The sequence below is a fragment of the Hesperophylax consimilis genome, chromosome 27 (assembly GCF_061612785.1).
Source record: "Hesperophylax consimilis isolate HC1 chromosome 27, BYU_Hcon_1.0, whole genome shotgun sequence".
Lineage (NCBI taxonomy): Eukaryota > Metazoa > Arthropoda > Insecta > Trichoptera > Limnephilidae > Hesperophylax > Hesperophylax consimilis.
Window position 1 is genome coordinate 23615314 of NC_142862.1, and position 124492 is coordinate 23739805.

General features: G+C 36.4%; 3 protein-coding genes and 1 pseudogene across 3 annotated transcripts; 3 read left to right on the forward strand and 1 right to left on the reverse strand.

Moving 5' to 3' along the window:
- Positions 1-14324: 14324 nt before the first annotated feature.
- Positions 14325-14938, forward strand: LOC149410800 (uncharacterized; annotated as a pseudogene).
- A 2606-nt stretch (positions 14939-17544) lies between these two features.
- On the reverse strand, positions 17545-72990 carry D12 (YEATS domain containing 2 homolog D12). The gene is made up of 10 exons (XM_089648050.1): positions 72538-72990; positions 57395-57536; positions 55364-55501; positions 54498-54801; positions 53772-53940; positions 53245-53393; positions 52013-53160; positions 51193-51887; positions 30021-30170; positions 17545-18264 (listed from the first exon to the last, which is right to left on the reverse strand). The coding sequence occupies exons 1-10, from the start codon at positions 72747-72749 to the stop codon at positions 18132-18134; spliced, it is 3240 nt and encodes a 1079-aa protein (XP_089504176.1). The 5' UTR covers positions 72750-72990; the 3' UTR covers positions 17545-18131.
- A 1080-nt stretch (positions 72991-74070) lies between these two features.
- On the forward strand, positions 74071-106576 carry Cul1 (cullin 1). Its single transcript, XM_089648208.1, has 19 exons — positions 74071-74233; positions 80101-80502; positions 81529-81611; positions 82877-83129; positions 83789-83935; positions 84055-84201; positions 85950-86129; positions 87147-87281; positions 88471-88629; positions 88896-89025; positions 89447-89583; positions 91413-91592; positions 92754-92903; positions 93966-94084; positions 95541-95661; positions 96843-96943; positions 97108-97213; positions 101953-102066; positions 102598-106576. The coding sequence occupies exons 2-19, from the start codon at positions 80449-80451 to the stop codon at positions 102676-102678; spliced, it is 2397 nt and encodes a 798-aa protein (XP_089504334.1). The 5' UTR covers positions 74071-74233; positions 80101-80448; the 3' UTR covers positions 102679-106576.
- A 778-nt stretch (positions 106577-107354) lies between these two features.
- On the forward strand, positions 107355-119207 carry Non1 (nucleolar GTP-binding protein 1). Its single transcript, XM_089648030.1, has 9 exons — positions 107355-107511; positions 107605-107879; positions 110521-110656; positions 112165-112509; positions 113049-113345; positions 114835-115006; positions 116351-116713; positions 117528-117733; positions 118971-119207. The coding sequence occupies exons 1-9, from the start codon at positions 107464-107466 to the stop codon at positions 119124-119126; spliced, it is 1998 nt and encodes a 665-aa protein (XP_089504156.1). The 5' UTR covers positions 107355-107463; the 3' UTR covers positions 119127-119207.
- The last annotated feature ends 5285 nt before the right edge of the window (positions 119208-124492 follow it).

Sequence of the window (124492 nt, forward strand, 5' to 3'; positions counted from 1 at the left end):
AAATCACGATCTACACCTATACAAAAACCTACAGTCCGCCTCGGAACAGGAATACCTAGTGAGGAGGACTGCGAATAATATACTTAACTTTGTAATTATAATTGTCGTTAATAAAAAATAAAAATAAAATATATATACTGAATCGGAATCTTGTAATTTAATTTACTAACTATTATGAATATTATTAAATTCTTCAATCTGTAAACTTCACCCCGCCATAACACAGGGGCATCCCTACATGCCTAGCATGGCAGTTGAAATATCATCCAATGTAAATATTCTTTGAAATAAATAAACAATATAGATTGCCGTATTGAAGATTGACTGAAATATATTTACGTTGTTAAAACATCCCGTACGGAACAGCGGGACCCCTCATGGACTATATTGGGGGTTTCCAATTGCGTTTAAACGAGCTGCGGATGGGACAATCCAGGATGCCAGTGAGAAAAGTCGACGGAGTAACTCGCACTGTTGAGATCAAGGCATCCATGGGCATCATCACATTCTTGCGGAAGGGATCACTTGGCCACCAGAGAAAAAGTCCAGTATGCCACAGAACATAGGACCACTAGCAGCTTTTGCACAACTGATTCACTCCGAAAGAGGTTATGTGGCCAAGTGGAAAGCAGCAGTGAAACGTGACATGGCTCATATCCCGGAAATAGATACTATTATAGACCTATGCGCATCCAAGAGCTACGCAGAAACGAAGCAGATGGTAACTGTGTTAGGGGACATATCACTTTAGGGAGTTTGGCATTTCTTGGGGACACGTCATCTATTAGCAGTGAAGAAGAAGCTGCAGGAAGACGCAGGCGTCCGCGTGTTTTCATGGATAGACTGGACTATTTCAATTATTTTGCCGACATCGATTTCAAAGTGAGATTTCGTTTGTCAAAAAGTACCGTAGGTCAAATTTAGAATATATGTAATTGGAGCTCAATTATTGCCGGCGACACACCGTAATCGGCCAGTTACGCCCGCACAGCAGTTGTTACTTACACTACGATTCTACGCTTTGGGATCAATGCTATAATTATTAAATATAAACTTACATAGTTTTGAAGTATATTGTAGAATTGTATTGTAGAAGTGGATTAATATTGTGTGAACAAATACTGCAAACCGCTCCAAACTTTCGAAATAATGACCGCTTTTGACAGCTAAAGTAATAACCATAGATGAAAACAATATCAGAGACAATTATTTACCAAAAACATTGCCAGTAAAATTCGGACCAAATGTAACCGTTGACCGCTGATAATGCAAATTTGTTTGTAGTACCCAAAAGAAGATAACAAACGGATAGCGGTCCGCTAACGTAAAACGGTTCGTTACGTAACAGAAATTTGGTACTTCGTTTATAAAACCGGCCCTAAATCTATCCAAGGCAATAGCTTATTCAAAATATGATCTTTTTGACTTATTAACTTTTGAATTTCTTAAAAATGAGGTAAAATTGAGGCCACTGTTGACGGTATGTAAGAATAAATTTACTCAAAAGTGTAAAGATAGTATGTCATTAGGGAAAGGCCGCGTGAATACTATTCAGTCGGTAACAGAGTGTTGGGAACTATCCCATGCAAATGACTTGAACATGAAATTATACTGTTTTTAGATTCATCTACAGATAAAATTCTGTTACATTTTACAATGGTGTATTTTCAAAAACTATGAATACCTTTAAAAATGTGTGGAAGATTTAAAGTTTATTTTCTGATTATGACCATCGTACTAAAAATATGCAATTTTATTTAAAAATGTGTGGAAGATTTAAAGTTTATTTTCTGATTATGACCATCGTACTAAAAATATGCAATTTTATTTAAAAATGTGTGGAAGATTTAAAGTTTATTTTCTGATTACGACCATTGTACAATTTTTGCAATTTTATTTTAAAATGTGTGGAAGATTTCAGTTTATTTTCTGATTATGACCATCGTACTAAAAATATGCAATTTTATTTAAGAATTGTTGATTTAAAAAACAATCTAAAACCATCTGCACATTCCGAAACGGTTCCAACTGGCTACAGCATCATAGAAAATGCCAATGTCTGGTAAGACCGCTGTCACCCAACTCGCCTGGCATTACAGTCAATCCTTTTGATTAAATAGTGGTCTTTACAAAGTTATTTATTTAATTTAAAAATATAAAATAGTTGCATTTACTCTTGAAGTGATGCAAACGCCTTGTGTTATTAAATTAAAACAAAATATGTATATCACTTTCAGCATCATATATAAAAGTCAGCCTTCTGCCACTCATAACCTGATTATACACAATGTAGCGCCCGGTATTTTACCCGACGCACGGATCCGAATACTTTCTCCCTCACACGCATAGCGCCGCTTCGATCGACACCCCATTGGACTAAGCTACCCCCTCCCTCTGTCGCCAGCCGGTCGCCAGCCGGCCGCTGCAGGCCCCACCCGGCGCTAAGGGGTATATACTTAGGTCTACGCCAACAGCCCAGCGTCGATTCAAGACCTCAAAGATGGAATTCGTGAGGCTATCGAGGACATAAGGCAGCCACTTTGCGATTTGGTTATGGAAAATTTCATGAAAAGGATATGCTCCTGTAGGCATGGTCGTGGTGGTCATTTGACTGATGTTATTTTTCACTATTAACGGCATACCTTCCTCTTTATAATGAAATAAACATTCGATCATTTTTATTAAAAATGGCATTTTTCTATGAATATCAAAATAACACCTCTTATTGGAAAACCCTTTAAAGGCGTGCTGACCTATATCAAATCAGTGTAGCAGGACTCCTGGTAGAACTAAGCAACAGCATCCCAGTGGTCAGTGCCAAGTCAAACAAACCAGTACCAAGTCGAGAGAGCCCTCTGGGTCCTCCTTGGGAATTTAATTAACCGTGCCCTAGTGGACATTACTTGTCGTGCATTTTTTGCCCAACTAAGGCCTTGCACGCACCACGATTTTCTGTACCACGATAATTTTGTCGCAGAAATGCAACATATGAGTTAGTAAGTATGTGCGCGCATATACGACAAATAAATAGTTGCTATTTTAAAATTGTGATTTGTCACATTTTTCCGCGACAGCGCGCGACGCGATTGTCGCAAATAAAATTATAGCATTTGAAGTTATATGGACACGCGCGCACTGCGATTTAAAATCGCTACCTGGCTCAGCGCCGCCGCTCAGTCGCCATTCCGCTTTGAAACAATAAACATGTCGGCGCCTGTCTCTCCAGTGGCGGCGGCGTCGTCGCAAGACGAGACGCTAGATGTGGATCATTTTACTACTGAAGTACAAACAAGAGCAGCTTTGTGGGATAAACACTCTAAATCGTACAGCGATCGAATTTTGAAGACGCATTTATGGGAGGAGGTTTGTCAAAATGTTGTACCGAAATGGGACGAACTCTGTAGCAGTTCTTTATTGCCCGCTACATTTCAAGATCATTCTGCAGTATGGAAACACTGAACTCTGGCAAGAAGATACACCGGCTCCGGTCTACGGCCAGTACCAAAACGGCTTCCGCCGGGAGCAGACGTCATCGCAGGAGGACTCGAGCGGACACTCCAAACGACATTAGACGAACATTTCGAGACATCGATCTTTGGGTGAAGAATGACGCAACATATTATAATCGTTTTGCTGGTCGTTGCTTTTCTCAACTAAATTTAACATCATGTAAAGTGATGTTTGGCGCCCTCTTCTCTTTATAACAGGTTAGAATACTTATGTCACACACGTTTTCTTATGTCACTTATTCTTGATCTTTTTTAGTCACACCATTTATCATTGCTACCTAGTATTAAAAAGTCCGATGCGCAAGATCTTCGATCTGACGCACACGCCCTGAGATTAAATTCAATTATGAAAATTTTAGAGATCTCTAGTTTGCTCTGGTTTTGTACGCTGTAGAAATAAATAAAATGTTGTAATTCATATCTCTTTTTATTACTACATTTACATCATCATGTTTCCTATTGAGGGATTATATCCCGTCACAACTCTATATATTTATGTATAATTAATAATAATTTAATTTTATCGTATTGCCAAGAAATAGATCCAGCAGAAGAAGTAAAGTAGTTTCCAAAATAATTTCATTTTTCAATACAATTAATTGTAGGTCGCGCAGGCGTAGGATTCATGTTTTCTAAGACACTCGAATATAATTGTTCTTTAAATATAATTCCGTCATATTTCCGTACGAAGTTGTGTAGAATACAACATGTTTTTACAATTTTGTCACAAAACTACGTAATTGTGGGACTACTTTATTCCATCCCACATGTGGCAACACTATTTAAATTAATCCGCCGCTAGACGCACCAGAAGAGTTAGGCGGGCACCAGAAGAGAAATCTTCATTCTAGTTTCAACCTTCGATCTGACCGCCACTCTCCACTACCTTGTCTACCACCGTCTCCGCGTTTCGTATAATTGTAAATTCATTCTCATGAATATTTTTTTTATTTTTTTTTTATTTATTCACATTTAAACCCGCTAAACTACTTATGTAGTTTGTCAGCAGGGACATAGAGACAACATTTATACACTCATAAGATACAATTTGAACGGTACATAATTACATAAATTGGTTACATTGCAGAAAAGTTTAAATAGCAGCATAAAAGCCTTATATAATAAGCAAGTAAAAATAAATGTATGAACAAATTAGTATTATCAACAAGTACATCAATAGTTTCATAAATAGAGGTAGGTAGTCAGGTATTACAAAATAATTGTTTTTCCATTTTCTAAGAATATGAATTCCATTTCAGAAATTTCATAAATTTAACTAATACTGCAGACATTTATTTTCAATCTCCCAACTCCTGAACACCAATTTACGGTTCAGGCAGCCACCGTAAATTACACAAATACACACATCGCCGCCACACTGGTGACCCCACACATTGCTGACATATAATCTACGTAAAACAAGTCACAAAAAGGAAACACAGGAATCGATGAAGAACTTTTGGATATATTACGTAAAAAAGAAAAAAACTTTGACGAGGACATCAGCTTCGCTGAAATGCTAATACCAATGCTAAGAAAGTTAAAGAGATTTTGATTTTGTTTGCTTTTTACATGATGCTAGGAATTATTCGCATGCCGAGCATAAGGTTGTGTTATTCAAACACTTGGTTAATGAAGACTTCTGTATTTCGGCAACTACTATCCCTTGCTCGCTTTAGTGAGTTGACGAAATATTTGCATTTCGCCGACAGTGATCTAATCCACACTAACTCTGAACACAAGAAACATGCTGAACATGCTGTCTCACTCAGATATGCCCTCTCTTTCATACCGACAGACATACGTTCACCACAGCCGACTCAGGACCGTGGTAGTTTCCGGAGTGAAGTGTGAGAAGTGAGAAGTAGATTGGATTCTAGACACGATCATGATGAGATTCTTACTCCTTAGTCTATGTTGTATGCTCTCATCTGTAGCTGCTGATCCAGTGGCGCAGCTACAAGCACCATGGGGGGTGATAGTATACCCTATCAACAATGTGTACACCCCGGTTGCTGTATTGCGTCAACTTATAAAAATCGATTTTGAATGCCTAGAGAAAAGTATTGATTATGAATCAGTGAAAAATATTGTTATGCTAGTACGAAAATTAAAAACGAAGATATCTCAGTTGGGTGATAAAGCTACAGATCCATTAGTGATTTTACACAACAATGCTTTAGCAGCCAGGTATACTGTCCTATCTGGTGATGCTCAATACACGTACAACAAAATTAAAGAATTCAGAAAAGATGCTCAAAATTTATGGGGCATTATGGACGAGAGAGCCTGTCGTGGACCAGACCAGGAAATGATGCAAGATTGGGCCCAACCAAGTAATCAATACAGCCACAGATGGTATGCCTGCCCACACTAACAGGTCTAAGCGATCTTTAGAGTCAGATGTGGATAGGATGTATTCTGACAGTATATTTAACACAAATGGTACAACTAACGCGTATTTTGGTCCTCATGGAAACCCTGAGAACGGTCCACCTAGGTTTCGTCACCGTGATGGCAACCGCTTGAATACCGATAGGGTCGCAGAAGACAAAAAACCATTGGACTTAACACCGAAGACTACATCTGCACCTGTCGATAGAGATCAACCTCTACAAGATGATGACTCGAAAGTATTTGGATCTGCCTTCGGACAATATAGTAGTGCTCTAGTCATAGCGAGAGCACCTCTAATAGATGGCGATGACGATCTATCGGAATTTGCTATCGACGGGACATCTAACCGAGTTGTTACTCTTAATTCAATACCAGAGCTTTATTCTGACTCTGTCAGTTATATTCGCACAGCTCTAAGCAATGAACCTAGTCAAATGTCAGTGAGGAATTGTTTCTCTGATAAATTCGAGGTATTAACCCTAGAGATACCAAAAGACCAACGGTGTTTCATGTCGTATGCGAGATCAGATGCAGACAATCGTAGACGTAGTATCGTAATCGTAGAATCGTAGACGACTTCAACCGTCGGAGACAACTCGTAAATAGAAAAGGGCGATCTAAGCGTGGTGTGTTGAACATAGTAGGGGATATTAATAAATTCTTATGGGGAACAGCTACTACCTCTGACATTAGTGACTTGGCTGAGGCTATGAATAATGATATGACAGCAATTGTCACCAAACAGAATGAAATTATATCAGGCGTCTCATTAAATACCGATGCGTTGACGAAGAGTATAAAAGTGTTACATAGATCCCTAAGTGATATGAAAGGGCTGCAAATACAAGTGAGTACTTCCATCGATATGTTGACCAATGCTGCACAAGCTACTGTAACACAAGCCCGGATTACGAATGAAGTCATATATATTTCTACCTTAATGAACCATGCTTCCCAAATAATACAGTCCATGAATAATAGGGTGAATGATCTTACCCAGTACTATCGAACTATAAAAGACTCAATAGAAGCTGGAGAAATAGATTTGGAATTGTTGACTAAAAGTGGAGCGCGGAATATACAGGATCTTGTCAAAGTGACTCTACCACCGATGTATACCATTATTCCTACATGGACAAACAAACGAGTTCTTGATCAGCAAACGTCGTCCTTAGCCGTCACAAACCGTGGGTTGTTGTTGTCTCTTCAAATCCCGCTCATGCTTACCAGTGTAGACTATCAAACTTGGGGTATCAGTCTGTCCCTATTGCTATTCATCAAGGAACTGCTAAAACATCTCCTATCATCTTCGAATTCGACAACAAAGACCAGGCCTTTATTGTAGACAAGACGAATCAGAGGTGGACCTCGTTGACACAAGCAGCTTACACTCAGTGTAATTCCAGGAGAGATAAGGTTTGCCCCGAAAGCCATGTCTGGAGTAATGGTTTAGATACATCCTGTTTGCCCCTGTTAGCTTCTAATCAAAACATGAAGTTAGCATCAGATATATGCCACCTGAAAAAAGTGTCTCATGAGCAAGTGCCTACTATCTCCTATGTCGCTATCAGCAATACTCAATGGCTACTGTCTATTATAGGACCTCCGGCTGATTTATTCGAACAATGTGATGGAGATCAGAAAGGACATGTAGTAACAACAGGAACTACAGCAGTTGTAGGAGTTAAGATGTTGTCTGTGAAAGAGGGGTGCCACGCAGAAATCCTTGGGAAACTATTTACCCCAACTATCCACAGGGATAGTGGGCGAGTAGCCACTATCAGCTTACCTTCGCAACTGAAGGATAAATTGATTGGTAATGATACTGTAGTCTTAACAGATATGGATAAACTAAATCCTACAATAATCAACGCCACAAATTATATTAACTCACTAAAACCAATGCATCTTGATGAGTCTTTGTTTGAGGATGGTATAACTACATTAGATAAATTATTGGCTGCAACTACAGGCAGAAAGACAATCAATGCTATAAATTCAGGTGATTTACAGATGAAGACATTTATTGAAGAATATGAAACAAACAACAACTGGTCAGGATTAAACTGGTCAGGATTAAACTGGCCAGCAACAAATTATTGGTGGGTAGCATGTGTGATCATCGTAATAATATTATGTTGTGCATGTCGCTGTTATTTTTCCACTAAGATAGCTAAACTAGCTGCTACAGCTGCATCAGGTTTATTACTCAGTGAGCGACTTCCTACATCTTATGCTGCCAGAATACAGTCTGTTACAACTGATAATATCACTTCTATCGAAGCAAATACAACGAAAATCATAACATGGTTGGATCACAAAGACTTCCATAAACATATATATCTATCGTTTATTATGCTTGTTCTGGGGGCATTATGTCATATGTATTATCACAACAAGTTATCGTCAATTTTGTTTCATCACATGACCCGGTTAGGATTGTTGCCTATGAACAAACGGGGAGTACATCATCCTGGTGAAGTGCCTATCCACTATTTGGTCACGTGTCGGTCATTTTCCAGAGTGGGTTTGTTCTCCTTTGATGTAGGGATACAGGTGGGTACACTCCCAGGGTCAGCAGATAGTTGGAGGTGTGTGAGCAGTGGAAACCCTATTATCTCAAATTTACATGCCGTCAACAATCGCTTTTCATCGACATTCAGAGTATATATGAACTGGAAACACCTATGTGTAAAATCACTTGATTTCCCCAATATGGAAACATGCGATGATATGCCAAACTGTGTTGAGATAGACTGGGTTGATATCAAGAACAGTGGCGGTTTTCTCTAAAGTGCGTTTGTGCGGCGAACCCCCATTAAAAAGATGAGAAAATAAAACAAACTTGTTTTATAATAATATAAGCACATTATAGATAGCACGCTATTAAAATTTCGCCTTCAAAACCTGCGCCACCGAAAAATACGATACCTATTCCAAGTTTGTGCGAGTTGAAATCCGCGCCAAACTCTTCATACAAAAGAATCTTAGCCGGTACAGACCCTATGACGGTGACATATACAAAATTTGGTCAAAATTTCAAATGCAAAAAGTCGGCGCATGGATTTTTTGTATAAGTGAAAAAAAAAAACTAAATTTATTTCGTGCCACCTTTATTTGTTTTTTTTTATGTTTTAAAATATCTATTATATATTCTACGAAATTATTCTTCTCGAAAAAACAATAATAATTAGCAACATACATTGAGTGCTATAAAAACATTAAACAATTTAATTCCTATAAAACTTTTCTCATTATCTAATAATTGTGTCTAGTGTAAAGTGATTTAAAAACAATAATATGTAGGTACCCCTCCCACTAACTTTATTTAAGTTGTGTGACTGCTGCCGTATTCGACTATTTGACGAAGGACAACAGTAAGTAAATTTTAATTAGATATGTTTACCTTCTCTTGAATTTCTGAACCCCCTGTTAAAAAGACCACGAACCGCCACTGCTGGTGACAATAAGGATTCACTATACCCAAACATTAGTGCCACGTACATTACATCTGAGCCGGGAACTTCAACTGCAACTAATTTTGTTAGTCCGAGAAATTTAGTGATACATAAAAATAAAACCATTACTAAAATACCCCAGGTTCAAGAGAATTGCACTGATTTTAGTAACTGTAATGACTACTTACAACGTTTTGCGGATGATTTACAGTCTCCTAATTCCGTGGTTTCACAAGACTCCAATGATTATTATGATGTAACTATGGCGTCACTTTAAAATTTTATAACTAATAAATAAAACTAAGTGTAAAAATCTTGTTTTACTTAGCTAAGGGTGACTGACAACCTTTCTTCAGCTGAGATTGCATTCTGCCATCTAGTATTATTGTATGCAATTTGAGGTCCAACAATTCTTAATAGTTTGTCAAATGTCTGAATCGTCATTCTATAATAGCCAAAGAATTTTTTTGGATATTGTCGAAGATCATTGTATTTCAGATAAAAGAAACCTTTAACATATCTTTCTGCTGTAAAAGGATGAGTCCAGTATTTATGTGTTCTTTTATTCCTCCTCTTCCGAAGAAGCAAAACAATACAAGCAATTTGTACGAAATCCATGTTGAGAATGAACAATTCATCGCAATTTTTCGTCGCGATGGGTGCAGTGTTATTTTTGCGATTTCTTATAACACGATTTTAAAATAGTGTCGCGAAAAATACAATCGTGGTGCGCGCTAGGCCTAAGAGACCGCGGGGCCTATGTTGGAGTGTTTCCCTAAATACGCTAAGTGTTTAGTGAGGACGGTCATGAACTTTCTTTTAAACTCTCAGTGATTCTATTTTGTTCTAAACTGTTCTGTACTCTTTACTAAAATTATAAGTTGTGAACCCTAATATTGACATTGTGAAAATCGACAATTTACTTATATTAACCCTTAAATGCATACTGTTGTAAAACTGCAACATACCGTTCAAACCACCTTTAACTCTTTGGTGTATACTTAATGCATGCCGTTTTAGAATTATCAAGTTCACGGTAATATATTTTATCGAGTGGCATCACCTTTTTTCTTTCGCGAATGTCAAATGTCACTTTTTCTTCAACAAAGTGAAGATTCTCGAAAATTGGTTGGAGGTTAGAATTACAGTTTGGTTTTGCTGTATTATTTTGATTTTCTTAGGTAAGTAGATACAATAATACAATACTTATATGTAACAACTCGTATTTTTCCGGTACGCTTATTAGTTTTGAGAATTTTTTTAGGTTTTTTATTTTTTTTTTCATACGTAAATTGTTCATATTATTTTTTATTAAATACATGGTGTTGTAAATTTGCAACAATTTTTTTTTAATCAAACATCTTTAAAAAATTACAAATAAAATAAATTCTTTATATTTCCTTGCATATGCATGTAAATATCTACAAAATATTTTTTTTTCCAGAAAATTTAATAAATCATGCATTTAAGGGTTAATATCCGCCACAACAATTAATTGCAAACCCTCAGAAAATGTAGACAACATCAAATACCTAGGTGTAAAAATAGGTAAATTTGAGATGGAACAAACAATACTAGGAGGCTTATAAATTATGCCGTGTAAGGTTAGTTAATATCAAAGATTTGGTACAATGCTTCTCGGACATATTAGATGGGTCAGCCTTGTTTTGGCTTCAAAGCATTTATTCTGATACTTTGACGTGGTCGGATTTATAGTTTCTTCTCTTGAACCGATACGAGGCGAAAGATGATCAATTACAAGCGAGGAAAGCTTTAAATTATTTAAGACAAGGAAAGTCGCAATCAATTTCTGATTTCTTCTTGGATCTTAAACATTCAAATTTGAAACTAAAGTTTTCCTGTAGGGAAGATATAACCCGGACATAAAGTCGGGAAAAAAAAACCAAAATATCTGGAAATCACTCAAAGGATAATAATAAAAATTTTAATAAACAAACCATCAGATTACCCAACCTCACAACTTTTCCAAGACTTTGAAGTCCCACCACTAAAAAATACATTAAAAAAATTATGCTGCTTCAAATCCACAAAGATCTCTATAAGAAGACACACCATGCCGTGGTTTGTGGTTAGAGCAATAGGCAAAATACAATGGGTCACTTATGCACTCCATTAATCCACACCAGTTTTGCACAACACTACTACACTTACACTATGGTAACTTTAAATGATATTGTTGATAAATTTCATTATATTTCTTATGAAGAACGTGGTTTGGACCTTAATCATCTGGTTCAACATCGTATAGAGATGACAGGCAATCTGATTAAACAGCGTTATTACCCACTTTCCCTGGCGCGGCAGAGGCAACTTGTTTAGTATTGAAACAGTTTTTTGAATATTACCTACCATTTTTCCTATACTATCCATCTCCTTCCCTAAAAACAGCCCTACCCACATTGGATTTATGTTGCACTAATTGTCGCAAATTCAGTCGAATCCGTGTCGTACAACAAGAAGGTGCCACCTTAGTTTCGTCGTCGTATCATTCACATGCAAATACCAAAATTCACTCGTTTCTCGTTCATCTCGCTGTGGAGGAAAATTCACCCAGTGCAAGTGCATCGAGAGCCCGTATTGCCCGGATTCATGGGAATTCAGGTAGGCTGTTTCCTTCTTTCCACTTATTCCCGTGATATTCAGAACCAATTGAATGAGCTTCTAATTATCGTTTTTTTATTATAAATTGGTTTTACAGTTCACTTAATGTGTAATAGAACACGTAACACAACTGATGAACTTGAAGAAATGCTTAGGTTAGGAGTTGTTCGCCCTTCTCGTTCACCTTAGTCAAATCATGTTATTATCGTTTCTAAGAAAGACGGCACGGGAATGGTTTCTTTAGACTCAAGAAAATTGAATAATTCGAAGACCAGATATTCCTTCCCGTTACCGTATATCAGACAAACTCGGGGGTGCTAAAATTGTTTCTTCCATAGATACGTTCTGGCAGATTACATAAAGATTCTTGTGAAAATACCGCATTCGTTGATCCAGGCCGTGGCCTTTTTGAATTTGGGCGGATGCCATTCGGGCTCAAGTATCCGCCAAGCGAACTGCACAAGTATCCGCCAAGCGAACTGCAGCGTCTGGCGGATTTACTGTATGGCCCAGAATTTTTTGAGTAAATGTGAAACATTGGACAGTATACATTATCATGGAAATAATACCGCGTAATTATAGTGACCACTCGCTGGCCCCTTTGCTGGCATTATATAGATATTGCACACGATCTCGCTCCCAATCAGAGTCACTACCAAGAAGGACACACCAGTGTTACCGGGGTAGAACCGAAACCGCCGAATTGGGATTAAGTCCACATTTCAATCCCGCATGTGAAAACGCATACGTGATGGAATGGTATCTCCAAGTGGAGGAAGTGACCACTATGTGTCAACGGAGTGAGTGGCGTAAATATACCGCACTACTCAAACCTTACAAGGGAAAGGTAGAGCCTGGCGTCGCTCTGGCTATTGCGTTGCTCGATGGTGGTGCTGATGCTGGCCCAAGAGCCCCTAGTAGTCGTAGAGCGGACACAGTTACTAAAAAGGTGACCAGTTCGATCACTTGTTGCAAGTGATCGAACTACGAACTATGCTACTACGTGGTCCCCACATAGCTTCAGTCAACGTTTCAACCTCGAGTAGAACGCACGCCGCACGCCTGCACCGCTGCATCGACTCATTAGTATCTGTTACTCCGGGTTGGGTGCTACTTGCCCTAACCCTTTGCGCGCGCAAGTGAGGTCTCCAATATGTCGCTAAACGAAATTTTGGAGACGTTGAAGAGTGATGTATATAAAAACATCAAAGATGTTAAAATCAAAAATTTGATTGAAAAACAATTCCTACAACTTGAAAATACACCACACCTTAGACATGCACTGATAAAGCAAGAACGCGTATTTGTGGACTGGAATGTGTTCCGTGTTCGTGACTTTATTGGCCTTAGATCAGTATGCTCGAAATGCCAAATGATCGGACATTCCTTCAAGTTTTGGTCAATTTAATTTTAGAATAAGCAATTATACCAGATAAACTTAATGATAAACCTATGAACTTGATGATTTTATCGTTTACATAATCAGTATCGCGGGAGCAGTGGAAAGCGGAGGAAAGAATTCTCTCCCGGGTACCTCATTACACTGCCACTGCAAAATGCTAAAGAGAAGTTTAAGGCAATCGCGCCTCAAATGAATAATATTGTAATCCCTGCATTCTAGACGGTAAACAACGATATATGTTCTACAAATGAGAAAAGAGTTATTTCAGATGAAGAAATAGATTATATATATATATATATATATATATCAGACGAGGAATCAAATTTAACGACGAGTAGCACGACAGATAACGATTATTTTCCGACTATATATTCACACTTTGTAGGTTCCTTCTTGTTAGAGACTTTTAAGTATTCGAAATAAGCAAAGTGTAAATTAAAAAGTAAGAATATATGTTAGTGTATTTAATTGTTCATACAAAGAAAAACAACTTTAGATTGAACCAATGGACTGTGAAATGAAGTCCCAAATGGATAACACGCGGGAACTGGTGCATTTTCCATTTGACAAATCCTTTAAACAGGTTAAATTAATAAAAACACAGTATCGATACAACCGTACTCGCCAAAAAACTAAATCATCTCTTCAAACAATATACTAAATTGTCAACGCACGCACGCACGCACGAATGCACGAACGCATGATTTATCCTAGAATATAGATCAATTATCTGGGCCCCTTATGAACAAAACCATATCCTAAATAGAAAAAGTACAAAAGGGACTTATGCGTTATCTATATATGATCCTTGTTCTTAACAGGAATACCAAATTTCAATACCTTAGAAACACATTGGACACGTACAGAGAGAATGGGCACGTGACACCGAGATTGTGTGAATAAAAATGTGGAAACATTTGATAATAAAATGAAAAAAAAACCTTTGGTGGAAAAGGCAAACTTAGTGGTAAAATTATCGACAAGTAGACAGTTTATTATGGCTTAGCAATTAGGAGAAATTGTGATCCCGTCGAAAAAACGTATAATGCTATCTGGGCCACATATTATCATTATTGCTCAACGGACAAAAACCTCAACACGAGAAGTGCCCGGTCGGACCAGAGTCATGGTGCAGTTGGCAACGGGCAGTAGCTGCCAATGAACTAACCACTTTCAAGCATGATCATCCGTCATTACCACAAGATTTTGCTGAGGCTATACTTCCCATTTATACAGATCTCAGCAATGAGAAATTATTAGAAAGATGTGTGGGTGGTTTCACCCAAAACAACAACGAGAGCTACAATCAACTGATATGGAAAATCTCTCCAAAAATAGTTCAGGCCGGTTCCAAAACTATAGAAACGGCTGCATACATAGCTGCTGGCATATTTAATGAAGGTACATCATCATTATTATATTAATGAATGCAATAGGGGTTTTACTTGGGCCCAAAGGCGCATTCATACGCCGAAAAAGAGGATAAATAGCGCGTGGCTGTCTCCGACCGCAGAGCACATGATAGCACACGATGTTATGAAAATATTTAATTTGAACATAACAATTGTAATCAGGCACTGATTACCACTTCGATTATTGTCTATGTTTTTTTTGACAGCCACATATGAGCGCAAAATAGGAGGAAAGGAATTATTCTTGCGGGATTCGGCACTTACCTACAGGGCCCAGTTGGGCTCGGACTCTATGGGAATGTCAAATTGCCAAGTTGATAATCCTTGTGAATTTTAAAAGTTGAGAGGAGCAAATGCTCGAATAATTTAATCCAGGCATCCGATCCTGGGAAATGCGGATTATTGCGTTCATGTGCAAATCGCAGGTAAATACGATTAATGCGCGACTTAAATTTGAACCCGGGAAAGTGAAACGCGTGTCAATGGTTGCGAGATTCCGTTCGAGAGGAATCAACGAAAAAGGGCGGCAATCCTCACTCGCTTCGTACGTAATAACTGTCGGGAGCAGGCAGTAATTGTCAATTTGTCGGATGGGTTTCATATTTGGGGACGGGATCGCCTATTACCCACGCACGCCTTGCAGGCAACGCGAATACTTGGATGGATGGTAACCGGAGGCAATTGAAGAGGATCTGATAGTCCCTGGGCTGGGGACTGAACGAGAGACGGAGCTGGCGGGGTGGTCGCCCGCGCTGAAGCAGTCGTGGACCCTTGGAGGAAGGCGTCTCCATCCATCCGCAGCAATAGCTAGTTAGATAGGGTTTCAGTATACGGTCTGTGATGGGGGTAAGTTTTTATAAATACCTTTTCTGTAAGAAAACCACTTATAATGGAAATAGAGGTTATTTGTCCTATTTAAGAAATTGCCTTTCATTGATACACTTCATCAGTTCTGCTTGTGAATAAGCACCTTATGCCCATCCCTGAGGAGGCTTTCTTGTGTCTACCGCAGCGCTCGGCATACTTTGTCACCGACAAAGTTTGGCATCCTAAAGTTTCCTACGGAAACAAAGCTGACCACTGCGTTGGAAATTAATTTATTATGTAAGTACCCATGTATCAACGAGAGGGAAGAATGGTCCGCAGACTCGCATGATAGCATACGAGAGGGAAGAATGGTCCGCAGACAACACTAAGTCGAGTTATTAGAAGCTGCCGAAGGGTGTATTATATGGCCCTGAAATAGAAGACTCGATGTAAGTTGAAAAAAAATTTTTTTTACTCTATGTAAAGTGCTTTTCAAACTTTAAACGGGTTTTTCTCAAAAGTGTGTTTTTAAAGTCGGTGACCAAGATTACTCGGAAACGGCTCAACCGATCAGTCTCTAAGTTTAACACAAGCTTCTTAAGTATATTTTAGAGTTATTAATCGAAGGGCTGTTCTCACTGATAAACATATATTTTTTTATATATAAGGCCAAAATTTTGGTAAAAAGTTGATTGATTTTTTTGAGAAGCCACAATTTTGTCAAAAAAAATTATTTTGCTCTGTCCTTTCATTAATTAGAGGAATATTTATTATTATAAAGAAATCAGTTTGGTTTTTTCATTTTAGATAATCCAGTCCAGAGATATGATGGTCACCGCCTTTTTTTAGAGGAGCTTCTGGAGATCAGCTATAGCAGCTTTCAAAATTATTATTTTTACAAATAAAAATTCTTAAAATACTGTTTAAAGTTACCATAATATGTGTACAAATTTTTACTTTAATAAATTAAAAAGTCTTCTCAGGAAAAATACTTGAAAATCCCTTTTTTGGGCCTATAATAAATAAACTGATGCATTCATAAATGAACATGATATTAATAATGGACAATTATAATTCCTTCCCTATAACGCTGTTTGTAATGTTGTCTCAAAGTGAAAAACCCCCTCAAAAAACAATCCACATAAAATCAAGTCTGCTATAGTATGAAATAACCTGGAATGCAGCTCAGCAAAAAATGATACTAAACATTAAATTACAATATAAAACATAAGGTAGCTAAGAGATTATCTAATGAGCAGTGGCGTGCGTTGATCTTTGACCAAGGGTAACCTTTACTGGTTTATCACAACTACATTGTCTTAAATTTACAAATACTTAAGATTCTACTGAGAGTCTTGGTGAAATTATTATTTAATGAATCTGATTGTTGACATGCAAAATCATTATGACATTAAAAATATTTTGTTATTAGAACATTATTAACATCTTGGGTCTTTTGTCTTTTTGTAAACTGTACACTGACAGTAGAGTATTCTAGTGTACACAAATGGGCACAAATTAATAAGGACTCATAAATGCCGTTATATCTCCTTTTGTAATTGTGCGAATGGAAAATGGAAAAACAACTCTACTCTTTGTGTTTTCATTTTAAAGTTAAACATAAACACTTTCAATAATTTTAATTAAATAAAAATAAATTACTTTGTTTAAAAACTACAAATTATTGTAAATTTTATTAAGACTGACCGGTTTCGCTTCGTAGAAACATCTTCAGGGTTCAAAATTTAATTAATCGTTATTAGTAAAATATACTAATCGTTATTAGGGAAACAAAATATTTTATTTATATTTAATAATATGTCAAACCACAAAGTGACTGCTTTATACCAAAAAATAATTGTAATATATTCAAAAGTTATCGACCGCCATTACTTTCAAGTTGTGAAAGATTGGTCAAAGTTAAAATAAGAAAGTTAAAGTCAATAAAACCTGTTTTTTTTTAAGAAATAAAAAAATTATCATTGGTTCAAAACCACTTTATTTGAGTTATACAAGTCAACCAGATTCGGTTGATCCCAACCTTCATTAGGACAATAAACATATGAAGAGGGAAAATAAACAATATCCTGATGAAGATTGAGATCAACCGAAACCAGTCGGTGTGTATAACTCAAATAAAGTGGTTTCAAACAAATAACTTCAAATCTATTTTAAAATTATTGTCCAATGGGAATACATGTTTCTAAATAAAACATGAATCTGACAGATCTTTTAAAGTAACTAGATGACAAAATCCCAAAAGACCCAGGGGTTAAACAAAAAATTACTTTTTTTTTCATTTTACAATGATAATTTTTTTCAATTGAACATATTAATTTTTATTACGGTGACACAGCTTTCAGTCTTGAATTGCAAGCCACTGCTAATGAGACGTATGTCATAACATATTATATATTGAGTTCAGGATAATACAATTCGATATGATACAGCTGTACCTCGTGATGTCTTCGTGTCCAAAAATTCAGACTAGCATTGGTTGGAGGATTGGAATTAGTGCAGAAGATCACAGTTTGCCGGAGTAGTGCAACTGTTGGGTTCCCAGCGCCGCATTGGTGAGCACTTCCAGCTCCTTGCGACTGCCGACGGCCTCAAACACATGGCGCAGGCTGACTGATTGGACGTCACCACCTTCAGTTCTGGGAATAAACAACACTGTGATTAGCCTTCCCATCGCCAACAGGGGTATAAGCTTTTTGTGACAGCTAAAATAACTAACCATCACACCAGGAGAGAGGATAGACTGCCATACAACTCTGTCTCACGTCACATTCATACATACTCCTCTGTTATTCTGATTCTTGAAATGACAATTCAACACACCTTTAAAAAGTATTATAAAGTTATGAAAAGTGATAAAACAAAAACTAGGTTAAATAGGTTATATATGTAACTATTTAACCTAGTTTTTGTTTAATCACTTTTATTGACTTTATATGACCTTTCAAAGGTGTGTTGAATTGTCATTTTGAGGAGTTATGGTGGAACCGATCATGCTATGTCTTCCTAGGGCGTCCCCGACTTCTACTATTCACTTCCACATCGTATTCTCCTTACACTCCTTTCTTCGTTCATTCACTCTACATGCCCAAACCATTTTAGGGTCTCTTTCTTATTCTTGACCATTGTGCTTACATTAGCTTTGCATTCTTACAAACAGTTGTACAAAGTTATAATTTTGAATTGTCTATACCTGTTAAGTCTTCCTTGTTAAAATTAACCAACTCACCCTTGTAAAATGTTCTCCACAACAACACTAAATTACCTTGTTATGAAAATAACATACGATTTTCACTCTAAGTAAGAACCTGTCAAATCTGTGATTTATCTTGTCTATTGTTTATGCTCTGGCAACTTAGAACTTTAACAGGAAGTGAGAAGAAATTCAAGATGGTGGCACTTCCCGGCCGGTGACAGCAGAGACAGGCTGTCCGGTCGGGGGGTCAATTATTATTTCTGGAGGTCTGAGGCTCTAATCGAAAGTTATTTCATGGATTTGCGATTAATACCGAAATGTTCAGTTTGTGCTTCGAGATTAGAAGTCTAGTCATATTTCCCGCGAGTGGAATTCGCCCCGGGTGGCGTGAATAATGAAAACGTTTTTACCATGTGTGGCCGTGGGGGTAATCATAGTTTATCCAAGCGATCGGTGATTATTTCTGCCGATAAACTGTTTTCGCCGTGTGCATTTTGATTCAAAGCATTATTAAGTTCCACCTTGCCTCGTGGAAGGGCAACTTACGGATTAACCGTCTACTCAGGGCTGGACCACACTGGGCCGTAGGCCAGCCACATTCTGATGCCGTCTACTCCTCTTGGCTGGACCACACTGGGCCGTAGGCCAGCCACATTCTGATGCCGTCTACTCCTCTTGGCTGGACCACACTGGGCCGTAGGCCAGCCACATTCTGATGCCGTCTACTCCTACTGGCTGGACCACACTGGGCCGTCGGCCAGCCACATCCTGATGCTGCCGTCCTCTAGCTACATGGCTGATTCATCTACTCCGCCATTCGCGGCACTCAGTGTTCGTTCCTCATAACTAAATACGTTCTTATTATTTTAGACAGGGTAGATAGATTCTACGTTCTGGTCGATGGGGGTAAGTTTTCACCTTTTTTGTATTTCTCTGTGAAATTTATCAAATATAATTTGTTACGGCCAGTCCAAAGTTTATCCAGATTACTTTCATTCTACAACCTTGCAACTTCCTTTCAAACATCATGTAGATGGGATATATTTTTCCCCGCCCTGAATGGAGAATTATGCTCTACCGTCGGTAGGTCGGTTTGGCGAGCTCTTTTCCAGTTCAACCACTGGAAGGGACTCTGGCGCGTTGGCCTTCAAAGACCAACAAAGTCAAACTTGGCCACCCACTATTCAATCATATTAACAGTCAATAATGTACTTAGAAAAACCACACACAATAACAGCCTATTAACACATCTATGGGCTAAGTAAGTATCGTAACATTATGTCAAATTCTTATTCATAACATGGCGCATCAACGTGGTTGGTTCGTATTTGTTCTTATTATTTGATTTTGAGTCGAAGTTGCAAGCATTTTAGTAATCATGTGTATTTGTTTTGTTTCGACGTGTCTCACATAAAACATAACCTATAAATGTTATTAGGTACATAAATGTCAGTCAACAGTGCGAACTTATTAAAGTGCCATCAGTGCAACCAACATAAATAACGATTTGTACGCATTATTATAATTTATTTTTATTTTACGGGCAATATTATTTTATTTTACGGGCAACACAATACTATGTGTCAACTTGACAGCTAGGAATGTCAAGCGTAAACAAACATCGCGATTTTGACAACAACTGTCAAAATAATAATACACTTTGAAAGTTTCGATAATTATGTTATGCAACCAATACTATACAGTGCTTATAAGTGCATTTAATTATATATTTGCCTCGCGGGAGTACAATATATTCATAGCTATCGTCATTAGCTAATTTATAATCATTTTGTATTCAATACTTGCGGTTTTATAATTAAACTTTTCAAGATGTCGACCTTAATAGATAACATCAATGGTAAAACGAAGGAGGAATTGTCTTCGGACCTTTTATCCAGAAATATTACACCGGACAGTACATTAGAGGAAATGCGAACTCAGGCCAGAAGGCATAACAAAAATATTAAGATTTCAAGAGTTTTAGAGCATCACGAGGGGAATGTTAACCCAGACAATGACAACGAATTTGGGACAAATTACATAAAATATACTAAAGTAATATATAACGAATCACATCCTTCCTCTTCTTCATCCTTAAGTACTATTAATGATTGGAAGATTAAATTTGATGGAAATAGTTGCGTAAGGGACTTTATAATTCAAATAGAAGAAAAATGTAGAACTAGGAACGTCAGTCATGTTGACTTAATAAGATGTTTTCCTGATATTTTAGAGGGTTTGGCCTTATTATGGTTTAGGTCCATCTATACTCCCGAATTAACTTGGATTGAATTATCTACATTACTTATAAAACAATTCGAAACAAATATTAAACAAATAGAATTAAAGTCACAACTTTTCTCTATGAAACAACCTGCCGGTATGTCTGCTTTCGAATTTACGTTGAGAATGCAGAAGCACAACAACATGCTTGATGCCAAATTACCTACCTCTGAACTATTACAATTATGTATGACGGCATTATTACCTACTTATATCAACCTTCTTGCGTCTCGGGACTTCAATTCTTTTTCAGAATTAACCGAAGCTACAAATAAGTTGGAGTCTTATTCAACGTCTAATTTAAGGGAAAATAAATCTTCTTCTTCTTTTTACAATACTCAACTTAAAGATAATACAAAAAATTATTATACCAATTCACGGGGTAATAATAATTTCAATTTTAATCATAACCCTTCTTATCGTGGTACCCACACTAATCGTTCAACGGATTATAATTATAAACAAAATAATAATAATAATAATAAACAACATAATGCCAATAATAAAAACAATAATAATTCTCGGGTTTTTTATAACCATCATTCGAAAAAACCAACTTCCAATGACAATAGAGAAAAGGAGATGTGTCATACTGAATCAAATTCCTCAGGGAACAATATTTATTGTTCTTTTTGTAAATTAAGGGGGCATCTACTATCGGAATGTAGGAAGAAGAGTCACAACAACTCTAAACCTAGGGTTGCTTCTTTAAAATATAGAGAATCAAAAAACTAAATGTGAGTCGCTCTGTTCACGCGCCTTCCTTTGCGCAGAGGAAATGCGAGTGGCAGAGTTGGCTCCGTTTGGTTAGACAGTTTCTTTCGGGCTCGAGTTCTGAGGTGGAGGTACCGCCGCCGAAGGATTCCGAGCTTGAAAGGGATAATCGACCTTTTGCGGATATCTTTATTGGAAATAATTTTTATAAAGCACTACTTGACAGTGGTTCTTCAATCTCCTGTTTAGGAGGAGATATTCATTTAGTTTTCTTAAAATTAGGTTATAAATTAGTTAATATCGATTTCAATGTTTCTACAGCTGATGGAACAAATCAGCGTGTTTTAGGTACAATGACATTGCCAGTTACGTACAAGTCTATAACACATAATGTACTTTTCTACGTCGTCCCTTCTTTATCTCCCAATTTTATTTTAGGAGTAAATTTTTGGAAAGTGTTTCAAGTCGCGCCGGAACTCTTTCCGAAAGAACCCAATCCTCAACGAACGGGTCATATCAATGAGTTGAGAGCTATTCAGCCAGCCTCTTCCTTATCCAAGGAGGAAAATAAAACTCTTACCAAAATTATTAAGAAATTTGAATCCATTTCTTTTGAAAAGAAAGGTTTAGGGTTAACACACTTAGTCAAACATAAAATTATTACTACGGGTCCTCCGGTTAAACAACGATATTACCCTCTTTCTCCTGCTAGACAGAAACAATTAGATAATGAAGTAGATGAAATGCTCAAATTAGGAGTCATCCGTCCTTCACGCTCACCTTGGTCTAGCCCAGTATTAATAGTCACAAAGAAAGATGGAACGGGTCGTTTTTGCCTCGATTCCAGAAGGATCAATAATCTTACAATTAGGGACAGTTATCCATTACCGTATATCTCTCGCATACTGGACAAGCTTGGTGGAGCCAGATATATCAGCTCAATAGATTTGTCAAAGGCTTTTTGGCAGATCGCCCTAGACAAAGATTCGTGTGAAAAGACAGCTTTTGTCGTGCCCGGTCGCGGTTTGTTCGAATTCACTCGGATGCCTTTCGGGTTAAAAAACGCTCCGAGTGAACTCCAAAGACTAGCAGACGCTCTGTTTGGACCAGAGTTCGATGAGAACGCATTTTGTTATTTGGATGACCTAATCTTAGTGTCTGAAGATTTAGAATCTCATTTTAAACTGTTAATTAAAGTTTTTGAACGGTTAAGAGATGCGGGTCTCACGATTAATTTAAAAAAATGTGAATTCTGTAAGTCAGAACTTAAATACTTGGGATATATGGTGGATTCCAAAGGTCTTCGCACCGACCCAATTAAGATAGAAAGTATAAAAAATTTTCCAATTCCTAAAAATGCTAAAGGAATAAGAGCTTTTCTCGGGCTATGTGGTTATTTTAGACGTTTCATAAAAGGATTCTCTAGTATAGCTGCTCCCCTGTCAAAACTTACTGGATCAAAAAAAGGAATAAGTTTATTTAAATGGTCGAAAGAAGCTGAAACAGCGTTTAATAAATTAAAGGAAGCACTTACGACTGCTCCTGTCCTTAGTTGTCCAGACTTTACTAAGCCTTTTGCTATTCATTGTGACGCAAGCTCTGTGGGTATAGGTGGCGTCCTTATACAATCAATTGAAGGGATAGAACACCCTATCGCTTATTATTCTAGGTGCCTTAATACACATGAACGTAATTACGGTATCACAGAGCGTGAACTGTTAGCAGTATTAGACTCGGTCACACATTTTAGACCATATATAGAAGGGGCACCTTTTTCTGTTATCACTGACCACTCTAGTTTAAAATGGTTAGGATCTTTATCGAACCCTAGTGGACGTCTTGCACGTTGGAGTTCTCGCTTATCTCAATTCTCCTTCAATGTTATACATCGTAAAGGCACACAACACATCGTCCCGGACGTACTTTCGAGAATGGACCAAGCTACAATAGCAGTCATTGAATCTAATTTGTCCACCGATAAGTGGTATACAGATATCTGGAGAGGCTGCAAAGAATGTCCTCAGCGTTTTCAAAACTTTCAGATACGTGAAAATGAATTGTTTCGTCACACAAAAACCCGTTTACCTCTGTGTGAAGATACTTCTTGGAAAAAAGTAGTCCCTCTGGAAAACAGAAGGGAAATTTTGTCAGACTCACATGAATCCTCTCGTGCTTGTCACCCAGGAGTCTTTAAGACTTATAAAAAATTACAACTCCGTTATTTCTGGCCAAATATGTACAAAGAGGTGAAACAATTCGTAAATCAATGTGCCGTCTGTAAAGCACACAAAATTAGTACAGCCCCGCCTAATGGAATTTCTTCAAATTATAAAAAAGTTACGAGACCTATGCAGATGTTATCAGTGGATCTAGTAGGCCCTCTGCCTAGAAGTTATTCAGGTTTTACAGTTATATTATCATGCGTGGATGTTTTCTCTAAATATACCTGGTTATTCCCGCTACGCCAAGGAACCGCGAGAAGTATTATTAAAAATTTAGAGGAAAATATTTTCCTTGTACACGGAGTACCGCGTACCATTGTATGTGATAATGGGAGACAGTTCATTTCTAAAGAATTTAAAGAACTATTACAAAGTTACAATATAAGCCCTCCATTTTACAATTCACTGTACACACCTCAGAACAATGTTGTTGAAAGGTATAATCAAACCTTAGGCACGGCACTATCAATATTAGTGGAATCAGATCATCGTAATTGGTCCAAATTTCTCCCACAAATTCAATCGGCAATGAATAATACCGTAAATTGTACTACAGGATTTACTCCTTTCTTTGTTATGCACGGTAGAGAACAAATATTAGATGGGGATCTCCACCGTAATCCATTAGCAGATGAAGTATCCAGTCCGCAAGATTCCTCTCATCTCAAAATTTACACTGACAGATTAAATGGACTGTCCACAATTTATGAACAAGTCTCAAACGCTCTTTTTGCAGCATTTAAAAAAGGCGCTAATCACTACAATTTACGGAGAAGAAACGTTACCTTTCAGGTCGGAGACGTAGTCTGGAGAAGAAACTTTGTATTATCCAATGCTTTGAACTATTTTTCACAAAAATTGGCACCTCGTTTTGTTCAAAATATTGTTGTTAAAAAAAAATCAGACCTAGTCTATACACTGGCTGATTTAAATGGTAAGGAAACTGGTGACTTTCATGTCAAAGATATAGTAAAATCAGATAACATACCAGTTTAGTCTTCTACCATAAAGTATCGTGTGGAGACTGGCCATCTTTACAGGTGCTATCTTTAAATAAATCTTCTGAATACTGCTCATTTCAGTTCGGCCTGATCATCCGGATTGCTATGACCAGTATTTGTTAATAAATATACATATTTTTAAGTTTGTCCTTTACGGAAAATTAATTTTACTCCAGTTGATTACTCGAGTATAATTTCTCATTAGAATAATAAGTTAAAATTTTGTAGATTATAAAATATACATATTTTTAAGTTTGTCCTTCACGGAAAATTAATTTTACTCTAGTTGATTACTCGAGTATAATTTCTCATTAAAATAATAAGTTAAAATTTGGTAGATTATAAAATATATATACAAATGTGAGATGCTTCGAAACACAAATACATACATATTTCTGGTCACGATCAGTTCAACTTAGCTCATATTTATTTTTAAGTTTATTTTTATGTCAACTTGGATTATACGACGATATGAACCCGCATATCCTCTTGTATTCTAAGCTTAATATCATATGAACTGTGTTCATATACCTTTATATTGTATTACTTTAAGTAAAAACATATGGAATTATTCGCCCAGTATTTCAAGATGTTCCGAGTTTAAATATATTGTGCTTACATAGGTCTCATTGCCCATTTGTCTATGTAAGTATCTTTACTATTACAAAAAAAATTCTTGTTAAGTTTCTATAAACAAGTTACTACTGAACTAATATTAATAAATTTATATAATATTAAAACTTCATCATTTGAAAAATGTAAATCAATCCTAAAAATAAATTAGTGATTGATTGGTTCCTGTGAGAACCTCGGTAATTAGTTACACTAATACTACAATTTACAAATTGAACCCTCGGGGACAAAAGACGAATACTTAATTGATTGGCACCATTTTTAACGATGGTTGTTTACTAAATAATGTGGCATCATTTTTGCGATGATTGTAAGACTATTCATAACACCATTCATTTACAATGGTTGGTTATATCCTGTATTTCATATACCAATGGTAAAATAAACTTATATGTTGTTTTCTATTGTATAACTGTCAGAAAAACTAAACCCACGAGACCAGTTTAGGGAGTTAGATAGGAATACTCTTCTATAGAGGAACTCTTCTTTTCCAAAATGGATTTAGAATCAGTGATAAAGTGCAGATGGTACACCATCTACGAGTGTAGCCTACTTTGGCTTATTTAAAAAAGTGAATCTGAACAGTGATGCTTTGTGCATATTTAATGTTTTGATGTATATTGATGTCATGCTTTAGTGATAATATTTGTATACTAATTTTAAGTTCTATTCTGTTATAGATGCTACGTCTACGGTAGTCCCAGACGAGAGTCAGAATACATCACCCAGCGTCGTACATGCTGCGGGTGATTACGGGCCCCGTCCACGTATCTTCTTACTGCTAATTGTGTACAATTTAAGGTCTTTATTTCTAAGTTCTGATTTTGTTATATCTAATACTCTGAACTTCAATTGGATGCGCCGCAGACTCATCCATCATGTCTTACGCATGATGGGCGCGACTGATTTTGTGGCACACCCTTTTGCAAGCATACTATTACTTTTAGTACATTTCTGCTATATAACTCGTTTTTTTATGTTATTATATCATGTATGTTTTAGGAACCCATCAGACCAAGTTAGGGTATCTCTTAGCTCAGGCTTTTATTTTGTTCTCCTTGTGTTTGAGGGCAAACACGTTGGGGGCGACCGGGGTAATGTTATGAAAATAACATACGATTTTCACTCTAAGTAAGAACCTGTCAAATCTGTGATTTATCTTGTCTATTGTTTATGCTCTGGCAACTTAGAACTTTAACAGGAAGTGAGAAGAAATTCAAGATGGTGGCACTTCCCGGCCGGTGACAGCAGAGACAGGCTGTCCGGTCGGGGGGTCAATTATTATTTCTGGAGGTCTGAGGCTCTAATCGAAAGTTATTTCATGGATTTGCGATTAATACCGAAATGTTCAGTTTGTGCTTCGAGATTAGAAGTCTAGTCATATTTCCCGCGAGTGGAATTCGCCCCGGGTGGCGTGAATAATGAAAACGTTTTTACCATGTGTGGCCGTGGGGGTAATCATAGTTTATCCAAGCGATCGGTGATTATTTCTGCCGATAAACTGTTTTCGCCGTGTGCATTTTGATTCAAAGCATTATTAAGTTCCACCTTGCCTCGTGGAAGGGCAACTTACGGATTAACCGTCTACTCAGGGCTGGACCACACTGGGCCGTAGGCCAGCCACATTCTGATGCCGTCTACTCCTCTTGGCTGGACCACACTGGGCCGTAGGCCAGCCACATTCTGATGCCGTCTACTCCTCTTGGCTGGACCACACTGGGCCGTAGGCCAGCCACATTCTGATGCCGTCTACTCCTACTGGCTGGACCACACTGGGCCGTCGGCCAGCCACATCCTGATGCTGCCGTCCTCTAGCTACATGGCTGATTCATCTACTCCGCCATTCGCGGCACTCAGTGTTCGTTCCTCATAACTAAATACGTTCTTATTATTTTAGACAGGGTAGATAGATTCTACGTTCTGGTCGATGGGGGTAAGTTTTCACCTTTTTTGTATTTCTCTGTGAAATTTATCAAATATAATTTGTTACGGCCAGTCCAAAGTTTATCCAGATTACTTTCATTCTACAACCTTGCAACTTCCTTTCAAACATCATGTAGATGGGATATATTTTTCCCCGCCCTGAATGGAGAATTATGCTCTACCGTCGGTAGGTCGGTTTGGCGAGCTCTTTTCCAGTTCAACCACTGGAAGGGACTCTGGCGCGTTGGCCTTCAAAGACCAACAAAGTCAAACTTGGCCACCCACTATTCAATCATATTAACAGTCAATAATGTACTTAGAAAAACCACACACAATAACAGCCTATTAACACATCTATGGGCTAAGTAAGTATCGTAACATTATGTCAAATACTTATTCATAACAACCTCTTAAATTATTTTAGGAATAAATTACTTGTAAAACCTCAAATTGTAATATTTAACCTTTGAGGTCAATATTAGCGACTCTGGAACAAAAATTTGAAACAAAAAACTAATTTTTTTCAAATTAAATCAGTTTAAAATTTTCGTTTGAGAGTCGCTGATATTGTCTTCAATGATTAAATTATTTTATTTATTAGCATTCGATGGAATGGCAAAGGAGTAGTTGTAAGTACAAGATTACAAACATTAATCAATATTTGCATAGAACAAATGCAATAGCACCCAAAAATTCAACAAAAAATGGTGATAATTTTCAAACTGGGTTTCCCAGTTTAATATTGCGTGAAGACTAAAATATTTCTCAAAAATATTCCAAATTGAGGGACAGCCAATCGACTATAATCAATGTTATATAACAGCCAGGACAATTGTAGTGAAGGCCGTTAACCCTTCCAATAACAGAGATCCTCTTGAGGAATATGAACATAAAAAATAATATCTCTTGATTTTGTCAAACAAATCGCCCAGTATTTTTTTTAATTTATTTATTGACGCCTTTTTTATTGACGGGCTTTTAAGTACATAAAAATTACAAAATTTCATTTTTAACAACAGTATAAAACAAACAATAGAAAATCGAAATAAAATATAATGATTTCTCATACATTATTTACATTTAAAAAGTGGTGGACTAATTTGGCTTTAAATGTTTGAAGTTTAAAGTAAATATGTCAGCGACATCACTTAGTTCATTGCCCAACCTGTGTATTCTTTCTAACACAGAATTCGTAGCGAAGTTATTGTTGTAGAATAAAATATTCCGTCTAGTATATTTTGGAGGTATATGTAAAGATAGCAAATTTATAGTGTCAGGGCAGTCTAACCTTGAATGAACAATTTTATATAATAAAAGGAGATCAAATATTTTTCGCCTTTCAGATAATTTCGATAAGTTAAGTTTACTGCGTAAATTGACATAAAGGTGCCTGTAAACGATCAAATTTGTTTGTCAAATTTTGCGTTTGCTCTTCACGTGTTTGATGAACAAGGCCGCAGACGTTCAAACCAAATTTTGTCAAATATCAGTTTATTTATTTACAGCTTTCGCCGGAGATTGTCTGTTGACATTTGTTGAATCCAGTCTGAAGTGAGGTAAATAGTGTAGTATTTTGTTTTTCTTGATAATGACGGATACGGATCAAACTTTCCGTCAATCAGAATTTCTGACAAACACGTCAAACACCATCAAACACGTAGTTTGTTTGACAGACACATCAAACAAGGCCGCAGACGTTCAAATAATTTGACAAACACGTAAATTTGACAAACAAATTTGATCGTTTACAGGCACCTTAATTGATTTCAATAATAGGAATACCAATTTTGAAATTAATAAAACGTAAAAATTTATTTTTAATTTTTTCAATTTATAAACAATGAGAGTTGAAATGAAGACACCAAATGGTTGCATTGTATTCAACGTGACTTCTAACCAGAGACGTGTATAGTAATTTTATAGTTTTTATGTTATTAAAGTCTTTAGCGTATCGCTTGTGAAGGATATTCCTCATGGTGTCTATTTGTTATGCTAGGTTGCAACCTTTATTCCAGCAAAAAATACTGTAAATATAATGACATATTCCGTTTTGGCTGTTTTGTTTGGACTGGGATCCATTATTATTTTTATGTTATCTTCATATTTATGCATGTTACACTGTAATTATTAATATTTTTTTTTATTAAAGAATTGTTTGTGTGATGGGTTTTTTTTCCTTACTAATAAAAAAATTACCCTTCCAAGACCAAAAAATAATAAAAATCAAATTAGAAAAAAATGGAAATCCATTAGCAAAACAAATTTTTATAAAACAAAAAATTTCAAATAATTGTTTAAGGTATCAAGCTTAAAATATGGTATATAAGTGGAAATAAAAGCGGGGGGCTGAAAGGGTTAAGAGATTGCTGTAAAGTACTCTTAATATGAGATTATTACATTATTTAAGAAATGTGAATGCCAACCTCCAAAGATGTCTCTTCACTTTGGCGTGACTACCGTTTTTGTCCGCAGACGATTTAGCATCGGCGGCAGCCATCTTGACGGCGAGTGAACGCCGCAGGATATCCTCAACCAGGGAATGCAGAGCAGACAGGATCACTTTGTGCGCCAGGCTGGAATCATTAGCGCAATGTTAATAAAACTCAAAAAGAAATAGAAAACGCATTAAAAACTACAGATTTTAGTTTGGTAACAACATGCATAATATATATCGACGGTCCCCAAAAACAATGTCGGATGTGCAAATTTGTAGTTTTACAGTAAAGCTGTTTAAAATTTCGTTTCTGCGTTTTTACTGATTTTGATAATATATTTTACCAATTAAATAAATAGGGGTTAATGCAAAATATCAAACAACACTATGTTTCTTTATCTCGAAAACATTAATCTTTTCCCCGCGGCGGCTGACTTTAGTCATTTCTTCAAATCGTTCGCACCACGCGGCGGCTGACTTTAGTCATTTTCAAGTTTCGACTTCGTTTTCCAAGCACATGTATACCGTATTCGTTCGAAATTTATTTTAAAAATAAGAATATTCATTTGTGTTGCGACATCTCTGAGAATTTGTATATACTACTTCATTGTTTATCTTATAAAATTAATAAAACCGAGAGCCCGGCGATTGCCGTCAGTCACAGTTTTGAAACACGCGCGAAAAGAAGCTAGTGTCTCTGGCGTGAACCCCGTACCAATCGTAATAAGACTTGTGCGTCGATATCCACTTTGAATTTTTTTATTTTATTGTGTACATAATTATTTTAAAGTGACTAATTCGATTTAAAAATATTTTGTTTTGTGTTTGTGTTTTGTATTACGTTCCTGTTGCGTATGAATTAAAAAAAAACTTTTTTTAACAACCCTCAAAATGTCGAAACGTGGCCTATCTGATATTGAAATATATGAAACAATGTTAGATGCGGATAGTGATTTTGAAATAAATGATGACGACACAGATATTGTTATTGATGAGCAATATGAAAGTGATACCTCAATGCCGTCAGTTCAGCCATCAACTTCTTCTGCTGAACCTTTGACTTTGCCATTTCACCCCAGTACTTCATCAGAACAGACATCAAATGTTATTCCTGAAGAAATAGTTAACAATTGGAGTACAGGTCCTTTTATACCAATTGTTTATGAATTTGATGACTTCTTGTCTGGAGTTAATCCGTCTACATTACTTTCAGATAATTCAGAAGAAGTTGCATATTTTGAATATTTTTTAAGTAATGAGATAATGGAGAAAATTGTTGAAGAGACTAATAAATTTTATCTGGCTGTTCTTGAAAAGGGACCACCATCCAAACATTCTCGCCTCAACAGATGGGTGGAGACATCGGTTAAAGAAATGTACATTTACTTTGCTTTGACTATGTTAATGACCAGAAATCGTCATCTGACGATAGAAGAGCATTGGTCTACCGATCCTTTGATGTCAAATAACATATTTGGAAAAACCATGCCAAGGGATCGGTACGAGATTTTACATAGAATGTTACACTTCTGTGATTCTAGAACACAAATCCCTGGTGACAAATTGCATAAAATTAAAATGTTAGTTGATCACACCAGAAAAATCTTCAAAGAGACATTGGTACCCGAAGAAAACTTGTGCATCGACGAAAGCATGATTCTTTTTAAGGGTAGGTTAGCTTTTAAACAATATTTACCTTCTAAACGTCACCGTTTCGGAATAAAAATGTTTGTCATGTGCGATTGTAAGACTGGTTTTGTTTTAGACTTTATTATTTACGTTGGTGAAGGTACGGACATAACAGACAATCAGTGCCTTGGCGTTTCGGGAGCTGTCGTAACGACATTGCTCGAAAATTATTTAGGTAAAGGACATAATCTTTGGGTCGACAACTGGTATAGCAGCCCAAAACTATTTGATTTTCTTCATAGCAAGAAAACTAATGCTTGTGGAACAGTGCGCAAAAATAGAAAGACCATGCCAAGTTTCGAAAAATTAAAAAAGGGGGAAATAGAGGCAAAACACCGTGGACCACTGTTAGCTTTAAAATGGCAAGATAAGCGTGAAATTCATATGATCACAACTATACACGACAGCTCTTCATCTCCAATAGGAAGAGTTAACAAGGAAACAAATGAACCAATATTTAAACCAAAATGTATCTTGGATTACAATTTACATATGGGCGCAGTCGACAAAACCGACATGATGTTGAGCAGTTTGAAATGCATGAGGAAGTCAATAAAATGGTACAAAAAAGTGGTTTTCCATATAATAGATCTTTATTTATTAAATTCGCACACGCTCTTCAACAAGGTTACCGGAAAAAATACTACATTAGCAGATTTTCAATTGAAAGTTATAAGACAATTAATAGAAAAATACAGTGAACCATTTCAATTTACGTCACGTTTTTCTGATGATCCACTCCGTTTGTCAGCCAAAGGATTAGCAAAACACATGCCAGACATAATACCCTCAACGGCAAAACGTGCAAACCCATGTCAGCTGTGTCGTGTATGTACCAACTCCAAACTGAAAACTAAAGTAAAAAAATATTCAAGATACATGTGCTCAGAGTGTAATGTGACATTATGTGTTTACCCATGTTTCCGTATTTACCACGAAAAAAAAAACTACCAACCTTTTTAAAAATTATAAGTGTATTTTTGGATATATTTTTTACTATTGTCGTGAGTGTACCTTCATATTATTGCAAATTTATCGCAGTGAAAACAATATATAATAATTTCACAGCATAAACGTCAGTAAAATGTCAAATAAAGAAAAACTAAGTGAAGTCAGTGAAAAAAGAAATATAAACTAAAACCAGAGCGTCGGCGCAGTGGCCATCCTAAGGACTCATATTTCTCTACACAAGTAGGTAGGTACCTATATGTTACATCGTACGTCGCTACAGTCGGCCATGAGAGGGATTCTTTGTTTCGGTTGAAATCACTTAGTGTGTTTATATTAACACAATTATGGCATTATCTTTATTTCAGTTTATCTCAAGTGAATGTTTATTGATACTTCGATGTTGGAGGAAGATTTTATGATAGTTAATAATTCAGATTATGATTTTGTTTACATAAAATGGTCGATATGAAAATAACATTCGACAAAAAATTCATAAACAAAAAATGTGCCGCGTGGGGGCAACCGCTTAGGTATAATTTTTTAGCGGGTAAAAGGTTAACTGTTAGAGTGCGGCCCTGTAAGCTTTAGTTATGTAAATTTCGACGCAGCGCTATGGCGCTGCAATTTTCAGTGCGCTTTTTGTCATCTTATAAATAAAATACATCTGATAAATGTAATTATTGTTTATCCTGTGAAAATAAATACACAAATAGATATTTTTCACCATGTCGGAAATTAGTTTTATCGCGGTCGATATCTATGATCGTAAAGTATCAAATGACAGCGGCACTACGGACGACGAGACCTTTGTTCTTATAAATGAAGACAATGAAGACTGTATCGAACGCTATACGCAATGTTACCCGAAGGCCGCAAAGCAGCTTTCTGACCATGGGAGGATAAGAAAGCTAGTATTTACCCGGCCGGCGAGTACTGAGCACAACGAGCGCCCGGACACAGTATTTACGTGGTATCCCCTCCCCGGCTGGAGAGCACTGGGCACATCGCAAGCCATGGACCCAGTATTTACGTCGCATCCCCTCTCCTTTGCCCAGGCGAAGCAACGCCAAACACTGAACAGCGTTGGTCAGCCAATCAGCGCAAAGCCACGATAATGCTAGAAATATTTCTCTTTTCATACATAATTGCGCAAATTAATGTTAGATTTGCGTGAGTCTCGCCGCCATAATGCAAAATAAAAATATACAGGTTGAAAGGCTGGACTCGCGTCTATGTTGTAAAGTAATATTGAAATATGTAAACATTAATATTAAGTAGTTATAAGGATTTCCTCACACCAATGTCGGTCTGAGGACCCACTGATTCATATTGTACAATTTATTATAAAAACATTAAAAATGCTAGGGAAAAACAGTTTTCATGAGATGAAGCGGCGTAAAGAGTACTATTGAATAAATAATTTTAATATTGACTATTAAAGTCATATGAAAACACACAAAGCTGCACAAAAATGCACCTCGTTTGCGCGGGGCGTTTCTTAATTAGGACACTAGCACAACCTGGCCACCCAAATGATGATCTTTGCGACAGATTTGACTATCTTACAAAATACGCAAATACTGTGTTCCGTCAACATTACATACCTCGAATGAATCGCTTGTTGGAACACACTGCCATTCATCTATCAACCAATATCTCCCCAACAAGAAACATCACAAATGGGGAATTAAATTTTGGATTTTTGATTCTATTACAAACTATTTTTCGACATTTTTTTGTTACAAAGGAGTGAAATGCACAGATGATAAAAATTCTATCAAAAAGAATTGTCTCAGATATACAGTTGTAAAAAAATGATTAGCAATGGGGAAACTATCTCAGTAAAGGCTATCACTTATTTACTGACAACTTCTTGACTTGTCAAAAAGCTGACACTAAATCATACATACCTGACAGAAACAATATGACACAACAGAAAAGAGATTCCTATTGATGCTAAAAAGGCTAATGTCAGAGCCAAAATATTTTGCTAATGATAATGTTTTATTGTTTTCTTTTAAAGACAAGAAGTCAAAACCCTACCCTGTGTTACTGTTATTAATTATCAACCAATGCAGACACCATTACCAGTAGTGTAACCATAAAGAAAAAGCCAGGACATTTTGAATCTGAAAGAGAAAAGCCTTCAGTAATTCATGATTACAATAAACAGATGAAAGGAGTGGACCAATCTGACAAAATGCTGTGTATATGTATTTGGATGAACCAAGAACACTAAAATTCTGGAAAAAACTTTGCATTCAACATATTCGGAAGAATGATGCTAAACGCTTGTTTTATATAAAACCAATATTACAGGAAAAAAAATTACTAGACTTCTATTTATATCTGAAATTATAGAAAGTATTGAAAAAGAATGAACAGCTCGCAAAAACAGTGAACCGATACAGCCAGCTTCATCCAATAAAAAATTTGGTTAGACAAATTACCCGGCTGCAATTTACGTGCAGCAAAGCAAATGAGATAAGGCGATCCAATCTCACATGCGCTCGCTGTAAAAAGGGATTACTTGGACTTTGCGCGGGAAAACACAATTGTGGAGTGAAATAATCTTATATTTTTGTAGTTGTAAATGTGTAGTTTTTTTTAATTAGAACTATAATTCGTAAAATTTCAAAAAAATCATCAATTGATTGATATTTGTCCAAATTATTGCATTTTTATTGAATACCATACTTTTGTTTATTTAAAAACACAGAATATCAGTAGCAATTTATATGCATACCTGCAAAATAAGCATAGCACACTAAAACGGTTAATCAGCTCTACTGAAAAACTATAAACTTGCACATCCGACATTGTTCTTACCTTGAAAAACATTTAAAAAATAATGATTAGAACAACTAATTCTACAGAATTCATCAAATTTCAAAGTTAATTTTGCACATTAGGTGATTTTGCAAAAAACGGCAAATATTATTATTATTAAAAAAATATATTATTATTATTCTGTGTAAGTTCTGTTATTATTTCAGTTCTCTGAAGCTGGCCCATAATGATATAAAAACAGAACTTAAAAATTAACTTCGAAATTTGATAAATAAGACATACCAAATTTTTATCTTATCCCTTTACAACCGGCTTCACACGAGAGTGAGTTTGTGTTTGAAGACAGAAAATAAATTTGTTTTTGTGAACGGAACCGGTGTCGATTGAACGTGCGGGAGCTGCTTATTTAGGGTACTTTCAAGCGCCCATGTTTCAACCAGTAAGTCACCCAGCCCTATGAGATCATAACTAAGAGCTTTAACAATGTGGCCTATCACAATTTTAAAATTTTTTGCGGGTTGCAAAGGGTTATCTAACGACGGGTTGTTTTGGAGAATTTGAACAGTTCATCAAATTTCAATGTTCATTTTCGGGTTCTGTGAAAGTCCTATTCAAGTTATGTTATTATAGCATTGTAGGCTAGTTGCTTGACAGAACTAAAATAATAACAGAACTTAAATTTACAGAACTTTGAAATTTGAAGAATTGTTCGAATTCTCCGAAACAACCCGTCCTAAGGCTTATTTGTACTGTAATAATATGTTGACATTTAACATTGAACAAAAAACTGTTAAATTTGTGTTAGGAAGCCTAAAATCAATTTTTGAGGTGTCAATTCGTGTAGTACATATTGCAGTGCCTGTCCTAAACACAATTTAAAACCTCTGTGGCAGTGTGTAGCTTTGTATAGGGCTGTAATTAGCTGTAATTTACGGCGCCTGCCCAAACCGTAAATTGTGTTCAGGAGATGGGAGATTGAAACGAGTGTCTGCACAATTGATTTAGTTTATTCGTGAGGACGAATATTATAATTTATACAGAACACGGTGACGGTGGCAGAAAGAGTGGTAGAACTGGCGGTTGAATCGAACGTTAAAACAGGAATGAAGATTCCTCTTCTCATGCTCGCTTGCGTATAGCAGCGGATTAATTCGCGTTAGTATTGCCACATGTGGGGGAAACAAAGTAGTCCCACACCTCTAATAATAATATTTGGCTCATTTCACCTCGAGAGCGCTGTAAGGGCACTAGTATTGGCAATGAGAATATAAGTTTATTAAGCGAGGCCATAGGCGGCCCATTGTGCTCCCAGTGCATCTCCAAAGTTTAAATTATTATTTCCTTTAAACGTTTGAGCAACTCGGTACCACAACATAGTATTCAACTCCCCCAGGGACACCATACTAAATAGGCTTTACTTTATTTTCGTGTGATTTACTAGCTGACGTTACCCAGCGTTGCTCCACTTTACTAACCTGAAATATCATGGAATCATATTATATGTGTGTGTATGTATGTATGTATGTATGTATGTATGTATGTATGTATGTATGTATGTATGTATGTATATATATATATATATATATATATAGGTCCCACAACATTTATTGCGTTCGTGCGTAAATCCGTCTTTGGGCGTCCAGCACTTCTAGTTCTTTTTTTTAGATTTTTTTTGTGAATATTGCACTATGTTTTACTCACAATAATCGCTAATATCATATTTTTTTAATATTCATAATAATGCAGGTTTTGATGTTTATTACACTCTCATACATTTCTAGCGTCACGTACATACTCACGTCCGGGTGTATATTTTTTGTATATTGAAGGTTCCTTTTAATATAGGTTTCACGTCCGTTCACTCTAATTTAATTGTTACGTCTGCCGTATATTGCTGACTATTCTAATAAAGGTTTCACGTCCATACTGAATAATATATTCTTGCGTCCGAGTGTATATTATTTGTTTGTTACATGGCGTTTTAAAGGTCGATTTAATTTTTACGTCTTCCGTATATACGGCCCTTAAGACTCTTGGATTTGTTTTGAGAGTTTCAAAAGGTAAATTTAGGCCGTTGTTATGCCCCTTATATTATTAAACCCCTTAGGATTACATGACTTATTCTGATATGGGAGATATATTTCACCATAAAAATAATCAATATAAATATTTTTTATTTTAATTCTTTTATATATCGAGACAAATAGACATCTATAATTTTTGCAATCTTTTCTTTATTTTGAATATCTACTTATGTGAGACTTCTTATCATTTTTACCAATGTATCTTATTTTATTATACGCTTTTGTTGTAACATTTTTTTTTCATTCTATTTTGTTTTCTCTATTGTTTTAATTTTGAAGAATTTATAATAACTGCGATACTCATTATTAAACTAGAATGTAAACGTCTATTAGGTGTAATAAATAAATTAACAAATAAATAAACAACACAAAATATTTCTTACTTTTCTAGTGAAGTTTTCACGTTCATAGTGAATTAATTAATTAATTACAGCATCTGTGGTTGAGAGATAAGACTCTCGACTCGCAATCCGAAGCCCGTAATCTGACGGTCAAACCCGGCGTGCGCAAATAAATTTTTATTTTTTTGTGTTATTTCACAATTAATACATTAAACATAATATAAAGTGTGTTTGCAGCACGTTCCAGAGTGAAATATACTCTCAGTATCGCCCTGGTGTGAGACCACCATTCCGAATGGAAACGTTATTTCTAAGCTTTTGCCGTGTTTGGTGATCAGATATAAATAGCCAGGTACTTTTCTACATTTATCTTCCCCATCTTCTTCCCCTCCCCAATACCTTCACCCTAGTACTCAGATTGGGGATGCCACAATCTCGCTGTTCCAGACGGGAGCGGTTGAGACTCTTGTGCGGTATATAAAAAATATATGTATATATATTTATGTTTTATTTTTTTGACATCCAGAAACACACCAGACCTGACAACAAACTGTCAATTGATAGTGAGAAGTTTTAATGAATATCTTGTTGCACCTTGTATACAAACGTACCTACTGGGAGCAGGCGTGCGACAATTTTTTTTAAACGATATCCTTAGTAAAAATGTATCATTTCATAACGCGCCAGTTCGCTCCATTGCAGAGGGCGGTCGGACATTTTTAGGTCGGGATATCAATTTACCGTCCACTGTAAACCATCTTACAAAAATGTCCACCCGCGCAAGGCGCTTTTTAGTTCTGAGTGCTAAGTGGCAACGTTGTAAATGAACTGAATGTTGCCAAATCTGGGGTTTTGCTTCACCAAGGACTCAAACAATACATAAAAATGTACAAATTCGCCAACGGCCATGGGGACGCAATACTATCGACGAAATGCGTGGACGCAGCACGGCCGTCGTTATGTATACAAAATAATATCTACTCGTGATTGGTCACGAGGATACAATACCATCGACGCAGAACTTCTGTCGTTACGTATTCAATATAATAATATCTGTTTTTATATTTAACTTAATTAGTTCAACCTCAAATTGCAATATTTTAATTAATGAGTTAAACTTATTAATACCATTAAGTTCAATATAAAAATATTTTTTTTTATTTTTATTTCTTAACATCTTTAGTGTTACAATATTTACAACATAATATTAAATAATATTTAAATCACTTTTCTGATAAGTAAGATGCTTGTGCTTAGGAGAGGACAGCAATATATTTTTACATATTTATATTGCAAATATTATTACAAAAACTATTAATAGCCTTACAAGAAAATACAATAAAAGTAATAAAAACAGGTTAGTTATAAATAATACCAAGGATTGATAAGCAGAAACATAATATGTGGAGTTTATTAAGCAGAATTGATTTGAAAGTACCTACACGGCACACACGCTCATGTAATCTAGTAAAATAAAAATGCTTGTCTTAGAAGAATATGTTCAACATATGTATAATAACATTCTCTCTGATTCTATCTTCAATGTAACCAAAATAAATATAAAAACTATATTAAAAATGTATTAAACGTGTACCAAACTGCATAAAATGTTATTATATTATGTAATGACATATATTATGTAGTATTACGTTATAATAATCTTCTGTTTTAATAATCTCCTGTTATAATAATCTCCAGTTAAAATAATCTCATGTTATAATAATCTCCCTCTTGAATAACGTTATATTTTTTACAAAATGAAACAATACTATGTTTTAAACCACTTTATATTTATTTTATACAATATTTGGGTTCAATCCAAACCGGTCGACGAAATATAAATAAAAATAAAGTGGTTTAAAACAAAGTATTTGTTTCATTTTGTATAATGTCAAGCCACTAAGTGTTTGCTTTCTTCGATAAATTTAATATTTTTTAGTTCTTGTAAGTATAGTTTTTAATTTTTTACATACATAATAGAATAGAATATTGCGGAAATCTGCAATTGGTTTCTCAGTTAGGTAAATTACACGTGTATAAATGAACCACATTGTAAACTGTTGATTTCCCTGAAATAAAATAAATAAATCAATAATTTAAAACAATAAGAAAAATTATTAGGTGGTATTAGAGAATTTTAAATTGTTTTTTTTTGTAACTGTCATAATTTTCCTCAGATATATACAGGAGTAATTTATTGAATAATTTTATACCGTTAAATAAATAATGATGTTTTGCTGTTGTAGTTCTAACTAGTGGTACGGTTAGTCCTCCAATATAAATAATTATTTAGCTTAAAATTAATTATGGAATATTATTTTTATCAAATAAATCTTTATGTAATTGTAGTTCTTAATGTACGAGTATTTTTGTCATAAATTTTTGTGAGAAGGGGAACCGGGAAACCTTGGAAAACATTTATTGTTGGATAGTTATATGGCTTTTTTAAATATGATTTTTATTAATATTTTTTGAATTGTCACAAGTGGACGTAGGTATGATTTATAAGCACCCCCCCCGCAAACCACGATTTCATATTGTAGTAGTGTAGAATGTGCAAGTGCAAAATAAATACCTTTAAGTATTTTTAATGATACAGTATTTCTAAGTCTAAAAAACATAAAGATGAGTTTTCTCATTCTGTCTACTGTGGAGTTTATTTGACTTTTCCATTTGATGTTATTATCGATAATTATTCCAAGATGTTCACACCCTAAGCACCCTGATCAAGTTTCTGAAGGAATCGCTAAGGTACCTGCTCACGCACTCCACACCTCCTTCCTTGACTGGACTATAAGGGTATATTAGAGCTATGTATTCGATTATATTAAATGGCTTATTATTTAGATTCATTAATTGACAAACAGTTTGCGTTACATATTGGTATTTCGTTAACATTGATATCAGTAAATTTTTCTTTAGCATAGACTACAATTGCACTACTTTTATTTTTGTGATAATTTGTGACATATTGTTTGTAGTTTAGAATACTTAGTATATTTTTATGTATTGCATGCAAGTGTGCCTCGGATAGTATTAAAAAATCTGGTTGTGGACATAATGTTAAATACATAGGTATACCAGAAGTTCGTCCATGTTTCAAATTATACTCCTTATGTTTAAGTGCAAGATTGTTAGTAGATTTATTATATTGTTCTAGATTTTAGTGCATTCGCTGTATGTTTCACATACGTATTCTTCTATATTTTGATTTTTTGTTGATTTCATTTAAGTTAAAGTTTTCATTGCATTTATGAAGGTGTGATAAAATATATAGTTATAATTCTATGAATATATTAATAATAATCCTCACAATTTGTGTTACGATATTCTTGCTAGATTTCAATTCATATCTTGAGGTTTTTATTTTATTCTATAAGATTTATTTTATATTCAGATAATATTCGGGAACTTATAAATTGTTTGTTTAATTGACAACAATATTTAATTTAAAATAAAACAATAACTTTGTAAACACCACTTTTATTTTTTATACTTTGTGCCGACCGGGTTTCGCTCCCAAAAAAAACGCTTTTTCTTTAAAAAAAAACAACAACGGACGCAATACTACCAACGTAATGCGTAAACGCATCACGATCGTCGTTATGCATTAAAAACTACGCAGGATGCTTCTTAGTTCTTAGTGTCAAGCGGCATCGTTGTAAATTAACCCAACGTTGCCAAATCTGATGATTTACTCAACCAAACGCTCAAATAATTTATAAAAATGTACTCGTGAATGGCCATGGGGACGCAGTACTATCGAAGTAATGCGTGGACGCAGCAAAATCGTCGTTATGCATTAAAAACCACGCAAGACGATTCTTAGTTCTGAGTATCAAGCGGCATCGTTGTAAATTAACCAAATGTTGCCAAATCTGATGATTTACTCAACCAAACGCTCAAATAATATTTAACAATGTACTCCAAATGGCCACGAGGACGCAGTACTACCAACGTAATGCGTAAACGCATCACGATCGTCGTTATGCATTAAAAACTACGCAGGATGCTTCTTAGTTCTTAGTGTCAAGCGGCATCGTTGTAAATTAACCCAACGTTGCCAAATCTGATGATTTACTCAACCAAACGCTCAAATAATTTATAAAAATGTACTCGTGAATGGCCATGGGGACGCAGTACTATCGAAGTAATGCGTGGACGCAGCAAAATCGTCGTTATGCATTAAAAACCACGCAAGACGATTCTTAGTTCTGAGTATCAAGCGGCATCGTTGTAAATTAACCAAATGTTGCCAAATCTGATGATTTACTCAACCAAACGCTCAAATAATATTTAACAATGTACTCCAAATGGCCACGAGGACGCAGTACTATCGACGTAATGCGTAGACGCAGCAAGACCGTCGTTATGTATTCATAATAATATTTCAACATGATCGGCCAGGGGGACGCAATACTATCAAAGTAATGCGTGGATGCAGCATGACCGTCGTTGTATATTCAAAATAATATCTACTCGTGATCTTTCACTGGGACGCAATACTATCGACGTGATGCATGGAAGCATCATGATTGTCATTATGAGTTAAAAATAGTATATTCTCATGAGCGGCTACGGGGACGCAGTACTATCGACGTAATGCGTGGACGCAGCACGACCGTCGTTATGTATATAAAATAATATCTACTCGTAATCGGTCTTGAGGACGCAATACTAACGATTTAATGCATGGAAGCATCATGATTGTCATTATGAGTTAAAAATAGTATATTCTCATGAGCGGCTACGGGGACGCAGTACTATCGACGTAATGCGTGGACGCAGCACGACCGTCGTTATGTATATAAAATAATATCTACTCGTAATCGGTCTTGAGGACGCAATACTAACGATGTAATGCGTAGACGCAGCATGATCGTCGTTATGTATCGAAAATTATATTACTTCGTGGACGCGGCAAGATCGTAGAAATGAATAAAAACATACACTGCTCGATATATACATCGTGTAGCGAACCTGTCGGCAAAATGTCAAACGTTCAATATTCGTTTCCAGACATTCTGAGACATTTTTTGCTTCCACAAAAATTTTTGCCATACGATTCTACATGGGGTAAGCATCGTTCTGGCCAATTTTGAGGTCAAAACATTGCAGCGTCCGTATATCGGACGCTGTAAGTCGGTGGACGCTGCAATGCTATGGAGTTTTTAGGGGTCGGACGCAACAAATGTAGCGGGATATATATATATATATATATATTTATCCCCTCTCGTACTATGTTGATCTCGCGCGACGGTACGCCAGGTATATGTTGATCCGTTTGCATTTGTTGATCCACCTCGGATATGTTGATCCATTACCCAAGCTGGCATACATATGTAAATCCCTATAGATCAACTTGTGTCATCGAGATTTAGTTGTAAGCCACGCCCATTTTTCGGTCGCATATACATTTTACACGATTTATTTTGTTGATCTATATATTTCTGACAAACTTGACGGCTTGCATGCGTTGTAACTTAACCGCCAATTTCGCGCGCGTTGTCGTACTTTTTAGATCCTGTTAGTACATCCATATTCTATGAAAATGACTTTATACTTACAGAGGATAGACTGCCTCACGAGTACTTACATTGAAATGGAACTTTCGCAAACGTCAAATCCATGCTAAAAAAATCTTTTGAACTTGATTAAACAAAAATTGTAAATTTAATACATCATTTACTACGTTTCGTGACTTAGCAGGGGTGCCCGGGTTCATGGGGTGAGGTTTGTCTGGGTCATTTTATAAGAGAAATTTTAAACTTTGATGGAATAAAATTTTATTTTAATGTATCTTTTACCATCTCTCCCGACGTAAGTTTCTTGTAATGATTAAGTTGAAACAAAGCGTAATATCCATAATATGTGTCTATTAAAATTGCGGCGATTAGATTGGTGAGAATTAAATTTTTCAAATTTTAAATTATGATTGCTAAAAATTTATTCTAATTTGTTTATTACTAAACATGACTAAAGTCATTTCAAGCTACGATTCCAACCAACGATGTTTTAGTATATGTTCGTCAATCAACAGGAGCCATAATGTCTGTACATCAGAGCCCTTGAGAATTATTACAATTATGTGTACCGCCGCCCCGGGAACCATTTATTAGATAACCAATAACCCTACCATAGGTCACCGCCAACGTTTAGCGAGATTGTTGTTTATCTCTTGTATATTTTTACATCATATACATCACACAGGAGGCCCTGAGGAAAATCGTAACCCTCAGGGCCTATGTCATCTTTGTGAATGCTGTGTTGGGGGAATTTTGAAGGAAAGGAAGGAGAGTGAGTTCTGGGAAGTAAATAAGTTTGATGGGTGGGTAGTAATCTGGGGTTCAGTGTGTTCGAGTGATATACATAAGAATCTAACTCTCCTACTGCGTTGCAAGGCCATTCGTTGGAAGAGGACTAATCGATCCGGCCCACCACGCAGTTATTAGGCAGGCGCATCCGCCGCCAAGCTCCCAACACACCTCACCAAACATATCCAACAACTTGGGGTGACCTATGGCAGAAGTGTGGGTTATCCAATAAATGGTTCCCGGGGCGGCGGTACACATACCCTCCTCCCAAATTGTAATAAACGTCTACTTTCAAATGCAAAACATAATTTAAAACGTACCTAAATCTCGGCCTCCGTTATCGAGGGGTAAGGCTCTCGACTAGCAATCCGAAGGTCGCGGGCTCAAATAAATTTTACTAAAATTAATTTGTACTATTTTACAATTAGTGTTTGGTAACCAGATCTGAATAGCCAGGTACTTTCCCACCTTCCTCTACGTCATCTCCTTCGAGGTCCACAATACCTTCAGTCTCACAACAACCCCAATTGGGGATGCCATAGTCTCACTGGCTCCAGACGGGAGCAGTTGGGACTCTGGTGCGGTATTCAAAACTACAAATCTACAGCTAATTTCGAGAAGTTGAATAAAGTGTTTTTAGCACGGCAAAATGGCAAAATTGCAATATTATTGTAACAATAGCAATAATATTATTATTGTAGACTAATATTATTAGACATTAATACATCAATGAATAACATTCATTTTACATGACCACCCAATGAGAAGCTGATTTTTTTCACAGTTTGTATAGAAACGAACACGTGCATGTTATACTAATACCAGCTAGAGGAGAGCGTAAAACACTTCAATATTTTATTTATTCAAATATTGATAATTCCTCGATGCTTCATAATAATGTTTCATAAAAAAATACAAATCAAATCACACCACATCCAGACAAAGAAGCCGATATGTTTTTATACACTCAAAACGTTTATTTGGATATTCTCTGTATGAAAACTAATTGCGTTAAAAAATAATACTCTATTGTGAATTTGATCAGACCTAAACTTCGTTGTTAAGATAATGCAGCTGCGTGGCCGGCCGCGATATACGGCCGGCGTTCTTTTGTTATAAGAACACCCTGATTAGAATACATTTAATTGTTTTGTCTTTGATTTTATAAATATTTTTAATAAATTAAAAAGGCTATGGAATTCCACGTTTTGCCACCGCGTTTCCGGATACTATTGATTACTTAACACAGCTAAATATTTCAAAACGACTTATTAATGATTCCAGAATGTACTTTATTTATTACTGTTTTAAAAATGTATCTGTTTCTTTAGACAATTTTTTTTTTATAAACTGCCTATAAACTACGTTTTATTACTTATCCACTGGAGCGATCTCTGTCATATTTTAGACCGGTCGGTGGCCGAGTTGACATCACGTTTGGGTCCCACCCAGGCGCGGCGTAGTGTGCTCAATTCCTGGGCTGGCTAAGTCCTCCATCACAACACAAGCAACATTTTCAGCTGACTGTGGTGGTAGTAGGAGATTTTCAAATATTGCCAGGTTATTCGAAACCCGGGAATGTATGTCTTTCTTTTAAAAAAGTAGTTTATATTGTTTCCGTTTTAATGTTTTCGGGGGATAATTATACCAGTACAACTCAATTACTGTCAAACTTGTTGTGAAATCAGATATGAGCGCATCAGCAGAATGCTGCCTGCTCATTACATAATAATAATAATAATAATTGACCCCGTACTCAGCGTTGCCGATTTGTGGGTAATTCCCCAAATTGCGGGGAATTTTTCAGCTTTTTCAAGAATTGGGTATTTTGCGGGGAATAACTTTTTGCGGGGAAAATGCGGGGATTCTGGGCATTTCTTGATTATCCATTAATATTACATTAAGTACATTCGGTGAAAGATTTCGTAGTTTTCTTTTATGGCAGCACTGTAGCATTTATTTTTAAATGATAATGTCGTGGGATTCCTGAAGTTCGGGACCCAAACTTGAAGACATATGATTTTTTTTAGTCATAACTTCTATGGTGGAAGGACTATTTTCTTACGTACATCTTCTTATTTTGATGAATTGATGACTTGTTGTTGGAAAGTTTTATTTTATAATAAGTAATAACGGAGTTTTTTTAATAGTCTTATAATAATGTAAATTGCTTACTAAATAATTTAACTTCATTGTTTTAAATGATTTCCTTCAATATAAATTAACAAAATAATGTTTTTAAAATTGTTTAAAATTATGATTGTTAATTGAAAAAAATTTTAAAAAATTTAATTAAAAAAATATTTAATTTAATTTTTAAAAAATTGTTAATTCTGTTTTAACACTAAACTACCATTTAATCATTTTTTTTAAATAAATATTTTTTGTCTCGTTTAAATTACTCGTACTTGTCACACTGTATGATTATATTGCCTTTTTTTCTACTAGCTATACAATTTATCGATTTTTTTTTAAATATATAAGTTGAGTTAATAGGTTTTCACCTATTTTTTTTTAATCTTACATTCTTATGTATGTAATAATATGTGTTAATCATGTCAATGGCCAAATAAAATAAAATAAATCAATAAAAAAATGCTAATTTCCATTAAATATTGTATTATTTTGAAGGCGAAATTTTAAAGGAACTTGTGGGGAATTTGCGGGGAATTTGACATTTTGCATTCCCCGATTCGGGGATTTTGAACATTCGGTGCGGGTATTTTAGAACATAAGCATTGGCAACCCTGCCCGTACTACAAATAAACCCAAGTTTTTTTAAAGTTTCTGTGAGTACAGCTCCCAAGTCTTGCTCAAGTGCATGTCCGTCCGTAACACTTAGTCAATGTACTTATTTGTTCGTTGTCCTCTTTCCTAATGTGAAGTTTATATTTTGATTTTAATTAATATATTTTCACGTTGTTTGGGGTAAAGTTTTATCTCATTCATAAAAAAAAAATTTTCTTCTTCTGTTTTTATCGAGCAAGCAAACTATGATATTAACATATATTTGTTTTTCTTTTTTTATTACATCAAGTAGTTACGGTTCGTGATTAAACAGATTTTCTTGAGGATATAATATAGTGTATTACGTTAAAAATAATTGAAATTTTGAAGAGTAAGTTTAAACTAATTATAAAAACTGCTTTTCGTCATCGAAGTTATTGAAATTGGACTGGATGAACTATGTGCCCAAATTCTACATTTCAATCAACATTCCGTTAATGCCGCAATGACCCCGGGGTCGGGGTCAATTGGTTTATGAGTATATAGCTTAATTTATATGAGATTGAAAAAAAATCATATACGAATTTGGTGGGCAGTTAAATTGTCTGACGTTGATTATAAGTATTTTTATCGTAAACTTTATATGCAAGACGTAGAAAATGTTAAAGTCAAATTGGTTCAATTGGCTTTGGTCTCCTCTACCGATGAAGCAAGTGATTTCATTGTATAATATTCATTGGACCTCTGTGAAAAATTCTTCACATAAAATATAATCGAAAAAATTTATTAAATATAATTGCATTTGTAACCACCTTGTGGTGTTTTTTTAGTTTTTGCATTATTTGATTTCACTCAAAGATGCCGACTTCCGGTCTTGTTGTTTTAAAATAATAAATGTGAGATAATTCTTTTAAATAAGAAGATTTAATTTTATTTAGAGAACTTTAAAATATAACGATTTCCGGTAAGATGTGACAATAATTTATACAGAATATTAATATTTAAAAAATAATGTTTATTCGATTTGAATGATTTATGCCAATCATCGGGACTTTCTTTTCAAGAGTTATGCTATTATAAAGTTTACGATTTTTTTAAAATCCTAATGAAAAGTGATAATCGATAAAAATTAGGTGAATTCATTGGTTATAACTTATAATATAGATCATTTTGTATGTCTCCATATTCAAATTCGGAGGTATGACTTTTTTATGTGACACATCTCACTAGAGCGCCCCTGTCTTTACACGTTAAATACAGAGAAACTATGTCGCCACCCAGTTGGGCAGCGTTATGGGGCGGGTTAAGGTAGGGTCTGTAGGAATGAATTTATTAATGCGGGTCTTAAAGAGGCCCGGATTATATGGAGGAGGAAAAACAGATGCCGATAGCTCGTTCCACATGCGAGCCGACTTACGATAAAACGAGTTGGAGAAACGACCCGTTCATATATAGATAACATCAACATTACTGTGAACGTGTGTTCCGCTCGTGTCCGTCGAGTATCAAGCACGTGCACGGTGCACCGGGGATCAATGCTGCTAGCTCCTTTTAACAGGCTCTAATAAAATACCCCTAGAATAGACACAGCATACGCACATTTCGTCATACATGATTTTAGCGCACATATGCCTCAGGGATCTCATTTTTACAGTATTTAGTCTACTTTCAGCCTTCTTCTGCCAGTTTCATGCTCACTTCCATATATTAGGGTAGGTACCAGCACTCCATTGTGGACTTGCCGGATCGAAAGAGACTGGTTGAGGGATACCTTTTGGCCATAAAAATCTAAAATGGCGGCAAAAGGAATAATGTTATATGGTATATTTTGAACTTCTTACCACCTCTCCTGATTACGCTTCGTGACTTAGTAGGGGTGGCCGGGTTCTTGATTATAATGGGTAATTATTTAAAATGGGTAATCAATGGATGATTGAACGCGGTTGGAGATAGCAAAAAACTGTCCAAAGAAGCGAAACTCCACAACGGAGTGCTGGTACCTACCCTAATATATGGAAGTGAGGCATGGAACTGGCAGAAGAAGGCTGAAAGTACACTGAATACTGTAAAAATGAGATCCCTGAGGCATATGTGCGGCAAAATCATGTATGACGAAATCTATTCTACAGGTATTTTATTAGAGCCTGTTAAAAGGAGCTAGCAGCATTGATCCCCGGTGCACGTGCGTTATACTCGACGGTCACGAGCGGAACGCACGTTCACAATAAAGTTGATGTTGTCTTTATGAGAACGGGTCGTTTTTCTAACTCGTTTTTGCGTAAGTCCGCTCGTGTGTGTGTTTTTTCCTCCATATAATACCGTGCACCTGCTTGATACTTGGCGGACACGAGTGGAACACAGGTTCACAGTAAAGTTGATGTTATCTATGTATGAACGGGTCGTTTCTCCGACTCGTTTTACCTAAAGTCGGCTCGCATGTGGAACGAGCTATCAGCATCTGTTTTTACTCCTCCATATAATTCGCGCCTCTTTCAGATCCACATTAATAAATTCATCCCTACAGCCCCTACCTTAACCCGCCTTATAACGCTGCCCAACTGGGTGGCGACATAGTTTCTCTGTATTTAGAGTGTAAAGACAGGGGCGCTCTTGTGATAGGTGTCACATAAAAAAATCATATTTGTGAATTTGAATATAAAGACATACAAAATAATCATTGTTGGGCAGCGTTATGAGGCGGGTTAAGGTAGGGGCTGTAGGAATGAATTTATTAATGCTGGTCTTAAAGAGGCGCGAATTATATGGAGGAGTAAAAACAGATGCTGATAGCTCGTTCCACATGCGAGCCGACTTACGGTAAAACGAGACGGAGAAACGACCCATTCATATATAGATAACATCAACTTTACTGTGAACCTGTGTTCCGCTCTTGTCCGTAGGGTATCAATCACGTGCACGGTGCACCAGGGATCAATGCTGCTTCTCCTTTTAACAGGCTCTAATAAAATACCTGTAGAATAGATACAGCATACCCACATTTCTTCATACATGATTTTACCGCACATATGCCTCAGGGATCTCATTTCTACAGTATTCTGTCTACTTTCAGCCTTCTTCTGCCAATTCCATGCCTCATTTCCATATATAAGGGTAGGTACCAGCACTCCATCGTGGACTGCTAGCTTCGCTTCTTTAAACAGTATTTAGTTAGCTCCAACCGCGTCCAATCATCCATTAATTACCCATTATAACCAAGAACCCGGCCTCCCCTACTAAGTCACGAAGCGTAATCAGGAGAGATGGTAAAAGATACAGGTTCAAAATTTCCTACATAACATTATTCCTTTTGCCGCCATTTTGGATTTTTATGGTCGAAAGGTATCCCTCAACCAGTTTATTTCGATCCGGCCCGCCACGCAGTAGATGGGAAAACGCATCCGCCGCCAGGACCTAGACAAACCTCACCCTATGAACCCGTGTACCCCTGCTAAGTTATGATTTTTTTATGGATTTGTTTTTGCGAAATTTTCGTTTCGATCTAAATACGCATACATTTCTTATAAACAATTCAAGCAACACACGTCATTTTGATTTGAAACGGTACCATTTCACAGTCATTTCATGCGATATTCGACTCTAGAGACTAATACTTTGAGTTCAATATCACAAAAGATTACGGAATCACATAAAACCTTGTGATGAACAGTCCACCGATTGCCCCTTGATTGGTTCATTTAGTAAAACCATATATAGGGACACAGATCAACTTTATCTAATAACTTCTTACCTGGATCAACATACTACGGGAATAGATCAATATATATGAGATCAACATAAGTATGCCAATTTGGGTAGATCAACATAAATTATGCATCCGATTTCAATACAAATTTTGAAAATTTTATTAACAGTATATCAAATGGTTTTTCTGGCAAACTGGCAACATTGATAATTATTGTACCACTGTTGTCAATTCATTCAGATGTATTCCATAATAGCCAAGTTATGTGGTGTTAAAGGTGGATCAACTTAGTCTAACAACTTCTTACTGGATCAACATAATACGGGAAGAGGACAATATATATATATATATATATATATATATATATATATATATATATATATATATACCTTCGGGAAGAAATTCTTTAAATGATAGTTAAAACCCTATCAAAATCCATTGCGTAATTTAGAACAACTAAGGGCACAAACAGACAGACGCGGATAGCGACATTGTTTTATACTATTTAGAGAAGAAGGAAGTTATTAATACAGGAAAAATTATAAAATGATCAAAAAATTACCTATGACTGACTCCATTCCCAACATGCTCGTTCCTTAATTCAATTCCTTGATCAGCACAAATCCTCTCAATGTAGAAGCAGCGCAGCTTTTCATCTTCATTTTCAAATGGCATAACATTATCATCCATTTTGTTTTTAGTCTGCATAAAATGGCCGCCGGTTTTCTTATTTAATTTTTTTTTATGCGTCTCAAAGGCGCCGCAAATGTCTATCTCCTCGTCGCTGCTGTCCAAAATATTGTATGTCCGCATCGGCTTGAAATTGTTAACATCATCTTCCATATTCTCCAACTTAAGATTTGATAAAATATTTAGCTGTCCACAATCCATCAGACTTTGTCGGTTGTTGCTTGTTTCATATTCTTGTTTAATTTCTTTGACTTTTAATGGTTTTTCGCAGTAAATTTTCATATCAGATAAAGTGTTGATGACTGATGCATTTTCAAACAGGTCTTTTTGTGCAATCTTTTCCTTGTATGCTTTTGAGTTGCCGAAATCGCCGGAATCGAAGCACCCGGAATATTTTTCTGTCAAAAATTTCTCTTTTGGGTGTTTCAAATTAACAGGATAATAACCATGGTAGTGAGAGAAAAGTACTATTTGTTTTGTAGTCCACATTGAACTTCCAGTATTTTTCATACAAGTGTTATTGAAATGTTTCTTCAAGACATTATTAATGATCTTAGCCCGGGACCACTGAAAACAAAAAGTATAGAATAAAACACGGCGTACTTACACCAAGAACTAAAAAGTGTTGAAATAAAATGACTAACTTTATTTATTGGATATGAAGGTGTTCCCAAAAAAGATAATGAACTTACCTCTTTATTTCTGCGTTTAGTCACTCCAAGTTGGTAGTAAGTTTCAACGCTCTCGACGGCGTATGGGAAAACCTTTTGAAAGTCTGCGTAATCTGCCAATTGGTGCACGAGCGGCATCTGTCGCAACATCAGACTGACGGCAGAACGTACATTGTCCACTTTGCATAGATTCTCCTTGATAAAGCTGGATATTGAAGCGGCCATTTTGATGGCTCGTTCGCTTCCCTCGGCCATTTTGATGGCACGCTCCGATTGGTGATTCACACCGATGATGATTTTAGGATTGGATAATTCTTTGATAGATATATCCATTTGTTTGGCGAGATTTGAAGATGTTTTATTTGGTGGAGTGAAGATCAAAACACCAGACGAATCCACAGTTACACGTTGGTGTAGATTATGCAATGTGTTATCTGGAATTATATATTGTTCTTGCACGTAGCAATGATCGGAATGGATAGACTCCAAGATAGCTCTGGGCGTTGGTCCACTTTTCAAGGCATCACCGGCAGGTTTGGTTAGACTTTGGGAACAATTTGCGATGCCAGGTTTTAATAGACTATTGGCACTCGGCTTGAGCAATGATTTTCGAATCTGCCGTATATTGGGAGGAACTGATACATTGTTATCCAATTTGAGGATAGACCGACTAGAGTGAGTCATTTTTCTATGTTCGTTTTCAACTTGCGGCACGTGGGTGTTGAATTTCATATTCAAAATATCATTGTATTGTTCAAACTCTTCATTTTGCCTAAAACTATCATTTATATTGTCTAACTCCATTGGTTCTGTTTTTATTTTCATTCCCAAGTATTGATCATCATTGTACTCCTGCTTTATTGGTTTACTTGGATTTATTTCCATGCGCGTTTCATTGAATTCCACGGCATCCGGTTCCTTTTTGACTATGGAAATATCGAAGATTTCACTTTGCAATCCTTCTTCAATTGCTCTGTAGTCGAGCTTGGACCAAGACTTTTCTGTGTCAGATGCTGAACAAGTCTGCTGCTGGAACATTTGATCTTCTCTTAGGTTTTCAACGGCTGATTCTTTTGAAGTACTTTGGATTGGAGGTAGTTCTTGTGATGCTTGTTTTTCTATCATAGTTTCATCTCGATACAGCCAAACGTCCACAACTGTCTCAGCACCTGAAATAAAATATATGTTTTAGAAGTCTATAATATGATGTGTTTTTTTAATATGCATATGTATGAATGTAGTAGAGAACACACCCAAGGTCTGGAGTCCCGTATAGTTCCTATCCAGCTTGAGGTGGTGCACTATGTCCACGGGCTTGTTGAGAGAGGCATTCTTGAAATGCAGTCGAATCTGCACGGGGAACTCTCCCCAGCCGCGGCGCGACAGGTGGAAAGGAGAACTTCTGAGGGAACACAAAAACACATTGGTATTTTATCAGCAGCCAGCCTCTGATCCTGTTCTTGCCAGGCATCACACAGGTGATTGTTATTTTGTTAAGACTAAACCTTCATAAAGCTTGCTGAAGGCTGTAGGCATGCCCAAGTCAATAATTGGTCAAGAAAATATAAGAGTATTCATTTAAAACTATACTTAGTTCAATCAGATCTCGAGGAAGTTGATTGTATGTGCAAAAATTCAGTTTCATCAGTCAGGTTCACCAAGAAAAGCATGGAATCTTAACTTGAACCACAAACAATAATTTTGTTTAACCACTAGTTATGTGAAATAATATTTATATATGTATTTTTTTAATTGAATTAAAGAGTGAAGGGTGACCAACTTGAGATGCATGATGTTGTGCGGGGCGTAGGACTGGTCGAGCCCCACCGTGACTGACTGGACGAAGTGCGACACATCGGGCTTGTCGCGGGAACCGCGCACGTACAGCAGCCAGCGGTGGGTGGAGCGGTCCATCTCAGAGTGCGGGGGAGTGTACTTGGACGTGTTTCCTGATGAAAACAAACACTTTTATTGACCTTGGAAAAGTAGTAGTAGTAGTAACACTCTTCTACAGCAATAACATGTCATCGATGCCATTAACATAAACCAATTTAAAGCTCCATTGGATTCTTGTTTGGAAAGAAGAAAGGAAGTCGCTAACTTCTTCTAAACCACGCAACGGATTCTGATAGGGTTTAGAGGATTACTTCCGGAAGGTTTATATGTATATAATTCATGCATATTATATTTATAGAAAGTAGAGAAAGATGGAACAACTCCGGGTATACGCCAGCTAGTATCTAAATAAATTGTTCTGGGCTCTCTGCATACACTCTCTCTGAAAGGAGGTAGGGACCTATTCCTTCTACTTGCATTATTTTCCACTACACTCTCACTTTATTCTCTGCATTTAGTTTTTACAAGAAGAAAGAGTTCTTCTACAAGTGGTACAGTTAAAATAAGTAATGTATGTGGCAAGTTAAAATGTAACAACAGTTTAATTTGTATCAGAGTCTTTTACCAGACCTCACTAAGTCACCCAAAAGCAAAATGGTGTTAATCTTACCAATGATCAGTCTGAACTTCTCCTTCTGCTTGTTCCTCCTGGCCAGGTCCACCTTAAGCACGTCCCTCTCCATGTTGTTGGGTTCAATGTATCTCGGCACTTTGACAGCGGCGGTGATACCGTCCATTTCCTCCGCCCCGCACAGATTGCCATCGGTGCCACTTTCGGTAGCACTTTCACTCTTGACTTGAGCAGCTTTGCCGGAGTAGGGACTGCCATCTGGTCGTTCCGATTTTATGGTTCGAAGGCTTTCAACTGTTTCGTCGACGGGGATGGTGAGGTGATGCGATGTGGAGGGAAAATTCTGAAAGGTAATAATCAGCATTGTCATTGTGTTGAGATTGGAGGCCTTTGAAATGTGGTCCATAAGGAGAATGCTGGACGGAATACATAACTAACAATATAGAGTTATGTACTTCATTCGCAGCGCCAAAGGCTGAAAAGCTCCACTTCAGAAAAAAACCAAAATAAAATACCTTTTTTATGTCAATCTTTCAACCATACGGCTTTGTGTACGCGTCAGGGTTCTTCCCACTGCGGCATTTATAATTGCTATGAAAGTTACTATTGTTTTTCTTTAAATGTTTTGAAAAATTCACCCATTTTATGGTAAGTTTTGCATATAAGCATTTTTTGCACACAAACAAAGAAAAGTGCCTATTTGTTGAAATAAAGTTACTGCTGTTCATCCATAATTTCATACTCATAGATAATAGAAACAAAAGGGATAATACTAACTAACTAATAACATAACTTTCATTGGCTCCGCCGATTTTGATAGTCCATACAGTTTGGTCATATCTCGGCGACAATTTGTACACTTCCATGCCATATCTCCCCTTTTATCACCACTTCTTTATACTTACAGCGGCATCTTGCTTGTTCCGCTTCCTCGGAGGCCGTATCTTGAAGAGTTCATCGAGGTTGAGATCAGCCTTGGCTCCCAGCAGTTTCTTCAGGGCGGGGTGGATCCTCTTCTGTTCATTCTTCAGTAAAGTATGCACCTAAAACACAAAGCCAAAACGCACACACATTAGCATATTGACAAGTCATTGCGCTAATGCCGGCCACCTGAGACATGCCCAACAGAGGGTGATATTCTGTCCAAGATATGTCGTGCCAAGAGTATTCTGACCAAGACTTACCTGGCTATAATCCAACCACTGAACACCACACTACATTGACTCACTCTCACTAGTCCGCAAATAAACCATAGCGTTACCGATCATGAATTACCAATTCCTCAATATATCATTCACGGAATTAATGCGACGTGACGTATTGGTGTGTTGATAATGTGCACAATTTTGGTGAACTGATACGGTGTTGTGACAGTGAGTTTGTTTGTTCAGTGTAAATGTGTTGTCTACAATGTATCTACCTGAAAAATAAATATTACAACGTCCTGAAGTTACGTCTCTGATGATCCTGCTTGTCTATCTCGGTATGGTGATGGGATTCAACTGGAAAATCTACCGTTAATGGGCTAAAATGGTGCACCATTCCAGTGTTCAAAGACAATGTGTCATTCCAGTCTTGCGATACGATGTGCTGTTTTAGAATGTTGTTACAGTTTGCCAATACGGAGTACTGACACGGTGCGTCGATACGGTTTGTTGGTTCAGGGTACTGTTGCGGTGCGCCAATATTGTGTACCTATACGGCGAGTCGATATGGAGTGCCGATATTGTGGACCGATACGGTGTGCCGATACGGTGTGCCGATACGGTGTGCCGATACGGTGTGCCGATACGGTGTGCCGATACGGTGTGCCGATACGGAGTGCCGTTACGGTGTGCCGATACGGTGTGCCGTTGCGGTGTGCCGTTGCGGTGTGCCGTTACGGTGTGCCGGTACGGTATGCCGATACGTTGAGCTAATACGGAGAGTCCTTATGATGTGCCAATATTGTGTGCCATTGAAGACCAATTCTCCTATGGTGTCCCTCGTTGCAGAGGAACGAGAGAGCCAAGAAGTGTTCCTTGGAAATTCCATGATAAAGGTGATCCAGGTCTTCACTTGTCTAGGGACTAACTGCACTCCCCACGAGCATACGAAGAAGTGCGTCTCACATCTTTCTGTAATAATATGTAACTTCCATATTTACTGCTCTTCTTCTTCTGATTCTTGCTGCACATCCTAAAGTAATGATTATGAAATATCCGTAATCATTAGTGGTCTGATCATGTTGAAATCTGCATATTGTTTTCAAAATAATCTCACGGTCCTTCAGCCACCTTCTTCTCTTCCTTGAACCGAGTAGAACACTCGACTGATAGCCGCATTAAACGACTTCAGTCATCAGAAGAATTTTTACGATCCCATCACAATACCAAACTAATAATACATCATATATTTGCGATACAGTAAATGGATGTTTTGATAAGTTCAATATATTTCACATATTCCTTCTAATGTTTCCTGTCATTTATCTCCACAAGACAGTACACTAACCTTTCCCTAAACCTACTATTTTTCGACCCTGAACAGTGTAAACAAACCAACTGCTTAGCGTTTGTTTAGCACATCAAAAAAATTTAACACATTTAAATATTATCGAAAATCTCCGAAGTAGGTACCTACTCCAAGTACCTGCTCAGACGTCTGGAATTAAATATGTTTAAAAAAATATTATAATTAAGGGGAATATAAATAATACAGATATGGAGACATTAATATTTAAAATAAATATGGTAATTCTCGCCATCGATTTTTTTAATTTAAATTACATCATTTTACAATTATCTTAAAGCTAAAACACACACACATTTTATAATACATTGATCTAAATTCTTTTCACACCTTATGCTATACCTTTTGTAGACACGAAAATAACATTTGCTGATTAATCTGGTAGTAAATAGTTTTTACCTGAAATATGTTTTTTAATTCCTCACCTTATTTCTAGCCACGGGGTCCTTTTGGCTTGTGACCTCCTTGTGAATATCCTCCTCTGTCAGTTGGAACTGCTTGGAATTATAATAGCTGTTCACTATTGCATACCTCAGCCTGTGAAGGGTTTTCTTTGCCAGGAGCAAACTGCAAATAAATAAAAAAAACACAATTATCAAAAATACTAATTTCGGTTGTATGTCTATCCGTCATAGATTCGTAAGTTTTTTTCCATAAGTCGCTCACGTAAGTGACTTATGACAAAATTACCTAAATAAACAACACTCTAAGTCTCTTACTGTGATTTATAGAACGTTACAGAAATCGTGAGAGGTCGTAAGTTTTTGACACATCTAATAGCGTCTGCGCAAACTTACAGACTTCCGAGTTCGTTAACGGTATATGATAGGCAAAATGGTGTGATTTGACAGAAAACAGCTATCAAACACGTCTAAAACTACCGTTCTCATGACATTCCCAGACTTGATATTTTTATTACCAAATAATGGACTACAATTTTTTTTTCATGATTAATGTAGACATACAACCGTAACAGATAAAACACTGATACACATAAAAAACCACACTCTAATTTAAAGCGTTAAATAATGATTTTAGACAATATTTTTTTCATTTAAAATATGTAGATAACACACACATACGTGGAACTGCTGCCTTGTTTTATCATCATGATAGCTGTTGAATTATTACTTCATTTGACACCAAATTTCAACAGATATCGTGGTTTATAATTCTGACTGAGAAGCCCTCGGTGCTAGAAGTGAATCTATACGCTCCATCAATTAACATATAAATCTTTGAAAAATACATACAAAATGTTTTAAAAGCGGGTCAAAACGAAGAATACAGACACACTTAAAGAATTACAATTATCAACAGAAGCTGACAATTCAGTAATTAATACCAAATACAATCTCCTTTTTCATGTAAAAATAATTGGTATAACTAACAATGCTTTAACGTGGATCGAAAATTACCTATTTAATAGAGAGCAATTTGTAAAGTTAAATGGCTCTCTGAGTGATTCACAGACCACAAATTTTGGCATCCCGCAGGGAACTGTTCTAGGTCCAATCCTTTTCATCATTTATGTCAACGATATGTTTAAACTCTCAATTAAGTCTAAACTTATTTCATACGCTGACACAGCAATTTTAACTGAGGGATTAACTTGGAATGAAACCCAAAAAACAGCAGAGTTAGACATAAACATACTAAAAAAAATGGTTCGATAAAAATTTGTTAACACTTAATACTGAAAAAACTTTTATAATACCTTTCACCATTAATAAAAATTCATTCCCTGATAATTTAAAGATAAGTATACATAATTGTAATAGAATTTCAAATTTATGTAAACCTGACTGCTCTGTACTTACTGTTAAAACTAATGTAAAATATCTTGGTGTAATTATAGATAGTAACATAAAGTGGAAATTACAAATCAATGCAATAGTAGAAAGGTTAAGAAAATTAGTGTACATTTTTCTTAGAATACGAAACATACTAAATTTTAAATTATTAAGAACCATATATTTTTCACTAATTCAATCAGTATTACAATATGGAATTGTTGGTTGGGGTGGAGCATTCAAAACTTCTCTCTTACCTTTAGAAATCATCCAAAGAATACTAAAAAATAATTTTGAAAAAACCGTACGATTACCCCACAATTAGATTATTTCAAGAATTTAAAGTCCCTTCACTTCATATTATTTATAAAAAAATAACTCTTTTTCAAATACATAAAGATTGTTTCAACAATGACAACTTAATAACTTTTTCGAACAGCAATAGACATAGTATTCTTGGCTCTATAACTATCCCACGCTGTAACACCACCACAGCCCAACAATTTTATAAATATTTTGGTGTCAAATGGTTTAACCAATTACCTCTTAACTTAAGATTGGAAACGAATTATAAAAAATTCAAAAACTCAATAAAAACATTATATCAATAGCATATCAAAATCGTTTATACTTAAAAACACAATATAATCTCTCATTTTATTACTATATTGAAATCCTTTTCTCTTATTTCTTATTCTTATCTCTTTCCTTCTTTTACATCCTTTTCTCTTTTCTATTTGATATAATTATGTTATATATATATGTTAAATTATTATTTACACGCGTTTTTTCTCTGCCTTTTCAACACGAGGATTTGCTCTAAAAAAAGGTGTATCAAGATGTACTAAAAAGAAAACAAACTCAATGTAATGTAATAACATGTAATTGTAAACTTAATGTTATATTTGCCGACGATCTGTTATTTGCCGACGATCTGAAGATATACAGAATAATCAAAGACGATGACGATCGCGCAATTTTGCAGTTGAACCTTAATAAACTATGTGCGTGGTGTTCTGTCAATGATTTGCAACTAAATTTAGGTAAATGCCAGATTATCAGTTTTTACAAAGGCAAAAATCCACTTAATTTTTCCTATTTTATGAATGGTGCTAATCTTCTTCGTGTATCACAGATTCGTGATCTTGGTGTTATATTCCACGAGAGTCTACAGTTTAACGAACACATCGATGAAATAACAAGCGATGCGATGAGAATACTAGGTTTTATTTTGAGAATGGGAGCAAATTTTAAAAGTATGTCAACATTAAAACATCTGTATTGCTCGTTAGTACGAAGCAAATTAGAATACAATTCCACCGTATGGTCACCGTACTACAAGGTCCATTCTCAATCATTAGAAAAGGTACAAAATAAATTCCTTCGGTACATTAATTTTAAAATGAAAATTCCAATCGAATTTATAAATTACAATAACTTGCTTGCTGAAACTAAACTTCTTAAATTATCTGATAGAAGAGTGTTAATTGATTTGCTATTTTTATTCAAAATTATTAAATCTTTAATTGACAGCCCTAATTTGTTGGAACTTATTTGCATTAATGTTCCTGCTAGGCAAACTCGCAGTAAAGATACTTTTAAATTTAACAAGAACCTCAACACTAATTATTCTATTTTTTCACCAATTCCTAGAATTCACAACCTTGCGAATAAATACTGTGAACTTATAGATATGTTTGGTTTTGACAATTTTGTGAGCTTTAAAAGGCAACTTATTTCGATTCTATCGGCTAATAATTAACTTTTATAGCTTTAATAATTTTATTACATCTTCTCCCATTCGAAACCTTTCAAGTAAATTATATCCATATTTGTTTGTTTTTTATTTGCTCTACTATACACTTATAATTGTATGCATATACCTACTAACTACTTTTTATACATAACACTATGTTCCATCTCAGATCTTATTATTTCTTATTCATGTCGATATTGCTAAATTCTATTAGTTTTTGCTTTTTACAGGTGCAACTCTTATTTTGTTATTTTTTTTTTTTTTTAAATCTCTGTTATAATGTTCTTTACCTCACGAGTAAGTTACACTCTAATTTATATTGGTTTATCGATTTGTTAAACTCACAATTAATACTGGGTTTAAACACACCCACTTACTTACTTTTTATGTTGAACTTTCTTTTACTTACTATTTCATGCTTGGGTATATTTTATATTGAATCCATCTTATTAGTGTTTTGCTAATTTGCACAAAATTTTATTATATGTGTTGCTTTCTTACAATTAACTCCATTTATCTTCTTATGTTCAATTATTGTAATCAATGTAAATGTATATTTTCATGTAAAAGCCCATTAGGGCGTAAATAAAATAAAATAAATAAATAAATAAATAAATAAAATAAAATATTTGTACTTCATCATAACTTGAAATTACCTAATAAAAAAAATAATAATAAAAAAAAAAATCATATCATGTGCATGATTGCGAACGTTTGGGACGAACATCATGTGGTTGGTGATAACGAAATCACAATGGTATAACTCTTTAATATTGGACATTTTGAATGATAACAATGAACAACATGTAGGTAAATTCCATACACAAAAGTTATTGTAACTGAATTTTGTCACTTTTTTATGAAAATATACAGTGGAACCTCTCATAACGAGCACCTCCTATAACAAGTAATTCGCATAACGAGCAAAACAGATGATGAAAAAAATGCTCCCTTAACGAGCGACATTTCGCATGACGAGTGACGCAAAAAGGGCAAGTCCCATCTTGTGAGCCGGGACTTCTGCGCCAATGCGTCTGTCTCTGGTTAGCACTCGTTCGGCTAGCACATTAGTGTCGCATGTCATCACACTTTTTTCCAAACTTGTATTTAGGCATTATTTGTAATTTTTTTTATGCAAAATTTAATAACCCTTGCAGAAATGTCCCTGAAGAAAAGACCAAAGGAAGACAGCTATAAAAGAATAAAAGTAACTGTAGAAATAAAACGTAAAATCATTGAAATGCGGGAACGAGGTGTGAGCGAGCACATTCAATTGGTCTACATCAACGATTTGCACTATCCTCAAGAACAAGGATAAAATTAAGAAGATAGATGCTATGATTGGTGCAACACCACTCCGTTGCTCCATCCTATGGACCAGCAGGTTATTTCTTTAAGAAACTCTCCACTAAAACACTCTTCGAGCGTTGTTTTGAGGTGACTGAAGGGACAAGTCTTTCACTCTCAGAGAGTTTTGGAAAGATCACATTCACATCGTTACTTGCCTCAAGATCATTGACAAGGCGTGGGACTGGAACTTCTGCTTGGAAGAAGCTTTGGCCAAAGAGCGTTGTTGAATGTAATTTTGAGAGGTTTGAAACAGTACCTATGGAGTCTACAGTCAAAAAGATTGTGTCTTTGGCCAATACCGTGGGAATGGAGGTGGATAACAACGATATTGATGAGCTTGTAGAAGAGCAAAGTCAAGAGCTGACCACCAAAGAGCTTATGGAGTTGCATTGCGTTTCACAGCAAGAAGTTATGGAGAGTTTGTTAGTGGATGAGCAGGAAGTAGCAGAGCAACAATTTTCTGGCGCAATAAGAGAAATGCTGAAATCATGAAAAACTGTTGCATCGTACATTGAGAAGCATCACCCTATGGTGATGGCTTTGTGTTCTACAAATTTATTCAATGATAATGCTGTGTCACATTTTCAACAAATTTTGAAACGTCAGCAAAAACAAATGTCTCTAGACAGCTTTCTTGTAAAAAAATAATAAATTATTTGTCATAAATTCATAAATAATAAACTAGATATTTTTGTTTATTGTGCAAAATTTAGAAAATCTTATTTTGCAAATCGAAATCACATTCCTGGTTGTTGCGCACCTTAACAATTTAAAAGTATGTTATTCTATTTGAATAAACGTTAAAAATATTAGTATTTTTTTGGCATGAAATGCATTATAATATTTTACATTGATTTATATAGGAAAAATTATTTCGGTCAACGAGTGTTTCACATAACAAGTAAGATTCTGGAACGAATTAAGCTCGTTATGAGAGGTTCCACTGCACTATTTAAATTTAAAACATTTAAAATTTAAAATATTTAAAATTTATACCATTTAAATTTAAAAAAAGAGATTTTTTTTAATAAAATCCTCTCGGATTACGATACCTACTAATTTAGTATAATGATATTATCCATCTTGAAATGGCTGTCTGCCATAATATGTTTACTAAAATTGGTAAGAAATTACATTTACGTTAAATCAAAATTGAAGTTAACACACTTTGGACGGGAAAGGTATTTCTACCAGTTTGGTCGATGGTTGCTTAAGGACGGAAAGGGTATTTTTACCTTTTGCACCGGCTTCATTTCAATGACAGAAAAGAATAAATTATCCAATATTTTTGTATGAATATTATATGCCAATCTCTTTATAAAGGTCCCAACTATATGTACATAATTATCAAATCGCAATAAAATTCTTCCTTTTATATTTATATTCAAGTCTTTCGTGTACATCGGAATTTCAACAAAGGGACCTATTATTATTGAATACCTGACACTTGATAAGCAATGCGTTTGAAGATTAATGAAATAAGTTATTTTTCGGTTAGTGATTTTATAGCTTGGGTATGCTGAGTTAGTATGTAGATTTTTTTATTATTTTTGAAGATATTGCCATTTAAAACAAATTAAAATAATTCGCGAGGGGAAATTCAGGTCCGCCGGCGCAAAAGATACCCGCCTGAAGTGTGTTAGTTAAAAGCAGCACTATAAAATCGACTCCAATTGTGAGGAAGATTCACTAGGTTACCGCTTGAACCACGAATTTCCATACAGCGTGCTGACTATCAACGCATACATTTACAAAACTGAATTATGGGAAAGCTAAACGCTGCTTAAATTTGCTTCGTTCCTTCTCCATATATATTCCGAGTCAACACGCCGAACAGCCAACTGAAAAAACCTAATGTCAACCGTTCAAATCTAATGTGATTTTAGAATGGCAAGCAAATGATGAAACATTTGTAAATAAGATCATACCAAATACTATATCAAAATAATAGGTTCGATAAACAAGCCACACTTTTTTATTTATTTATTCATTTTCGGGAAATCGACAGTTTACATTTAATCAGTTTTTACATAAGTATTATATAGTAAAATAAAACCAATTATGGATTTTCCCCTTGTGACTTTACCTCTGCTGAGACAAATAATGAGGTAAGTAAATTAAATTTGTAAGAAAGGAATATGAATTCAAAAATGTATACAAAACAAAAGCTTATAGCCATGGAGGAGGTTTTAGATATAAATCAAATCATAATAGAAATATAAACAATAGAGACACATTATTCACAAACCATCAGAGAAATATTCTTTTATGGACCTCTTGTATTTGGTAAGTTCGCAACTGAAAATATCAACCTTGGATAATACGCTATTGTAATTATTGCATAGTCTGTTCAGGCAAGAATTCTGCTTAGAGTTCGTTATGCTTTGATCAACCCTGAACAGGACACAAGAGCGTGTTGAACGCGCAGGTACATTGAATGGAATCTTGTTTAGCAACTCTGGGCATTGAACATTATTGTTAACTCTACTTTATACAGGATTAGTGCATCCTTATGATGCCTCCGTACACTCAGTGAATCAATTTTAAAGTATGAAACTTGATTTGTTGATTTACTTTAATATTCTGAATATTTCGTAAATTCGTAAAGGCGCTTGTACCGCCATATGTTGATTAATAATAAAGACATCATGATGGTTAGGGAACTCTCCCATGCCTCATACATACACTTAAATCCTAACTAACCAACACGCCGTTTCTCCGTAGGGGTAGGCAGAAAGGACAGACTGTCAAACAACTCGGTCATATATCGTCTCATACATGCTCTTCTATTATTCTGACTCTTGACATGGCCCGACTCCAGTATCTGATCCACTTGATTGTTCCATGGATCTTCCTCGGACGTCCCCGACTTCTTCTACCATTCACATTAGTGTAATATATTCACCTTGCACTCCTTTCTTCGTTCATTCGCACTACATGCCCAAACCATCTAAGCATCCCTTTCTTGATCTTACTCATAAAGCTTAAATCAATCAGCCTTGCAATTCTTTGGAGATGTCCACATTTCTCACACGATCATACATGGTTTTACCACACATACGCCTCAGGGATCTCATTTCTACAGCATTCAGCTTTCCTAGCAAATAAAATGTTATTAATCACATTAAGGCAATGCACTACGTAGTAATGCAAAATCATGTGTTTTTGGTTTGAAATTTTGGTCGCCTAGAAATGTTTCAGATGCCCTAATTAAATTCTGCGAGTAGAATACATCTTGGCCTTTTAAATAATGGAGTATTTTTTAGATAGGTCTTTTTATAAGCCCAGAAAAAAAAAATGTATAAGGCCTATGAAAACTGCTCTAAAGATCAAAATCTCCTACTTGTGAATGTACGGGAAATGTCAGAAGGTGGAGGTATCAATAATACAGGATTTTCCAATAAGAGGTGTTATTTTGAATAGCCCGCTATTTCGGCAGATGTTACTTTTGAAGCTGTCATTTTTTGACATTTGACAAGTAGAAACTACGCCATTAATAAAACTGGAACGATACACGCTTCAACAACGCATTGAAGTTATTAAAATTCACTATTATTAATTATTAGAATTCCATCGAAAAATCATCTTGAGTGATGAGGCCCATTTCCACCTTGGTGGCTTCGTCAAAAAGCAAAATTGTCGCATCTGGGGCTCGGAAAACCCAAGAATTATTGTTGAAAAGCCTCTCTATCTTCAACGTGTGACTGTTTGGTGCGGTTTAATGAGGAAACACATTATTAAAACGCGACGCGACGCCACGTCTCGACACCCGATATGCACCGTGCACATTACCAACACGCGACGCCACGACATACTAGCAATTTCTGAATACAGTTAGCTAACAGCATTGGAAATTAATGGTTTTGTACTATGGATTTAATAAATAACAAGTCAGATGAAGACTTTGAAGAAGATTTGATGCAAATTATGAGTACATATATGATACTTAAACGACTCAAGAAAAAGAGAATAACTAGGCGTTACTGGGTTCATGAAATAAATCAAAAGAGAAGTATGTGTGGTGAATATCATACTCTGTGTCCAGACTTACTTCAAGATAATGAAAGATTTCATATGTATTTTGAATATGGGTTTTTTTTTTTAATATGGGTTACTTTCTTCCCATGGATTATTTCTCACAGTATGATCCCTGTATATAGCTAAACTCATGTCATATAGAACAGGATATCGTTTTACAGTGGCGGTTCTTCCCTTAGGTCAATTGGTGTTTGACCCCCCAAAATTATAAGACAACAATAATAAATATAATAATCAATTATGTGCATCAAAACATTTAAAATGTAACGCGAAACAGCGGCGGCGGCGGCGAGTGACTAGCAGTGACATCTGTTGTCTCTAATAGAAGCTTTCATTCACAAGTCCACACGATTCGCTGGGTCAATTTAAAGAATGTCCAATTTGGCATCTTCTGTCCCTACGCGCGCCATAGAATAAACGAGATGGCACTATATTTTTCGTCGAAGTAAAAATTAGCTTCCGAAGAAAGTTTAGGGACGCTTAGGTCATGACCGTGGGGGAGACAACACGGTGAATATTATATGTTTTACAGAGATGGTGACATAAACAAATGTCGTTTTTTCATTTTACACGCTTGTAGTGTGTGGAACAATGGTTGTTTTTCAATTGCATAGTTCGGGAAAGGATTAGAATAATTATTTATGTTGTTATCGATTTAGAATGAAACAAAACAAAAAACGTCAAAAATCATTGTCAAATAGAATCAAACACTGATTTTATTTATTTTAATGTTGTGGACAACTACATTAAAACTTAATATCTTAAAAATAATTTGCCGTAAGTACATGGATTGTGTATTTATTTCCAATTTATTATATTAACATAATATTTATTTAGAGTCCGCGACTCTAAAACTCTATAACAAATTGATATAGTTAATAATATATGGGCATTTTTCACAATATCAAATAAAGATTAGTCACACTTTTTTTTTCAAATGACCTACCACGACTGAATCCCTAGAGCCGCCTCTGTCGTTTTACCAACTCAATTAATTGTTCGTCGGTCATTTCGCTAAATAAATGCAAAAATAATATTAAATTGGCATAAATTCCGTATATGCTCTGTGACAGTTCTCGAATGACTGACGCGTGGCGTTGGGTGTTGTCTAGAAACATACTGCGCAGGCCGCGTCGGGTGGCGTGTTTACCCCCACCATGGGCAACACACCGACCTGGCACGTCTGGATCGGGTGGCGTGTGCCCGCATGGCGTCGCGTCGGATGTTCATAGTGTGATTCTGGTCATAAGAAAACAATACATTTGATTCGACTCAACACGCATCGCGTTTCATCGGGTCGCGTCGGGTTTTAATAATGTGTTTCCACCGACGGAGTCATTGGGCCTTACTTTTTCGAAAATGAGGCTGAAGCAACAGTTACGGCGAATGGATTGCGCTATCGAGAGATGATTAATGATTTTTTATGGCCGGAATTGGATGGTATTGATCTGGACAACGTTTACTTGCCACACAAGCAACGAAACCATTGATTTTTTACGGGAAAAGTTTCTTTGAATATCAAAATAACACCTCTTATTGGAAAACCCTATATTATAGGGTATTGGTCAACGGTGTTCATTCGAAAGTTAAATTTTTGGTGGAATCTGATGAAAAACTGACATTATTTGTTTTTAAAAGGCGCAATGACCCTGAGGCAAATATTTTATTGATGAAATCACAAATCCTACAATTATAATATCCCGTGATTTTCACGGGTCTGCGCTAGTAAGTAAATAAGAGTGAACATGAAAGGTTTTTAAAAATTTCCTTCAAAATAATTTAAATGTAGCTGAGAATATTCTAGAATAATGTGGGGATCACACGAGGACAGTTCAATACTGTCTTGTCCCAGCTCCAAACCAATTTTCCTAGTGTGACAGGACAATGAACCAAGACATTGTCCAGAGATAGAGGGGCAAGCTATCTCTGCAGGATCTCATATTTCAGCTTAAATGGAACACTACAATACATCTTAGTTTAAAAGACCGCATCGCCGTGTATCCATTTTCGCAGCGTTCCACGTTTAAACTACGGTAGAGTTGTTGAATAATTCAACCGCTGTTATTGTCCCATTGTCCTACCCTGCGCAGTCGAGGCTCTTCACAGAGCAGGGACAGGATAATATTGTAAGTCCTCGTGTGATCCCGAAATTATGCCTAGTTCACACGAGGTCAGGACAAAATTGTATTGTCCCAGCTCCGGACCTATTTTCCATGTGTATGCAGGTACGAACAGGACATTAGCCAATGCTCCGCACATAAGTGTTGCTCCTGCACATTTTTAAATGGTACCCGGAAGATATTATTAAATTGCGAATAATATTTATATATTTACATTATGGGGTAACACTGGATGTTAAATTGAACTTTATCCAACACACTGATGACATTATTAACAAAGCCAATAAAATGCTGGGATTTATAATTCGCATAGCAAAACCCTTCCACAACATAAACACTCTATATTCCCTTTACACCTCATATATTCGCCCGCACCTGGAACACTGTACACCGATCTGTACTCCTTTATACCAAGCCCATATCGAAAGAATAGAAAGAATTAAAAAAAAAATGTTTAAACACATAAATTATAAACTAAACTTACACTTCTCAAATTATACCGAATCCATTAAATTTCATAGTTTTAACTCCCTCCAAACACAACGTCTAATTTTTGATCAAATCTTATTGTTTAAAATCCTAAATAATGGTCTGGACTCACCAGAACTTACCAATTTAATAAATCTTCATATTCCGTCTAGATCAACCCGACAATCTGATTTATTTTATCTACCCTCGTGTAGAACAAACATTTGAAAAAATTCCCCAATTCCTCGTATATGTGCACAATATAATACAACATTTTACAGCGTTGACATTTTTGGCAATAACCTAAAGAAATATCGATATGAAGTAATGCATACGATCGATTATTAATATGAGAGTATGGAATGTATCGGGAGCATCTCCTATCCTCTTCCAATTTTCCTCTTCCTCTCCCCTTCCTTTAACACCAAATTAATTTTAAGATATTAAAACTTCATTTCCAATGAACTTTAGTATAAGAAACTTCTGTGGCTTGACTTCAGTTAACTCGTATATTCATATCTATCATTGTATATTATGTAAAAGCTGTTTGTTTCTTACAAAATAAATAAATTATAATTTGCATCGTCGTCTATTCATTTTCGCAGCATTCCGTGTTTGAACTACGGTCAAATTATTATATTGTTCCATTGTCCTGCCCTGGGCAGTCGAGGCTGTTCACGGAGCTGGGACAGGACAATATTGTCTTCTATTGTCCTCATGCGACCCGGCATTATTATTTAACAAATAAATCGTAGGTTATGATTTGAGATTTTCACGGCCAAAAGTACATACTGATTCATTTTTGGGTTACTTTGAATAATTTATTTAACTTTTAATTGCAATAATTTATGGACTGAAGTTTTGTTTGTTTCTTATAGTAATTGTTGAAATGGAGCATAATTTCCATAATCTGTGCCTAAAAGTTCGCAGTTAGGTAAAGAATTACTGAATATTTTATTGAACTTTTAAATTTCAACAGTTTGGGTTAACTATTTATATGAAGAATACCCTAAGAAGATTAGGGCCGGTATTTGAGTAAGATAAAAAATATCAACGTGGTTACTCTTCGACATGTATAAACACTTTACCACATCCTCCCTGATAAGGGACACTGCGCGATATCCGAAACGTTGGCTCGAGAAGGGGGTAGCGCAATACGGCATGATGACCCAAAAATGAATCAGGATAAAAGTAAATCCATTTTTGTTATTTGTTTTTGGGGTATTATGCCGTGTTGCGCTAACTCCTTCTTTAGCCAACGTTTCGGACAGCATTGCAGTGTCCATCATCAGGGCAGATGTGTTATTTGAGGTTGTGTTAAAATGTGAGCTTATGTATGAGGTTGTGATACCTTGTTGCCAGCTCCAACCCTCTGAGCTAACATTAACGTATCATTTTTTTTATTTAAAGTGGTTTTCTTCGTTTAGCTCTGGTGTATCCGTCAATTACCGGATACCAAGAACTATTAAGCTTAGCTCCTTCGTCTCTATTAATGTTTACGGGATTTTTATGAATTTCAATGGCCTCCGTAATCAGCCGTGCTCTATAAGTTTTCGGTCTCCCCAGGATTTCAGGAACAAATCCAAAGTAATGCCCGGTGTCAATCAAATGCTCGGCAATTGCCGATTTGTCGGGGTGGCCGAGTTTACAAGCTCTGAAGTGTTCTGAAATCCTTTTGGAGATAGTCCGCTCTGTCTGGCCTACATAGACCTTGTCACATCCGGAACAGCTGAGTTTATACACTCCATCTGTTTCCAGAGGAAACTTAGTCTTTGCAGACCTCAGTAAGTCCTGTATCTTTGTTGTTGTTCCGAAGACAGTCTTGATATTTTCCTTTCTCAATAGCCTGGCAATTTTGTCTGTCACATTGTGCACATAAGGCAGGAAGGCACAGCCTTTCGACTCTTGTTCAACTCTGTCTTTGTTTGGTGCAGATTTGGCTCTTATGATTTGCCTTGTCTGACTTGCTGGGTAGCCGTTACGCTCCAGTGCATCGGTCAGCTTCGTAAGTTCCGCTCCGATTTTATGTTCTTCGCATATTCTGGTCGCTCGGGTCACCAATGTATGGATAAGTCCTCTCTTCTGCGCTGGGTGGTGGTGCGAATCAGCGTGTAAGTACCGATTCGTATGGGTTGGTTTCCTATATACAGTATGCCCTAGGCTACCATCAGTGCTATTGGTGCTCCTACATACAAACTTTCCCAATACCTCTCGAGATTACTGCAGATGCAAACTGGAAAAACCGAATCGTGGATTAAGGATTCAACAGATCTGATTAGTAAGCTCAAGAAAGTTAAGACTGAGGAAGGAGATATTCTGGTCAGCTTTGACGTCGTGTCACTTTTCACAAATGTGCCTCTAGAAGACTCCATGACAATGCTAAGGGAGATATATGAGGAAGACATTTGCAAACTTTTTGAACACCGCCTCAAAACGGGATACTTTGCGTTTCAGGGTGAACTATTTGAGCAATTGGAGGGAGTTGCGATGGGCAGTCCGTTATCGCCAGTACTAGCCAACTTTTTTATGGAGAAGTTTGAAGAAGTGGCGCTCGACACAGCTTCGGCTGTCCCTAAAGTATGGTGGCGCTACGTCGACGATGTCTTCGCCATTTGGCCTCATGGAACGGAGAAACTAAACGAATTCCTGGATCATCTTAATTCTCTCCACAGCAAAATTAAATTCACAATGGAACTGGAAAACGAAGATAAAATCCTGCCCTTTTTAGATGTGGGGGTGATGCGGAAACACGATGGTAGCCTAGGGCATACTGTATATAGGAAACCAACCCATACGAATCGGTACTTACACGCTGATTCGCACCACCACCCAGCGCAGAAGAGAGGACTTATCCATACATTGGTGACCCGAGCGACCAGAATATGTGAAGAACATAAAATCGGAGCGGAACTTACGAAGCTGACCGATGCACTGGAGCGTAACGGCTACCCAGCAAGTCAGACAAGGCAAATCATAAGAGCCAAATCTGCACCAAACGAAGACAGAATTGAACAAGAGTCGAAAGACTCTGCCTTCCTGCCTTATGTGCACAATGTGACAGATAAAATTGCCAGGCTATTGAGAAAGGAAAATATCAGAACTGTCTTCGGAACAACAACAAAGATACAGGACTTACTGAGGTCTGCAAAGACTAAGTTTCCTCTGGAAACAGATGGAGTGTATAAACTCAGCTGTTCCGGATGTGACAAGGTCTATGTAGGCCAGACAGAGCGGACTATCTCCAAAAGAATTTCAGAACACTTCAGAGCTTGTAAACTCGGCCACCCTGACAAATCGGCAATTGCCGAGCATTTGATTGACACCGGGCATTACTTTGGATTTGTTCCTGAAATCCTGGGGAGACCGAAAACTTATAGAGCACGGCTGATTACGGAGGCCATTGAAATTCATAAAAATCCCGTAAACATTAATAGAGACGATGGAGCTAAGCTTAATAGTTCTTGGTATCCGGTAATTGACGGATACACCAGAGCTAAACGAAGAAAACCACTTTAAATAAAAAAAATAAAAAAATGATACGTTAATATTAGCTCAGAGGGTTGGAGCTGGCAACACGGTATCACAACCTCATACATAAGCTCACATTTTAACACAACCTCAAATAACACATCTGCCCTGATGATGGACACTGCAATGCTGTCCGAAACGTTGGCTAAAGAAGGAGTTAGCGCAACACGGCATAATACCCCAAAAACAAATAACAAAAATACTTTTGGCCGTAAAAATCTTAAATCATAAAGTAAATCCTGGCTGAGAATTTTTGAGAAAAGTTTCATTGCAGTGTACAATTTAATTTTCAAAATAGCCAATATGAAAATAACCATAATTTTGGCCAGTCTCCGAAAGGACAGAAGCCACGAGAAATTCGGAATGACAAATTCTGCTGCGTTACTATTATTTGTGCAATTATAAAAATTTCCACTACCTACAGAAAAAAATGGCGTCCGGTTAAAAACATTTAAGTACTGGAATAATGACAATGTTGTTGATTGATTGTTTATAAAATTTGGAATTATATTTACCGCTCGTCTATCATCTCAATGTTCTTTTCTTTCTTCTGTATCTCTGCTGAGAACTCCCGCTTGACTATGCTGCGAATCCTGTTCGCCATTTGCCCATCCGAAAGGATGTTCTCGCCGGCCGACGGAATCGCAATAACTTCTCCATAATCCGGGTCCAGCAGCTCTTCCTTTATTTCCCCAGACATTTCTCGTGCACATCGGTTACTGCACATTCAGCTCAATCGATCCAGCACATATACTCAACCGTCCTTCCCCGACACCACCGCAAGTGCAATGTTCATAATATTACATAGGCACATCGGTGCAGCAGCACATGTTTAGGTTATGATGGTTTAATTAGTCAGATAAAAGATTTAGTGATCGCTGATGCTGCTTTCGGAGTACAATTTCACACTCACTGTATTGATATGTAATAAAATTTAGGTATTTGAACGATATCCATGTTATTCGAAGTTTTCCCACAAGTGCAAATTCGTATTTTGACGTTCGCTTGCACGCTAAACAAAATCTTTCAGCGGCTTTGATTGAATTACTTTTGCTTTGAATGTTCCAAGTTCAAATGTTGCCACTCGATCCAGAAAGGAGAAAATTAAAAAATGCGGTTCTTTCCTTCACAAACTATACAAAATTTATTTAGAAATATAATAAATGCGTTGGATAGAACAGCAATATTTTAAAAATGAAGTTCTCTTTCAGAAAACAAGGAATTTATTTTTAATTTGATATTTTTTTGGAATCCATATAATCTTTTTTTATTTGACACCTCACAAAAGCGCCCCTGTTTGTCATATTAAAAAAATCATACCTCAGAATTTTAATACAGAAACTGATACCCAGATGGTAATTATTCGGGATCGCTGACAACGATTAATACCAGTTTTTGTAATAAAACCTTTTAATTCAACTTAATTACTAGGAAAGGAAACTATCTGCATTTTGAGAAATTTTAATTTTACCATTCTAATTTTTAATTACTTAAAATGAACAACTGTTACTAGTGAGAGTAAATACTTATTCCAAAAGCTAGAAAAGAGATTCCACACAATTTTTTTTAAAGATAATTCATCACAATGATTTTTCGAATTCGTGATAGGGGAGTGGTTGGATAATATCGGGAAAAACTTATTCCCACAATTTATTAATTTTCATGGGGAGGGAGGGGGTGGCTAGAGAATTTAAAAGAAATAATTTCCCACATTTTTGTGTCCTCTGATGCTTTTTTTTTGCGGATGTATAAGACGCCCAATACTTAAAAAACAAATATTAAGTACGAAACTCAAACATCTGTTCTAGGATATACACTTCACCTCTAGTTCACACGTTGGCTAGTTGGTACCGACGCATTGGGCCAACCTTGGACTAGGAGTTTTAAATTTTATAGTATAAATGAAGGTACTTAGTGAAAAAATGTATCCAAACGTTCGAATGATTCTAATTGATTTTATATTAGTACTTATCTTCGTAATTAAATAACTTATTAAAAAATATATTTGTCTGGCAATACCAAATTTCAAGGAGGTTGCCATACTTGTCAGTTTTGATAACCATTTCGTCGTATGTACCGTTATTGTGAAAAATCTGTGAATATTTCCAAAGCTCTGTAAATAATTCTAAGTTATTTGTTTTAAGTGTAAACTTAAATAGTTGGTTTAACTTATTATGATATGGATATGAGTTGGATACCGTGATTTTTGAGGTAGGCAGTCTCGAGTTTATTCTAAATATGTCACCATGAGATTGGACAAAAGAAACATGATTGTTGAGAAATCGGGTTGAATAATGCAATTATTCCACCATATTATTAACATTTTTGCGCTGATGTACACATATTTACACATTTACCGCATTATATTAGCGTGGAAATGATTCATACGTGATTTTTATGAAGGAGAATGACATGTTTTTTTTCTTTCTGTTTACCGATTTCCTGTTGTTCCTGCGTTACGCTGCGTTAGATCCAGCCATTCACCTTCCGTGTTTGGCTTTTCAGCTGATCGCAATGTTCACATTATAAAATATATGAACAATTTCACAAAATTACGCAAAACAACCGCCATAATATTTTTTTCACATTCGCAGAGTAATTTTAATCATGACAGTATAACGATACGAAATTGATGAATGCGATACAATTTTGTATTTTTTCTGCTCAATAAAAATTTAAAAACAGGTTCACAATGCAAAATTTACATTGTTAAATTGTTTTTTTTTGTTAGTAGGTAAATGTCAAAAAGGGGTCATTGATTTTTATTGTTTTTCTTTTAACTATGAATCATGGAAAAAAATCTGTGCATCATGTTCCTGTATCCCCTGTGTAAATCTGTGCATCATGTTCCTGTATCCCCTGTGTAAATCTGTGCATCATGTTCCTGTATCCCCTGTGTAAATCAGTTCCTACAGGGAGTTACCACAAATAATCAAACCCAGTAAACATTGATATGTAATTGAATTTTCAGATTATTTTTACTCACTTCAAATGTTTCTTTATAATTCACACGAAGTTCATTACTGTAGTTACCGCTTTTATTTGATTAAATTGAGTAGAAAATATTAGTCAATACCCAATACCGACTAATATAAAATATTTCTGGTCTTACACCAAATTGAAAAGTCTTCCTAATACATTGCCCAGTACAGTTCACAAACTAAATAATAATAATAATAATAAATTCTTTATTCCAGGATGTGGGGAGGTTAGTGCAATCCCACACATCCCATAGAGGATATAAGTACAAATAATATTTACATAAAGTAAAATAAATAAAAAGAGATTAAAAAAAATTAAAAATTAAATAGAAAATGAAATTAAGTTAAAGCAGAGAAGCACGGAAATCCATCGGATCTAAGATTGTGGGAGCAAGTATCTTTCTCCAATGGTCTTCAATGCTCGATCCTGAAGTCAGACGGGATTCTATGATAATAGTGTTTCTGGAATGGTTTATCCTTTCCCTCAGTCCTGCAATCCTGGTTCTTAACAGAGCTGTAAATCCTGGAACTCGCCCTTCTGTTAACATCGAGGAGGCACTGCAGTGCCTTGGGAGTCCGAACATCAATCGGTAGGCGTTATTATATTGAACCCGAAGCCTTTCCATTGTTCTTTTCTTGAAATTAGCCCAGAGCTCGCATGTGTACAGGGTGGTGCAAAAGGCTAAGAAGAGCGTCCTTTTCACTCGTGGACTACAGAGCCCAAATCTTCTACTGAGCATGTTACATTTTATACTCAGTACACGCCTCTGCCTGTCAATATCTTCATCATCCGTTAACTTGTTGTTGATGATATGTCCTAGATATTTTGTGGTTTCTACTGTTTTCAGAATCTCACCGTTCAAAAAGACTGGGGGAATGTTTTTTGGGCCTTCCCCGTGTTTTATGACCAACAGTGCTGTTTTTTTCGCATTATAGATCATGTTGGTTTCGTGAGCAAATTCCTCTAAAATTAACTAACCATCTAATCATCACGCCGTTTCCCCGCAGAGAGGACGGGCTGCCAAACAACTCGGTCTTGGCACACACTCCTTGCCTCATTCACATTCATCCATACTCTTCTGTTATTCTGACTCTTGCCATGGCCCGACTCCAGTATCTGATTCACTTGATCGTGCCTTGTCTTCCTCGGGGGTCCCGGGCTTCTTCTACCATTCACTTTCACATCATTCTCTTATTTTTTTGTTCATCCGTTCTACATGTCCAAACCATATATGCATCCCTTCCTTATTTATTACATCACCCTTGTATTTCTTCTCGATCTCTTTTTTTACACCTGTTTTGAAAAATGCTATGTATCTTAAAGCGATGCCATACGTAATAATGCAAAATCATGTGTTTTTGGTTTGAAAATTTTGTCGCATAGAAATGTTTCAGATGCTTTAATTAAATACTGCGAGTAGAATACATCTTGGCCTTTAAAATAATCGAGTATTTTTTAGATACGTCTTTCTATAAGCCCAGAAAAAAAGAATGTATAAGGCCTATGAAAACTGCTTAAAAGTTCAAAATCTCCTACTTACGAACCTATTTTCTGTTATGATTTTATTGTATAATGTGGAAAATTAATTTATTTATAAAATGATCGAAAAAAAATTAAATATTTATGCCTGAACATCCACAAAATAAAACAAAAGGCACTTTTTGGCTATGTTTTTTTCTTGCATAAATCAAAACAGGCGGATGGTGTTAAGCGGGAATTTAAACCTTATCGCCATCTACGTAAGGGTTGTTATTGATAGCGGCTCAATTTAAAATATTACACGACGTAGTGCATCGCCTTAAGTAGAATCATGGAAAAAATCGTGTATGACCAACTTTTTACCTTATGTAAAAATACTATTACTAGCCCTATCATCGTGGTTTTTTTTTTAACACAGATCTATTAAATCGAACCTAGGACAGTTTACTGATTTTATTCTCAACTCTATGGTAACAGGTTGATTCCATTTACACAGATTTTTCAAAGGAATTCGACAAAGTAAATCACGACATACTGCTAATCAAGCTCTTGAAAATCGGTGTATGTGGAAATCTTCTGAGATGGTTCTCTTCTTATGTTATAAATAGAAGTCAAGCTGTTTCCTTAAAAGGTTACATCTCACAAATTATAACTATTCCCTCAGGGGAACCTCAAGGCTCCCATTTAGGGCCTCTCTTGTTTATTTTTTTTATATAAACGACATGAAACATTTTATTAGTCATTCTTGTTTTTCTATTTTACGCAGATGACATTAAATTATATAAATTTATTGACTCCATAGATGATTACAACCATTTTCAAAAAGATGTTAGCAAAATTAAGCAATATTGCAATAAAAATCAACTTTATCCAAATAGAGACGAGTGTAATGTTATTACCTTCACATAATAAACAGCCAAATTTTATTTTATTTTTATATTTTTTTATATTAACTCCACACAGGAGGCCCTGAAGAAAATAATTTCCCTCAGGGCCTGTGTCATCTTTGGAGATGCTGTGTGGAGGTTCTTTTTGTGGAGAGGAAGGAGTGAACATGGGTCTTGAAGAGTCCCATGTTGTAGGAGGGAGGAAACACAGGGGCCGGCAGTTCGTTCCACAGCCAAGCTGTTGAACTTAAGAACGAATCGTAGAAGCTACCCGTTCTCATGTGACAAATGTCAACCGTGTACAAATGTTGGGCGCGCGTTTGGCGTGTATCCCGACTACGCACCGGTGCCAAAGGGATCAATGACGCTAGTTCCTCAGAGCATCTTCCATTGTAATACCGATAGAACAAGGACAGCATACCTACCTGACGCCTGTGCTCTAAAGATTGCAGTCCGTCTGTTAAGATTGGAGAATCTATCAAACAGACCGACCGTTTCTGCACAGAGTCAAGGGTTTTTATCAGGTATTTAGGGGCTCCGGACCAGAGATGGCTGCCGAATTCGACAGTAGGGCGCACTTGCGATTTGTACAGGGTCAGCAGTTGTGTACTATTAATGTATCTGCGGGCCCTGTACAGTACGCCCAGCTTCTGAGAGGCCAACTTTACTCTGGCTTCGATGGAGCCCCCGTACCTGAGCTGGTCACTTATAGTTACACCAAGCATATCAATGGAAGGCCTGTTCGGAAGATTGCTTCCGTTGAAGGAGACTAGATTATCATTTGGATCCCTTTTAGACGTAATCAGACAGGATTGGGTCTTTGAAACATTACCATTACCAATTAATTATACTTAAAAATTAATCCGTGTACCCCTACAAAGAGTAGAAACAATCAGAGATCTTGGAGTACTGAGGGATTCTAAAATGTTATTTAAGGATCATATTGAAATTATTTGAGAAAAAGCTTATAAACAATTGGGCTTCATTACACACATTATAAAGCCTTTCACTGTAGCACACACACTAATTCTACTATACATGTCATATGTAAGGTCACAACTTGAGTTCGCCTCAGTTATTTGGAATCCTAAATATCAAACATACATTGATTGTATTGAAATACCCAATACAAATTTAATAAACACCTATCATATCGCTTTAGTGATCATCGGTTTGACCCTACCACTTTATATAAGCGCAGAAAAATTTCTGATGCACTATTCTTATACAAAATCGTGAACAATCTTGTTGATTCATCACATCTGTTAAAAGGATTGCATTTCGTTGCCCTGAACACAACACCAGATCGAACGACTTATTTAGAACACCACACTGTAAATTCAAATATGCGCAAAACTCTTGTATCTGTAAAACTCACAATGCGTTACGTGATGTAGACATTTTTTAACTCTAACTGTAAAATCATCTAAAATGCAGCTCACTAAACTGATAACTTAAACTTCTTTTATTTTGTGAAAAAATACTATCATCATAGTTTATTTGATTGTTTTGAATAGTATAATCATGCGCAAACTGTGTTACTACTAACTGTCTTAAGTAATGTTTTTTTTTTTTTTTTGTCATTTTAAATTCAGTTTACTGTGTAGGTACAAATAATAAATCAATAACTAAACTTAATGGAACTTTATTGGTCTAGAACAGAGGTTCCCAAACTTTTTTGCCCCGTAGACCACTTGCCAAATATTTTTTTTTCCGTAGATCCCCTGCCTGCCGAATATTGAATTTTCCTAAAACCATTAACGTCCCATGTGATAATCATTTATTTTTTTCGTAAAAGATTCCCTTCCCTTGCCTGCCCGACATCCGGGTGGCGGTATAGTTTCTCTGTTTTTGCATTGTGCAGACAGGGGCGCCCTTGTGAGGTATTACACCAAATGAAAATGGAGTAGGATAAGCAACGGGAATTTCTTTCTGTATCTGGCCCTACAGAACTGCCCCTTAAGTTCTTTGTTAGTGCTTATTCCGATCAGTTCTTCTTGTCATATGATATCCGATTCTTCAACATTCCACAGTCAAAATGTCCTTAAACATAGTTTTGAAGTCTGTAAAGTACATCTAAATGTTGAACGTCATTATTATCCTGGACGTTTTTAAAAACAAGTTGGGGAACTAGGAAAATTCGCGGCTTCCAATGTGAAATGTTTTGGTTCAATATATTAATTCTGACGAGAAAAGGAACATAGACTCTATTTATATACCTCAATAAACAACTTTACGATATATAAACGTATAAATATCGAATAAGTAATTTCTCAGTCTATTATTAGTATTACGTAAACTGTGTTATTTGTGTTAGGTGTATTGTGTCATTTACGGAACTCCTAAATATTGAGTTGAGGTAAATGGGGGTCCGCTCGTATGTACCCCCATTTGAATCTCGTGGACCCCCAAATTTTTTTCTCGCTGACATAGACCCCCAACAAGCTGATATGGACCCCTAGGGGTCCATATAGACCATTTTGGGAACCTCTGGTCTAGAACATATGAATAATTATTTTTTATGCTTAAATGTACGACTGTTTGTTTCCTAAATAAAAAAAATAATCTCCACATTTATAACACGGTCATACATAGTTTTAACACACGTGTGCCTAAGGGATCTCATTTCTACAGCATTCGGTCTTTGATTGCAGATTTCACACAAAAAGTCAGTAAAAAAACTGAAATACCTTTTAAAAATGTTCTAATGAATTATTTTCTTTATTTCAGATTTTCACAAAGGTTTAATTTAAGACGAAAACCGTTTACTGAAACTGCTTAAATAAATTGGTTATATAATATTAGAAATTAAATAATTTAACCGTACAAGCCGTCCTATTTGTTTTAAGGCATACCAACCTAACTCTTCAAATTTGTGATATTATATTTTTTAACATAAATAAAAAAAAACTGCCCTATTAAATTTTTTGCATAATTATTGATTGAAAATAGTGTATTAAACAAATGATCTGTAAAATAACTATGAGATTCTGCGCGAATAGTTTGTGATTGTATCTAGTAAAGTCTTTTGGGAGTCAAGCGGGTTTGTGCAGCAACGGCGCATTTTGAAGAAAGGATATGGGTTCACGTTCCGGTCCCACCCCTGGGCCAAAACAAATCGACCTCGACCAAGTAAGTACCCTTTGGAATGTTAATATTGGTTCTATAATCTATGGAAATTGTCTATGCTCATAATAATAAAGGTATAGACTCACTGGGACCATGTATGCAATGTATGCTGCGCATTAAGATATCTATCAACTTACAATCCATAAGTATTCTATGAAAAAAGATGCTTCAGAAACATACTTGTCACACACAGCTCATTCCTACTATCTGCGCTGTCCAGATCGGTGTGGGACGTGTGAAAGAAAGATGGCGTTAGTGAGAAACCTTCCAACCAGGTGATTTTATTGACTTTTCAAAATGATTTAATTTCCATTGAATGTCTTCATACTACGATTCAAATTTGCGTAGGACAAGTGTGCACATTGGCCTTGGAATATAGCAATGCTTCACAGTGTGTTCGTACCTTAATTTTAATTACGGGCAATCGCCCAGCGAGGCTTACATTACCAAATAATATTTCATAAAAAAAAATATACTTCTAATGTATCAATTATTAGACTAGGGGAGGCATCAGTGTTGCCTTGTCCGGGGAGAAATTCCTTGATCTAGGGAGAAACAGAAAGTTCCTGGACAGAAAGAAAGTTTTTGATCAAATCAAGTGAAACCTTGGTATTGGCGAAGATTTTCAACAACCCTTTTTTACAAAATTCTTAGTATCGGTTCCCCCCTTCACATGGAATCGAAAATCCCCAGAAATGTGATGATAAACTCGGGATTGCAGCTGCTTTATCCAACATATTCTATAGACAAATATATTGGTATAGTCAACAATCTAACAATATTGTCTAAAATCTAGAGAGTTTTCGCATTTTAGGGTATTTCTGGAGATTGGACATTCAAGATAGTTGCTTTTTGGAGAGATGGTGTGATTTACTGAAAGCACAGCTTGACGCGGATATCTTTGCCAAAGTAGGAACTGAAGACACCATGCTTTTTGATTGAGACGAGATTATTTCCCTTTGGAAATTTTTGGGGATGCTATGTTTAGGGTGATGATGATGTCTAATATTATGTTATTTCTTTTTCCAGATATGGGGGGACCTAAGGGAGGGCATAGAGCAGGTCTACAAGAGACAGTTCATGTCCAAACCGAGATACATTGAACTATATACGTATCCTTTACAATACATCATCTTTTCATGAATGACTCAGATGAGATTCGTCTAACAAAAACGTTTACTTTTGCATCATAAATTTTCCTGGCACTCTCACACTACTGTTCGTCTGGTCTACATGTCCAAATTGTCTAAATGTTCTCTTTCTTAATTACGCTTTCATCAGCCTTACATTCTTGCCAAATTGTTTTTTGAACTAGAGTTCATTTGAGTCCATTGTATGGGCCACTCATAGATAATAGAAACAACGGAGATGGGCTATGAACAAATATTAGTATGAAGTTGTGTGAACAATGCTTGTCGCCAACATCGTTAACCCATACTACTGCAAGTCTACCTACACACCAAACGCATAACTTTCATTGCAAAGCCACTTTGATAGTCAGTGCAGTTTTGTCATAGATTAATCCTCCTCCTTTAGCCAACCTTTCAGACAGCCTTATCACATCCAAAAGGGAAAGCATTTTGTCATAGATAATAGAAAAATGAAATAAAAACTCCTCTACCAGAATTATAAGCGGAAAAATCCCCCGTTAAAAGCTAAGCCCCGCATTCCGAATTTCTAGCGATTTATAACATGTTTCTCTGTTTTTAAACACTTGTTTTAAAGTTCCTAAAAAAATATTTTATTTTTGAAGATAATATCTATACATTTGTAAAGCCGAAACGGTAATTACATTAAATTCCCTCGATAGAAAAAAATCGCAAAGTATACTCCAAAAATGATTAAAAACACATTTTGTTCTGTTATTTAATATGTTGCAGATATGAAAAAATTCGCAGTGTAACGTTAAATGCAACATTTGTCAAAAGTTTTTTGCTCTATTTTAAACGAGTTGGTTTTATTACATATTTTCACAATTTTCATTAAAATTGTTACGTGTGTTTAATATTTGCGCGCTTTCTCTAACATTCGTATTCACAAATCTCCCTTACAAACCATCTTCTTTTTGAACGTTTACGGAGCCTTAAAAAATTTGTCACTTTATAAACCCTAATAAACTCTAATTTAAGGAAACTTAAAAATGGGTAAACATTTTTATGGATTTAGTACCATCCTTCAATTTCACAAAAATTAAGCTATTCAAAATAATTTTGTGCCAAAAAATAATTAATTTTCGGATACATCACGAATACGAGGAACACTGTTTTTTTATTTTATTTTTGTCACTTTTATTTTTTCTGGTAAGATCGTCAAGTACTTTCATGTTGTTAGTTTTTCAATTTTTTTTGTTATTATTTTCCTTAACCTACAATCGCAGCCATGTCTACAACTACTGCACGTCCGTACACCAGCAGGGCAGCGGCTCGATGCGGGGGCAGCGCCAGCCGGCGACGGCCCCCACCCCGCCGACGTCCCTGGCCCCCGGCGGCGCGGCGGCTCCATCGGGCGGAGGGCGCGCCGGGCGATCGGGTGCGGCGGGCGCGGGTGCCGGGGGCGCACAGCTTGTCGGGCTCGAGCTGTACAAGAGGCTGCGGGAGTTCCTGCGCGGCTATCTGGTGGCCCTGCTCAGTGTTAGTATCAAATTTAACTTTTTTTTTCTCACAATCATTTGTTGTTGCTTATTCTTTTAAGAATTTTTTTACGTGCATAAGTCTCTCCCTGAAAACCCTTCTGGTTAAAGGAAAGCAACTCCTCCAGTAGCTCTCACTCCAGAAGACAGGTGGAAACTTGAGTGGCAATCAATCAATGGGTTCTTACTGCCTCGTAAACTCTAAGATGCTCCTATGTGTAAAAGTTCTTACTGCCTCGTAAACTCTAAGATGCTCCTATGTGTAAAAGTTCTTACTGCCTCGTAAACTCTAAGATGCTCCTATGTGTAAAAGTTCTTACTGCCTCGTAAACTCTAAGATGCTCCTATGTGTAAAAGTTCTTACTGCCTCGTAAACTCTAAAATGCTCCTATGTGTAAAAGTTCTTACTGCCTCGTAAACTCTAAGATGCTCCTATGTGTAAAAGAGTTGTGCGGTGCAGACCACCAAACATATGGTTTATGAACATCAGCTCTATTCGTTCCCCGGGGTATTGTTGAGGTCCACAGGGCTACTCCTGAGGCCCTAGACTGACTTACAGACTTAGATGTTCCCCTCTGATGAATGAATAACTTCAGGATCCCACTCTCCATCATACAAAGACAAATGAATTGATGTAATAATCATTTGTGTGCATTTCAGAACGGAGTGGAGCTGATGGGCGAAGATGTGCTGGCGTTTTACACTCGGCAGTGGGAGGAATACCAGTTCTCTTCCAAAGTGCTGAACGGTGTTTGCTCCTACCTCAACAGGCATTGGGTCAAGAGGGAGTGCGAGGAGGGAAGAAAGGTACGCACACATTATATTATACATTCTTCAATTTTATTAGAATGGAATAAGATTTTTACATATTATAATGTACGGCTTCTTCACAACCCTGACCTTAAATCACATTTATTTTGTTCCAGGGCATCTATGAGATCTACCAGCTGGCACTAGTCACCTGGAGAGACAACCTCTTCAAGTGCCTGAACAAGCAGGTCACCAACGCCGTGCTGAAGCTCATTGAGCGAGAGAGGAACGGGGAGACTATCAACACACGTCTCGTCTCAGGGGTGAGTACTCATTTCACAATTCCTGCTAGTTTATTGACCTGTCCATTACCTTTCAATTTCAATTTGGATGTAAAAAAACAAAATCTATTTATTCAAAGAAGATTGTGTGCAGTTTTATTCTCATACTGATGAAATTTTTCACACTTGACTTACAAAACAAGATAAATATCACTGTCTACCATAGACATATGAATATTAGTAGACCTGCCCTAAGTGATTAAAAGCGTATTATCCCCACTCCCCATACCGGTTCCATTGGAGCCGGCTGTGCTCGCGTATGGCCTCAAGTGAAATTTGAAAACGTGACGTCATCATTCTTGTGCGAACTATGGTCGAGGCATCATCGGTTCATTTTACGAAATAACACGGCAAAATGTTGACTTGTACTATGAAAACTTGTAAAAATAGATGTGAAAAAGAGAATAAACCCAATTGTCGTATTACATTCCATATATAAGCATTATTTTACTTTATTTTAAGCATATTCACATCGTATAATATGAATCAGTTGTTACTATCACATCGAGAAACGTCTGGACGCGAAACACAAAGCTGGTTGGTTGCTGGGAAGTAAATTATGAACATTTATAAAAGTGTCTTAACTAAATACTTAAACGAAATATTCGACTCTGAAAATAGAACCGAATTTTTTTGCCGAATTTGGACTTCGCAAATTTGTTCATAACGTGGCGAGTAATTTGCGCTCCCATGTAAAAATGTCTATTCATTCAAAAGCAGATTTTACTTTTAAGAACTAAATGGTGATATTATAATGCGAGATGCCTATTTACTGTCAGATTGATTTATTGACGAATCACAGTCAGCTTCACTCCCTTCGTTCTTCAACAGTTGATTTTACCCCTCGCCATTATCTTCTCGTCTATTAATTCCTATGTCTGTGCTGTCTACATTAGATTTCGAAAATCTTTATGTAAACCCAAGCAACGATGGAAACTTTCTGCCCTTACTATGTTTTTCTTTTATATCTTATATTTTCTATTTGTAGGACTTACTTTTGGCTTCCTGTAGGACCGTGAAAATAAAAAAATAAATTACCCCCTTCTGCCTTTCTTAGAAAACATATCCATACAATTTTTTATATTTTTTTCAATGTGACACCTCACATGAGCGCCCCTGTCTCTACAGCGTTGTGAGGGGGGTTAAGGTAGGGGATGTAGGAATGGTTTTATTAATGCGGGTCTTGAAGAGGCCCGGATTATATGAAGGAGGAAAAAAAATATGCCACATACGAGCCGTCTTACACAAAAACGAGTCGAAGAAACGGCCAGTTCCCATGAAGCCGACTTCAACCTTGAACGTGTTTTCACGCACGTCCACCAGTGCACAGGGAATCAAGGCTGCTAGCTCCTTAGAGCAGGCCCCATTAAAATACCCGTGGAACAGACTCATGACATTTGAGATGGAAATCGGTCTGTTAACACTGGATTGTCAATCAGACGGACCGCCCTCCTTTGCACAGAATCAACTAAGTTTATCAAGTATTATGGGGCTCCAGCCCAGAGGTGGCTTCCAAATTCAATTGTTGGGCGTACTTGAGATTTGTATAGGGTTAGCATCTGTTCACTATTGAAGAATCTGCCAGCTCTATATATCTATACAGTTTGTTAGTTCCAGGGCTATTTTATACCTTTGCATAATATGTTAGGCATTTTATCAGGTTGTGCTGAAAGGGTTAAATGCTTCAAAACACACTATCCATTAATAATTGTGTGTTAATTATTTTCCAGGTGATCAACTGTTACGTGGAGCTGGGCCTCAACGAGGAGGATCCGAGCGTGCGCGGTCAGAACCTCGCCGTCTACAAGGACTCTTTCGAGGCCGTCTTCCTCGAGGACACGGAGCGCTTCTACACCAGGGAGAGCACCGACTTCCTGCGACAGAACCCTGTCACTGAGTATATGAAGAAGGTATGTATATTGGTCCACTTTGCTGTGACTGTGTTACATGTAACTATGCTCCCTATTCTTTATCAAGTAAGACAAAATGTTAAGGTAAAATCTGCAGTCATGTGGCAGCTTTGCAGGACCACCTTGTTTTTGCAAATCCTGTATTATCTAAAAATATATATATACATCGACGATGGAAAGGCAAATAAGGTCATTATGTTCACAATGTGACTGACAGAATTGCCAGGATACTGAGAAAAGAAAGCATAAAGACTGTCTTCGGAACCAACACAAAAATACTAGACTTACAAAAACCAAGTTTCTTCTTGAGACAGATTGAGTTTTTAAACTCGGCTGTTCCGAATGTGACAAGGTTTATGTTGGCCAGACAGAACGGAAGATCTCCAAAAGGATATCAGAATACTTTCGTGGATGTAAACTCGGCCATCCTGACAAATCGGCAATTGCCGAGCATTTAGTTGACACTGGCCATTACTTTGGATTTCCTGAAGTCCTGGGAGGACACCAAATGCATAGAGCACGCCTAATTACAGAGGCAATTGAACTTCATCAAAATTAATATTAATATTAATAAAAATGACAGGCTCAAAAATGCTCAATAGTTCTTGGTATCCGGTAATTGATGGCTACACTAAAACTAAACGCAGAAAACCATTTTAAATTATACTGTAATATCAGCTCTTAGAGGGTTGGAGCTGGCATTACGGTATCGCATCTACATACACAAGCACACACTTCACAAAAATCTTTGTTTACACATCTGCCCTGATGATGGACACTGTAATGCTGTCCGAAACGTTGGCTAAAGAAGGATGTAGCCCAACACGGCATAATATTACAAAAAATTAATCACTTCATACTTTTTTGGCCGTGAATATCTCAAATCATGTATTTTTTTGATCAGCGTGTGTCTTGAAGTGGTTCAATGTTTGATCCTGTATAAACTAATTGACATCTATGAAAATGAATCCTGAATCTAAATGGTGCATCACTTGATACATTTGTTGTTGTTTCCAGGCGGAGCAGCGACTCTTGGAGGAGCAGCGCCGAGTGCAGGTGTACCTACACGCCACCACTCTGGAGCGCCTGGCCAAGACCTGCGAGAGGGTGCTCATTGAGAAGCACCTCGAGATATTCCATGCTGAGTTCCAGGTTATTCTTTGTTTCCCTCTGTTAATTTGACCCTGAGTCCAATCATTTCTGAAATTTTCTTTTTTAAAAGTGTTTTTTATATTAACTCCACACAGGAGGCCCTGAAGAAAATAATATGTCTAGGCCTATGTCATCTTTGGGGATGCTGTGTGGAGGGTCTTTTTGTGGAGAGGAAGGAGTGAACATGGGTCTTGAAGAGTCCCATGTTGTAGGAGGGAGGAAACACAGAGGCCGGCAGTTCGTTCCACAGCCGAGCTATTGAACTTAAGAACGAATCGTAGAAGCGATCCGTTCTCATGTGACAAATGTCAACCGTGTACAAATGTTGGGCGCGCGTTTGGCGTGTATCCCGACTACGCACCGGTGCCGAAGGGATCAATGACGCTAGTTCCTCAGAGCATCTTCCATTGTAATACCGATAGAACAAGGACAGCATACCTAAGTGACGCCTGAGCTGGTCACTTATAGTTACACCAAGCATATCAATGGAAGGCTTGTTCGGAAGATTGCTTCCGTTGAAGGAGACTAGATTATCATTTGGATCCCTTTTAGACGTAATCAGACAGGATTGGGTCTTTGAAACATTAAATTCAACGAGATTATTTTTACCCCAGGAGGAAATACTCTCGAGATAACCGTCCATTCTCTGCTTCAAAGCCCTCCGAGTGTAAGTGAAGCTTAAAGCATTCATGAAAATCCTGGACAACTTTAATTTGTGTAAATTATGATGTCATGCCCTGCGTGCTGACTGAAGTTTCGAAGCCCTCCTGTTCTCACTTCAGGAGATAGGTAACATCGTTGAGTGGAAATCAGATGACATGGGAAATAATTATCTCGTACCTGACTTGACCTGAGAGACAGAGTGGGTTCTCACCGCCCTGTAAACTCTGGTCCTCAATCAACAGGATAAGGTGTTTGCACAGCCATCGTGCACACATGATGCTGCATAGGTGCCGTAAAGAGTCGGCGATGTTTAAATGCGGTGCGGTGCCGACCACCTAAGATGTGATCAATGAATGCCTTCTGCATTCATTCCATGCCCCTGCGGTACATAGGGTGACTGCTGAGGCCCTAGACTGGCTTGCAGACCTAGATTTGTCTTTTTGAACTTCCACCATACGAAAGAAGAAGAAGCTAACTAATAGTGGCCATGATTTCTTAAATTAACTTTCTGTTTGACTAATTTCAGAATCTGCTGGACATGGACAAGAATGTGGATCTGGGCAGGATGTACTCGCTAGTGGCGCGCATCACCGACGGGCTGTGCGAGCTGCGCCACCTCCTGGAGGCGCACATCGCTGCGCAGGGGCTGCAGGCCATTGACAAGTGCGGCGAGAGCGCCAACAATGTGAGTCTCGTCATTACTCATTCATTCATCGTATTATTCAGTAAGATCAATGCTGCTAGCTCCTTTGAGCAGGCTCCACTTAACTACCTGTAGAAAAGACTCAGCGTACCTACATTGAGTCAATCATCGGATTATCAATCACGCTCTCCTTTGGCACAGAATCATGCAGGTTTATCAAATATTTGGAAGCTTTTGCAAGGATGTCGCCATGTGATAATGGTACATTTGTATTGTAACTAATTAACAAGTTACCTTTCTGGTTCCAGGATCCCAAGGTTTATGTGTCAACAATCCTCGAAGTTCACAAGAAGTACAACGCGCTGGTTCTGATTGCTTTCAACAATGATTCTGGTTTTGTGGCTTCGCTGGATAAGGCATGTGGAAGGTTCATTAACAGTAAGTTTATTAATTTTTCATTCTAAACTTACCCATGAAGATTTCACTGCAACTGCTGGCCATTTTGCAAGTTGAATATGAAATAAATAATAAAGAAGTCATTACTACAGTTCTCATAGATAGAACATAGTGATATGAAACCATGTGCACAAAAGTCATTAGGACAGTTCTCATAGATAGAACATAGTAATATGAAACCATGTGCACAAAAGTTACTGCAAATCACATCTTCACACAGTGGCAGTTTCTTTCTACTTACACGCCATACAAAACTCTCATTGGTTCCGCCGTTCTGATGTCTCTAGTTTGTGCAGTTTGGTCGTAGCTCGGTAACAGTCAGCATTCTTCAATGCCTTATCTCCCTTCTTTTCTATTGTTTAGACAAGACTGTTTGTAATGTTAATGCTGGTTCACTTTTCAGAGGGTAACGCCGTCACGCGCAACGCTAGTTCATCCTCCAAGAGCCCGGAGCTGCTAGCAAAGTACTGCGACCTGCTGCTGAAGAAGTCCAGCAAGAACCCCGAGGAGGCGGAGCTGGAGGACACACTGAATCAAGTGGTGAGCACTTTCAGTATTCAGTTGTTTTAAGAATATAACAACTGTATATATGACGTCTGAGGAATTCATATTATAATAAGACTTAATGTAATTCAGAAAGTGGTTTATTATAGTTACAGAGTAATGAAATATACAGAGGAACAACCTAACATGAGTGGGCAGTGTGGTGGTCGTGGCCGTCTGCCTTCCAGTGATTTGTATCAGACAGTCTGCAGGCAACTCGCATTGCAGTTAAAGTATTTTAGTCTTTGATAATGAAATCGGCTTACCAACAGCCATACCTTTTTACAAAGGAGCGCAAACTCCTTAGCTGTGTAGTTATCTTAGTGTACTAAATAAAAGTCACAGTTTATTTCAATTAGAACGTTTATTGAAGGAAGCACAAATAGCAATTAAAACACACATGATAGCGCGATTGTCTTTACGAGAAGGTGCTAGAATATCTCACTATGGAATGCGAGTAATTAACTGGGTCAAGGTTACTAGCGCGGCGCTACTCTGTTGTCTGACTGAATACTGAACACTCGCTTCGTCAGGCCTATTTATATTGCCAAGCCGACGGCGGTAGTAGCTTCGCGAGACCGCTGGTAAACTGCCAATCTCGCTGGATCTAGATGTTTCGGTGACGCTGGAATTATGCCTAGAACCTTCTGGCGGATGCGAGCAATGTCTAGACGGCTCGATGTACCTATTGGGCGATTAAGTAGGTAGGCGCGCATTGCGCTATAATAACAAGTGGGTAGGAAACGTCACAATGTTATCTGTATAAAATTCGACACATCTCCACGGAGTTCTAGGTTGAATGCATCTTTCATTGGCCGTCCTTCCGGAACACTCTAGAGTATCGATCGCTACAGCTGTAACTAAAATTCCCTGATCTCATGAAAGAGGTTTCACTTATTTACAAAACGGGATATTTTGAAAGAAGAAATATTTTTACCTTTTGCAATTGTCATATCACTTTGTATTTTGCGTCGCTCTACTTCCGTTTTGATAATACGAGTGTCACTCATTGACATCTTAAAATCTATTCATATTAAACTGAATAAACTTAAATTTAAGTAAAATAACGCTTACCTGAGAAATGCAATATGATATTAGTGGTTATTGTCTTTATCATTTATATATTTACACAGTTTGAATGCACTGAAAACCGTACATAATTGCCGAGTTATTCCGCAAAGTGTTCTGATACGCGAAAATTGCCCCTGGGCCGCCGAATGGTATGCAAATTTTGCTTTAGGGCAGGTCTATTTATTCTTATGTCAGTGAATGTCGGTGTATATATTTATGTAGAAAACATTCAACAAATTATTACTAAGATAATTTTTGATAAGGGGCCGTTCAAGTATTACGTAAGCAGATTTATTACAATTATTTACCCCCTCTTCCCCCTTGTCACCAAAAGTAAGCAAAGCTATTACCCCCCCCTCTCAATTATTTGTGGGAATCCCCGAATATGTATTCGGTTTTCAAACATAGACAATGTGTGGGTTGCCAATGTGTAAAAAAAAATAACTACTGCTGAGCAGTGCTGACGTAATCACTATCTCGACCCCCCCACCCCCCCATGTCATCAAAAATAAACAAAGCAAAGACCCCCCTGCCCCCCTATAGTGCTTACATAATACTTTAACGGCCCCTAAGTAAGCAAACAAGGTGAAGAGATGTTCCCCATTGTTTTTGATGTAAGCTTCCGGGACAGTTTTTTCTAGTTTATTTAGTACATTGTAAGTAGTTGTTAGGTGTTTGTGTCTGTAGCCAGCAATGGCTTCAATGCTATTGGTTTTGTATTTAATATTAATGATGTAATTTTGTGTCTGTTCAAGATGGTGGTGTTCAAGTACATTGAGGACAAGGACGTGTTCCAGAAGTTCTACAGCAAGATGCTGGCCAAGCGCCTCGTCCAGCATATGTCGGCCAGTGATGATGCAGAGGCCTCCATGATCTCCAAGCTGAAGCAAGCCTGTGGCTTCGAGTACACCAGCAAGCTTCAGCGCATGTTCCAGGTCCATCCCATACAAATACTCTACTATCTATGTCTGTCTTCTTGAAAGCCCAAATTCAATTCAGAAAAAGAAAAATATTTTGTAAGTTGTCAGAGAGGCTCCAAATGACATGGCATTTATGAAATCAAAAGTTGAATCTAATGTTTTATTAGCATAAGCAGTTCTGATTTTGTTTATACATTTTTTAAAGCATACAGGTTAAAACCGCATCACACATAATTCTAACAAGGATAATATTAGAATGCTCACATGTTCTTTAGTGACCTGATCGGCATTCAACTGGAAACTTATCATTAAAAAGGGGGCAATATTAGTTCGGTCTTTAATCCCTAGGGGCCGTAACCCTGCATTACCAGTGTTGAAGAATCGTCTCAACACACGGTATGAAGCACTGCAATTCCAGTGTCTACCTTATTTATTCATTCTTCAGAAATTACCCTTACATACTAGGTTAGTCAAAGACAAAATAAAAAAATGTCATGGTACAGGGTTTTCCAATAAGAGGTGTTATTTTGATATTCAAAGAAACTTTTCCCGTAAAAGATCAATGGTTTCGTTGCTTGTGTGGCACGTAGCGCCGTCTTGTTGAAAGTAAAAGTTGTCCAGATCAATACCATCCAGTTCCGGCCATAAAAAATCATTAATTATCTCTCGATAGCACAATCCATTCACCGTAACTGTTGCTCCAGTCACATTTTCTAAAAAGTAAGGTTCAATGACTCCGCCGGACCATAAACCGCACTAAACAGTCACACGTTGAGGATAGAGAGGCTTTTCAACAATAACTCTTGGGTTTTCCGAGCCCCAGATGCGACAATTTTGCTTGTTGACTAAGCCACCGAGGTGGAAATGGGCCTCATCACTCAAGATGATTTTCATTTGATTCACTCAAGTGAATTTTAATAATTTCAATGCAATGTTGAAGCGTGTATCGTTCCATTTTTATTAATGGCGTAGTTTCTACTTGTCAAATGTCAAAAAATGACAGCTTCAAAAGTAACATCTACCGAAATAGCGAACTATTCAAAATACCACCTCTTATTGGAAAACCTTATATTATCTACATGTTGGCTTTAACAAAAAAATATTTTTATTTATATTTTTATTGATGTTTCTGATTATTCAATTATTTATTATAATTATTAAATCTGTGCTTCTCAGGACATTGGCGTCTCCAAGGATCTCAACGAACACTTCCGCAAGCACCTGGCCGAATCCAAGGAGCCACTGGACATAGACTTCAGCATCCAGGTCTTGTCTTCTGGATCCTGGCCCTTCCAGCAATCGTTCTCTTTCCAACTGCCCACCGAGGTAATTATATTGATAGGGTCATGTCAGGAGTCAGACTAACAGAAGAGTCTGTATGAGAAGCAAGGAGTGTGCGATAAGATAAGCTTGTCAATGTAAGGCTATTCAACTGTTAGTCCAAGGCAAGGTTGATGTATTATGCTGCACCTCGGGGGTTTAAAACCTGCGAGTACAGTTTTTATTTTATTTTCACTAACTCTGGAGGTGATGTGTCTTGGGTCTTTTTGAGGACTCGAAGGAGTGAACCGTATTGTAGTATAGTGATTTGTTTTTGGGGTATTATGCCGTGTTGCGCTACCTCCTTCATTAGCCAACGTTTCGGACAGCATTCTGATCTGATTACACATCTGCCCTGATGATGGACACTGCAATGCTGTCCGAAACGTTGGCTAAAGAAATAGGTAGCGCAACATGGCATAATACCACAAAAACAAATCACTATAATACTTTTGGCCGTGAAATTCTCAAATCATACCATATTGTAGGAGACTGTTGAAAACAATAACAAGTGCTAGAAGTGACCCATTCTTACATGACGTATGTTAACTGTCAAATGTTGGCCGTTCGTTTGGTGTGTTTCCCAACTGAGGGCTGGTGTCAGAAGTATCGATGACGCTAGTTCCTCGGAGCGTCTTCCTTTCAATCAAATCATTTTTCGGCTGTGTCACGTGAGCCCGTCTAATTCATTGACATTGTGGCAGTAAGGTTAGCTAACCCAGCATTAGAGATGGTTGATACCTGAAGTTGGGTTATCACTGTGATTCCGGTTACCAGAGACCGATGTAGTTTTGGAACCGGTTTCTAAAGATATTTTGTTGCATTTTTACAATTTTTTACTTTTTTCATTTTTGATAAATTTTCCGAAAGGAGCTGGTACCAAAAATATGTTGTTCCTCAGAGAAATATTATCGATGGTTCCAGTGAGAGCACACGAACAGGGACAGGAAGATAGACCTTTCTAGCTAGTATAGCTCTTTGTATGATGGCTATTTTGGCCGCAACTTTCTTCATCAGAGTTCATATTTGCCTTTCTAAAGGTCTTATCTAACTGTTGTTGTTTTGCAGTTGACAAGATCAGTCCACCGTTTCACCACATTCTACTCTGGCCAGCATTCAGGAAGGAAACTCAACTGGCTGTACAACATGAGCAAGGGAGAACTGGTCACCAACTGCTTCAAAAACAGGCCAGTTCAAACAAGAGGAGTTTCAATTCAAATATTCATCAAACTTTTTTGTGTGAAGTTATTTTACAATCCTCGTCGAACACCCTCAAGATAGACGGTTTCCTTTCTTCTTGCACCAGCACGAAGAAGATCCTGAGGGAAATAATTTTCAGGGCCTATGTCATCCTTGGGGATGCTGTGTGAAGGGTGTTGTTAAGGAAAGGAAGGAGTGAACTTGAAGAACTATGTTACAGAAATGGGGAAAAAAGATGTGTAGGCAAATCTTTCCCCAGCCCACTGGACGAGTCGTAGAAGCAACGGGTTCTTGTGTGACAAACGTAAACTGTGTACAAATGTTGGGCACGAGCATTTGGCATGTTTTCCGACTGCACCAATATCAAAGAGATCAATGACACTAGTTCCTCAGAGTATCTTCCGTTGAATTACTGTTAGAACAAGGACAGCATTTCCACCTGATGTCTCTGCTCTAAAGATTGAAACCCATTCGTTAAGATAAGGGAATCAAATAGAAAAGACCTTCTCCAAAAGACCTGTAATAAGTAGAGATGGCAAAATTTCGTTTTAACTAAAAACGCGAAAAAATATTTATGTTTCGAAAATAGGGCATTTATAAGTTTTCTTTGCGTTTCAAGGCATTTGAAAGTGTTTCCAGTGATTTCTATTTCGCGAATTAACGCGAAAAACGTGATTTTGGCCGTATTTCAGCTAAATTATTCTATTTAGCGAAATACGCGCGAATTTCCCGAAAATACCGGGTATTAAAATAATATGTGAGAATTTCAAAAAATCGATATTTACATTACGATTTTTTATAATTTTGTTACTGTTTTATGTGTAAATATTTAATATTTTTGTACTGTAGGCTAAAATTGCTTTTTGACATTGCACAATTTGTGCGAAATAAATTACGCCTATTGATGTTAATCGCAATCTGCATTTGTTGTGTTTGTGTTCGACCCGTACTTAGAGTTTCCTTCCTTATTCATTTAATATTAAAATTAATGATTTATAATCTTTCACATGGAAATACTTGCAAATGAAGGTTAAACATATATTTTACCAAAAATACTTAAAATATGCGTTAAAAACATTCAGGAAATACATTTTTATCTATTTTGCTACAAAACGCTAAATTATGCCTCAAAATGCTATAAAACGCTAAATTTCCAATTGTTAATGCTAAAAAATCTGAAAATTAATGCTAAATTTTGCCATCTCTAGTAATAAGTGATATTTTCAGGTATTTTGGGGCAGCTAACTAGAAGTCGCATCCAAATTCAACAGTAGACCATACTTAACTCTTAACCGTTAAGCAATTAATCATTCCGTTTACAAGCGATAAAGTACCTACCTTTAATATAATATTTTCAACAGAAAATTATTTTAACTGTCATCAAAATTTGAATTATTGTTAATTATTGACAGTATGCATAATTTAAAATGTGGATGATTTCAGGTATACTCTACAGGCGAGCACGTTCCAAATGGCCGTACTGCTAAGGTTCAATGATAACACTTCCTGGACACTACAACAGTTGCACCAACACACCGGAATCAAACACGATTTCCTCATGCAGGTGAGTCTGCAGTCTGCAGTCTGCCACTCTTCTATAATTACTTGCCTTTACAACATTACTTTACTTGAACTTTACATCAAAGTTACCTCCTTTAATTCCCTGTTACCATTTCAACTCCCATTTTTCAGTAAAAAATCTAAATTAATTTTTTTGATGACAAAACTAGCAAACTTTCTTTTTTGAAGGAGATTTCCTATGAGATTGTCCACGATTTTCACTTATTCACAGAAACTCGAGTACAAGCAGAAAACTGTTTAATCAAATTTGAAAAAAAATTGTCGTTATGGGGTTAGTATCTGCTGTTAAATGCGTAAACCCGGCTCTAAAAGTTTTTAATCCTTCAATTACGGAAAAAAATGGACACGTAAAAAAAATCAATATGCTCAGATTGAAAAAAAAAAGTTTTTTTTGGGTTCTCCGTGTGATGTAGATTCACTAGTATCTCGCTTGTACTGTTAATTTCCGGACACCATGTATATTTTGAAGGCCACAGGACAATGTAGCATTGTTCCACCAATGCATAGAGTTTAAATATTTCAAATTGTCAACATTTTTGACAGACTGACTCAAGCCAATGAATTTGGATGGCTTGAGGACTGTTACCCTCCCCTTACCTCTTATTGCCAACAGTTTCATTTGTGGATAATGTTTTAATTAGTAATTATGAAACATACCAAGCAAACATGTTCCAAGTTTACAAAAAATCTATGCTAAAAATATTCTAGTTCATCACCTAAAAAATAAACCAGAGGCAAACTCCTCTCACAATCATAAAACCAGAGCCAAGCAGACATGCTAAATATTCCTAAATGTAATTCTACCTTTAGACAAAGAAGCTCTGAATTTTTAGCAATAAAATTATATAATAAACTCCCTCTCAACATCAAACAAAGGAAAACGAAAAATAACTACATTAAATCTTGGCTTAAGGAAATATCGGAAGAAGAACTAGCTAATATATTAAAAACATCATCTTAGTCGCTGAAAACGTATACTAACATATATATAGTCCCCCCCAGCACAGGATCTCCTAGTGAGGAGGACTTCAATGATCTGTTTTAATTTTTTTTTTTTTTTTTTCACGTGCCATACAAAAATGTACCTAATTATTTAAAAAAGTAACTAAATAAAAAAATAAAAAATTTGTAAACAAAAATACATTGTACTAAAATACTTTTCAGGTATTACAAATACTGCTGAAGGCTAAATTACTCGTTTGTCAAGATGATGAAAATGAACTCACGGAAGCTTCCGTTATAGAATTATTCACAGGATACAAGAAGTAAGTCATTAATTAATTAATAAATTAATCACAACTTAAAGCAGATAATCTGTTTGTATGATATAAGCAAGAAACACTCCCAACAATGAGATTTGGCATCATAAAGTTTACACACCTTTTCTGTCAGACTTTTTAAACAGTGTGTGTTGTTTGTTTGTTTGCAGTAAGAAGCTACGGGTGAACATAAACATTCCATTGAAGACAGAACTGAAGGTGGAACAGGAGGCGACCCACAAGCACATCGAGGAGGACAGGAAGATGCTCATTCAGGTACTGTATTGTTTCTAATCAAATCTTTCTATATACAGCGGTCCTCATTTTTTTTTTTTTTTTTCTTTTAAACTTCCGATTTTGTTGTCCAGGTTAAATCTTTCCCAAAGGAAAAACTAAACCCTTCCACGCACTTTTCCACAAATGATCATCTAGTCAATCAACATTATGTAAGTGCATTATATACAAAGAATACAAGAACAACACGTCAACTCAACAGAGATCAAATGGGAAAATAATTCACCGACTCCAGATATTTTCATATCAGAAGGTTCGGCTCGGTAGAACTTCTAACAGGGCCTATAAATCCTACTGATCCCTCAACATAAATATTTAAAAAATCTTTTGTTATCCTACATGTGTTCAAAATGACCGACTTTTGCATCTTTATATATAAATTTTTGATCTAATACGCCTAAATTTTTAATTAGAGAGCTAGGTATAATGCCAGTAGCCGAAATAACAAATGGTAATATTTTTATAGTCTGAGAATGCCAAATTCTTTTTATTTCATTTCCTAAATCTGTGTATTTTCTTATTTTTTCGCTAACAGATTTTTGAATATTACAGGAATTTGGTATAGCGACATCAATGATATAAGTTATTTTTTTAATTTTGTCATGTAAAACTATATCGGGTCTATTATGACTAATCGCTCGGTCTGTTAGTATAGTTTTATCATAATATATTTTATAAAATTCGTTTTCTAAAAACGAATTTGGTTCGTATTCATAATATGGTACTATATTACGGCAGTCAATCAAGTTATGTTTAATTACCAAATTTTGGTGAATTATTTTTAAAACTTAATTGTCCCTAAATGTATACTCGGACGGTGCTAATATAGAACATCCCGATATAATATGTTCTATAGTTTCCGGAAAAGCCAAACATTTTCTACACAAATCATCAATTTGATTTGTATCTTTGATTATATGCTTTCTATACTTTTTAGTATTAATGACTCTAACCTGAATGGCAAGCATAAATCCTTCTATTTCTGCGCTCAACTCTCCAATACTCAACCATTTCTTTGACGAAAATTTGTCAACATACGTTTGGTTGAGATAATTGAAGTGTTTTGCGTGTAAAATTTTATTTGACCAGAATATTCAACATTATTATTATTATTACTATGTAATGAGCAGGCAGCATTCTGCTGATGCGCTCATATCTGATTTCACAACAAGTTTGACAGTAATTGAGTTGTTTTAAGTTTGAACTAAGTCCTTTCTTCTCTCCAAATGTGAATCCAATAGAGCTTTGAATTGATTTATATTTGTTGCATCGATGACATGTTATGGGAGTTTGTTCCAAGCATCCAATACTCTATTTGCAAGGAAGTGTTTTCTAGGATTAGATGCAAAAGGCGTTTTGGTAATTTTTTTGAGTGTCCACGGAGATTTATATTTTTATTAGTAGTGAGGATTTCTTGGATGCTAGGGCAACTGTAATGTCCAGATAAAATTTTGAAAGACTCGATCAAGTCACCCCTTTCTCTTCTTTCTTGTCAGGTTGGTAATCTTAGTTCCTTGAGTCTATCTTCGTATCGTAGATCTTTCAGAGCTCTTGGTATTTTAGTGAAACGTCTCTGTACTCCCTCTAACAGATTTATATCCTTTGCGAAGTAAGGACTCCATATTTGGAAAGCATATTCCAGGAGAGGTTGCACATATCGTCACCTTAAAGCAATAGTGGGATATCTTCGAAAAATACACTTTTGAGATAAGTATGCAGTTCGATGTAAAATTTTGAGCTCTACATGATGCATTACTGGAATATTTTGTAAAAAAAAAATTGCCAGTGTTACAAGTAAAATCTCAGTATTGAAATGTTCGGTCACTCAGAGCAACACTGAGATATTGATGTTGTCCCACTGTTGCTTTCAAAAGGTCGTTTAAAATACTGAAATAAATTTATTGTCTCACTGTAGCTCTATAGTTTTCAACAAGTTGGGTGATCTTGGAAGAGAAACATAAATAAACTGAAGGTGAATACTGGTCAGGAGTATGTAGCAAAGTCAGGAAAAATACGCAGAGCAAAACAAATTAAGCCTGTACTGTGTACTAATTGTAAATACAAATGTTCTGAATCTGTTTTGGAAGTTGATCGATTAAAATATTTTAATATTTATGATTCCATGAATGCTAGCTAATAGTGGTTATTATTTTGAGAGAGATGGACATAACATACGTATGTGTAAGATTTTTTTATGGCAACCTTAGATATAAGCAATAATACCATAAGCACTGCATTTAAAAAGAAAACAGACAGCTTCCTGCAAAAGGATGATTTAGTTGATGGTGTTATGAATCACATCAACAGCTTTAGTAGAGTGGAATCGCACTATTATCGTGCAGGATCATCTCGGATCTCCAAATATCCAAAAGATGTACAATTTGTACAAATAGAAGTGTGTCTCGGTATGTAATCTCTATGTTGCACACTCTACATACAATTCAATACCAAATTCAATATATATTTTTTTTAACCAAAAAAGAACCTTTGTGGATTTTGTGTATAATACAACTATAGTACTGCAAATGAGATATTAGAAAAAATAATAATATTCTGAACACATTCAGAATGTAAAGCTATCTCGACAAGAAAAAGATAAAAACATTACCAAGACCACTGATGATACTGTAGTTGCCATTTATGACTTTCAACCTGTTATGCCGTTGCCAAATGGCAATATATCTATTTTTTTATAAGAGCAAGTTAAACGTTATAACTTCTGTATTTACAATACCAAACAAGACAGGGCCATTGTTACATGCGGCATGAGGGTGTAGCTAAAAGATGCGCAATTGAAATATCTACCTGCGTGTACACATTTTTAAAAGACCTTTGCCAAGGGAAACGGGAAGTGATATTTTATTCTGATAACTGTGTGGCACAGAATAAAAACAATTTTATTTATTTTCTATGTACATGCATGCACTATGAACACTTGATATTCAAATCATTACCCATATATACCTTATTGTTGGGCACTCAGAGAACAAAGGAGACTCCATTCATTATTGCATCGACAGAGAAAAGGTCAGGATTTTAAAACAAGGCCTAATATTTATTCCAACGGAGTTAGCGATGATCATAAAGTGTTCCAAGAAGAATGAACCTCGTTATAAGTTAACAGAAATGGAAACAACGGACTTCATTGACTGGAAGAAGGTATGTGAGAATACTGGAAAAAATTTCTCAATAAACATGGACAAAAATAAATGTATTTGGAATAAAGTTAAGATTTTACAGATCACTAAAGACGAATCGTTAGTTATCAAATACAAAAGCACCTACACCGAGGATCCATTTAATCAGAGCATTAATGTGAGAGAGCGACTAAAGAATGTTCGGAATGAGAAAAGTATAATTCTAGGACCAGCTTATACAGCTCCACCTACAATTCCACCGAATAAAAATCGTGATTTCTTATTTGTTTGCCAAAGTGGTGTTATACCAAAAAAACCTCATAATTTGTTTTGAATTAATTAATACTGCTAATACAGACTGCGATGTACAAGAAGAAAATAACGATGAAGGTTCATTGTAGGTTTCCAGGGAATCAACACATATTTGTTTTATTTTTTTGTTCTTAAAGTTTTCTGTAAAAAAATTACATACCTTTATTCTAAAGGTTTTCTGTTATTTTTGATACATACCTACTTTTTATTCTTGGTTTTCTGTTAATTTTGTTACATACTTTTATCCTTAAGGTTTTTCTGATATTTTTGTTATATACATTATATAACACTTCTCATAAATAAATTTATAAGCACAAATATATATTTTTTTCATTTTTATTCCACCTTACTATCGTCAATTGTCGTATTGACAAACTATAGGAGTAGGTGGGTGTGTACTGTTGAAAATGTATTTATGATTATAAACATCATGGAAAAACATGCAGAAATAAGAATTATTAATTATTTAAAGCAATTATTAATTATTTAAAGCAATTATTAGCCTGAAACAGTCGTACACATTGAAAAAATCTCCCGAGGAACAATTATTAATTCATTTATCCATCTAAACTCGTAATATTATTACTATGCTACACTGAGATAATTTGAGATGATTACCAAACACTCCACGCAACAGTGAGATATTTCCAGATTTACGTATACTTTGTCAAAATTAGTATGAAAAAATTAATTATTTTTCTATTATTACAATTTTGTGTTGATGTTAAATAATTTACCTCTCTTATACTATATCATTAATCTGCAAGATTAGTTAATTTGATGCTGCTAGAGCTCACGCAAACCTAAAAGTCCTATTATCTCAGAACAGCATTTTTCAAGATATCCCACTATTGCTTTAAGGTGACGATATGTTTTATGTATTTTTAACATCATGTCCGGTGTTAGGTTAAGGAAGGTTTTCCTGATTTAGTGAATTTGCTCTTTTCACAATTCCAGCGATGTGTGGTTCCCATTTCAAGTCCTGTGTTATGGTAACTCCTAAGTCTTGTTGTAATGTCACTGCTTTTAGAGGTGTTCCATTAAATTTGTAGGCAAGTGTAGGGTTAGTTTTTCTAACACGTAGGACAGTGCATTTTTCGACATTGAGTTTTAGAAGCCAATCATTTGTTCATTGATATATTTCGTTTAAATATATATATGGCACATGAGTGATTTTATTGCTTGACCCTTTGATTCCCGGCTGTGTGATATTACATACTTTGATTTGGGGAATGCTTAAATGTATTATTTATTATGTAATGTGTGTTGCAGGCTGCGATAGTTCGCATCATGAAGACGCGCAAGGTCCTGAAGCACCAGCAGCTGGTGGCCGAGGTTCTGAACCAGCTCTCATCCAGGTTCAAGCCCAGGGTACAGGTTATCAAGGTGAGCCTGACATTTTATGTACCTTTGTTACTGATTTATAATATGATGCAATAACGACTTTGAAATATCCACCCAAACAACGATTAGTATGAAATGGCGTGCAAGATCGGGAGGTGCGGCCAAATTTGGGAGGGGAGTTTGGGTACCGACACCCCCGGAACCATTTATTGATTTCTTCCCTTAAAAAGTCCCTCTCACAGCACCCCCAAAGATGACACAGGCTCTGAGGGAAATTATTTTCATCATGGCCTCCTGTGTTAGGTGAATGTAAAAAAAAAAATCTGTGTCGCCTAGATTGTATACACCCATACTACTGTAAATTGTGTCTACGCACAGTGGCACCCCGTCTTCGTTTTACCTACATACCAAATGCATAACTTTCAATTCTTAGCTGCTTTGATAGTCAGCAAAATTTTGCATGTTTCTATGCCCAGTTCCCTTTGTTTTTATTATCTATGGTTTTGCGAGTATTGCTAGACGATGCAGACATTGAATTGTGTAATGATTAATTATTGTATTTTTTTGTTACAGAAATGCATAGACATTCTAATAGAAAAGGAATATCTGGAGAGAACAGAAGGGCAAAAGGACACATACAGTTACTTGGCGTGATGGAACAAGCACCGCAAACCTAACCCCCCACACTACCAACTCTCCTCTCTCCAACGTATACTTACCTTCATACACCCTTCTATCATAACCAACCAAACAAATAAACAACCTACTATCAATATTATGTACTAATCAATCACTATTGTAAGGTTGCCAAATTGGCTACTTGGTTTTGCAAGGTTAATTTACAGCAATGTTACGCGATTGTAGGCTCCAAAGGAAGCTAGTTTAGAGCCCATAATCTCATAGCAGTGCTGTGTCAGATAGAACTGTCTCAATAGGAAGGTTCTGTCTGACACAGCAATTTCATTATAATACAATGTGCTCTAGAATTAGCCAATCTCAATCTGGCTGAATTACGTTTACACAATATATCTATACAGTAGAACCTCGTCAATTTGAAACCACGGGACATCAAATTTCGAATTAACAAATTCTTTGGAGTAAATTTGTAATAATACATATGTGTAAATCAAATTTTCACAGCCGGTACCCCTTCAAATTCAGTTATTTAAAGTAAATTCTTAAAAATACGACACATTTCCGCATAAATCAAATTTTCGTGGCCGATTTCCGTCGCAGCCTGCCTTTTAAAATCATTCGAAGAAAATTCATAAAAATACGATATATTTCCACGTAAATCGAAAGTTCGCGCCCAATTTCCGTCGCGGTCGATCCTTTAAACTCAGATATTCAAAGTAAATTTGTAAAAATACAATATATTTCCGCGTAAATTGAAATTGCGCAGCCGGCCCTTTAAATGCAGATATTCGAAATAAATTCATAAAAATACGATATATTTACGCGTTAATGGAAATTTTGCAGCGGTTTTCCGTCTCGGTCGACCCTTTAATTCCAGATATTTGGTGTAAATTCCCAAAAATTATATTTAATTTAATTTTAGACATATTTCGAATTAACGACATTAACGAATTGTCTTGACCCTTCTAACTTGTATATTTGAAATAAATTTGAAAAAAGACATTCCCGTGTAAATCGATTCGGATTTACAAAATAATAATACTCATTAGGACGATGTATAACCACGTAAAAATACATTTATCGGCCTTTTACCGCCATGGCTGTCATTCATATTCAGAATTTTATGACTTATTTTCGCAAAAATTGAATTTTTTCGAATTACACTAACAAATTTTCATGCGCGGACGAAAACATATTTCGAATTACTAATTAACAAATTTCGAATTAAAAAAGCATTTGGTATGAAACAAATTTTCAGAAGATATTTTTTTGGCGAAAATTTCGAATTACGCATTTTTTCGAATTAACAGGGTTCGAATTAACGGGGTTCTACTGTATGCATGGACATTTAATCTAATCATCATTTTTCATTATGGGCCCTCTGTGCAATCTGCAACCGTCGACTTACTATTGAAACTAACAGTGTCCTTGAAAGAACGATCTTAAATATATTAAATTAACGAGAATATTAAAAATCTAATTACTTTAAAACATCTCACTAATACTGCGGTAGAATGTTGTTTTAAAAAAATACATAGAGCCTTGACTTGCCTCCTCGACAGCTGTTAAGCTGTATTTTCTCCAAGGTTCAGATTACAAAATGTTATATATGTAAGCGCCACAGGTAATAGAAACAAGGGAGATGGGCCATGAACCATTATTGTTATGAAACTGCTCTCACAAAAGTGTCGCAAACGTTCACCCATGCTACTGCAACCACCGCTTTAATAGTCCCTGCAGATCGGTAGTAGCTCAACATGCGTCAGCATGCTTCCATGGCTTATCTCCTCGTTTGTATTTCTCTATGGTAAGCACTGATATATACCGAAAGTCATGTGTTCTAATCATCACACCACGGAGTTTCTCACTGATAAGCATAATTTCTACTACTGTAAATGGGTTAAGAGTTTATTCAATGATTTTCCATTTAAATATAAACAATAATGTCCTGACTGTTGTAGACATTTCAATACTTTATTTTTTACTCTATGCTTAAAATCATTATCTACGGTTATCCTAAAAATGTTTCCTTACACGTAGGCATAGTTTTTTTTCCGTCGCTGTTTATTTCGAAGGATTCCAAAATTTCAAGTGCAACAATTATGCTGTTTTATGTTTTGAGTCGGATAATACATTGTTCCTTCCTCCTTCTTGAATCAACGTTTCGGGAAGCTTTTGCAATGTTCATCATCGAGGCAAATGTAAAGTTTAGAGCAGTGGTTCTTAACCTGGGTTCGATCGAACCCCAGGGGTTCGGTGAGTCAGTCTCGGGGGTTCGGTGGAGGTCAAGACCCCCGACTTATATGATTCGTGGTGACATGCCCCGCTTGTCCATCATTGGCTGCAGGTGATCACGCAGCGGTAGAGCTTGCGATTACCGGTCAAGATGGCCGCCCGAAAATGACCATAGTCATTATAAACGGACCATAGACATTTACTACTAATTTTTCAAATTAGGAGGGGTTCGGTGAATGCGCATATGTAACTGGTGGGGTTTCATACCCCCAAAAAGGTCAAGAACCACTGGTTTAGAGTCCTTATTTCAACTTGCCGTTTTAAAATTAATTCTTTTATACGAATGATTGATTTTGAATGTCATATCAAACATCAATAATAACTATTGTTGCTAGCGCAATTTTAATATTTACATATGTGAGTTCTTATAATGTTATGTACCTTTATTTTTTATGTTGTGTAGATAATATTTTCACGGTAAGCAAAAAAAAAAACTATTGTTCGACCAAAAACAAAAATGCGAGAAAAAAAAAGGGCGCGAGCAGCGAGTGCGGTTTTGCAAGCTACCATTTAGAGCTAACCAACTACTGATAAATCACGCCCTTTCTGCGCATGGCAAGAGAGACGCATCTGCGCACCTTGTTTTGCTTGCGGTCTTGCTACATTAATCAAAATCAAGTGCGTGAATGCGGAACAGCGAATTTATTTATCTAGACTGAAACATGTGGAGTTGTTTCTTACGGGACACGGTGAGAATTTAAATGTACGAATGATTCATTGCTTTGAACTCATCAATAATACTGAAAAAATTAATGCACACCAAATCTAAAGCTTTTAAAGAAATGTATGTTTGTAAGGTGAGTGAGGGTGTATGTTGAATAATTGGTGTTGCCAATATCTGACACGGTCTCATACGTAATAGTATTTTATGAAGTGAAAAAGAGAAAAGAAAATGAGTGATATTTTACTACCAGTTAACATTATTTTTTAAGTTTCTAGGTTACGTTAGGTTTTTTATTTTTTTTATTATAATTATTATTTTATCTTGCGTGAAAATATTACCAAAAAATTTTTTGATACAATGAATTTTGGCAAAGGGCTTGTTATTCAATTTTGATTCAATCGTAAGTATGAATTTACATATGCGACAAAAAATATTATTTAAAAAAAAAACAGTAAGATTGTATATCAGTTAAAAAAATTAAAAATCAGTAGGTATCATAATTTGATACGCTTATTTAAGATTTTAAAAGTTGCCCATGTAAAATTGAAATGTTTTTGGCTTATTTTGGAATTCTTGGAATTAAATCGCATGGGAATGTATGTACATAAATATATATTATTATGAATGTAATGATAACATGATTTGAAGTGTAATTGCCACAATGTGTATACGTATTGTGTATAATCTTAAATTAAGATCTCCAATAAATAAAATCGCGTCGAGCAGCCATTTTGTTTTTTTCTATTGTTTGTTTTGCCGCCGTTTTTATGTTATCCAAGATGGCGGTTTCCCCCTTTTTCTGATATTGAATAATGAGTAAAATAGTTGATTGTGATTTTTGAAAATGTCTCAATAAAGCATTACCATAATATTATTATAATGTATAAATCTAATAAATGAATTTGTTGGAGTTATATTCATTGAAATATTGAAAATATGAATAAAATTTTTCATTCATTTTTTTGTTCATTTTTACCTCTGATAATATTTATTTATACAAATTTGTGCTAAAGGCGAATCTTGTCCTGAATGACCGTGTTGCCATAAAAAAATTGTACAGCTTGTCACGCTCAACTTTCCAGTTGGTGGTGTCATTAGTGTAGATTTAGCGGATACAAATGAATGTTTATTTAATAGATAGTTTGTTCCGCCTGCAAAATGTGTAAGCCGTAAGATACACTCGAAATTATAGTGTCCGTGGCAAAGAAGCAAAAAACATGGAGGATTTCTGCAGTTATTTGAATTAGAAATGGTTGGTATTTGAAATCGGCTGTCACTGCAGTTCCAGTTACCGTAGATATGGAACTGGTGCTATATCTAGTTGTTTTTGGAATAGATCTCCTGATGGTGAGAATGGAAAGATGATGAATGGAGTAGCGGGAGGATTGGGGGGAATCTGTTGGTAACGAACCGATTTTTTATTCATATAATTGGCATGGTTTTAAACAGGGTCAACAATATTCCGAAAATAACCATTAGCAATCTAATGATGGGCAAAGTCACTGGTATAGGAATATTGAACATCTCTGTGTGAATAATGTAAAACAATAATAGTGTTAAACAGCATCCTTGCTCTGCAACAAAATTTTTTCTTATAAATGTAGCCAACTAATAATATATTTATTTAAAAATAAGAATCACCAATTTCAACATAAAATTATCCAACTAATGTCGGTACCTACCGACACATTTTTTTGACAATCGACTGTTGGATTGTTATTAATTTTGAGCAGTTGCCACACTCGCTCTTTCAAAACACGTGTCGCGCTTTGCGCTGTCAGGCGCTGTTTCTCGTACTCGAGAAACGATTTATTTCCCTAAATACGGTGAAATAAACACTAAAAATGAGTCTGTACAACTTTAAAAAGATAGCGGTGGTTCCGACCGCAAAGGTAAGTTAAAATAATAATCAATAACATTTAAAATTCAATGTGTGTTTCTAAACATAACCTGAAATGTCAACATGTTGTTTCGATTGTTTTTAGGAGTTTATCGATGTTATGCTATCGAAGACACAGCGAAAGACTCCCACGGTCGTCCACAAACACTACAAGATCTCTCGAATTCGTGGATTTTACATGAGAAAAGTCAAATTTACACAACAAAATTTCCACGACAGGCTATCACGGATTATTCAAGAATTTCCCAAATTAGATGATGTCCACCCTTTCTATGCTGATCTTATGAATGTTCTATACGATAAGGATCACTACAAGTTAGGTTTGGGACAACTTAACACCGCAAGACATCTTATTGACACGTAAGTTACACAACCTGATGAAATGTTTAATTCATATGCATTTTCGGTAATTATTTTCCCAACCGCAGCACTATTAGACACAGATAATGGAAATTACGCATTGTTACAACAATTACTACAAGAAACAGCTATTTACACATTCAAAATTTGTTATCAGGTTCTTAGAAACTAAACTTTCAGAAGTGTCACTCTGTATAAAATGCTGGCAAAGGGATCGTTTTACAAGTTATTTTGAAAAAAAGTGGAATTTTAATGCAAATTGTTGTTTCTTGTAGTAATTATGTGGAAATGAAGTGTAATTTCCATAATGTATGCCTATTAAAAGTGGAATATATTATTTATTATTGTTAAGGAATATATTATTTTTCTCTTATTCCGCTTCACTCTTAATACGCAATATTTCACTTTCAAATAAATGGATTTAGCTTTATTAATTCAAAACATGATTTATTATGTCGGGGGAGACGGAAAAATACGCACTTTTAATTTTAATTTCGTTTATTAAGTCACTTACGCGATTTGTCAATTAGTATGCGGCGCCGCTATAGTCGCAGCCGACGGCGACTATGTTCATATCAAGATGGATTATATTCATAATATCGTATTAGAATTAAATCACAAACCAGTCTATACAATCCTAGCGTAGCCCACAAACTACTTGACAACTGGGATATAACTGTAAAGGGGACGCGAGCAGGCGTTATTAAAGGTTCCCCAACATTTATAGTAACTTTTAGTAATAATATAACTAAATTCAAGTATTAATTCAAAGTAAACATTCCATATTTACCGTGAAGCGGAATTCGTAACCTTTACCGGGAATATTGTTCCATCCATAAACAAGTATTTGGAGCAAGTATTTTTTTGTTTGTATGAATTTCATGGCAACTATCCAAAATTTGAGAAACGGGCAAAATAATAATTTCAACTTCAAGGACTGCTATCATATATATATTTTTTAGCATTAGCTAAAAAATGGGTAATCTTTTAGGATAGCTGGACACGCTTAGTATAAATACAGTTCAACTTGGTTATAACGATCACGGCTATAGCGAGTTCGCGGCTATAATGAGCAATTACAAAACAATATTTTAGTTCAGCCTTATCCTCATATAATTGTTGACTGTTATAACGAGGTCGATTCACCAATACAACGAGAAAATAATTTTGTCAACATAAATTCTGAATACATGAACGGGTCTGAAGAAAAATAGTTGGGAATTATTCAAGAATTTCCTATCCTTTTAGGGACAGATACATATTTTTATGGCACTACCTGTGTAAGATTGTCGGCTATGTGAACTATTGCTATCCATCGGGCGCTATGTAAAATTGTCATGAAATCTGCGAAATTTGAGCTTCGCAAATTTGTTCCCTTTTTACATCTTTTTTTGTATTACATTTATTATTATATTTACGATAGTGATGCACAACTTTTTCAGCATAGGGGCCGCTTTGCCCATTTTTTAACAGGCCGCGACGCACAAGCGGATTTTTTTGTTTTCGTTGAGGGGGAGGGGGTTGACAGGAATATTTAAGAGTTAAGGTTTCTGTTGTTTTTTTTTTGGACTCCGTGTAATGCAAACCGGTTCTTCAAATTTGGTTCCATTTACGAAATGCAGCGTAAATTAACCACAACTCCATAAAAATGTGTTTTCAGCCAGGGTTTTCAAGAATTACCCCAAACATTTAGATTTTTCTCTATAGCCATGTGGGCCATATGAAATTGACATGCAAGCCGCAAGAATGGGGCCGCTGGTTGTGCATCACTGGTTTGTGACAAGTAAAATTTTATAGCTGAAAACCAAAACAATCCAGCAAGCTAGTTATTTATGACAAGTGCGATTTTACAAGCGGTAGGTACTGTACGCACAAGGTAGTGATAATAAGGTAGATGATTTAGTGATATTTTTCTTGGAAGCCTTGAACTAGGTCATGATAGGTATAATGCGTTGATTGTTTTGAAGAGGAAATTGAGAAGTGTGAAAGTGACATCTTTAAAACAATCATTGATAATAAATTTGAGTAATAAAAGTGTATTTTTCTAATTGTTTTTTTTTTTTTTTAAATAAGTAATACCTACTCCTATTTTGAAAATATACTGTGCTTTTGCGAATATATTGATAGTAGAGGCAGGTAGGTAGGTAGGTAGGTACATACGACTTTTAAACCTATTTTGGATATTACGATTAACGGCTATAAGGAGCAAATTTAGTTGGCCCCCCCGTGCTCGTTACAACCAAATTTGACTGTATATTAGTAAAGAATAAAATTTAATTACCATGAAAGACAAGCTATTTACACAGGGGAAATGGAAAATACTGCATTAAAGTTTAATTTTTGCTAACCAAAGTTTCAAAATTTCATGCGTTTTGACAGTGTTTTTTAAAAAACGTATCGAGCCCGGCCAGCGATTTTACCAAAAAATGTATTAGTCTTTGTTTCTAACCATGCACCAAACATAAGTTTCATTGTACCTTTGATAGGCCATGCAGTTTGGTTGTAACTCGGGACACTTCCATGGCATATCTCCCGTTGTTTCTATCATATGTGCACATGACCAACTGCCATCTTTAATCCTTTCTCACATTGCGTATATAAAACATGCATTTTATTTGAATATTTTGCAATTAATTTGCAGAGTTGCTAAAGACTATGTGCGCCTGCTGAAGTACGGAGACAGTCTTTATCGATGCAAGCAGCTGAAGAGGGCCGCCCTCGGCCGCATGGCCACCATCATGAAGAGGCAGGGGGCCAATCTCACATATCTGGAGCAGGTACGTCTATCATTGTTTACTACTGCAGATCCAGGGGGCTATGTCGGCGACAGTTCTCTGACAAAACAGAATATTGAAAGAAGATTTAGATTTGGAAAGGAAAAGAGTATGAGGGGTGGCTAGAAGTTTCTGGGTCAGTGTGTCCAGGAGTGTTATACTTTTGAATTCATCCTTCAATCAGTCTCCAAATTAAACTCGCCACACGGCATGTGGATAGACACAATCGCCGCCAATATCTAAACAATCTTCACTGCATGTTGATAGTCCCGAATTGCTATCCGTCATTGGTTTAAATGTTCCAACGAGGCGTACCAGGCATATTGAAGCCAACAATACCAATGCAGCAAACAACTCAGTAATAACTTGCGCAATCACAACATACACCCATTACGAAAAATTACTACATTTAGACATCTTTCATGATTCCTTTCTTACATACAAAACTAACTTATTAAATTTCTTAGCATGACATATTTCAAAAATATTTTCACATCATTTTTCAAAACTTCTATGTATTAACAGTCAATTACAATTCGTGAGCTTATTATAATTGTTGTTTTCAATTCATTTATTATTATCTATCCACACACTTCCTTCCTTTCATAACAATCTTAGGCGAAATTACGTAATGATATTTTATGGACATACGTAATAGGTACCACAACTATGTAATGACTAAAAATATCTAACTGTATCTTATTGTACTGGGTATGTCTTAGCAAATAAATAAATAAATAAAAATGAACCTGGGCACCGAAAGTCTTCCGACTTAGCTAACCACTTGGGGTGACCTGCAGCAGAGGTATTGGTTATCCAATGAATGGTTCCCGGGGCGGTGGTACCCATTCCCGGCTCCCGAATTATTATTTCTTAGTTTGTATCATCTCTTTTTATTTTTGAACTTCCTTCATCACCACATTTGGTTTCACTCTCAAATCACTCGCCTCTCGCCTCCAGTTCTCAGTTCTTCCCGTCCTGATCCAATACAATTTTTATTTAATTTAAGGCGATGCCATACGTAGTAATGCAAAATCATGTGTTTATGGTTTGAAAATTTGGTCGCCTAGAAATGTTTCAGATGCTTTAATTAAATACTGCGAGTTGAATACATCTTGGCCTTTGAAATAATCGAGTATTTTTAGGATAAGTCTTTTTATAAGCCCAGAAAAAAATAATGTAAAGGCCTATGAAAACTGCTTTAAAGTTAAAAATCTCCTACTTACGAACCCTTTTCGGTTATGATTTTATTGTATAATTTGGCAAATTAAGTTATTTATAAAATGATTGAAAAAAAATTAAATATTTATGCCTTAACATCCACAAAATAAAATAAAAGCCATTTTTTGGCCATGTTTTTTTCTTGCATAAATCAAAACAGGCGGATGGTGTTAAGCCGGAATTTAAACCTTATCGCCATCTACGTAAGGGTTGTTATTGATAGCGGCTCAATTTAAAATATTAAACGACGTTGTGCATCGCCTTAATTATCATTTCTGTTGCATTTGCAGGTCCGACAACATCTTTCCAGGCTGCCCTCCATCGACCCGTACACCAGAAGCATCATCATCTGTGGCTTCCCCAACGTTGGCAAGTCCAGCTTCATCAACAAGATAACCCGCGCCGACGTGGAGGTCCAGCCGTACGCCTTCACCACCAAGAGTCTGTACGTGGGCCACACGGACTACAAGTATCTCCGGTGGCAAGTGCTGGACACTCCCGGGATCCTGGACCACCCTCTGGAGGACAGGAACGTCATAGAGATGCAGGCCGTCACGGCGCTGGCCCATCTCCGAGCTTGCGCTCTCTACTTCATGGACATCAGTGAGCAGTGTGGACACAGCTTGGAGGAACAGGTATTGTCCTATTGCTAATAATAAACACAACACACACTGTAAAGTTTTTATGATAGTTTTATCATTAGATAGGGAAGCCTTCATTATTTTAGGGATTTAGAAAAGCGAAAGAGTGAAGATGGCAGAGAATGTTGTGTCATTAACCTTTCCTTTATTGTGCTAAAAAAATCCACGCATTCCGGTGCTGTGTAGTCAATACACATCTCAAAATAAGATATCTAATCGCTTATGTTTATTATATTTTATATCAAAAGTGATAATAATTGTAATTTAATTGCTGAAAACATGAAAAAACCATCGGCAGATGCTAAAAAAACGTGCGAGGGGTCCACATCTAACGATGGTCCGCGACCTACTGGCTGGCGGCTGGGACACACATATGTTTTGAATGCGCCTATCGGCCACGGCTTGAGTACAATTTTTTCTTGGCTGATAGCCAATTCAAGACAAGTGTTAATGAATTGCGTAGTGAGTCTTTTTAGTGCGTTATCGACTATATGTATTGTTTATTCAATTTTATTTTAATTCCCCGTCTCCAGATCGCCTTGTTTGAAAGCATCAGGCCGCTATTCAGCAATAAGCCGCTGGTGGTGGTCATCAACAAGGTGGACGTGCTCCGAGTGCAGGACCTGCCCGACTACAAGCAGCAGCTGATGGCCGACTTTGAGGAGCGGCTGCGGGGGAAGAGCACCAGCGGAGACGGAGACGAGAAGATAGTGGAGATCCCGCTGCTGCAGATGTCCACCATCTCCGGCGAGGGCGTCCAGGAGGTGAAGATTGAAGCCTGCGAGAGGCTGCTCGGATTCAGGGTGGACACCAAGATGAGGACCAAAAAGGTAACATACTACTACTTCTATTTAGTTATCATTCTACTGTTGGGTCCGATTTAATCCTGTCTGAATCCAGGCAGAATCGATCAACAAGGTTTTTCAGTATTCTCAGGAATGTTAGTCAGATTGGCTCTTCAGGATTCTTATCAGGAAACTGAGCTAAAAAAACCACTGAAATAGCACCATCTATCTAACTATCTATCTATATAAATAAAAATGTAAATGTTTGTTTGTTCAAAATCTTAAATCTCCCAAAGTTCTTCATCGATTACCTTGAAATTTTGACACTATGTTGCATTCGAATACGCATGTGTTTTTATTTACCTATATTATATTGATGTCACCTGTGACAGGTAAAAACAAGCTTTTTTAAAAAAAAGAGCGCCATCTGTTGGACAGACATGCTTTTTTTGAAAAACAATGTCATCAGTTGGACGTCAAAGCAACGTGCGCTATTGTTTCTCTCTCTGCACAGACAAACTGAACCCCAGCAACGCGTGGCTGGTTACAGCTAGTTTATCAATATCGGCAACACTCCCGGTGCCGCATAACATATTGATAATTTTATAAAAACCCCATACGGATCGCAACACTGACAAATTTTATCTATGGCCTAATCAGTTGTTTACTTGGATCATAACTCTTGGCGGGCCTATGTTAAACTTTTGCCAGCTGGTTCTACAGGGTTTTCCAATAAGAGGTGTTATTTCGATATTCAAAGAAACTTTTCCCGTAAAAGATCAATGGTTTCGTTGCTTGTGTGGCATGTAGCGCCGTCTTGTTGAAAGTAAATGCTGTCCAGATCAATACCATCCAATTCCGGCCATAAAAAATCATTAATCAACTCTCGATAGCGCTATCCATTCACCGTAACTGTTGCTCCAGCCTCATTTTCGAAAAAGTAATGTCCAACGACCCCGCCAGACCATAAACCGCACCAAACAGTCACACATTGAGGATAGAGAGGCTTTTCAACAAAACTCTTGGGTTTTCCGATCCCCAGATGCAACAATTTTGCTTGTTGACGAAGCCACCGAGGTGGAAATGGGCCTCATCACTCAAGATGATTTGCATTTGATTCACTCAAGTGAATTTTAATAATTTCAATGCGTTGTTGATTAATGGAGTAGTTTCTACTTGTCAAATGTTAAAAAATGACAGCTTCAAAAGTAACATCTACCGAAATAGCGGGCTATTCAAAATAACACCTCTTATTGGAAAACCATTTATTTTCATAATAACTTGTTTTTTTTTTGTTTCGAAAGGCTTTGCTATACTTAGATTTAGCAGATTTTTGTCCATTTCATTATCTAATGTCATTGTAAATTGGCGGATGTGCATGTGTTATAAATTTGAAGGCGGACATGCTAGTCTCCCCTTAGCGTTTGTATTTTTAATAATTAATTAAGAGCTATCTCCCATAGGATATTCTATTGTAGGATACTGCAATTACTCAACAAAATGATGTAATAACTGATGATTGTGTGATCTCCAGGTGGATGGCATCCTCAACAGGCTGCATGTGGCGGTGCCCGCGCCCCGCGATGGCAAGCCCCGTCTGCCATGTATCCCGGCCGCCGCCATGCAGAAGAAAATGAAGACTGCCGCCAAGAAGCGCAAGCTCGAGAGGGAGATCGAGCTGGAGGAGGGAGATGACTATGTCCTTGGTACGTTTTACTTTTCAATAAGTACTGAATCAAAACATAACCTGCTATTGGAAATAACAGGGTACGGAAAAAATTCGGTTTATGGGAGTCACTCGAATAACCGAAATTGAACTTGATTTAGACTAATTTAGGGCTGGGGAATCCGAATCTGTAAGAATTAGGTGGGGGTCGGCACTATTAACTGAGTTATAGGGTTTTGAAATTTTGTACGCGATACATAGGAACCATGTTTTATTTATCAATTATGACATAAGAAAATCAAATTAGTGAAGTTGGCACTTCTGAAATGTGAGACTAATAAATAGTCACATATATATAGTTAATAGTGCCGACCCCCACCTAATTCTTACAGATTCGGATTCCCCAGCCCTAAATTAGTCTAAATCAAGTTCAATTTCGGTTATTCGAGTGACTCCCATAAACCGAATTTTACCCCAGGGTACTTACTAGGTTACTGAGTGTTATTCCAACAAGCTCTTTCGTATTATTATTTAATGATTAGGCAGCATTCTTCTGACGCACTCATAATCTAATTTCACCATAAGTCTTACAATAAAGTTGATTAAATTAAAAATTTAGTTAATCCTTTTCTTCTCTCCAAATAAGAATCCAATTGAGTTCTAAATTGATTTATATTAGTAGCATCGATGACACATTCTGGAATTTTGTACCATGCTTCCACTCTCTTTTTTTGGAAGGAAGTGTTTCCTAGGATTGGATGCAGAAATTTATCTTTTGTGACCGTGGAGATTAACATTTGTTTTGGGTGACCATGGAGATTAACATCTATTTTGGTTGTGAAAATTTCTTGAATACAACTGCAAGGCAACTGTAATGTCCAGATAAAATTTTAAAACTCTCAATCAAGTCACCACTTTCTCTTCTTTCTTTTAGTTCCTTGAGTCTATGTATGTATCTTCTTATTGCTGGTCTTTAAAAGCTGTTGGTATTTTTGTGAAACTTCTCCGTACCCTCTCTATCAGATCTACATCCTTGGCAAAATAATGACTCCATATTTGGAAAGCATATTCCAGGAGAAGTTGCATATATGTTTTGTAGGAAGGTTTTCCTGATTAATGATGATAGGTGGCAGTAGTTGTGATGGTGTTCGATCCCCTAGTTGTATTCCCGTCAAGAACTGTGAGTCCTTCTCTTCCCATTCTTGAAGTCTCTGGATGAGGTTTTCTTTTATGGTTTTGTACATATTTATGGACGGTGGATTCATCATTATATCACTAGATACTTTAAATGTTTTTGAATCAATTGAATTGAATTTCCTTTACCTAACACAAGAAAACCTAAATGACGTAGTGGAATGTATAATAATGAATGTTTCTTTTACAGATTTGCAGAAGAACTACGCCGAGATTGCTGAGGAGGAACGCCACGACATCATCCCCGAATTCTGGGAGGGCCACAACATTGCCGACTACATTGACCCGGAGATCTTCAGCAAGCTGGAGGAGTTGGAGCGTGATGAGGAACTCCGCGACGAGGCCGGCACATACGCCGTTCCCAAGATGGAGCTGGACTCGACCATGCGAGAGATCCGCGAGCTGGCCGTGCAGATACGCAACAAGCGCGCCATCATGAAGGGCGAGTCGCGCCTCGTCAAGCAGTCTACCAAGCCTACCATGCCCAGGAATACCATGGCCAGGGCCAAGGACCGCTCCGTGTCCAAACTGGTCGGAGAGATGGAGCAATTGGGTAAGTCACATGATTTCCTCTGTTTTGAATTCCACACCTGAGGTAAATGTTTTTTTATGGTGCCTGTCATCTTTGAAGATGCTATGTTAAGGGTCATTTTTAATTATGGAAGGAGTAACCTGGGTCTTCCAGAGACCCTTGGTGTAGGAGGGAGGAAACATAGAGACTTGCAAATTATTTCTCAGCCGAGCTGTTGAACACGAGAACGAGTTGTGAAAGCGATCCATTCTCATGTCAACGTGCACAAATCTTGGACATGCGTTTGGTGTGTTTCCTGACTGCACTGGTGCTGAGGGGATCGGTAGTTACCTGGAGCTTTTTCCATTGAAATATTAGTAAAACAAGGACATCATTCCTGCCTACATTCCAAAGTCATTTCTCCAAAGATTGGAATCCATCTACCATATGGAAATCTATCAAACTGACTGCCTGTTTCTGCACAGAATCGAGAGTTTTTCTCTGGTTTGAGTCCAAGTGGAGAACTAGAGCAGCATTATTATTTACCCAATTACATTGGATATCCTGATCCTACTGTGTAGAATCTATATCATTTAGGTTGCCTTGTACATGGGCTAATCAAAATCCAACCTCTTACCCATCCTAGTCCTAACAAATCAGTGCCACTCTGGTAAACCAGTAGTACCGGGACAGGAGTGCTTCGCGCTTGACTGGATTGGTACAATCGTATTGTATCGTACAGATGACAAATGCAAGGCAAAACTCTCTCAAAAGGCTTCTCTTGTCACTCCTTATCTCTGACCACATGTTTTCTTTGATCCATAAATAAATTAATTATGTATGTTTGTTGTTCCAGGCGTGGACATGTCGGAGACTGCGGGCACGCACTACGTAGCGACACGATCGCGCTCCATGTCGCGTGGACCTGCGGCCAAGCGTGCGCGCGCCATGAGCAGCGGTGTTGTGGCGGTACAGGACCCACTCATCAGGCAGAAGTCGCTCAACCGCGGCAGGAGTCTTAGTAATGTGCCAAGAGACGAGCAGGGCATCAAGGATATGGCTGTAAGAATACTCTTCTTTGTTATCTTTTTTGCTGAATGGAATTTTATCTACACTCATTATTTACTTAGGAGAACAGCTGTATTGTTTACGATTGACTACCAATGTTCTGACAGTTAATTGATTACACATCTGAAGAGATAGTACAGGGTTTTCCAATAAGAGGTGTTATTTTGAATAGCCCGCTATTTCGGTAGATGTTACTTTTGAAGTTGTCATTTTTTGACATTTGACAAGTAGAAACTACGCCATTAATAAAAATGGAACGATACACGCTTCAACAACGCATTAAAATTATTAAAATTCACTTGAGTGAATCAAATGCAAATCATCTTGAGTGATGAGGCCCATTTCCACCTCGGTGGCTTCATCAACAAGCAAAATTGTCGCATCTGGGGCTCGGAAAACCCAAGAGTTATTGTTGAAAAGCCTATCTATCCTCAACGTGTGACTTTTTGGTGCGGTTTATGGTCCGGCGGAGTCATTGGACCTTACTTTTTCGAAAATGAGACTGGAGCAACAGTTGCGGTGAATGGATTGCGCTATTGAGAGATGATTAATGATTTTTTATGGCCGAAATTGGATGGTATTGATCTGGACAATGTTTACTTTCAACAAGACGGCGCTACGTGCCACACAAGCAACTAAACCATTGATCTTTTACGATTGAATATCAAAATAACACCTCTTATTGGAAAACCCTGTAGTTGGACTGCTTGGCCCCAGACAGACAAATGAAATTGATTTTTTCTTACAGTGATGAAAAATTGAAACTACTTTGGGCTTTATGAGATTTATGTCTTTTGTGTATTTACCGACTCCTGACGCATTACCTCCCATTGTATTGTATCCAATTTAAGTTCATATAAGAAGCTGATATCAGAAATTACCATCTCATGATCCCACTGAAAAGAATGCCTCAGTTTTCACAGCCTTATAAATTCTGGTCCTTCAATTGGATGAGATGCTCCCCACAGCTGTTGTGCCCACAAGATGCAAAGGTGGGGCTTTAAAGAGTCGGCGATGTGTGAATGCGCTGCGTTGCAGACCACCAAATATGTGGTCAACGAATGCCTGCTCCATTCATTCCCCATAGGGATTGTTTAGGTCAGTGCGACACTACGACAACTCGTTTGCCACAGTGCGACACCTGAGATCCTAGACTGGCTCAAATCTAGATGTTCCCCTCTTACACCCAGCATACGAAAGAAGTTATTAATGAATTTGTTATTTATTCCAGATGAAATCCCGCCTCAATCGGGTGTCACAGAAGGCCATCAGCAAAAAGGTCAAGAAGAAGGGTCTCAAGGGAGAGGCCGACAGGTTCATTGGTACCAAGATGCCGCGCCACTTGTTCAGCGGCAAGAGAGGTGTCGGCAAGACGGACAGACGTTAAAGTGCAGAGCAAAAATGCTACCTTATTACAGCAATCATGCGTGTAATTTCTACAATAAACATAATTATATATTATACAAAATTTTCCTTTTATTTATTTCCGATCGCTGTGATGAGATGTTCAAGAAATTATTACAAAAAATTTTCAAGATATGTCATTGTTTTTCTTTCTTATTTCCAATTTGGGAATAATTAAGAAATATAGGCCCAAATTTATCCTAATTTTGGCCTATATTTCCATACAGAACTGTGGAACCATGCTACTGAATTGAAATGGGATGTTGATATACAATTTCAGGTAATAGTACGAGAGCCCACGACCAAAATTTTTGTCTCATAGCAATACGGCCAAAACCGCATCAAATCGATAGATACGATTATCCTGAACTCGAAAATACCAATATCAGACATTTTCCGCGTAGCGTTTGATCTGACCGAATTTTCAAAATTGTCAAAGAATTTTACCGAACTGCATCATAGCAATATGTCTGATTTGCAGACTGTAGGTTGAATGATAGTTCTGAGATACCGGAAACATATTTTTCAGACGTTAGTGGTGTAGCGCAAACCCGTAAAATCACTTAAAAAAATTAAAAATGAGACAAAAAAAATGTCTCATAGCAATACGTCTGAAAATCTTTTTTATTAGTAAATTTTGGTTATTTGATGCGAACAAAACAATTTTCAGACGGAAATGTGAACGCATTAAATTTTAAGACCGTTTTGAAAATGTTAACAAATTTTACCGATCGGTATCATAGCAATATGTCTGAAAATTGTTGGACATGATAAAATAAGTTGTCCACATGTGCAAAAAATTTATATCAGACAAATTAAGTGTAGCACCTTCTCTATCAGACAACTTTTCGATACTCAGATATCATTTAAAATCGTATTGAGGCATCTTGAATTTTCTGAGGCTGTTGAAATTAAATACTGATTGATTTGATAGTTTTGGTTTTATTTAAAGCACACTTGAGTAACTTTTACAAAAGAAATAAGTAATGACATCTGTCATCTGTCAAAGTACATATAATAGACAAGGGAGATTCTTGAATATCTATGAAGGCTGTAAATTTAAAAAAACATCAGAGGCGTCGGCCAGGCGACTCCGAAACGTTATTTTCGTTTTTGGGAGTATATGCTACACTTAAAGTGTCTGAAAACAGGTTTTTGGTAATCATGGCAGCAATACGAAAAGTTGAAAAAAAAATTATCCGTATTGCTATGATACAGGTCGGCTAAATTTGTTGACATTTTCAAAAATGCGCTCAGGCTATATGCTACGCGCAAAATGTCTGAAAACAAACTTTTTCGTAATACAATTATAAAATCTATGTACATTTTCACTATCAGACGTATTGCTATAATACCGACTGTCTTTTTTTTTTGACACAGCAGAAATGGCCTCCCACGCAGTTGCTACACTTTCGACCGTTACTACACACCTAGTCGGGTTCAGAATCATACAATCTAACGATTTTATAGGGTTTTTGCCGTATTGCTATGAGACATGGTTTTGGTCGTGGGCTCTCGTACTATAAGTGTAAGAGAGACAGACCACATGCTAAATGGTCTAGAACCAAAAGATACTAAGTCGGTAACACATCTGTTTCCATTCAAATTTGTGTGGAAGGCACTTCTAGTTTTCTTTATTCTACGGTTCACACCCACAGGTCAAAAAATTTATTATTACATGCCGAACACGAAAATGGTTTTCCTCCAAATTTTGCAACATAATATGATTCTGCAACTAGATTTTTTACACTCGAAATACGAGGATGGTTTTGATTTTAGAATTCGACTGCATCTGCACGAGTTCACACCCACACAGGCATATAAATTCTGAAATGTAACTCTAATTTTAAAATAACGCACGGAACCGAAGGATGGTTTATTTTTATTTAACCATTTATATGGGCGTGTGAAGAGGTAGATTAAACACAATACACATTGTAATTATCTTTCCCCATATTTATCATGATACCTTTTTTTTTCCAACATGAGGGGGACAATTTAGCTCGTTGGTCTGCCAAGGGGTAGGAAAGTCAGTACAGGTTGGAATCCGGTGATTTAATACTCCCTAGCCCATATGTGATGGCTGGGAGCTAGGACTCCCATTAATGTTATGTTTTTGTATTTCGATTATCGTATAAAGCAGGGTACTCACCAAGAGTGTAGCATGTAACGTATCTGATACTGTATCAATCTGCAAGTGGGTACGGTTCGTCCACGGTAACCGCGTATCCAGCTACGACCTCCCGGATCCGCCTCTAGTGCTCGCTATGGTGCTCGCAGTGAAATCGCCGTCGGCGGGTCGCTGCGAGCACACTGCGCTCCACCGTGAGTACCCTGATTAACAGTCCACTTACTCTTTACTCCCACTCGACACTAAGCATATTGACAAGTGTGAACCTTCTTTCAACAAAGTTGAACAAGTTTTTTCAGACAATTTTTGTTGTTCAATAAAAGTTGATCAACTAAAATTGAAACTTCTGATCCTGCTATTAAATTATTTAAAAAATAACAGATTTGTAGTTTCGGTGCTACTTGTAATGTTTTTTCATAAATTTTTCTTATTCACCATTTAATTTCTCTTCCCCAGTGAGAACAGTCTTTATATGTCATTCGCCTGAAATAGAAACTCTGTGTTGAATAAACTTCAACTTTCATTCTATTCTATTTAGAAACTAGGTGATGTGTACCTGGTGTTGCTCGACTTTTTTCTATTTTAAATAAATATAATATCCATGTTTCATACATATATAAACCTTCCGGAAGAAATTCTCTAAATGATAGTGAAAACACTGTCAAACTTTGTTGCATAGTTTAGAAGAACTAAGCGGACAAACAGACAGACGCTGATAGTGACTTTGTTTTATACTACATATTTAGAGATGCTGCATATACAGTAATATCTGTTGTGGCGGGTATTAATATAAGTAAATAGTCGATTTTCAGTGTCAATTTTATTAAACTTATATAGGGTTCACAACTCAGTAAAGAGTACAGAACAGTTTAGAACAAAATAGAATCACTGAGAGTTTAAAAGAAAGTTCACGACAGTCCTCACTAACCACTTAGCGTATTTAGATAAACACTCCAACATAGGACCCGCGGTCTCGTAGTTGGGCAAAAGATGCACGGCAAGTAATGTCCACTAGGGCACGGTTACTTTAATTCCCAAGGAGGACCCAGAGTGTTCTCTCGACTTGGTACTGATTTGTTATCTTAGAACTGACCACTAGGGTGCTGTTGCTTAGTTCTACCAGGAGTCTGGCTACACCGATTTGATTATAGGTCAGCACGCCTTTATATACACCTTAGCGCCGGGTGGGGCCTGCAGTGGCCCGCTGGCGACAGGGTGGGAGTAGCTTGGGCCAATGGGGTGTCGATTGAAGTGGCGCTTTGCGTGTGAGGGAGAAAGTATTCCTATCGAAGTTCTCTTATTATATCAACATGGGCCAGTATCTTCACAAGGCTGAAATAATAATAGAACTTTCACAGTCCTTGAAAATTAACTGTGAAATTTGACGAATTGTTCAAATTCTTTGAAACAACCCGTGACACCACAAAATAAAATATCAAAAATATTTCACATATTATTTTATTTAATAAATAATTTAGTTTACACAACACGAATTTTTACAAAAATAAATAATGGTCATAAATTACTTAAACAACGAAAAATAAATTATAATGCCAGCTAATATTGCATGTTAATCAGTTAAATTATTTTGATAATTTATTTCTAAACCTATAAAGATAAGTTGCATCATTACCACGGTTTTCAAGAAGCGCATGGATTTGCAAAATAAACATACACTAAAATAACAATAGGTGAAAGGAGAAAGAATACGAAGATGAGGAAAATTGTTCCTCGGGCAGTTGCTAAATGAGGATAAATACAGATGAATGTGAAATATTACCTAAATAATTTCCATTTCAAGTTTCAAACTCACTTTCATCTTGAAGAAAAATCTTTATTTTTTAATTATTTTTAAAAGAACACGAAGAATGGTTAACGATATTAAATAATTTATTAGATGATATGAAATGATTTGTAAAAGATGTATTTACATTTTCCATTACACAATGAACATTTCATCAATAATTTTGATGAAAATTTACATCCTTTAAAGCCCTAAGGTACCAAATCTTAACGTTAATAATAAATAAATAAATTATAAAGAATATTTACAATCACCACCAAGTAAACAATGATTTGCTTAAGATCCTTAGATAATTAACAATAAAATAAACATTTAACTGACACCATGAAATTATTCATAACCCTACTGAAAATGTTTTTTTTTTGAAATTATGACAAGAGGTAAATACTAAATGATGTAATTTAAATATGACATTTAGTTTGCCTAAACTAGTTATTTCAATTTCAGATCTACGATTATTCATTCAAACATTGTACAATTGCGATTATATCATCAATAATTTATTATCGTTCAGATTACGAGAGTTCTAACAAAAATTGTACGATGATCCCAATATTTTATCTAAAGGTTTTATAATTATGATATTCCATTTGTCAAAACCGGTTGTAACGAGTTTTACTTGTACAGTTTTCATTGTTCCATCAATTATATTACGATTAATAAAATAATCCTAAGGCTACGATTATTCAATCAACTACTGTAAAATTACAATTGCTACATCAATTTTCGAACGTTGAAAAGAGTTCAATTAATGATCCTACGATTATGATTGGGCAATCAACAATCTTACAATAACTATTATTCAATCAAATATCGCATGGTTATGATTATTATATAATCCAAATCGTACGATTACGAGTATTAATCGCTTATCGTATGATTACGATTATTCAACAAAAAATCTTACGATAACAATTATTCAATCAAATTTCGCAAGATTATGATTATTAAATCAAAATCGTATGATTACGATTATTCAACAAAAATTTTTACGATAACAATTATTCAATCAAATATCGCAAGATTATGATTTCGTAATCAAAATGGTACGATTACGAGTATTAATCGCTTATCGTATGATTACGATTATTCAACAAAAAATCTTACGAAAACAATTATTCAATCAAATATCGCAAGATTGTGATTATTAAATCAAAATGGTACGATTACGAGTATTAATCGCTTATCGTATGATTACGATTATTCAACAAAAAATCTTACTAAAGCAATTGTTCAATCAAATATTTCAAGATTATGACTATGAAATCTAAATCATATGATTACGAGTATTAATCGCTTATCGTATGATTACGATTATTCAACAAAAAATCTTACGATAACAATTATTCAATGAAATATTTGCATGGTTAAGATTATATAATCAAAATGGTACGATTACGAGTATTAATCGCTT

What these genes read in the sequence shown, in the direction of transcription:
- Cul1 (XM_089648208.1), top strand. Translation starts at nt 80,449, where the DNA reads ATGGGTTCACGTTCCGGTCCCACCCCTGGGCCAAAACAAATCGACCTC. An exon ending in TCACTGAGTATATGAAGAAG is followed by an intron (nt 86,130 to 87,146) that starts GTATGTATATTG and finishes TGTTGTTTCCAG; the next exon opens with GCGGAGCAGCGACTCTTGGA. An exon ending in GCGGCGAGAGCGCCAACAAT is followed by an intron (nt 88,630 to 88,895) that starts GTGAGTCTCGTC and finishes TTCTGGTTCCAG; the next exon opens with GATCCCAAGGTTTATGTGTC.
- Non1 (XM_089648030.1), top strand. Translation starts at nt 107,464, where the DNA reads ATGAGTCTGTACAACTTTAAAAAGATAGCGGTGGTTCCGACCGCAAAG. An exon ending in ATCTCACATATCTGGAGCAG is followed by an intron (nt 110,657 to 112,164) that starts GTACGTCTATCA and finishes TTGCATTTGCAG; the next exon opens with GTCCGACAACATCTTTCCAG. An exon ending in GGGAGATGACTATGTCCTTG is followed by an intron (nt 115,007 to 116,350) that starts GTACGTTTTACT and finishes TTTCTTTTACAG; the next exon opens with ATTTGCAGAAGAACTACGCC.
- D12 (XM_089648050.1), bottom strand. Translation starts at nt 72,749, where the DNA reads ATGTGCAGTAACCGATGTGCACGAGAAATGTCTGGGGAAATAAAGGAA. An exon ending in CTAAACGCAGAAATAAAGAG is followed by an intron (nt 51,888 to 52,012) that starts GTAAGTTCATTA and finishes TTTTGTTTTCAG; the next exon opens with TGGTCCCGGGCTAAGATCAT. An exon ending in GGGAATGGAGTCAGTCATAG is followed by an intron (nt 30,171 to 51,192) that starts GTAATTTTTTGA and finishes TAATGATTCCAG; the next exon opens with CCTGGCGCACAAAGTGATCC.